We start from the raw sequence: 123,063 nt of genomic DNA, 5'->3' as shown, positions 1-123,063 counted from the left end.
GCTTGCTGCCCACCCTCTTCACTTTATCATCCTCTCCCCAGTTCTCACTGCTACTCCGTGAGCTTTTCAGAACGAAGAAGGAGCACCAGGTACAGCACAGGTAACAGAAACCTGCATTTTTCTGCTGAACACCAGGCTCATGATTAATAATTAGGCCAGAGATAAAGCATCCAGCACCACATTGAGCTCTCAGCACATCCTCTTCACATATTTGCTCATTTCTGACTGCTCGGAGCAGACACCAGCATCCCTGCAAACCGGAATGCTAGGAAGAAAAATGGAGCCTGGGCTCAAGGGGCTGCAGAGATTGATTTACAGGGGAAGATTAAAAGAGCTAAATCTGTGCTGCTTGGCTAAACAACAACTAATGGGGGAGGGCTGGATCGCAGACTACGGAAGCCCGAGGGGAGATGCCATGGATGCGGACCACATCCCAGGGATGTTCTCTCCTCCCTGTTACAGCAGGCAGGCTTGGGGAGCACCGTGCTCCCACGCAGCCTCAGGGATCCCACCATTCCCTGGGCATGGCAGGAGACTGAAGTCACACAGCCCTGGCACACACTGGGCCCCAAGAGCCACCCCCCAAGAGGGACCACTCTGCCCTGCCTGCAGCTCAGCCCCCAAGCAAGGACAGCAGTGTCTGCAGAACTGGGACATGCAGAGGGCGGATAAAAGGCTGATCTGTCCCATTTGTTAAACAGGAAAATAGTTTCCTTGTCCTAAAAGACTACAACCAGAATTGTTACAAAGCCATTAATTACATACTAATAATTAAATAAAAATTAAATATGAACAGAGGTGCACATTCCTTATTAAAAGCAATTAAACAGAAAACAGAGATACACAAATAAAAAATGACTCCGGGGCTAGAAAAGAAAGAAAATCAAATAAAAACTAGCCCGTAATAAAGGCGCACTCTGTTTGCTCCAACTCATAAAGCCTGAGTTCATCAATTTTCTTTAAATATTAGCAACTTAATTAAATCTGCTTTTTTCCCTTTAATCCTCTCCTCTATCTAAAATAGATCTGTCCACATGCAGAAGTTTGTAACTAGTGCTGACCCCATAATTCTATTTAAAAAACCCAAAGAAATCCACATCAAACTGACAGCAGCCTCAGGGGAAATTACAGTTCAGAAGAAGGATTAGCTGGAGAACCCAGATTTTATGGAAATGGTATCGGCCCTTCAGAAAGCACATGTAGGTGTGTGAGAGGCATCCACAGAGGGCAAGCCCCAGCTACTCTGCAGGGTCCCCCAGAGCAGCAAGGCTCCGGACCCACAGACTGTGCTAGGAGGGCTGGAACACTGCTGGGGACAACAGTGTCCCAGGCGAGCACTCCATCCTCTCCCAGAGCCAGGAAAAGCCTGGTCCTGTTGGCTTTCAGCTCTGCGGAGCCACAGGCAGTGATCTCAGTGCAGGCTGCCTGTTGTTGTGAGCCAGGCAGGTGATGGGGTGGGTGACGTGGAAAGGGGCTGTAAAATGGGTGAGTTGTAGGCTTCAGTTCATTTGGAGCCGAGGCATTGCCGGGCCTAGGACAGGGCCCGGTGCCTCTGCTGCTCCCAGGGGAGCCATGAATTAGCTGTGCCTGCTCTGAGGGCGGCGGAGGAGCACGGCTTTGAGTGTCTGCTGAAACGGACACAAATCACCACTGAAATCCCTGCTGGCCCCCAGCCAAGAAACCCATTTTCAAGCTCCTCCAAGACTCACGCCCAGACGGCTGAGGCCATCAGACAGCCCTGCTGTACAAGCTCTTGGGCACTTTCCTTCAGGGTGAGCCCATGCCTCCAGCTCTAGCTGGATTGTAGTGTGTTCCTCTGACTGGTCCCAACAGCTAGCACTGCCTTCACCCATACACAAACAACACATCTTCCTGACACAGGGGGCAGCTGCTTCTCCAAAGCTCCCAGAAAAGGATAAAGCCCAGCAACCCCAAGGTGAAATGCTCCTTCAGGCTCAGGACACCAGGAGTGGAGCAGAGGTCCATGTCCAGCCTTCCCAGGAGGTCACACACCAGGGAAGTGTGGTGAGGTCCCACCTACAGACCCAGTCCTGCCCACTGTCACCTGCCAGCAGCTCCCACAGAGACAGGGCTTCTTGCACCCACCACCAGACATCACAAGAACCCAGTACACGACTGTGAGAACACAGATGTAAATCTCGGTGCGTGCTGTCCTCATCTTTGGGAGCATATTAACCTAATCGCAGTCCACAGAGTATTTCTCTAGCCATGAACAACCTTCATGTGGGCCCTCTCTCTGCTCAGCATTGCCAGCATGTCCACTCTGTCAGCCCCATGAAGACATCAGGTCAGCTTACCTTCCCCACATACAGCGGCTCCGTGCCCGTGTACTCCTCCACCACAAAGAACTGATTCCAGACCCAGCCACGCTTCACTCGCCCTCCGGCCAGCAGTGAAGGGTCCCCGGGCTCCCCTAGGCCAGGGCCCTCCACCGCCGTGTGCATGGCCCAGGACCCCAGCTCCTGGATGGTGCAGAAGAGCAGCAGCATGGTCCACGAGAAGCCCTGCAGACCCTTCGCCATGGCACTCTAGAAGGCTGCATGAGCAGGAGCTTTTGGACAGTCAGCCAGCATCCTTTAGGGAAGAGCAGGAGGAAAGTCCACACTAGCAGTGTGCGGCTGCCCGGTCAATGCAGAGCATCCCCGTCCCTGCTGCATGCCGTGCCCTGCAGCCAGAGCACTCCTGTCCCAGCGCGAGTCACATCTGTGACAAGAGGTGTCCCGGACTGCCCACTTCTGGCGTAGGAGCAGTCAGTGCTGGTGCCTTGCAGGCAGCTCCTGGGTCTCCAGAGAAGAGTATGGCAGCTGGCATTTGTCCCCAGGGACAGAGCTGCAGGGCTCTGTGCTCGGCTGCTGCCGGTCTGGCTGGGGAAGGGGGTGATGCACAGCCTGCTTCCCACCCCACCGGTGGGCAGGGAACGCCGCAGCGGCACACGGGGCACTGGCACCCACCGCTGGCATTCACAGGAGGAGGAGAGCTTTTCCGCTAATGTTTTCACGGAGGACTTAAAAGGATGAGCTGCTGTGGCCAACGTCTGCCTGTCCTGTGGCAGCCTTGGACTACTGTGCGAGGGGTCTGGCAGTGCAGGTGCCCGGGCCTCATGTGCAGTTCACAAGGCCATTTGTAACTCCCATCTTGAGGAGGACGACATCCCAGTGTCTGGTGAAGGGTCCTTTGCCCAGATGATTCCAGTCACTTCCATTCTCTGCTGGTTCATGCAGGGAGGTGCGGGGCAGTCAGCAGCATCTCCAGGAGCCTGGAAAAGGCCAAGGTGTCAGAGCTGGTGTGAAAACAGGGCCCAGTGTCCCCCCTGTGCTGCTCCTGCAGCCTTGGTCAGTGTCTCCCACCCTGCCCTGCCCCAGGTGCTCCACAGCAGGACCAAGTCCTGCAGGTCCTGCCAGAGCAGGAACACAATAGGGAGGGCTGCAGAGCTCTCAGCACTGCAAACATCTGCTCCAGCAGGGACTCTGAGACCAAGGATCCTGCTGACAAGGGCACCCCCTCACCACATGGTCCTGGCTGCTGAGAGGAGTGATGTCTGTGCCAGGAGGTGTCATTGGTGCCCACACTGTTAGGAGATGTGTAGCAGCACTCCTAGCATTGCACAGCTGCCAGTGCCTGTGCAGAACCAGACCACAGCAGTCCTGCACAGGCAGACAAAGCTCATGCTGGGGGATGCCAGCCCCTGGGTGGTGCAGCCTGTCCAGACACTCCTGCAAACCTTCCCTGCAGAACCTTTCTGTCATCTCACCTCTGCAGCCACAAGCAGGAGAAGAGCATCTGTTCAAGAATTCCCCACCTGGCTGACTCTAAAGGTAACAGTTTGAAAAAGGGCTCTGTTGTAAGCTTCAAGCCACCCTCAAGGCACTAAGGGCTGAGACATGAGACCTTTAGCCAAGGGTACATTGCATCCAGTGAGCACCTGGGGAGAAGAGGCCTGATCAGGAGATGGGGATGCAGCATCCAGCTCTCCCTGCACCAACGCCCTGAGCTTCCATCAGCGCTCTGCAATACCAGCCACAGCCTGATCTACTCATGAAACATGCACCAGTCTGCAGAATTCATCTCCTGTCAGCTGCTACTCTAAATAGGAGGCAGAAAGAGGGTGAGTGGAAAGGGAAATGATCCTGGACTAGATGTCCATCTACTCCCCATAGAAAGGGATCTGGACCATGCTTTACACAGACCCCTGCGTGAACCTAAACAGTCCCAGCTCTTCAGAGGAGGGATAGCTCCCACATATTTCTCCCACTCTTTCCCTCACTTGCCATTCCCCTGTGTGACTCCACCAATGGGGCTGTTTCCCAAAAAGGGAATGTCTGCTGCACTCTTTCATTTCTGCATTCACTTGTCTGGACAAACTCTTCGCTGAGAACCACAAGGCATCATTCCACGCTGTCTGCTCATGGTTCACAAGTTGTGTGTCACACAACGTGCCCAAATCTATTCACCAAAAGGGCTCACGCACATCCCCCCCCCCCCCCCCGCCCCAGCTAAGATCACTCATACACACTGGCCTCTTTTGTCTATTTGTGCCTCATTTATGTGCACACACATTTCCTCCCTGTGCACACACACTATATTCCACTCACACATGCACATCAGCTGTCACATGTGCCAGCCCTGTGCGCTTCATGCTCCAAGGAAAACAGGGTCTCCAGTGTATTTTCATGTTAGCAGTCATGGTACAGAAGCACTAACATTCCTCCCCACCCCTCCTCCCTGCCAGCCCATTTATTATGAAGACATTTCCACGCCAGCCAGGTGAGGTTGTTGGCAATGCCACGACTGGGTCTTGCAGCCAGACCTCCCCACAGAGAGAGAGAAGTGCTTCCTCTCCCTGCTCCCAAAGGGCAGCTGCACTGCTGGTGAGGATCCCTATCAAACACCAGAGTATTTAACACTGGAGACTTAGGGGAGCAAGATGACCTGGAGGTGGGTGACAGACCGAGCCATCTCCTCCCATGCATAGGGTAAAGGAACTTCATGGATCAAATGCAGAGATCAGGGTCCCCGCTCTGGCCCAACAGAGCCGAGGCTGCCTGACCCACACCAGGCTCCAGAGCAAGACACTCACAAGAACAGCACATAAGCAAACGTGCTTTATCACACTTAGGTGGGTATAGAGAAGATAAATACAACAAGGCATTGTGCACCACTGTCACAAACAGCACCTCTCCAAATTGTCATACCTAGGAGATCTGTGGTTATTTTGGAGTAGGTTACCCACACAGTGAGACATGTCAATAAACTGAACAGCACAAGCTGTGCCAGAGCAAGAGTTCCAGGTCAGCACCAAGGGCAAACAGTAAGTGTGGGAAGAACACCCTATCCAGCATCTCTGCCCTGCCACTCTGCAGCAGTTTTGCAGGCAACACCTCCGGTTGTATCCAAAGTCTGAGTACAAATGAGTTGTAGCTTGTGAACTCAACTGCGAGAAAGATAATTTGAAAAAGAATCCATCTGCATGTGTCCTCAGGACAACTGTGTCAGCAGAGCCTTGGGGAGAAGCAGTCACCACCTGCTGAAGTCTCCCACTCTGCCCACCCAGCATCCTCTCCTTGCCATCCAGGAGCAGATCCATTTATAAAGTCCTGCCAGAAGCCTGACAAGGCAGCAATGCCAGTGCCAGGGAGCAGTTCTGCAACACTGAAGGCCTTCTGAACACATGGGGAGGCTGAAAGAAAGCCAGTCCAATGGAGCAAGTCCTGGCACCACAACCAACGTCAGCATCCAGGGTCTCCAACTGAGCTGGCACATGAAAGCAGCACATTCCCACTGCCTCCAGTACACAGCACTCAGAGCACACAGCTAACAGAAAGCACCAACACTGGCTCCATGACAGCAGTAGGAGCCACCTTCATTCCCCTCATCACACCATTTCACACCTTAGTGGCATCTGATTTCCTCCACAACACAACTACCCCAGCCACACACTGTAGACAGCCCTGTGCACACAGGAATGGCACTGCTCCTTGTTCAGAAATGGACACTGGGCCTTCTCTGTCAGCCTGACCAGTTACAGCACATAAATGGAAGCAGCACAATCCCAAACAGTATCAATAAACCAGTAAAAATAACAGTTTAAATGCACACACTAAAGCAAGGCAGGAAAGAGGAAGTGAGGGCAGAAGATGCTGCAGTGGGCGAGCTCCACTTGAGCAGAGCAGCTCCCTGGCTGGCAGACAAGCTGGCCCACAGTTCCCAAGGCAACTTGTTCAGCCCTGTTGCATCTGAGCACTCCACAGAGCAGATTCTGCCACGGAGAGGAGAGTCCTGCTGAGCACCCATGGGCTGGGCTGCGTTGCTGTGGGAAACACAACCTTATGTACAGAGTCTCAGCTATTATGCTGTTTTTTATATTAACCAGATTTCTCATCTGAACTAATGCGGTTTGCTGGTGACTGTCTCACGTGTCCCAAGTTCAGCTACTCTCACCTGAGCTGTTTGCATGCTCTCCCTGTGGGCAGCAATGCAGGTGCTGTAACCCGAGTTGCCTCAGCCAGGTCCCAGACATCAAAACCCAACACACAACCTATGGTGACCTCCAGTCACCTGCACCACAAAACGCTGACCCAGAGACACCTCTGTAGCCAGGCTCATTGCCACAAACCAGATTCTTCTTCTCCAGTGACAAATTCTCAGCCTGCATCTCTTCTGTGACGGCTTCAGGGTCATGTCTCTCCTCAGTGTGCACACCCTTCTTTCCAGCTGTCACATCACAGACCTCTTCCAGAGGCTGCAAATCCAAGAGCCCCAAGTCCTGCTCATGCCCTTGCAGCAGCAGGAATCAAGGCACCCCAGAAGGTCCCATCCACAGGAACCAGGACTAGCACAATATTTATTTCCCTGTGTTATTAAAAACCTTTCACCAACCGCTGGAAGTGCCACTTCTCTCTGCCTCACGTGAGCAGCAGGGCCGTAAATAACCAGTGGGAGCTGCTGCTGCAGCCAGCCCAGCCCACAGCAGCACACATGCACCCATATGGCAGCATGCCCAGCACTCACCACACCAAGCAGGTTTCCATGCAGAGGGTGAAGCACCAGACCCTCACACCACCCCAGGCTCAGGGTGATGTCCCCTCTCCTGCTGCTCTGCCATTCCCACTTCCCAATTATCAGCAAAACTCCCCCCTCCCCTCAAGAGCTTGTGCAGTTTGTTGGTGTGCATTTGGCACAGCTATACTGTACATCATGTTGACAGTAGAAATTACATCCTGAGCTTATGTTTTACACTGTGCTCTGTCAGAACTCACCGCAGCCCAGTGATCAGGACAAATTGAATAGCATCCCGTCCATGTCAATATTTATTTCATCTTACAAATGCAGGCTGATGCAGGAGAAAGTGGGCAGGGGGAGGGGGAAGACATGGGCAGGCAATAGCACACCAGGATAGCACTGCCCAGTACACCACAGTCCTACATCACCACCCAACACAGCGGGGCCAAGGCAGAGGAGCCCAGGGAGGGCTGTCCCACCCAGAGGCCAGGGAGCATCCCTGGGAGCTCATGCAGTGCTCCCATGCACATAGCTCTTCTGGAAGGGTTGGCACACCAGTACTGTTCCTCTGAGACAAGCCCTAATAATTCATAGAAAATACAGAACTGCCCACCAGGTACCAGAAGATGCAAAGGAGGGGAAAGAGAGCCCTCTCTCCTCAACCCTAGCCTGCAGCCTCAGCAAACATGAGCTTGGATGTCCTGTTTGGCTCCTCACTCCTCCCAGCAGAGTGGTACCAGCTACCAGTACGAGCATCAGGACTGCTCCAGCTGTTCAGAACAGCCACAAGGATGCTACAAAAGCTGCTGAGGATCAAGGCAAGAGCAAGGCACTGCTTGTGCCACCCTCTAGAATGCAGAGCCACATCATGAATACCAAGCACAAGACAGGAACTTCTTAAAGCTTGGGCTTTCTTCTGCTTTTCCATGGCCCTTCCACACCCCAGAGGACACAAGGAAATGAAGGCTGCAGTAGGAGGGTTGCTGATCAGAGACAACAGCTCAGTCCCGACGCCCATGGTCCTCTTGCTGCTGGATTAGCTGCCTGCAGAATGAGTTAGAGCAGCAAGAAGTGCACAAGTTTCACACCAGCTTGTTCCCAAAACATGCAAACCTATCTGGAGACCCTTTCTAAAGAGTGGGGCCAACCTCCTGCGCTAACCAGCCCCCTCCATTCTCTGCCCAGCCCTTCCTGACCCCACTGTGCTTTTACCTGAGAGCTCGGAGGGTGTGCACTGGCTCCAGCACCATCCACACATGTCAGCTGTGTCACCTTAAGGGAACAGCTGAAGCCACGTGCAAGCACAAGAGCAGCTCTGGGGATCAAATGAGCGCCAGCTCAGTCTGCCTCCATGGGGACCCCACCTGCCTCAAATCCAAGAGCGTGGGCAGCACAGCAGCCCAGCCTCAGACAGCCCTTGCTGGGAGACGGGGCAGGAAAAAGCCTGCAATTACTCCAACAGCAATTCTTCCCCAGCGCTGCCCACAGTGCAGCACGGGGGCTGTGACCACGTCTCCTCCTGTTAAACAGGATTCAAATCCGCTTAATGCTCCCCTTCCTGGGAAAAGGAACAGGCTGGCTGGATAGAGCACACTCCCCAGATCTGTTGTATGGAAGTAATACAAGCATAGCAAGGCTGCTGCAAAGCTTTAAGATGGTTCATAATCTCCAGGCCTAGGGCTAAGACATGAACTCAGGCTCTCTGGAGCTCACTTTCTTTACTGGATATTGTAAGACAAGATGAGGCAAAGATACCTTTATTTTTCTTTTATAAACTTCTCCTCAAAATCTAGAGATGAGAGATGAGGCAATCTTGCCAGACATAAAATACTGTCAACTCCAGGCCAGGCAGGTGTTTCACAATCAAGCTTCCAACATCTCACACGTGCTCTCTTGACAATGTATGTTAGTACCACACCAAGCCTGGACTGTTGCACCTTGGCCAAGCACCCACCCCTATCCCCACAACTTCCCACAGCTCCTCTCTAGCATTCAAGAGGCACCCCAGGATTACCCCCTTGGGCTGGACAATGGAACGGCCAGGGCACTGAGCCCTCTTGCCCCACAGGGAGTACTCTGAGGTTTTAAAACACCAGGGACCAAGAACACAACCTGGCTGCAGCTCCAACTTGCTCTGCATGGCTGCAGCCTCTACAAACCAGTGTCCCTGGCTGGAATACATGAACACACATCACTAATTCTGTAAGGGATGGCAGTACTGCTGAGAAAAAAGGTGTGGGATGCCCACTCACATCAAGAGAGTTGATGATCATAGACACTGCACTGCAAGTTCCCATTCTGCTGCAGATCCCATCAGTGGCATTTAAGTCTCAATGTTCACATAAAGCTGGACAAAGCACCAGAATACTGGTGCCACAGAGAACTGTAAGCTAGACAGGTTTCTGCCACTGCAAACTCTGGAACCCTCGTTGCACCCTCTACTGAAATGGATCCTGCAGAAGACAGGTTCTAACTCAGTGTCCTTTCCAGAACACCAACAAATATTGCCAATCAAGTGAGAGATGGCTAGAGATATTAACCTGGACAGCATATAGCATCACAGTGTGTACAAATGCTGGAAATCAGTGGCCAAAGGATTCAAAATTATAGAGGCTTTTGAAATAAGATACTCAAATTACTTTTATCTTTACTTACACAGTGAAAAGGCCATGTAACCAGTTACCAGATGAGCATATCCCAAGTGCAGGCCCAGACCATGCAAGGCAATGTTTGGTAGCAATCTGCCCTTTCAGCAAGCCTTCAGCCCTGGTACAGTGCACAGAAGACAGACAGACAATGATAAAATCAAGTTCTCTCACTGATGTCACCCTAGCCTCAGCTTTGACAACAGGGCAGAAAACCCTTAACCTGTAGTAAAAGTTTAGTCATGCTTATTCTTGAAGTAAAACTCTGGATTTTCTCCTTCTGCTTCCTTGGAACTATTCTCCCAGCAAGGAACTCCTTCATCTGCCTTTCTTCTCAGATAAACTTGCACACAGTCGAGAAAAGTTCTTTTTGCAGAGGAATGTGTACCTACACAATGCTCAGGTCTGTATGACTAAACATTTCTATTCTCCCTTCTTTTTAAGTTGCTTTAAGTTTAATTATTGTCCCCTTTGATGCTGCCTTGACAAATTATAATAGAAGAATGAGGCAACTGCCAGAGAAGGAGCTATTCACAACCTTTTGACTTCTCATGTTCAGTAACCTTCTACTATCAGACACACTGGGAGGAACAGTATTTGTTAAAGCTCTTATCCAAGCATTGTTTGGAAAGAAGTATTTTCAAAGTTTAGGAGGTTTTTTTTTTTCCTCCAAATCTTCTCTAGTCCAAGTTTCAAAGAAATTTTAATTGCAAAGAAAATCTCAACATTTGCCCTAGGGAAGAGGTTTTTACAGCCATAACGGTCTCGCTCTGCAGCAATTCTTCTCCAAATATGGAATTTTCATGCCTTGTCTACGTGAATACAATACTTTTAATTCATCTTTGAAAACAATCTCGGGGAGGAGGTGGAAGCAGGCATCATAGCATCTCTGTCACAACTTCTGGGATGGACAGAGCTCCTCCTGCTGTGGTGAGAGAGCACCAGAGCTCAGAGCAAGTAATTAATTTTAGGATCTGGAGAGACAGCTGCATCTGAAAGTCATTCCCTTACAAACACCCTGTACAGAGTCAGAAGGTGCATTCCCAAAAGAGCTGCATCTTTTATGCCCCAGCACATCCTGAGGAGCTAGAAGTGCTCTCGTGCAGTGGGGCAGAGAACCCTCACAAGCCTCCACTGCCAGAGCTGCACGTGTGGCACAGTCCCAGGACACCCAGGGACCACCATCACTCCTCTCCTTGCCTCCTGCTGCCACTTTTTTGGGCCCTGAACACCAGCAAAAGTGACAAGAAAGGAAAGGCGTGAGCCCAAAATGGGACAGGTGGAATCAAAGCTGATGGCCCAGGCAATGGACCATTTGGCTAGGAATTAAAGGACAAAGTAAAATAAAAAAGCACAAAATGGAATTCTTCCACTTTGACAAATGTGGAGGGAATTGGGTTCTTTTAAGCCAATGTTTGGCAGATGCATGAATTATTTATCATTCAATATTGTGTGATTAAATGGAAAATTGAAGATGTTCATAGCTCTGTCTGCAACTTTCTACCTCTTGTGAAAGATTCCCCAAATTCCTACATAGAATAACAAGTGGGTATTAGAGTGAGTCAGAAAGGTTCAAAGAAACCTCCTTCAATTTGCTTCTCAAGGTTCAAGGTCACGTTCAGACTCAGTCCTCTGGTGAAATAAATACTATGGCAGCACACATCACTTTCAGGAAGGTCTCTTGCTGCTGCTCACTCTTCTTCCCTATACATCTTAATCCTCTTAGCAATTTTGTCCTTGGAAATCCCTCAGTCTTCATGACAGGAGATCTGCAACCCCTCTTTTCAGAACACATGAGACTGAGGAAGTCCCTTCCCCTGGCAGCACACTGTCATTTTGAGACTAAGACCAGGCCCCCAGAGGATCCTCCACAATGAAGCTGAGAGGTTGTGAGGGAGGACAAGAGAGCAGCAAAAAACCAGGACAAGACCTGGGCGGTTGCACCTGCAGTTTTCACAGTACTTTTCTGCAGTGTAAGAAGATGATCTGGTTGTGCACAGCCTAGGTTAGAAGCTTGTACCAACTTTCTGCTGCAGATACCTCTTTGGGTGCTTTTGGCCCAAGCTAAGTGGCTTCCTCAGCACCGCAGGACAAGCCTGCAGCAATAAACAGCTGTTAGAAAGGTGGAAGAATGAGTGTAATTAGTCTCCTTAATGCCAATTTCAGCCTGATCTCTCACACTTAAGAAAACTGTTACAACGATTTTTTTTTTTTTCCAGAGGAGCTCATTAAATAAAAATTAGAAACAAGACAGCGTAATGGGTAAGAAAATTATTTCTGCAACATCCTGCTGAAATCCAACACTGCCCTGCCTACAGACAGGCTTTTCTGGTTTGGAAGAAGATGCTCCAAACCTTCTTGCTCTCCAGGAATTCCTAAGCACCAGGAAGAAAAGAAGGAATCTGGGTACCACAGGAATTTAGGAACCCCGAAGCACAATGTTGCACAGCCTCATCCCCCAAAGAGGAAGCAAATATGCTTTGCTAAGATGCAGCACTGTGCAGAACACTCCACCACAGCTGGCAGAAATCTCTGGCAGCTGAGTCTCCAACACAGGCAGTACATTTTGGCCAAGTCTGTTTGAAAGGCAGCATCTCCAAGAGGAGCACAGCAAGGAGAGAGGTTGCCCAGATGATCAGAGCTCTGCTATGTCCCTTCCTGGGTCCTTGAGGCTGCACGTTGAGCAGAAGCAGGTCAGCAGTGAGCAGCGCTCTTGAGAACAAGCACCAGAGAAATGCAGCCCCACGGGAGGCTCTGGGTGGTCACCTGGCAGACACTCATTCAAAGCAAAGCCCACCTCCCCCTCACAAAGAACAACCAAGAGGGACCAGAGCCTCTTGCTGGGCCAGGGACGTACACACTGGAGCAGATGTGCCAGGAATCCCTCAGAGCACAGCGTTTGCCCACGAGCTGCAGATAACTGCCTTCTCCAGACTAAAAGACTGACCTCCTTGTAAGCATCTTCCAGACAACAGCAACAGGCTAAATTTTGCATTCAACCATTAATGAGTGATGCATTATTTATTTAGAATCATTTGCTTCATTCTACTAATCACATCACCACTACCAGCTCCTGACAATGAACAGCGCTTAGAGTCATGTCCCAGGAGTCAGTCGCTGCCCAGAGCAACTCAACCCGCAGCTCGGCAGCCTCAGGGCTATTTCACCTCCCCGGGAAAAACATCCAGGCTTTGCCGAAAGCTGCTCACTGCCCTGCAGACACCACAAGCCACATATCCTCTGATGGCCAGCATCTGGCACTCCTGCACACTGCCCCATGTCCAGAGGCAGCTGCTGAAACCAGCTCCTGCCCCCCAAGGGCTCACATGCAGTCAGAAGAAACCGGCACCACACTCACACTCCTCCTGCCCTGAGCCCATCCTGCACTTTGAGCCCAACCTCCTGTCGTGGTTTAACTTCAGAACAAGGTAACCACTATGAGTTTCTGCCAAATTCACATGCCAGGCCAATGGCCCAACGTGGGCCCCACCAAGAAGCCCTCCCTGCCAGGGCAAACAGCCCCATAAAGAGGACACCCATGGAAACCAGACACCCCCAAAGCAGCACAGCCCTTTTTCCCCTCTGTGCCACAGCCCAGAACATCCTACTTCTCTCCCCACAGGCACTCCTGTGCAGGCAAAACCCACACAGCAGAGAGCACGGGCTCCTTTCCCCCGACGAACCAGTCCTTTGGGAATGGACCAAGTCAGCATGGGAGCTCTGGAGACAGGGACAGAGAGATCACCTGTCCCAGGTCACTTGCATGCAAACAAAGAAGCATTTTAGCATCCTGTCTGGTAGAATCAAATTTTTATATCCTTCCATGCCCACTAAATTCTGTTCACAAAGACCAAGTCAAAAAAAAGGAAGTCAAAGCCTTAATAAATGCTGGAAGAGCAGAGAGCTCACACCAGCTCCCAGCCCAGCGTAGCTCAGGGATTATCTAGGCAATAGTTTATTTTTCTCTCCAGTATCATTTTCCCAGCTTGATTTCTACTGTCGCAGTATGATGGTTTCACCCCATTAGCCTTGCTTAAAAAAGTGATCCCAGGACTGTGAGTGTTATTGCCCACATAAATCAGGAGGCTTTGAATATGGAGCACCTTTAAATAAACAGCTGATGGAAGTGAAGTTCCGGGATCATTATTAATAGCTTTTCATTTCTGTGTCCGCTGTGCTGTGACATTCTTTCCCAGCAGAAAGCCTCCGCTTCCTATCCCCAGTACATCTGATCCCATGAGTCCTCCAGTCAGAATGAATGACTGTACCTTTGTGTTAATTGCATCGCCCGTTCCACAAACGGAATACTAATATTAACTAGCAAGAGGAGGAGAGTTTGCCGACCAGGAGCGATGGGACAGTTTAGAGAGAGACACACCAGTCCCACTGCCTTTTCCTGGGCTGGTCCTTCCTCCTTCCCTTGAGGAAGGGCTGATCCTGGATCTTCCAACACACACCAGTAAATGCTACAACAAGTGACAAGGTCCTGTTCCATTTCTGTCCTGTCTGATGTGCCTTGTATTGCACAGACACCAACTTTTTCTGCTCTGCTAGCAATATTATACCTCTCACAGGCCCCCTGCAAGCAGAATGATGCCACTGTCCACATTCCAAACAGCTTCAGGATGAGTCCAAAGCAATACACACTCATGGAGAAGCAGCCACCACAGAGCAACCCCAACAGTACTTACAGGTGCTGTTCAAAAATCTCATCTGGCCAGATCCAGTTTATTTTTCACCAACATGACTTGCCCAGAGAGGAATCACACTCCTCTTCCACCTTCAGCTATCAGGGACTCTCCTAAGTGCTGCAGGCAGGTACACAGCAACCAGGGGCAGACATAAGGGCAGCAACAGCTAACATCACCCACTTCCCCCTCCCACAGTGGTGAGCCTCATCTCATCAAGAGGGACCTTGGCCACCCGCTCTGGGAGTCCCTGGCTTTGCTCTCTGCTGCCAGCACTGACACACAGGTGCTCCCCGGTAGAATTCCCAAAATCTTCATGTGCAGGACCCAGAGTTGCCAGTCCTGCTGCATCAACAAATGACATCATCCCCCAGGTCTGTGGCTCAGAAGAGACACCAAATTTCTCCTTGGAAAGTGTGTTCAGGCTCTCTGAGGCACTTTGCCCAAAGAAAGAAGGAGATGATCCTGTTGACAGCCAGGTCCAACACAGTGACCAATATAAGTGCTGGCAAAAAGGCTCCACAGTGGTCCACGGTGCCCAGGAAAGGGCTGGCATGGGTGTTACAGCCCCTCTGCTCTTTACTGCAGAGACAATAACAGAGGGTCCTGCTGCTACAGCCCACCCCTGTCTCCTTCTACTGTTCTTGAGTCATGACCCTGCTTACAGGTCATGCTGCTCAAAGAGAAATCACAGGGAAAGCAAACATCCCAAAACAGCCTGTTGCTGTTTGCAGGGACAGACTTTGCAACAGACATTTGCTGTATATAAACTCAAAGGGCTGCAAAGAGCAGCAAACCACAGGAACAGGTGATGGCTTTTGATTTTACTGCTTGCTCTTTTCCCAAATCCAGCTCTCAGCAAGGAGATTCGGGACACAGGCATAAATAACAGAAGGTTCACCTATGAGAAAGCTAAAGTGGAAGCATCAGAAAACTGGAGTGTGGTTGAGCAAGGCTGAAAGAGACCACTACACACAGGATGTACATTCCTTGGAGGACTTTAAGAGGGACAAAAAGTGTTAAATGTGTCTCCTGATTTCAGAGCCCTTTGCTATCTACGGTCTGAATGATGATGGACTAGCACAGCAGAGCTACGTCCTTATGACAAGTCAGCGAGCCTCTGGATAAGATTTGCAAGCCAGATAAAGTGCCAGCCTTCCTTCTGCAAGAAACTCTGACCACTTTGTCAAGTGAAGAAAAAGATTTGATTCCTCCTCTACCATCCCCCCCCCGCTGTATTTGCAGACTGTGAACCAGCATCCAGCAGCCACACAGGGCCCTCAAGCACAGGAAATACAGTGGGTATCACATATGCAAAGCAAAACAGCTCAGTGTATCACTAGAAACACTGCTTTCCAACCACCAGACTTCAGCATCCCATTGAAGCATCACCTCTCAGCAGAGGCCAAATGTGCAAATTGCAGTTGAAAGGGAGAACATTTCTGAAAGCTCAAAGCACGTGAACACAGCAGACTGGAACAGAATCTGCAAGTAGCTTCACTTTAATGTCACTACCAAACCAATGGCACAATGAAGAAGGGACAGACTGGGAGCCCTGGGAACAACCACTCTGCTCAGCACAACTGATAAAGGGAGATTAATCATCCAGTTCCTCCATCAGGCACAGGGGTTCAGGGCTTTGGTGTAAAACTCCATCAAACAAGACCAGCGTCTTCACTTCTGACATTCCTGGATGGACAGAGGACACAGCGTGAGGTTTTGCACAGGCGTTATTTCACAATCGAGCCCTTTGCCTCTGACACTCCTGGAAACAGTGAGACTGTAAGAATCCTCTCAAGCCAGCACACAGGCTTTGAAGGGTCTTTCCTCACGTATCTGCACAAAGCAGGGACCTCGGGGCCTTGTACATAGGTTCTAATGTTATTATTATCAAAAGGAATAAAGAGGGACATGGTGAAGCAAGAGGAAGCAAAGCAGCCCAGGAAACAAAGAGAGAAAGAGAGAGAGATTACAGCAGCAACAAGGAGGACAGAAAAGCAAATGGACAAAGTGCACATGAAAGAATAGAGCCAAGGAGATATACATACACATCAGCAAGCAGGATTGTGCTGGAACATGTGAGAGTGTGAGCATGCAGGAGAGGGCACAGACACTCACCCAGGCAGGTGCAGCCATTTGCAGCTCCGAGTCCTCCTGCCCCACCCCAGGCTGGCAGCCTGGCATGGCTTCAGCAAGGGATCTCTCTGAGAATGCCTCAGGGCACATGCAGGACTCCCCTGACCCAACCCTGTCCACTTGGTACAACAGCCACACTGACAGTGAAAGACCCTCACAACCAAAAAAACTGATAGACACTGGCTCTGAGCACCCCTGACTCTTCCCCAAAGCAGCTCCGTGCTTGAAAGAGGGAGAACTGGCAGCACACATGTACAGACACAGCCACTTCCCTGTACGGCTTTCTCCAGCTTTGTCACCCTCACACACATTGACCCTTTGCATCCTGCTCTGGCACTACACTGCAGACCCTTGCTGGCAGTCCCTTTGTCCTCTGGGCCGCTTCACTCCTCCCTCCTCACTCCTTTCTAGCTCCTTTTATGACAGTCATGTTAGAACCCATTCACACAGCCCCAAGTCCCCAGTGCAGAGCCCACCACCCCCAATCCACGCAGTCACTTGCAAAAGTGCTGAAATCCCAAACCATTCATGCACCCGCTGTGTGCTGCCACACCGATCTCCAGACCCCCACTGCTCCAGATGGACACTGGGCTGTGTCAACCAGGAGGACTGCAGGACAGGAGGACGTGTTCCTTTGTGTCCTCCTCTCCAAACCACCACCTATCTCAGGCTGCTGGGCTGGCAGCAGCCTCAGGCAGAGTTTGGCCATTCAGAGCCAAGCAGTGTCCAGCCAAGAAGTCATTCTACCCCTCTTGCCCCTCACCTATCCCATCACACCTCACAGTGACATGACACCAAAACTCCCACCTTGAACACACAGTCACTGTGATTCCAAAACAGAAAAACAAGACACAGCTGCCCTGAGCAGGGCTGATAACAAACCTTTGAGAGGTTCAGGACCAAACCAGACACAAGCACTGCATCTGGGCAGTCCTCAGGCCCCCATGGTGGAGAACACCAAGAGCATTCACTCATGAAACAGCTTTCCTCATCTTGGTACACAGAGGCACAGAATTCTCAAACACAAAAACATATAAAACATATAAAAAAGTTACCCAAAACTCCAGGCATTAGCTAGAAGAGGACAAAGGAAAAAAAATAGCTATTTCTATATATACTTGGGAAGCACCAGATAGCACAGTGATGGACTAGATATAAAAAAGATAGAGATGAGTCTCAGTCCCAGCCTTTGATCGCTCACAAGGGAAATGCATGTGCTGCCTTCTGGAAACCAGGACCAGACATTGTGTTCTACCTCTGCCTAAGCCCAGCTCAGCTGCAGTTTAAAGAAAAGGCCTTCCAGCCTGGTGCTTCACAGTCCCTCCCTCTCGTTTCTATTTCACAGCAGCTTTTCACAACCCCAACAGTGCTTACTATAAGCAACACAGGCTCAGCTGCAGGATTTTCTCCTTCTGGGACAGCCTAAGGTTTGGAAAACGCCTCCCTAGAAGCACCAAATCTGACTGGAGCCTGTGGCCAGGAACTGAAGGGAGATGCTGAGCAGCAGCCCTGAGCAGTCACAGGTCAGACCCTGTCCTGCCAGCTCCAGCACTCCGAAGGATTGAGGGTAATTTACACCAGCTGAGTGAGCAGCTCATCACTGACACACAGTCCTGCTTACCAAGGCTTGCTTTCCAGCACTCCGTTGTTTCTCCAGCTTCTCCCAAGACACACCATGCCTGGCAGTACCCCAGGAAGTGCCATGCCTCTGTCCTGGACAGCCTGAGTGTGCCTTGGCCATCAGATCCACAGGACAGAGGCCCCATCTCCCGCTGCCCAGGTCTGACAAGGGCTCTTTGCCAAGGCATCTCCCTCAGTATGAGCACTAAAAGGTGTTTAACTGTCCTGTACTGGGTATGGCTGGGAGGGAGTTAATCAGCTTTGCTTGGTGCTGAGTTTTAGATTTGCCACAAAAACAAAACTGGTAACACACTAATATTTTAGCTATTGCCAAATAGCGTTTGCAGTGTCAAAGCCTTCTCTGCTTCTCACCATGTCCCCCACTAAATAGACTGGGGGGGGCACAACAGTTTGGGAGTGGATGACCCAGACCAACCACAAAGCTACCCCATCCCATCTAACATCATGCTCAGCAATAAAAAGGGAGAGGAGGGATCTCAGGGGGGGTTTGTCACCGTTAGCTCAGGAACTGCCTGGACATCAGTCTATGCACAGAAGGCTGTGTGTGTTTGCCTTTGCATCCCTTGTTTTCTTCCTCTCTTCTTCCACTTTCACTTATTAAACCATTTTTATCTCCACCCACACATTTTCTTGCTTTTACTCTTCCTTTCCTCTTCCCATGACCCACTTGGGAATGCGGGAGTGAGTAATTGGCTGTGTGGGGCTTAGCTGCTTACCAAGGCTATCCCACAACAGGCCCAAAACACTTGGCAGCACCATTACAGGCCATGTTCACAGCCAGAGCAGAGGAAATCAGACTGAACCTTACAAATGCATTAACCAGAAAGCAGCAGCTGTGGCAGAGTGAGAAGCTGCCATTCTCCTTGCACAACACTTTGAGCCTCTCAGTCCTGTGACGTGAGCTCGCATCTCCAGTTCTGGAGCAGCAAAGCACCACCCCACTTCCCATCTAATCCACTAAAATACATTAGCACTCTAGGTGCAAAACCAATTAAAGCCTCAACTGATGGTTCAAACATCCTTCCCAGCCAGACACGAGTCTCCCATTGCACAAAAATGTAAACAGCTTTTTCAGAGAAAAATCCTTAAATGTTCACCTGTGGTGGCTACTCCAGCTGGGGAGGGTTCAGTGCTTGCATTCATTTCATACGTCCATCGCTTTGTAGTACCAAGGATGGGAGCAGCATCATCTGTCAGCACCACAGTCAATCCTCTAGGCAGGACTTCACAGCTCCAGCTCAAAAGCCCTTGTCTGCCTTCACTAATTGCCAAGTTCTGGGCAAGGCAAGGAGAGGCCACGTCTACATCTGCAGGGTCAGCCGCAACACCTGGTCACTCATGCCATGATCCACGGGGACTCACAGGTGCAGCCCCAGTCCTTTGCATGCCTGGGGATTGTCCCCTGCCCACAGGCCCAGCTGGCCAAGGCACTGGCACCAGCCTCTGCCATACCTGCCTTGGAGGCTGCTCCTGTTTTGCACAGCCATAGGAAGCTGGGCCAGATCAAACCCACCCAAGGGTTCACCTGAGAGATGAACCTGGGCAACAAAGCAGAGAAGAGGAATTTGGGAAAGACACAGTCATTTCTCAGCCTCAGCGAGACGAGCAGAGCCATTACCTCGTGGAGGATCCTGGTTCTCAGCTCACCTCTCACAGCACCTTTCAGATTAATTGGTTAATTGGCTCGGCGGGCTGTGCATAGGAAAGGAGGAAGGATGGCTCCCTCTGCCGGCACCGGCCCGAGGAGGAGCCCCTCGCCCGTCCCCCGTCCCTCCGGCAGCAGCCGGACCCCGGCCCTGGGCACGGCTGACCTCGCACCGCCACAACATCCGAGAGCTGCCACGGGAAGAATTCCCATCTCCTGCGGCACAGCTGAGGATGTCCAGCGAAGGGGTGCCCTGCCTTGGGACGGTATTACCGCAGCAGGAGTTATTCTGCAAAAAATACCGTGCCACTGGGAAACAGCCGGGAGGGCTGTAGCAAACGGGTGTTCAGCTGACTTTTAAAAGTTTAAGCAGGGATGTAATTTCTTAAGGACTCTGCTGATGCTCAGCTATTCCTACCTGCCATCAAAAGGTTTAGCTGTATTTCATAAGTGGGAAGGCAGCCAAGTTCAGAAAGCTGGTGAAGTCCAGCTCTCAAAGCAACCCCCTCCCTCACCTGTCCGTCCTCGACCTTCCAGACTCCAGTGGCAGGGGAAACAATTCCCTCTCCCACACAGGCACAACGCTGTCAGCAACAGCCACATGCCTAGTTGAAGAAAGAAACTACAACTTCCCCTAGTTGAAGGGAAGAAAGCACATTTCCACACAGCTAAAAACACTGAATTGTGAAAATACAGAAAGATCCAAGGGTAGCTCTGGAGTTTGGTAGTGACAGAGGAGGGGACAAAGCAGTGTTCTGTCCCAAATTAACAAGATTATTTGCTCAGTGTTAGTATGTGCACAACTCAAACTGCTTCTCTCCAGAGAGGGTGATGAGGACAGGAGGAGGTGCTCAGAGCTTAGGAGCCACTTTTAATGACAAGGATTATTGGAGAAACAGCATTTTGGGGATTTGGGATTCTGGGAAGCAGCTGCAGTAGGAGCAGAGGGAGATAATCCCAGTGTGACAGACAAAGACGCAAGGAAGCAGGACTGGAGAAGGGAGTGCAGCATCCCCAGGCACACACAGAAGTTACTGTCTGGCACGGGGGAACAGCCATTCCAGAGCAGGAGGCTGTCAGAACAAGGGCTTGGCCCTTCCAGCTCTCTTCCCTCCTGGGATGGCCAGACCAGGATGGTTTCTCTGGACCAGCCAAACCTTTATCTGTCCTCCCTGACTCTGGCCAACAGTGGGGCCTCAGAGCCAGAGGATCCATCTGCCTCACAGGCTCCCATCCAGGTGGTCAGTCTCCCTGGCCAGCCTGTGACCTGTGAGCAAACAGGCAGCAAGTGGCATCCAGGCTCTGCCCAGGAAGGCAGCAGAGGGGCACCGAGGGGGCAGACCCAGGCCAGCACCAAGGGGACACACGCCCCAGGGTACCCAGCTCCAACACCTCTCAGGTGGGCATGGGGCTGTTCCTAGGCTGGGCTGGGGCCTGCCTGCACACAGCTTTCAAGTGCCAGAGCACAGGGAAGGGCAGCAGTGCTCCAGAAGGAATCCAGAGACCAGCAGGTGTCACCCACAGAGGCTGCGCTGAGTCCCCAGCACAGCGCTGGCGATGAAGCTGCCCCAAGCCTGTGGCTGCAGCACCCAAGAGGGGCTGTTTGCTGCACAGAACTGCACACAGCCCACGTGTGGGAATGAGCTCCCTCCTGCCAGGCCATATTGGGACCACATCACACCCTCCTGCTCTGACTCCATTTTGCCATCAAAACCTCAGGGAAGTGCCAGCTTACCAAAGCAGCGTTCAGATCCTGTGCTTGCTCCTGCAGCTGCTGTTTCCAAATGTCTCACTCACAGCCTTGGTTTACAGGGTGCACACCACTACCTGTACCCACATTCACATGTAGGCTCCTGCCAAAAGGCATTCAGAGCTTTCAAGGCTCCATTTATTGCCCAAGATGTTTCTATGGCGACTCCCTTCACATCCCATCATTGGCTGCAGAAAGCTTCTGGCCATCAGCAGCTTCAGGTGAGTTGAGGGTCTCAAGCTTCAAGCTTGTTAATGCCACTGGCTACAGTCAATTGGTAAGAGATTAACAAAACCCCACCTGAATAGGCAGTGGTGAGCGAGACAGTGTCAGCAAGTGAAGAGGAGTGAGCCCATATCTCCTTCCCCTGGTGTTCTTTGAAGTACTGTAGCAGGGAGGAGCAACAAAGAGGGGCAGGGGGTATCTGCAAAAGGGTATTGGACAAAGAATTCTGCTTTCATGATTCTGTGAAGGACTTCCCAGTCAGCAAAGCTCACAGAACTGCCATAACCAAAGCACAGGACCACTTCACCCCATGCACTGACTGGCCCTGACATACCACTGGCCTAAACTGAGCTAGGATGCCCCCAGCTCTGCTCCTACAGGCACCTAGCTAAATGTTCCTACAGGGCAGCCACAAATCCGTGGCTGCTTCTGACAAGCACCAAGCCCAGCATCACCTCCATCACAGCCACAGCTTCCATCATGAGCCAGGCAGGGCCAAATTCAGCACATGTGACAGCAGTGACAGTACAAGAAAAGCAAGGTTGCTTTGTCTGGGGAGCAGACCCTGTCCACAAGAGTGTGATAGCAGTGTTAACAGGCACTTAGCCCAGAGCCTCAGTCCTGCAGAGTGTGAGCTAAGGCATGGCTCTCTCACAAGAGATCTGAAATTAGGAAGTGCAGCACTGAGTAGAGTCAAAACTGAATGAGTTCTGCTGGTTTTTTTCCCCAGGCTCATGGATGGCCCTGCCAGAGGGGCAAGGAAGTGAGTAAAAGCAGGACAGCAGAACAGGGCACAGCAGGCAGAGAGAAGGCAAGTGCAGATTTCCCAGACAAGAGCAGGAGGGCAGGACTGGAAACACAGAAGTGCTGCCCTTTTCTGAAGAAATGTCATTATGTTGCAACGAGTATTGCAACCTTGCCTTATGTTTAGTGAGCTATCCTGAGATGGGGCACCCAGCAGAAAGGAGACACTTTCTGAAAAGCACTTTGATTTTCAGCTTGTAGGTGTAGCAGCAATGAATGATCCACTCAAATCCAGCCCTTGGGCTGGAGCAGATGGACCGGCTTTGGGCTGGAGCACAGATGGACCAGCTTTGGGCTGGCTGCCTCTCCTATGCCCAAGGGCACAACCACACCTGCTCTCAAGAAGAAAAATGCAGGGGCCTCAGCTTAGCAGGGTCTATCCCCCACCTTTTACTCAAAGATGCCTTCTAGGGCCCCTGGGGAGAGCTACCCCCAGCTGGCACTGGCGTGCACCCTCACCACCACCGAGGCTGGGCCAGAGCAGTGCAGAAGCAGCTGAGACAGCACTCAGAAACCCAGTGTTTGAAGACAAACACCATGCCCAGCCACCAAGGCACAGGCACCCCCAGACAACCCATATGCTGTGAACAGTGTCTCCTTGTGCTCCCACCTCCCAGCAGAGTCCTGCAGCCCCGTTTGCCATACACGCACCAGGAAACATCGATAGCTAAGGGAGCTCTGAGGCTGCTGGGGGCCCCACACCCCGCTGCTAGGTACCGCCTGCTCAGGCCCACCGTGTCCCACAGGCCCTCAAAGGAAAAAAGAGAAGGTCCTGTAGTGCTGTCAAAGAGCTGAGATATGCATTTGCAAGAATTCCAACCACACTGCAAGAGGATCTGAGGAACAGCATCACCAAGAAGTCCCACAGCTTCTGTCAGAAAAGAAAGAACCTAGACCCTCTGCAGGCGTCCCAGTCAGCCCTGTGGGATAACAAAAGGCAGACACTGCTGGAGAAGGATCCACTTTTGCTACCCGGACATTGTCCTGCAGAACCAGTACAAAACTGCCATCAACAACCCTTCCCCAACAGGATAACACAGAACTCCCTTCTTCCTGCCACAGCACAAAGGACAGTGAAAAGAAAGAAAAATGAAAGAGATACAAAACCAGGCTAAAGTCTGGACTAGTCTCTGAAAGCAGAGTTGTTGCAAAGGATAAAACTGAAAATTACTGTAATGTGCTGTATTCCTTTTATGGACTTTGCAAATAATAGAAAGTGATGACTAAATGAAAAAGAAACTGTGAACTCACTGGGAGGATGGGTCTCTGCAGTGGCTGCCAGCAGGAGCAGAGCCCCACGCCTGAGCCCTCCACAGCTCTCCAGAGCAGAAACTAACCCACAAACTGGGCAGAACTGCAGAGACAGATGTCCCACAGAGCTGAGCAGGTAGTGGGCACCCAGCCCATGCTGGGTGAACAGCTGAGTCCAAGTCAAAACCCATACTCCAGGTCTGCAGCAATTTGCTGCCCAAATCCAGCCACAAAGTCTTGGCTTTTCTGCTGGAGTAGAGCGGGGACTTCACAAGCAAAACAGCTCACAGGGACATGCAGGCATGAGCCCTGTGAACGCTGGAGTAGCCAGAGCTCTGTGCCTTCACCTCCAGCCCAGGGCGGCCACACACAGAGCCCTGAGTGCCAAGTGACACAGGTGACCCTGCTCACTGCAGAGCAAAGAGCACACGGGTGCTGAGGGCACAGGCAGGACATTCCCAGAGCAACAAACGATCTGAGGCAGAGCTGGTGACATCCCTCCCCATCGGGCACCCCTTCCACAAAGAAACACCATGGGATAAACTGGTGGTAGAGACAAAAGAGATCCCGAGAACAGCAAGGAGCTGTACACCGTGCCCACCTACAACCTCGGGCAAGGCATCTGGTTGGGATTCACACCCACCTCATCTCTACATGTAATTTTTCAAGACAGCAGATCACTCAAAAAGGCCTGTGCCTCGGGATATGTATGGACTTATCTGCAGAGAAGTGTCATTGCTTGTAAACCCAAACGCAGTTGCATAACCACATGGTTAAAAGATAATGACACAAATTCATACATGGCTGTATCCTTATGCACAAATTCTGTTTAGCGACATGATGTCGGAAGAACCCAAGTGTCACCACACCATTTCTTTTTCATGCTGTTTTTCTTTACTTTTAAAATATAACAACTAATTAACATGAAAAAATATGTAATTGTACTTTAAAGGAATAACGGCAGATTAAATCCTACCTGAAGTCCAGTTTTGTTTCAAAGCTTTCATGAACAATCAAATCCTTCTAACGAAATAAAGTCCATGGGATGAAAAAGGGGTTTCAAATAAACAAACATTCCCTCTGCAATATTTGCAGCCAAATTTTACTGCTATGGGATAGTGACTATGAGGACAAAAGTAAAATTTGCTACAAATAAAGCCTTGCAAGCTCAGTATTATTTTTAATGTGCAAAAATACCCGCAAAAGTGGACCAGACAACATAAACAGAAAACAGTACATTGCGACCCTTTTATCAGAATCCTTACACATAAGAAAGAACTATGAATTTTTAAAATATGACATTGCATTTAATTCATTAAAATATCATATTTTTTGGTATGGAGCTAGGAAGAACAGGATTTTAAGTGTTATTTTTAACCCAAAGACAACCTTTTCTTTCTTGTTGTTTTTTTTTTTTTTTTTTCTGGAGGCCTGCTAGCTTCTTTTGAAAAAGAGTTTTAAAACTGACCTTGTTCCAGTAGCCACTTCTCTGTCATAGGTATGAAATCACCATATCATAATATAAAGTGTCAATGCACCAAAAAGCAAAGGGCAGGGTTTTTTTTTTTAGGCAGGAACAAAGCTGGCTTTTTTACCTATGAAACAGCACATACTTTTTCTTTCATAAGCCCACCAATTTCAGCACTGTATTATTCAGCAACCGGCATTTCATACAGAGACCAAACCTCACTTGATCTGACCCTCACCTCACTGGAGCAGAGACGTACGTGAGACAAAAGTCAGCACAGAATCTGGGCCAGCTTATTCAGATTTCAGTGGGCTCTACCCTGTGCTGCTCTCAGGGTACTGTCAACATTTCAGGGAATTCATCAATGAGCAGCAGAACCACCTTTTGGCCTTGAACACAAACAAACACAGCACCAGCATGGAGAAACCGTTTCAGACTCAAAGCCAGAGAAACAATTTATTTTCAGTATTTGAAAACTGATGTACCAGGACAATGATCTCCAACCCCAATAATTGTTTGCTGCAAATACTCCTTACTCAGTGCTCTTGAAAGAGGTGGAGAGCATCCACCAGGGAAAACCATAGGGAAAACCTGGCAAAGCCCAGGCATGGAATCTATGAGTGCAGAGACTGCAGGCTTCAGCCATGCTCTGTGCATTGGGTACTCTGAAGAGACAGAAACAGGTCCCAAAGAAACAGTAATGAGCTGAGATTTCCTCAGTGGTATGCAAGACTACGTTGCAACACATGGCATTTTAACAGCACAAATACCAGCCTAGGAGCAGGGACGGAGAGGCACATCCCACCATTTATTTCCTCAGGCCATGCAAGCAAGCTCTGGAGAACCAGAGCTCTGGTGGAGCCACCCATCCTTCGTAGCCCTCTCAGGTCCAAAGGCTTCCCTGAGGTGCACTGCACTGTCTTATGAAGTTATGTCTGAACTCCTAAGCCTGCCCCTCCTTGCCACTGCCTACACCATCACTCCTGTAACTGGTCTTGTTCATGCATAAAATGAGGTTAGATGAGAAGACAGGGCAGATTTCCCCAGACTGTGCAGGATGTTAAAACTGTCAGAAACCAAACAAAAATGAAGAGGCATCCACCGCGTCCCTCCATTCCCAGACCCACGGCCAGTGCCCGCAGGAGCCCAGATGCCACAGGGTGGGCTCCCCGGATGCCCGGCGAGAGGCACCTGGAGTGGCAGCACTGGGCCAGGGCACACCAGGGAGCAGATGCGGCTGCAGCTCTCGCTCCCAGAAGGCCTGTGCACAGCCGGTTGGGAACCACATTTTAAATGAGGAAAGTGCTAGTTTTAGAACAGTTATTTTTAGTTTGTTGTTAGAAAAAAATGTGGCTCTGTGAAGAGAGATGTTACCCGGCCGGCTCTAAGGGCTCCCGCTGGGTTCCTCAGGCATAGCAGCCACACATCCACACGCGCCCCAAGCAAAGCCCGCGCAGAATGGGCACGGAATGGGCACGAACGCTCTGGTCTCAGCGAGAGAAATGGGGAGATGGCTCTTGGGGAGGAAGGAGCCCGAAGAGCATGTTTTAAGATACCCCCGGTTAAAAAAGGAGCTGCGGCTCTCCAAGCATCGGACTGCTTTAATTGGAGGGTGTGCTCCGACCCGCCGCTGGCGGAGCCGCGCCGGAGGCATCAAACCTCTGGCTTCGCCCGCCGACACCGAGGAGACCGGGGCACCCCGGAGCGCGGGACTGCACTGCCCGAGGCGGCGGCGACCCCGGGGCCGGGCCGAGCCCGCGCTCACCCGCGGGGAGCGCCCGCCGCAGCCCCGCCGAGCGGCGGCAAAGTTTGCGGAGCGGCGAGGGACGGAGAAGTTGGGCTCCCCCGCCGTGCCCGCCCCGCCGCCCCCCGAGCCCCCGCCGGCTCTTACCTGGGGCGGTGGCCGCGGCGGCTCCCCCGCGCCGGGCGCTCGGCCTCCCGCGGCATCCTGCGCGGCAGCCGGCGGCGCGGCCCCCGCAGCCGGGCACGGAGCGGAGCGGAGCCCCGGCGCCCCGGCACGGAGCGGAGCGGAGCCCCGGCAGCCGGGCACAGAGCGGATCTCAGCCTCGGCAGCCGGGCACGGAGCGGATCGCAGCCCCGGCAGCCGTGCACGGAGAGGAGCGGAGCCGCGGCGCCCGGCACGGAGCGGATCGCAGCCCCGGCAGCAGCGCGGAGCCCCGACCGGCCGCGGCGAGCGGAGCCGGCTGCTGGCACCGGGCGGGCAGGGCGCGAGGCGGGGCGCGGGCGGCGGGTGCGCGGCGGGGGCTGCATGTGCGGCGAGAGCCGCCTTCCTCCCCCTCGCTCCCCTCGCTCCCTGCCTGCCTCCCCTCCTTCCCCGCCAGCCCAGCCCAGCCCAGCCCAGCCCTGCCCAGCCCGGCCCGACCCGGCCCAGCCCAGCCCAGCCTCTGCTGGAGACTCTGAGAATGCAGCGCCGGGTCTGCGCCCCGGACCGGCCCCGGGGCCTCCCCTAGAGACCCGCCCTGGGGATCCCGCCTGGCCCCGGCCCGGGGCAGCGGCCCCGCAACCCCTCGGGCTGGCGCGGCCCCCGGCGGGGCGGCGAGGCTCTGCCCGCAGCTCGGGTCCGCTCCTCATCCTGCGGTGCTCCCGCCCCGGGCGCCCGCGTCGTCTCCGCCACCCCAGTGCCGTGCCGGCCGCCCCGGAGGCGGGAGCGGGGCGCGGACAGGGGCAGGGGCACACCTGGCCACCCACAGGTCAGGGCCAACCCTCCTGTGCCCGGTGCTGAGAACTAATTCAGTGCATGGAGCACAAGACTGAGCCGGGGTGCCAGGACATCAGACAGGTCAGGGACAGAGACCCCAGTCCACGCTTCCGCTGCCTTTGACTGGTGCCAGACATGGATGGCCCAGTGGCATCATGGCAGGAGCTCTGTCAGGGGCTCTGGACACTGCTGAGGCTGAGGCTGGGGCTGTCAGACCCCCTCCTGCTGTGCACCAGGGTGGCCATGACGGTTAGCATCCTCAGCACCCACCTCAGGTCTTCGGTGCCTTCTCCAGAGTCTTGCTCGAAGCATGGTGGGCACTGTCCTGGCCCACCAGCACTTTGAGGGTGCAGGGGCAGAAGTGGCAACACAGCTTGTTGCCTGCAGTAGAGTCACACACCAGCAGCAGGATGCTGGGTGTACAGACCGTTCCGGGCATGATCAGGATCAGTGGAAGGTAGAAGCAGGGAAGAAGCTCAAGGCTGGTGAGACTGCAATACTACTTGGGGACCGATAAATCTGCTCTTGCAAGTCAGGTTTTAGTCACAGTGCAGGCAGACTCCAGTGGGACATTTTCCACTGCCCAGAGACTCACATCTTACCTGGAGAAAACTCTCTCCTGTGTCCACAGCATTCTCTTTTGTTTGGCCTTGGAGTTTGGCCCTGAAAGGAACACAAGAGAACAGCAGAGGAGGGAATGCTGTTTTGCTCCCTTTGTACAGCACCTTGCGTACAAGGCAAACAAATCCTCTGCTTGGCCAGTTTAGGTCAAGAAACAGTAGTAACCTGGTAGCAGGTTATCCACAAACTACCCGGATTTGGTGCTTCCTGCACAGGCAGGTGGCCTGCAGGTGAGGGAGAGGTGGGTGGAAAGCAAAAGAGAGGTTGATAACCACAGCATGGATCCAGGAGGAGTGGCTCTTCCTTTCCAGGACCAAAAGATGAGCAGGACGCAGATCCAGCAGCAGGCTCCAGCAGCTGTATTTCCCACCTTTGCACTGGCTGGCACAAGGCTTCCCACCATCCTACTACTGCGTGACTCCCACCCTAAAAGGCAAGGGGGCCCTGAAGACATCCCAGGAAATGCTCCCTTATCAGCCCCTTCAGACACAGAAGCATCTAGAAATGTCCTCAATCCCAGTGTGAGACTGAGAGACCTCCCAGCTGCAAGCACTGCTGCCAAAGTAGATCCCACTTGAGCCTGATGCTCTTGTAGGGAAAGGAGCAAAGCCTGGAGCACAGCTGCTCTACTGCTAACACAGTCTGCAAACAGAGACCGTGTGCTCAGTGCCAATCTAGCCCTAGGACAGCTGCGAGGCTCCTGAGCCGACAATGACACTGGCACTGGGAACACCAGATCCTTTCCCTGGGACAGCTAAGAGGCCACCTCTTACAGTGCAGGTGGAGTTGAGCCCACCTGGCTGAAAGCATCCTATAAGGTGGTGTGATACTGGGAGGAGATGGTCCCAGAACTTGTCTGCAGTCATGGTGCCCTTTTCCAGCCTGTTTTTGCTAAGACTCCCTTATTCTGGAGACACAGAAGATTTGTCTCTCCTACCATTGCCCTCTCCCCTGTGGCACAGCAGCTCCACACCTGATCCAGTTGAAGAAGTCCCTGCTTATCACACATGGGTTGGATTAGATGACCTCTAAAGGTCCCTTCCAACCCAAACCATTCCATGAATCAATGATTCCATGCCCTCTTGGTGCTGCCATGCAGGTGCTGATAAGGCCAGGCAGCCTGTCCCAACCCAACCCCCAGACGAGCCCTGGAGGACACTGTAACAAGGTGCTTTATGACAGTCCTTCCATGAGACCTGAAATCAGCAGTGCTCCAGAGTATGCCCAGGTGACACAGCAGCAGGGGCCAGGAACCACCGTGGGGAAGGAATGGTGGAGGATGCAAAGCAGGAGAACTAAGGACCACCCATGACATGATCACTCCTGTTGTGAGTGTGGCTCCCATGAGCAGCCTCCACAGCTGTGTCTCACAGCCTCTCACAGAAGCTGACATGTCACTTTCATGTCATGTCATGTCTTCTATTTGCAGTGACAGAAGGATAGATGGGTTTTCCTCTGACTTTGCTGCCATCCCCTTTATCTCCGTGGGAATTTCGTCCTCATCTGGCTTCTCTTTTCCTCTTATTCCCATCATTGCTTTACCCCAGCATTTAAATAGCTCTTTTGTATTTTTTAGCTCTCCTCTACCTGCAGCACTGTTCCCTTACTCTGATATACTCTCCCCATCTCACTGAGCTCCAGGCCCCTTTGCTTTGTTCTCTCCCTATCTCTCCCTTTCTTTCTGCTGGTGCCTTGTTCCTTTTCTTGTTGTGATTTGTCTTCTCTGCTCTGTCCCTTTCACTCATCTATTCTCCTTATCTCTTTTTGCTTCTTCCTCTTCCTTTTCCCAGTCTTTGCACTCCCCCCCCCTTCCTCTGTGTGCCTTTGTCTGTAAGGAGTTGAAAGTTAAAAGCTTTTCCAACTTGATCCTGAGCAGCTTTCCCTGGTGCTTTCATCTCCAAAACACATTTGTAAAACTGCTCAGACTGAAGAGCCATGACATGAACAACTGAAGAAATATCAGAAAGAAACAGGACTCCCAACATGGAATAGAAATCTTCCTTTTCCAAAAAAATCTCTCTGTTTCACTAGCGCTGAGGTTTTCTCTCCACAGCTCCTTAAAACGCAACATAAAACCCATTTACCAAAACATAAAACCCATTTACCAAGATTTCGTTTTCCTGGCCTCATCCTCCTTCCTGGAGATTTCAGGTCTGGAGGGGGTAGACACAGCAGTGCCTGAGAGTTCCCCATCATCTGCCAAAAAGTAGCTGTGACCAACCTGTTCTCCCTCCCCCATCTCTAGCAGGTCCTGCCAGGTGTGTCAGTGCTGTATCACAAACTGCTATCCAGCGGGAAGTGCTGGTCACACCAGGAAAGGTGCTCTGGCTCTTGTCCAGCCCTGCTCCTACTCTTCCTTCATGCAAAGATGTCAGAGACCTGGCAAACTCTCCCAGCTGATGTGTCACCAGCTCCTCTCAGCTGCCAAAAGGTGTCCTTTCCTAGCTCCTTCTTGTGTTCTGTGCAAGGTCCAGCAATGCTTGTTTTGGGTATAGCAGCTGCAGACCACTTCAGGGAAATTCAGGGAATTGATGCTTTTAAGCCACTTTGCTTGGTGCTTCTGATGCCATGATGATTTTTTGCCTTTTTCTTTTATACCCCTGTTATACCTTTTTACAACTTCTGTATTCTTAGTGCTTTTTGCCTACATTCTTGGGCTTGTTTGTCAGGCTAGGAGATATTACTGTATCCAGCAGCCATAGGGAGGAGAGGAGAGAGATCCAGCAGGCAGGAATTGTGCAGCGAGATTGATTTATTTAATTATTTTAAAAACTCTTTTATAGACTTTTTTCTTCATAGTCTAATTGGACAAAGGATCAGCCACCCCATGGGGTAATTGGCTAGAATCCTAAAACATCCATTGTCAAAATATTTTTCTACTGTACCATAAACATAGTTCTACAAGGTCACAGGTGTTCATAGTTTACAGAACTCTGCTACTATCTTTGTGAGAAAGAAAAGTATCTCACAGGCCTAGAAAGAAGCAGGAAAATTTCTTGCTAACAGCATTTTTGTATCCACAAGGAGACTCAACATTTTAGAAGCTTCGTAGCTAGGGATCAGTGTGCCCCAGACCCCAAGGTCCTCTCCAGAACACATTCTGTAAACTGAGATAGAACCATCCAGGGGAAGGTTCCTTGAGGAGGTGGGCTCATTCGAGCCCCTCATTGGGGAATCTTTGATAGATCTGCTAATTAGTAAACCTATAATGTTATACCAGATCTTTTGGGGGGTGCATTGTGGTGTGCATGGAGGTGCATTCGACCTGGACGTGTACACCTAAGGATCCTTAAAATAAATACCAAGGTAAAATCCCTTTTTCCCTTCTAACCTCGTTTGACTCTTGATTTTAAGATTTTAGGAAAAGGCATCACTTCTGTGCAGCCTGTGCTTTGCAGGGCTCATGTGTGAGGGCAGGAGTATGGCCAATCTTACCTGTGACCAGTGGCAGGAAACTCCAGAGTTACCAGTATAGATCTGTGCTGTGTCACATGGAGCAAGCCCAAGTGCTGTCTGCTTACTTGGAAATTTGTTGCTGAGAAGCCCATGAATCTTGGCTATTCTCACAACTCTATGAGAGATTAATCTTGCTAAATCCTCCTACTCCTTCCCTATTGGAGAAACAGATTCAGCACAGGACAAGCTTTGTGACTCACCTCTCTGTTGGCAGAGCCATCTCCCATTAATCTAACTCCCTGTCCAATGTCCACATTTGGCAGGCAGGCAATCCATCTCCAGTCCAGCTCTGTCCAGGATCCAGCTCCCCTGTCAGTCAGAGCTTTCCTAATACTGGGTGCCCTGCAGGGCTTCTCCCTGGCAGGACAAGGGCAGTCTGCAGCCCACTGCCCAGGATGACAGCAGGGGACAGAATACGGGATGGATGGGCACTTGTTAGGCAAAGCACTCCCTGGCTGCAGTGGCTGCTGGGCTCAGCACTTGTCCAGCAGAGCTGTGTTCATTCCCTGACCACAACCCACCTCGTCTCAGCAGAATCAAGAGAGATGCACACAGCTCAGTCCCAATAGCCTTGCTCTTCCTGGGGGTAGGATTCAATCTGCTGCCCTCCAAAATTCACCCTGAAAGGGACTGAACACTGGGTGTCAGGACTGGCAGAGAGGGTTTTGCTCACAGAGCTGCAGCTCAGGATGGCATGAAGCTGCATGGAAGCAATTCCCCCTGCCACACTCCCTGCAGAGGGTCCCTGGGAGGTCACATTTGCTCCCACTGTGCTTTTCAGCCACTGCTTGCCAGCTGCTTGTCCTTGTCTCACACTGCCTGTCTCCTGAGGGCTGCAATGTGGGATGCCTCGTTATGTGCCCAGATTGCCTCCTGCCTTTACCTGGATGCTGCTCTGGCACAGGTTTAGGATGGACCCCACAGGCAGGTTGTACCACATGACTTTCTTCATAGCCCATGGCTATGGGAGAGGTTCTGCACCCCTTAAAAGGTCCAGCACCATGATTCCTGCTTGAAATAGGGGCATTAGCTGAAGGCAGCAGTCCTGTGCTCACACAGGTCCTGCAGAGCTGGGGACGCTCTGTAGCCATACCATAGAGTGTGTCCACGTGAAGATGGAGGTGACACAACATGGCTGTGAGGGACACAGCCCAGCACTGCCCTGTTTGCTGGGCACACCTGAGCCAAACACCCCAAACTCTTGCCCAGAGCCATTTCTCACATGCCACCCTACTTAGTCAGCCAAATGACCCTGCCTTGCTGAGGTTCTTCTGTGCTGCTGTGGGTCTTTTTCTGGGAATGTTCCCACTGCCCCACAGATTAGGCATTGCCTGTCACCACAGCCTGGCAGCTCCCCCCCATCTTTATTCTCTCCAAGTACTGTGTCATTTGCAGACTCCACGGTGTCAGCCTTGTGATTAGATTCCAATGCCTTTATGAATAATTTGTTGCGCAATTATAAAGCAAATATTTAATTGAACTTTATGTAAAATTGCTTCTGCCTCTGAGCACTGAACCCCAGTTTTGGGATAGGGCGTTTCATGACCCCATCAGGCTCTGGGTGCCCTGTGATGAGGCAAGCAGAAAACTGCCAGGCCCCCTCCCCAGCAGCCTGTGCCTGCTTGCAACCTGCTGGGCCTGGCCCCTCAGCTGAGCCTGTGAGGGGACCACGAAGGGGTGGCTCCACAACGGCCCCAGAGACTGCTGCAGATGCACCAGCTGCAGGATTGCAGTGAGCCTCCCTTCCCTTGGGAGCATGTCCTCAGGCACAGGCAGGAGATGCGTCTCCCTCAGCTGAGCAGCAGAATGAACCAGCTGGAGCATTCCCACAGTGTGACCAGTGCAGTGCTGGAAGAGCTTAGCATGAAGGATGTCACTGTGAAAAATGTCTTTGTGACACGTGGATGGAAGTGAGGTTTCAGCACAAAGATAAGCACAGATGCAAAGACACTGGATTATCTTCTTTCCAGTCCTTTCCCTTCCAGGACAAGACTGGAGTACTCAGGTGGAAACCTGCACTTCAGCTGACTCTTCAAGGGAGGGAATTCCTCACTGGCCATGTCTCAACAGCATGGGGCACCAGTCTGAACTGATAACAGGAGCTTTAAGACCAGAGTGCCCATCCCAGGAGAGGCTGCTCAGCACATGCAAGGGCCAGTGGTCTGTGCAGGAACACTCTGTACCGTGACATCACCCACAGGCTCAGCTGGAAGTGGCTAAATAGGAAGGGTCTGGACACACCTCGGATTGGCCATGGCATTGCCTCTGCACAGGAAAACATCTATATCAGCAAAACCAACAGAACTGGACGAAATCCTAATTTACCATGGTCTGTAAAAGAGGCTGAAGTGCCTATTTCCAGTGAGGCGAATTTGAAATTGAAAGAGGAAAACGAGTGCATTGAAGAGATCAGAAGCTCCTTTCCAAGCGTGTATCTGGTGCAGGTAATTGCTAACTGACCTGGAGGGGCTCTTGAAATTGACCTAATGCAGCAGAATCTGCTGCTCAGAGTGGCTCCAGGGCTGGGGACAGCATGTGCTGGCACTGTCCCTGCCGTGCGCTGGCATGGGAGGACAGCTGGGCAGCGGGGGGCTACAGCATGGGAAAGGGAAGGCCTAAGGCTCCCCCCACAAGTACCTCAGCCTGGCCAGAGCATGTCCACCTGGAAGGGCCTGGTCAGCTGCTGGAAGCTGGACACTTGTCCTTGCACAGGGCAGGCCCGTTTGCAGTGATGGGGGACCCAAGGCTTGGAACCAGGCTGGAGTAGCTGTGCTGGCACACTGGGAAAGCAGGGATGGATGGGGAGTCTGGCCAGAACTTGGCAGCTGAGGCACTGGATCTGGACAAGGTGGGAACTGGAGTCCCTGGGAGGGTGCAGAATGCAGTGTGCCTTGCTGACACGAGGGTGTGGTTATTGGTTTCTCCTCAAAAGCCACAGTAAAGGATGTCAGTCCTGTGTGGGAGCCTGGGAGTGTTCCCATCCCCAGCAGCACTCTCTTGCCTCTCATCTCAGCTTGGGCAGCCCTTTTGCTCAGCTCTTGCTTTTATGGCTACAGATGAAGCAGCACAGCTTACCCTTTGGCTCCCAGCTACACGTCCCTTGCTGACAGCACACCCCAGGACCAGGTCCATTAGCTTTTGCCCCTGGCAGCTTCCCTTGCTTCCCAGCCCTTGTTCCTTTTCACTCATAGGCGTTAAAGGTTCCTTTCAAGGTACACCTTTCTGCTTCCTCTGCAATCCAGACATTTCTTTAATAAATCACATCTGTACTGGCTCTGTGATGTCTATTTGGCTTTGAGCTTTCATCTCCACTGCTTGTTGTGCCCAGCGTGAAGTGCTGCCACTCTGCCTATAAAAATTGGTGGCTGGGGCAGTTATTTGTAGCAGTCATTCAAGCATTTGCTTTACTGGTCCAGGCCCAGACTGAAGAAAGGCCAATGACAAGTGCTTGGCTCTGCTACTGGGCAGGCAGACGAATTGCCCCTGCTGTGGGATATGTTCACAAAGCGCCCTCCTTTCAGTGGCACAGGGACTTATTCCAAGCTGTTTGCTCCCAAGACTTACATCTAGACACACAGCTCACCACCTAGGCATTGCAAGAGAGTGGATAACTGAAGCTATGTCCTAGATATGCAGTATTAAAAAGATAGGGCAAAGAAAATGAGGAAAGGCAGAGGCTGGGGCCATCAGGTCTGGGCTGCACCCAAGGATCTGAGCTAGATGGAAAGCTTAGGACCAGGGCTAACTGGCAGGAGGATCATCATACAGCCTCCCTTTGTCCTTCTCTCACTAGCCCACACACAGGCAGGCACACTCTCTCTCACACACACTCTTCTGCAGCCCTGAGGTCATCCAAGGGCAGAGAAAAATGGGGTTCAAAGCAATTACAATCTTCCTATAACAATGACAGGAGAACTGTGGTGCACTGAAAGTCACAGTCTGGCAGCAAAAAGCAGTGGAGAGGCTGTAAACTGAAAAACAGTTGTTTATTTCTGTTACTAGGGTGGTCTTTGGACTCACATGCCAGAAAGGAAGAGCGATGTGAGCACGTCTGGAGTACCAGCACGCTGAAGGATGTGCACTCTGGGCTGGGAAGACTACCATAATGTGGCTGGGAGGGACAAGCAAAGCCCTCCTGTACCCAAGGGAGTTGGTTCAGTGCCTATGTCTAGGAGGTGCAGCATCAGCCCCAGCTCTGTTTATCTTTCATCACACCCTGTTCCCTCTGACTCAAATCCTGCTTGGCCACCACCCCTATTAGATTAACTGGCAATATATGTGCATATGCAGCCAGTTCCCTGGCTTCGTTCACCCATGGCAGTCCCACTGCACTGAGTTTAAAGTTACACTTTCCTTGTGCTATTTATTGTCCTGCTGTTGTGACTAGCAGGCTTCTGTAAGTATATGACAGGGTTCTACAGCTTTTCCAAAGTGCAACTGCAGGAATCTGAACCTCCCAAAGACATGTTGTAAATGCATCATGTGGAGCTCCTGTGCTCACTCAGTTACCAGGATCCAAAGAATGAACCTAACTTTCTAAAAATATTACTATTTCCAAACTGTGCACTTGTGTCTTCCCTACTACATTTCAAATGGTCCAGTACATATATTTTTAGAATAAATTCAAATACAGTCTATCACATCCCTTGAGCACATAACTAAGTAGTCACCTGTGTAGCTGTTGTACGCCTGCTTTTCATTTTGCCAGGCATAGTGTCCTACTAACCCACCTTGGAATTGTTGTTTTCCTGGAGTTAGCTATGGCACAGTCATGGAATGGCATCTCTCAGCTGTTTTTACCACTTCAGAGTGTAAAGGCTATGAGATGCTCTTACTGGCCCAAAATCCTCCAGAGCCATGGCTATGGCTGCAGCTTTTATGAATACACATTCCGAATCACATTTTTGCAGGCTCTTACAAGGATATGGCTTAAGGCCACGTTTCTTGTAACTGTGAGTTTTCTGGGAAATACTCCTGTTTTCTGTAGCTGCTGCATATACGTTGCCAGTGATGATTTCTCCTCTGCAGTGGGTGTTCCTCTGGGTGGGCAGAGGAGCCTTCTTGCCCAGCAGACTTGTACTGTTGCAGCTTCTGGCTCTTGTGCATATGCTGGTCTTTCCTGGTGTGCTATTGCCATATGCAGAATTTCATACATTAGTCTGTGTTCACAATTCTCACAGATCCTCAGCTCCGAGGTTTTACTGCAGGTCTTTAATTCTGTCACATATTGATCGACTGTTCCTGCTTGCTTGAAAAGGATTGGAAATGTTAAAATGATTCATTGTTTTGTGGGATACACAGTCGCATTTTGTTATGTTTCTCTTACACGTTCCTTTCCTCCTCCCACCAGCAGCACAGAGACCAGGGCTTTCGTGTTAGTGCTTCTTTCATCTGCACTAATTGCTAAGTGGATCTCAAACTGCCTGACAGTTTCCGTTCTCTACTGCATCCCAGCAGGGAAGGATTTAATGCTGGACCCTGTGATACGCTTGTTAGTTCTTTCAAGAGCTCCTAGAAACCACTAAAGTTCATATTTAAATTTTGTCAGAGCCACCTTGCAGAGAGAAGTGTATGTATGAGGAAAGATTGCCTTCATTGGGGCTGAACCAGCGCTGATAAAAGTGACTTAGCTCTGAAGAGTGAATCGCAGGGAGTTAAAAATAATTTCTTAGAGTATCTTCCTGTGGCCCTTGTCCTGAGAATTAGCAACGAGCTTGGCATTCTGAAAGCTAGCCCAGAGCCCATCACTGGCAGCACAGCCCCTGGGCGTGGGAGGGAGTTCTCTTCTTCAGACCCTGTGCAGGTCAGTCAAGCAGAGGCGTGTGCTGTGCTCAGCAGAGCTGAAGGAGCCAGTCTGTCCTTCCTCTGCCAGCACCTGCAGACAATCGGCTGGTGACCCTCGAGGCACCCCCAGCAGCAGCCAGCCGAGCACCCAGCTCTCCAGCAGGGCACGTTTGCCCCTTGCCTTCCTCGCTGTGCTGCAGGGCTGCCAGGACACTCGTCCTGGTTTGGCAGTGACCCCTCCTGGCACTGCGTCCCTCCCACGGGCAGGGAGCTCAGTCCATGGCACACACAGTGACCCTCGTGCTGGTGCTGGGAGCTGCCTCGGGGCACAGCAGAAGCCTGGAAGGGCAGCTGGGTGAAAATGGGCCCTTTGCCCCTGTGGTGCCCTGGGACCCCCAATCCCCCAGGCTGCCAGGATCTGGATGGCCATGCCCAAGCAGGACCATGCCATGTGCAGAATATGGCTCCTTAGGGAATCCTTGGAATTGCCTTTGGAGAAACAGCAGCAGACTGTACCTGGGGCAGGGATGAGGAGCAGGCTACACTTGCCATTTCCTTTTCTTAAACTTCAAACGTGCCATCAGACGTAAATTATTCACTTGTAATCCCTGGTGCTGGCAGCAGCTCAGAGAGGATCCGGCTCAGGTGATAAGAAGGAGGAAAGAAAAAAGAGGAACCCATTAAATTTAAAAACCTCTGAGAGTCACAAAATCAAAAAATATATTCAGGACAGGAGCCAGGCCAGGACAGGGAAGCTGGGGACCTGACACTCACAGCTCTCTCAGTAGTGGGGTACCATGAAAGACAGGGCTTGGTGGTTCTGAGTGCTCAGCTCTGTTACCTCTTCTAACTCCTCATGGTTCTTTGTCCTGTGTCTGTGGTGAAGATGGAAAGACAAAAGAGCAGGAAACACATGCAAAGGGAGTAGAGCCATGCTGGAATGTCCAGCCCAGACTGAGAGCAGAACCCTGCTCTCCAAGGATACAGTCGGGGGATTCCCTCTCCACAGCCAGACCCCTAGCTCAATCTCCCCAGAGAAGGTGTTGAGGATCCCCAAAGTCGAGGTGTGGGAGCAGCTGTGTTACAGCGTCAGCAACACTCAGCAGCACTGTCCCCAGGGACACGACCAAAATGCCCAGAGCTGCCTTGGCTCCTGCAGCATACTTGGAAAGCTTGTTTACTTGGTCCTGATGCAGTTACCACGTTAACTGAAAACAGAGAGCAGCTTCTGGCAAGGCATGGGCTGCAGAGAGCTGGAATGAAAAGCATTTAAAATGTTTCGCTTCACCAGCCTGGCTGCCCCTGTGCCCACCAGCTTTGGTCTGCTCCTGCAGCAAGTGTTCCATCACCTCTGAAACAAACTGCATCCATCAGGGAGAAACACTCCCATCTCAGGCTTGGAAACGCATCCTGGCACAACTCCCCAGGAGCCAGCACCCCTCCCCATCTGCCAGGGACTGAGCAAGCTGCAGGCACTGGAGTGATTGCTGCTTTCCCTGTGCCGTGCAGGCAGTGGCACGGCTGCAGCCCAGCTCAGCCTCCCCAGCACAGCCAGTCCAAGCCCCACACGTCTGCAAGAGGGTCTGACTACAGGGTAGTGGACACCCACTTAGCTCAGCCCTTCTCAGAAGTTCAGGGGATAGCTCTGGGAGACACAGGGGACATGACAATGTCCTGGCTCAGTCTCAGTGGCTCTGCAGACACAGAGCTTGGCAACACCACAGGGGAGGTGTTCATTCTGAGCTCTATCCAGGCTGGTGGGCAGCTCTCCCTTCACCTCCACGTGCTGCCAGTGGCACATTGCAAATGGCTGTAGAGAGGACAAAGAGCATCAACGCTGACACAGACCATGTGTGCCAGGAGATCCCTGCCCCTGTGTTCAGTGCCCTGGCAGACCTCAGCAAGGCTGGGGGGAGGACTCAGAGAGGACTGCCCCTCACAGCAGTTGAGTGAAATGGTAGCTTTAGAGTCTCAAGGATCTTGTGCATCCTCTTGTCGCTGCACACCAACTCTCCATCCTCAGTGCTCTGGACTCAGACCCAGACCCAGATCCAGACCCAGACTAAGCTTTGTGTCTCCAGCCTTTTGCAACAAAGCTCAAGCTGCCCGAGCCGACTCAAACCTCAGGACTCCCTGTCAGCTCCCACCTGCGTGACTGAGGTGAGAGAAGGGGCTGCAGATGCTGCAGGGGCTGCACCAACCTGGACTAGAGGAGGCAGCCTGAGACCCTGCAAGGAGATCAGCTGCACCTCCTGCCTTGGCTGCACCTCCCGTGATGGCGATGGCTGCCGGCACCTGCAGGGAGTGTGGATCACTCCTCAGAAGAGCAGCCAGATGGGAAAGGTCTGTGTGAGTCTGATAACGGTGCCTGCTTGGCTCCCCTCCCTGGCAGGCCTGCACGGGGCACACAAGTGCCTGTGTCTGGCACTCCAGGAAAGGAGGGGCCACGTGCCCCAAGACCAGGCTGGCATCTCTGCCCTTGAGAGCCCCCAGCACAGCTCCTCCCGCTGGAACATCCCCAGGGAGTTCAGAGCAAATGCTCACCCCCACGGTGAAGGGTAGGTGGGAAGTGCATTCCCTCAGTGTGCTCAGATGCTTGGCAGGCTCTGAGCCAGGCTCCTCGTGCCTGCAGCAAGCACAGAGCTGGGGGCTGGGGCTCAGAGTGCAAAGCCAGCACCTCTTCCCTAACAGGGCTCAGGGAATTTGTCCCTGTCCCAAGATTCACTGAAGGGCACACCCTTGCTGGCTCTGGACCGCCCAGGGCAGGGCAGGAGCCAAAGGCCAGGCAGGTGCTTTCCTGCACTTGGATGCCAACAGAGAAGCTGTGGATATGAGGGGTAAAGCCAGGTAAGAGAAAAGAACAAGGCAGTGCTTGCGGCAGGAGTGCTGAAATCCACTATTAAACTACGCTCTAAACTTATTTTTAAAATTCTCTTTCCTCTGCAGATGGTGCAAACAAAGTGCCAAGTAATCTGCCCCCACTTTTCTGCACAGCAAACAAGAAGCCATCACTGCAGCAAACCAGGTGGAAGTGGGCACCTTCAGCAGCAGGCACCAGCCCCAGTTCATTCAGTCTCCACCGAAGACATCTCATCAAGCAAAGCAGCTCTACCCTACTTCACCCGTGGAACCAGCACAGCACCAGAGCAAGGCTGGGGTGCCAAGCAGACTGGGGAAAGTAGGCGAGGATGGAGGATGTTTCCTGTGTGCAGAAGGGAGAGAAAGGCTTGGGAAGTCTCCTGATTCTTGGGGACCATGGAAACCACTGGCAACAGGACAAACAGCAGGGTCACTTCTAGTTCAGCAAAAGTTCACGCATGCTTCTGCATCACAGCTTGCTGCCTCAGTGCTGGCAATTCTTGGAATTTAGGTGGAGGATGAATGTGATGGCAATGATAAAACCTGGGCTTTTCAACCCATTTTCACACTCAGGGCCTGTGAGATGGGCTTGACTTGTTAGGTAGGTGAAGAGACCACAATGATGGTACCAGGGAAGGAGGCAGAAATCAAGGCAGAGAGTGATGGCTGTGATCAGTCACATGACAATCAAAACAGAACTTGGCTTTTGCTCCTGCAAATCTCTCTGCACCCTTGTTTGTTATCAGCAAATCCAGAATCAGCCTCCATCCCCTGCAGGTAGGGAAGGAGGTGAGAGGGATCAGCAAAGCATTGCAAAATTGGTTCTATTTTTGCATGCACAGAAGGAACAAAGAACTGCCCATCACCTCTGTTTCCCCCTGACAGCAGGACTAGCACTGCCTGGGCCAGCAGTGCCCAAACCCTTGGGTTGTACTGTCCTTGGCTGCAGAGGCAATACAGGCCTTTCCTTGGGCATCCTGGCACTGTAGGGCCATGAATATCCCAGGGACATTCTGCAACCACTGGCTCCTTCCTGCTGGAACCTCCCACATCTTCCTGGCTTTTCTGGGCAACAAGGCTGCAGCTCCTGGTCTGACTCCACAGCCATGGCTGCACTCAGCTCCTGCTCTGCAGCACCTTGGAGGGCAAGAACAGCAGTCCCCTTCCCCGAGGATGGGTGCAGGGGTTACTTCTGCACCAGCCAGAGAGGCTGATGTTCCTGCCCAGGGCTGATGCCTCGGTGCTGCAGAAGCCCTGTGCTGACATCCAGACCCCAGAAGAGCTGTGAAGAGCAGCTCCCCAGAGACACTGCACCCCATGGGCCCCACTCTTCCCCAGTTCTTCATGGCCTGGGGTTGTACAGATCCCAGCAGCCCATCCTGCCCTGGCTGCTCGTCAGGAACAAAGCCCTCTCCCTAGCGGGCTGGGCTGCCTTGCCTGTGACTAAATATTCAGAGGCACTGTGCACTAGCCTTTTGATCAGCAATTTATCTCTCCATGCCACAAGTTTCCTGGAGCCTGGCGTTTCCGGCCCGTGCTCAGCCTAGGTCCCAGGAGCCTCGGAGACAGGTGTGAGGAATTAGCTACAGGGCCTAATGCTCTGACAGGAACCAGCACCAAAAGCAGGGGACAGAGTGTAATGTTTATTACATTTGAAGCAAAGCAAACATGTGGCCTACTTATGTATCTAGAAAGAATTAATTGGGGAGCTCCACAAAGCAGCAGATTATAAATTAGAATAATTTTCACCAACTTCAGCCCATTCATCTTGTTTCACACCAGGCCTGTCAGCTCAGCCTGACGCGGCCGAGTGCAGCCCCAGGCCCAGCTGCTGTCTGCTGGCACGGGAGGACTGTCAGCAGCCAGCCCCATGGGCACAGCCTGCCAAAACCCGTGGGAAGCGTGTGGGCTTGAGCCAAGGCACACACCTTGACTGGAAACAAGCTCAGAGCCTTAAGAATAGCTCCAGGGGTGCTGAGTGCCACCAGCTGCCATCTGCAGGGGTATCCAGAGTGCTCTGCTCCAGGGAGTGGCCCAGGGACAGCAGAGGTGCTGGGCATCCACCTTTTGCTCCTCCATCCCCCTTCACTTGCTGGCAGCCTGCAGAGTGGTGAGGGCCTGGCAGGGCTGTGCACACATCTCCTTACACATCCCACTCTGGTTAGAATTCCAGATTATGAGGCAGGCTTTCCTGATGTGACATAAGGGACAACCTCAGGCCAAGGTCAGGTGGAGAGTCCTTTGCGCAGCTTAGAGGTCACTCCCAAGGACATCGCCCATGATGTGCAGGTGCCTACCAGAGCTGCTGGGAATGTAATGCTCTGCATGCCCAAGGCACTGGGGGCCTTGGACTGACACTTTGAGGAGGGGTAACAACCCCTTTGCAGACAGATTCCTGTGCAAGGAGCAGCAGGAATCACAAACTGGCAAAGCAGCTCATGTCTGAGGTCCTCCAGCTCCCCCAAAACCAGGCCCCAGGAAGGGTCCCAAGGGGCCATGTCAAAAAATGACCCTGAGGCATTTCAGGGATTCTGTCCTGGAGAAAAAAAATCACCCAGACTGTATCCCAGATGGCAAAATCTCACTGGCACCTCTGAAAGCAGTGGATGAGAATAACACTGATTTGGCCTATCCTTACAGATTCCATGGGGACAGCATGCAAAATACCATATGGATGCTGGGATCATTTTGCTCCAAAAGGTCACCTGCTGCCTTGCTGGAAGAAGTGTTAAAAGAGCCAGTGGAAATGACTGGGCAATGCCTGTAAAGCAGGATCCATCCCTGGAGATGCAGTTCAGGTCAGACCACTGCCACCATGATCTCAACTCTCCAGCCCTTCACAGTGATCAGGGGTGGACAAAACCAGAGGTGGGATCAGAGCCTCAGCACCCACCGGTGCAAATGAGAGCATTCCCAGGAAGGTGTCTGCAGGGCTCCAAGGCACAGACAGTCAAAATGTTTTCCAGAGGGAGCAGCAATATCTGTCCCAAGAGTTCTCCTAGCCTGTGTTGTGTCTCCAGGGGGGCCAGGAATAACTGCCTTGAGCATGCAGGTGTAATGCTCCTCCTAACACTCTTCCAGACTCCAACAATTTTCAATTCAAAGAGACATGTGCCAATTTGTACTTGGTCTTTTCCACAAAACTATCCAGAAGCAGGAGCTAGCATGCTGGCAAGGGCTTCAGAGATGTTTGTAACAGTCTTGTCTCAGTTGACAGGACTTGAAAAGCTTCATCCCATGGCAGGGACTCTCATCAATCTGTTTTTAGCAGCTGAAACAACCTGCACTGCCACGGGAGTTGTCAGGCTCAGGAAGCCCACCAGAGTCCACTCTGGCAAGTGGGTGTGATCAGTGGGTGGGCAGAGCCCTGCAGGCACCCCAGCCCAGAGGCTGCATGACCCCCACACCAGGTCCTGTCCAGCTGCCGTGTCCCTCCTGGCTCTGGCTGTGTGGAGAAGCCCAGGGCTTCCAGACAGGTTCCAGGTGAGCAGCACCTACCCCTTCACTGCTGCTCTGTCTCCTGCAATGCTCACTCCACACCCGGCCAGCTGATAATTTGTGTTAGAGTTTGTTCAAATGTCATTATTAATTAGAATAGAAACACTATTAGCAATGTTAATGTATTCCAAACCGTTCTGCACGTTGGCACCATGTGAAAGCAGCACTGGGGCTGAGACCAAGGCAGCAAAGCCAGGCCTGGGCATGGGCTGAGCCAAGCAGTGAACCAGCATTGTCCCTCCCTCAGCACTGCTCTCCCTGGTACGGCTGTCAGGAAAAGTTGGACTGAGACAGATTTGTGTCTGTGTGTGTTTGGGAATCATGACCACAGAAAGGACCCAGCATGGGAATTCTAGGACAAGAGAGGGAAACAGAGAAAGGAGCTGAGGCAGGGGCATGGGGTAGCAACAAAAACAAGTGTAAAGTGGATGAATTATTTACTGCAATAAACAATTGTGAAGTCACTTACTCTGGCTCTGTGCATCCTAAATGGGGGCTGCAGCGTTTCTCACATCTCCCTAGTGTGCTGAGTGATTTTTTTGCAATTGGATGCATGAGGCTGGGGTAATCTTATAAGAGACTCCAGAAGATCAGTTTAGTATTGATCATGTGCTGAATTTAAAGGCTTTCCACATCCATCTGCTGCTGCTCCTCAGGTGACAGCCCAGCAGAGATCTGGGTGCTCACTGGGCCCCCGCACCCCAGAGCAGCCTCATTTGGCTGCAGCCTGTGGCTGGGCTGATGCCCAGCAGCACGTGGGGCCAGGGCATCACACCAGAGCTCAGTTCAGGAGCTAGCAGAGTCACAGGGCAGCTCCCACCGAGCCTTTTGATGAAGTCCCTCAGAGGATCAGTCTGCTGGTCTGCGGAGCCAGCTGGTTGTGGATTGCAGTGGATCATAGCTCAAGCCCAAAGGGCCCCATCACAGGGTGACTTCCAGGCCAGCAAGAGCCTGGAAGAACATCAATCCTGTGCAGACAAGGTGACAAGAACAGGGACACAGAGAGGCAGAGCACAGGGAGGAGTACACATGGAGTAGGACCTCTGCCCATGTCTCCGGTGTGTGCTTTGGATCTGCAGGTCTTTCAGGAACATGACTACAAAGGGTGAGCTCAGACTCCAGAGACAATGGCCTGGCAGCAGGACAGTTGCTGTGACACACCCAGAAATGTGACAGGAAGAGGGAATTCAAGCATTATGGGACTCTTGGATATATTGCATCATGATGAGGTTTTAGTTTTTCTTTTACTAATATTCAGATTGCAACTCGTTATGGAGCCATGAAAGCTGTGAGCCATGTTTTCCAAATTACAACCTGCTTTACAATGCTAAAACATCAAGTGCTTTTTGCAAAACAAGAAGAGTTAAATATAGGAGAAATCTACTCATTTACTGAAATAGGAGATATGCAGGGCATGAAAACAATGACTCCTCCAGGTCCATATTTACTCAAAAAAGACCTGTATTCAAATAACTCTTACAGTAAGTCACTGGCGTACTCACAGAGGTTAAGTGGCTGAAAGTAAGGATACAACATAAAGAAGCCCTCTTTATCAGCAGAGAGAGCACATCAGGTGCTTCTTCAAAATTCCCAGGCAAAAATAAGAGTCCAAAAATCCATTTTGCAAAGCTGTCAGCTGGAGTGAAGTGGGGCTGAGCCGTTGTCAGCAATAGGCAGCTCTGCAAAGTGCTGAGACGAAACACTCATCACAGGGCAGGGCCCAGACAGGACCCCAGTGCACTGTACCTGATAGGTGCTTACATGCAGATCTTAATTCCAGACACTGATAAGGCATCCAATTCTTCTGCTGCTGTTGTTGTTGCTGCTGTTGCTTTGTTTTCAATAGCTGCAGTTAAACATTTAACCTTTACATTGATGGGATGACCTAAACATGTTTCTCCAGGCTGGTCGGCAGCAAGGCTGCCTCACAGTGAGCAGAAGGATGCCTCTTCCTTTCAGCCTGGCAAATCAATGTGCTGGGTGGCTGGCAGACTTGCAGGTGTCCCCTGTTCTGAACACATGGAAGGGCCTCAAAGGTAAGGTACAAGCATTTCTCCAGACTGCCAGGTCTAACAAAGAGATGGGCACGAACCTCCGTCTTCTTGGCAAGCAGAAGAATAGCAGCTCACAATTTGGAGGCTGGCTCTGGCTGGTGCTGTCCCATGCCTGTGGCTCTGCCAGCAGCTGAGGCACCTATTCATCATCCTGGCATTTTGGATGGCACAGAAAGAGTTACAGGAAGGAGCAGCAGAGGAACTGTGAGTTAATATGGTCCCATGATTTTTACTACTCTCAGAATATTAAATTGATAGCCTGGTACCAAAGGCCAGAAGTGTCACCTCTCAACAAGATGAAATCTATGTAGCCTGTGGACAGGGGAAAGCCACAAGATTTATAAAGGCATCCATAAAATTAACATTTGAATGAGCATGTGGGAAAAGAGACCATGAGCTGCAGCAGCAGGTTTGCAAGTACCTGCCACCTCTGCTTTCAGAGCCCAGCAGGCGCTGTTGACTGGGTGCACCCTCCTGCACCACTGCCTGACCAAGTGGGGCCTCAGAGGTGCTCCTTTGCCAGAAGGAGATTGCCAGGAAGCTTTTGGGATTTGAGATGGGCACTTTGGTAGTGCCATGGGGAATAAGTGGCAAGGGCAGGAACCAGCCACATCCCACACCTCCTTGGGGGACCCCTCCCTGGTGCTCACAGTGGCTCAGACCCTCTCTTCACCCTCAGCTTCCTGCATGGCTCAGTGTGTGCTGTGGGGACAAGCACCCTGTCAAGGCTCCATCCCACTGTCCAGGTGCCCAAGGGCTGTCCCTCAGCACAGCAGAGATACTGGACACTCAGCATCCCAGCAGCTGTCAGGGTACACAGCTGCTCACACAGGGGTCCATTCAATGTTCTGCTACACTGCCTGTAGAGCCAGAGGCTGGGCACCTCTGGGCCTCCACCCTTCCTCTGCACAGCAAGGAAAATACTCCAGTCCTACCCAGAACTATGGCCATGGAGATGTTGGAGCACCTCTGCTCTGGAGACAGGCTGAGACAGCTGGGGTTGTCCAGCCTGGGCAAGGGAAGTTTCTGGGGAGGCCTTAGAGCCCCTTCCAGTGCCTAAAGGGGCTCTAAGAGAGATGGAAAAGAGCTTTGTACAAGGGTATGAAGTGACAGAATAAAGGGGAATGGCTTCCCAGTGACAGACAGCAGGGTTAGATAGGATATTAGGAGGAAATTTTTCCCTGTGAGGGTGGTAAGGCCCTGGAACAGGCTGCCCAGAGAAGCTGTGACTACCCCATCCCTGGGAGTGTTCAAAGCCTGGTTGGACAGGGCTTGGAGCAACCTGGTCTAGTGGAAGGGTGTCCATGCCCATGACAGGGTGTTGGAACAAAATTGTCCTTAAGATCCTTTCCAACCCAAGCCATTTTAGGATTCTATGGCTCCACAGACCTGCTGTCATCCCATAGCAGAGTGCTTGGGGGCCACACACTCACCCAGACCAGCTGATGCTGCGTTGCACAGCTCAGGTTTCTACCGGTGGGTGCCGTGGTGCGTGTCACAAGGGTGTGAGTGCTCAGCCACGTGTGCCGGCTGCGGGTGCACACACCTGGCGCAATCGGAGCCATTACCACGCTGCCAGCGGCGTGACTGCCGTGCAATTAAAGGAATGAAATGTTTATACAGGAATAAATCTGTGTTAATGAGCTGGATCCTGCGCCTGGCGTGACAGGCTCTGAAACGCAGCAAGGAACATGGGAGAAGGGAGAAGGGAGAAGGTTCAAATGTGCGCTGCTCCCAGCCAGCAGCCAGGCCTGGGGAGGGAAGTGGGGAGGGAAAGGGAAGCAAAGCAGGGCAGGTGGCTGATGGAGCACAGGAGCCACTGGTTCTTTGATTTCCCTTTCTGATTCCCTGACAAGGAGTCAGCAAGAGAGACCAATCCCATGTCAGGCTGGCTCAGGCTCAGGAGGTATTTGAGCTGTTTCCTTCCCTGGGAAGGGAGTTGCACCTGGCTCAAAGGTTTAGGAAGAACAGAAGCAATTTGGATGGTGGGGACATGCTGCTTTGGGCCCTTCCACCTGGATGGCCTGTTCAAAACCTTTCCTGCTCAGTCCTTTCCTGAAGGTAGCAGCAGAAGCTATGCAGGAGGAAATCCCTGTGCAGGTCATCCTTGCTCTCCTCCATTCCTCAGAAACACTGCACTAATCCCGGTCGCCTGCCTACACGGGAAGCCACGGAGACACAGAATCCAATTAGCTTGAAATCCTGCTCTGGCTCCCGCACAGCATCTCCCTCTCACAGAGCCGTGGAGCTGCAGAGATAAACAGTGCATTAGGATTCCAGTGGGGTCTGGCAGGAAGGATGGCTTTGGAAGTGCAGCACCAGCCCGGAGAATGAGTGAGACACCCAAGTACCTTTCCCAAACACCTCCTTCCACCTCTGCCTCACACCAGCTCTTCATCCTCACTCAGCCTGCAGCACCATTCCTTCAGCTGAGCCTGGCTGAGCAAGGTGGGAGCTGAAGGCTGAGGCCAGAGCTGGCTGGTCCCCAGGCTGCTGTACCCACCCCAGGGACTTCATCTTTGCTGTGGGAGGAATGAGTGGCCTCCAGAGCCTCCTGGGGGTGGCCAAGATGGCATCAGGGCCAGTGCCAGGGCCCATCTCCTTACCAGGGTATCTCTGTGCCCAGAAATCCCTTGAGAACCAGCATGACAGATCACCCTTAGCCCCCTTGTCCCTCCCCCAGCAGGGAATGGCCCTGCATGGCTGGCTCTCCAGAATGATCCAGGGGACAAAGCAGGTCCAGTCCCACAGAGACAGTGGGAAAACGGACTGAAACAGGCAATCCTCCCCTGGGGAAGCCAAGCACAGCCTTTAGCCAGGGCCAAGACGAATGCAGGGGGCACCTGTTGCTGATTCTGTGCCAGACCCTGGCTGGTCCTGTGGCAAGGAACCTTCTGGGCCTGATGCTTCCACTGCCAAGCCTGCTGTACTCACATTCCTGCTTGCACCCACTGTAAATTACCTGCTTTGCATTTTGCAGCAGCAACTTAACAGTATTAATTCATTGTGTTCTGTCTTTAACAAACACCATTATCATATCACCAGCCAGGATTATGCAAATACTGCAAAAGGAATTATTTCTCTCCCCAAAGTCACCTTGATTTATCAGTTTTAACCTAAAATGAAATAATAAGTTGCTTTGGATAAACTGTTAAACACATGACCACACATGACCAGGAGTCTGTGATGGCCCCATAGGGCACCTGTGCCCAGCTGGTGACCCTTCACATCGACAGATGACACAGGGGCAGCTCTCTACTGGTCCCCACTGAGTGCAGGTGCATGTGGACCACGAGCTGGGGAAACAACCCCCTTGCAAAATACACCTGGGATAACTCCATGGGTCCATTCCCCAGGCACAGGGCCCTGGGGAGGACAGAGGCTGTGATAAAGTATAGAATCATAGAATCACTAAGGTTGGAAATAACCTCCAAGATCATCAAGTCCAACCTTTGACTAAAACCCACCATATCAACTAAACCATGTCCTAAGTGCCACATTGATTCACTTCTTGAATGCTTCCAGGGATGGTGACTCCATGACTTCCCTGGGCAGCCCATTCCAGTGCATGTGGGGCTGGGAACAAGGAAATTTTCCGAAGTTGCATTAAGGATTGCCCTGTGGCTGCCACTGGTCTGCCCCATCCCTGCCCCTCCTTTCCAGACCACCGCTGCAGGTTGAGCCCATGTCACACATAACAAACCAGTGTGTTCTCCCACACAGCTGTGGATGCTGCTAGGGATCAACAAACAAACCTGCATCCCACTCCAGAAATGAGCTCTGTAACAGAGCCCTCAAACAGCTTAATGCCTTTGGCCATAATTCCCTTTGCTGCAGAGATAAAGGCTCCCCATCCCTCTCATGCTGCTAGACCCGACCAGAGCTGTCCCTCAGCATATGAGGAGGCACTTGTATGATTAAAGGTAACCTTTGTTCCATTATTTGTCAGCAATTTGAGCCAGTCCTTCAGCAGAGGGCAAGAACAGCACCCTAGCAAGAAGAGAGGACTTCTCCTCTTTCTTGGAGCAGACAGCGAGACTCTGCAACCTGAGTACAGCCTTTTCTTCCAAGAGGAGCCAGGCCCTTGGTTAGTGCTTTGCCCTGACAGCCAGCATTACTTTAGGTGTTCCAGCTCAGTGCAGAGGGGCTATTCTGAGAGAGAGATTGGCTTCAGATTCCATTAACTAAGGACTGTAGCTCCGTAAGAGTATAAAAAAATTTCCCAATTAGTTCTAAATAATTTTTACTTTCAAACTCAATGTGTTCTGGCAGACAAAGAATCAAGGGCACCAACTGTGTGTTGGAGCAGCGTGATTGCAGGTTGGTGAATTGAAAAGCCATAGACAGGTGGATACTCAGCAGCTCTTGTGCCTATGGCTCACATTTAATTCTAACAGAGGATGGGAAATTCCTCAAAAAAACCATACTGTGATGGAGACAAGGAAATTAGGCACCAGCAACCTGTGGTAAAATACAGCTCAGTAAAAGATAATTATCTCCAAACACTGGGAAAAACACCTTTAAAGGAGTCCTTGCACTGTGGCTGGACATGATTGCTGGCACAGCTGGGCTGTGGCTTGCAGTTTGCACCATGAGAAAGGGTTTGATCAGCTTTCAGCCTCACCCATTATGGGCCAGAGAAGCAGTGAGCCCCCGAGGTTTTGTGGGGACAGAGCTGGGGACAGCCTGGCCTGGTGCTTGTGGTGTGCAGAGACTGTGAGGAGGAACTGAAAGAGCCACCTTGGCCATCCCAGAACAGAACCTGAGTGTTGGTGGGAGAGATGCCTCCACCTGGCATAGCACAGACCAGGGCTCAGGCTGCCCATAGTCTTACAATCACACTCATTCCTGCTCTGATGTGTGCAACGTGGTCCCTCCTTGATCTCTTATAGTTCCCTCATCTTCTCTGCCTCTCATCCATCCTGGCCCCAGCTCCTCATCACCAGCTCTTATTTCCAGCAGCACCTGATGTTTTCTGATCATTTTACACCTTCGCTCATGCTGTCCTAAACCAGGCTCTGCCAGGCCACCACTGCCTTTGCAAGGTTGGAGGGAAGCTTGGAAAGAGGGACTACATCCTCCTGGCCTTGAGAATCCAAAGGATGAATCTTCCCAGATGTAGCCATTCCTGCCCACCTTGCAGCTGGGACAGCCCCTCTCCACAGACACAGACCCACTCAGAGCAGCCCCCGCTCTGCTGAGGATGGGGACAAGGCAGGCCAGAAGCTGGGAAGGTGGGTGCAAAGCTGGAGCACAGGAGGGATGCAATGGCAGAGACCAAAACAGAGAAGGCAATTCAATTTTCAGAGGCTGTCCCACCAATTCAGCTCAGAGAGATGATAAGAAACCCATTTCCAGTGATAGGCACCCTAATCCCCAGCCATCCTGCATTTCCATTTTTGAGAGGCGCTGTTTCCAACAGGGAGGCATTTTCCCATCTAGGTTTGCTAGAAGGGACAGCAATGGATTAAATACCAATTTTTCCAGCACTGTTTAACTCCTTCTGTGCCTTCTCCTGCCACTTATGCAAGTGCTGGATCGCAGGGCAGTGGAATGACTGCTGTGCTGTACCCTGGAGCAGGAGCACAGAGCTGGAGGCCTCTCCCAGGCTCTTCCCAGTGGCCTGCAGTATGAAGAGACAGGGAAGAGGAGAAGAACATGACATGCATCAGCAGTGCAGGCAGAGCAGCTTAGATCAGGAATTTATTATTGCTTAAGGCAGGAGTCAGACTCAACTGCAGCACAAGTCATGCAGCTAAGTTTACAACCAGTGTCAAAACCATTAGGCAGGTCTAAAGTGCTGCAAGACTGATTTAAAACCACATTTGGAGGAAAATAGGCACCTAGAGAAAAAAGGAAGCAAACTATGCAGTGATGGCCATGCCTCTCACATGCCCCCGATCTTCACAGTTTAAGCATTGTGGTCCAGGTGAAGCCTCCAGGTTACTGGACAGTAGAAAGGCAACAGCAGCACAGATGCTGACTTCCACATCAAGCAGGACTTCTTCTGTCACTGGGAAGCCACTAAGCCACAGCATTCCTTGGATGCCAGCACAGCCTTTCCCCATACGCCTGTAGCCAGACCCATATGCATTTGTACCAGCCATCCCAGTCCTCTTCCTTGTTCCACTGCCCTCACCCTGAGTTAAGTGTCTCCATTTATCCCCATTTCCTGAGCTCAGGGCTCCTACCCACTACCTGAACCAGTCCTTCAGGGAGCTGATGGGCCCGAGACTCTCAGTCCTGCGTCTACAGCACATCTTTTTACCTCGGCATCCCACACAGCAGCTCCCTCCCAGACATGATAAAACTCCCACCACAGGGTAGGAATAAAGCCTGAATGTTCTGACTTAGCTTCTCCAAACCCCTCCTTTGACCCCAGCTGTGAACTGAATGGTTTTTCTGGGAAGGGGAGCCCCAGACAGGTGTTGCCTCACAAGCTGATGAGGCCCCTGGTGCTGAGCTTGCAGGAGGGAGCACTGACTGTAGTCAGAGCTCTCCCACCATTCCACATGGTTCCAGCACCAACCACAATGTCCATTCATCAACCACTAAACAAATGGAAATTTAAGGGCTCATGGCTCTGTAACACAGAAAACAATTCCCTGGGCATTTTTATGGCGCTGTAATTTATTGGATCAGAAATGATGAATGGCAGCAGGAGGGGGCAGGGCCCAGCACAGAGGGGAGTGCTGATGCAGTGGAAACCAAAGAGAGATGTGTAGCTGAGGGCAGGGAATGGGAAAGCCCCCAGGATTGCTGCTGCATGGGGCTGGGGGAATGCCACCATCTACAAAGACTAATTCCCTCCCACACTTTGCAACCCCACCATTCAGAGCAGGATTTGTAGTAGAGGCTTCTGTAAGAAACACGCACGTGAGGAAGAACAGAGTTGAGCTCTGTGCTCCTGAGAGGCACAGCCTCAGGCCTCCCAGGCAGCCCTTGCTGGCAGCTTTGCAGAGTCAAGGCACAAGGAAGAAACGTGAAAAAAAGCTTCATCCCTGGGGAAAGAGGAGCACCTGGTGGAAAAACAGAGCGTAAACGTGAGCACTACAGCTCCTCCCCCATGTAATCTCCCAGCTTTGGAGTCTGAGCTGCATTCAGCAGTAATTGAAACCAGGCTCTTTAACACAGGTGCCAATTACTGCCTATTAATGCGAGGAGCACTGATAGATACAGCAATTACCTAGCTCTGCAAGGCTGGAGAGCACAAAAGAAGATGAAAGGGCTACTTATGCCACTGTAGGTCTTGTAGGACAGCTCTCTGCCCCAGCAAATCTCTAGCAGTGTTAGCCTGGGCAGGTTCTTGCCCTCTAGATACATCACCTGAGTGAACAACGTGCTCTTGCCTCAAAGAAGGGAACGATATCCTGGGGTGCCTTAGGTAAAGAACTGCCAGCAGGTCAAGGGAGGTGATTCCTGCCTTGATGCAGCACTGGTGAGGCCACACTGCTGTGCCCAGAGCTGGGCTCAGCACTATAAGACACATGGACATGCTAGAGACCAGCAAAGGGCCATGAAGATTATGAAGGGCCTGGGAGCCCCTCACATGTGGGGAAAGGTTGATAGAACTGGGACTGCTCAGCCTGGAGAAGACTCAGGGGGAAACTTGTCAATGTAGATAAATACCTGATGGGAGGGTGGAAAGAGAATGAAACCAGGCTCCTTTCAGTGGTGCCCAGAGACACGCAATGGGCACAAACTGAAACAGAGGAGGTTCTCTCTGAACACCAGGAACCACATTTCCCCCCGAGGGTGACTGAGCCCTGGCACAGGGTGCTCAGAAAGGTGTGGAGTCTCCATCCTTGCAGATATTCAAAGCCATCTGGACACATTCCTGGGCAGCAGCTCTAGGTGGCCCTGGTTGAGCAGGGGCTTGGGTAAGATGACCTCCAATATCCCTTCCAACCTCAATCATTCTGTGATGGTGATCTCCAGCCATTCAGAGTCTTTGTTTTCTGCCATTTCCCCACTTCACTTGCCCAGCTGCTTTGCCTCCTCCTCTCTGCTCAAAGCCTCCCCCATTCTTTGCCTTCCTGGGGGCGATGTGGCAGTGAGGAAGGGGACTGATGCAGGCATACTGTGGCAATGATGGCAAGAGGACAACGGTAAGTGCAATTCCCAGAAAAATCCTGCAGACATCCAAGGCTGTGAACATCAAAATATGCATACTGCAACAATGAAAAAAGCCAGGAGAGCCTCAGTGCAGCAGCAGGGGTATCAGAGTCAGAGGCAATTATTTGCCACTGCAGAGATTGCAGATGAATGTGAGCCCTTTAAAGCCCCAGGCTGGCAGTAACCAGCATTCCTCCCATTTACACCCTGAGCTCCCCCTTCCCCACCTCACAAGGCACCAACCCCAAGCCACGTAATTAATACTACAGAGATGGTCAGCTGATATGAGAAACGAAGCACATCTTGAGGCAGCCCTACTGCTGTCAGCAGGCCCCATGTTGCTGCTCTGCCTTGCTACTCCTGTGTGTTTTGGAGACAGGCTTGCTTCCCCACAGTAAGCCCACTGCTGTTACATACCTTGTTTGCTGGGCAGAGCACCAGAGGAGTGCAGAGGGGTCTGCAGGGACACTTTCTCCTTGCCCTCAGGATGTTTACAGTATTGAAATTTTAGCAGGAAGCCAAGCATCTGTTCTTCAAATAAAGAGGTCTCCCAGGGGGATGTGTGGGGAGGCAGAATCATCACACATGTAAACACCTGGTCTTACAGGCGAGAACAGAGTTTGCGGAAGGAGCGCAGCACCTCTGAGACTCATTCAGCTTTGCTTCCGCTGCTTAATTAGTTCAAACACCATCAATATTCAGAGACAGCCCTCCCTTGCCAGGGTGGCTGTGTCGGGGTGGGGCTGGCGCGGACAGAGCAGCACAGACACACCCCTGAGCCCTCCCCAGCAAAAGAGCTCGTCTGCCTGTGCTGCTGCAGCACACACGTCCCCAGCACTGCACTGCTCCAGAGCCCTTCCAGGACATTCAGCCCTCACACGCTTCCTTTGAGGAAGGGGGCAGAACCAAACTGCGCCACACAACCTTTGTCTGTACTGAAAGCTACTTTCCCTGTCCCCTAAAGCAGCCCCTGGCTTGGGGCTTGTTAGAAAATGGTCTGCACAAGCAGTGAGCTGCACCACTCCTCTCAGCCAGCCACAGGAACCACACTGTGGCACCAAGAGACCTCTTAAAGGCAGGAGATAAGGCCTTGTGCCTGCACACACGGCTGGGTGTTCCCAGGGTTTCCCATCCTGAGCCCACTGCATCAATCCAAGCCTCAAACAGCTTCAGCAACACCAAGAGGCCTTCACTACCATCCAGTCCATACTTCCATCCTCCCCCTCCTCAGTAGACTCCAGTCTTACTTCTTCATGCCTACAGTTTGTACTTCAACACTACCACTACAAGATTGTGCATTCTCATTTATTTTGTGCCAGTGCTGCACCACTCCTGTCTCCCTCTTCCAAGTCCTCCATCTTTGCACCTTTTTCCATTTCCAGCATTTTCAATGCACAGTAGGATTTTTTCCTTATATGAAAGAGGGTGGGCAAAGGTTCTTTCTCCTTTCATTAAATATTAGTGCCCATTCAAGCAAGATGGACAGTGTTCTACATATGAGCTGTGCTACTGCTTTAATACTCTGCTGCACTGCCCTGCACCAGCATAGTCCCACCCCTCCCCTCCCAAGCTTTCCCACAACTCTGCCCTGCTCCAAGAGCTCCAAGACAGAGCTGGAGTTCTAGGGCATCACCTGTCTTAAAAAGGAAACAAGGCTGGAAGCAACAGACTACATGGCTCTACAGGTCACAAGCACAATCACATTTCATCTTCAAGCACCGTATCTGGTGTAAATTCTGGCCTGAGAATGAAGTTCCCTTTACCTTGGATTTACAGGGACCTGACATCTCAGTCTGGGAGTCACACAGCAGAAGGATGCCTGAGGTTCAGTTATAGAAGAGTGGAAAGTGAAATGAAAGAGCAGCTGTGATACTGTTGAACACAGATCACGTGCAGAAAGCACCACTGCCCCACATCAAGTACAGAGTATTTGGGGCTTGGAGCTCACAGCTATTGGCAGGGTAAACACGGTGAATCCTGCCAGAAGGATCACAAGTCCCAGCTATTGGAAAATCCAGCTAGGGACAGATCAAGTCATTCTCAGCTCCAGGCATTCTACTTGATGCACAAAATCCCTTGCTCTGCCAGCCTGGTGTGGACGTGCTGGTTCAGTAGCTTTACATGAGGAAGCTGCACCACCTGCTGTCTGGTCTGAAGCCACTTACCAGAACATGATCAAAGATGATCACTAATAACAAAAGTTTTCTTCAGAACCAGTTTTTTACAGGACGTGCTCTTGATTAAAGTCATCAAGAAAGACTTCATATCTGAAAACGATGAAGCAAGATCAACAGACGGACTGTTTAGTCAAAATGGTTCAAGTTCTCAAACAGAATATGAGAAGTTCACTTTAATAGCCAGCTCCTGTCAGGATAAAGATTGTACTGTTATCCCTTTGGGAAACTCTGTCAAGTTTTTTCCACTCCAAAAACTACAAAAGCTAGCACTGAACCAAACTTTGAAAGATGTGGAAATTCTGCCATGCAAAAAACCAGCCCCCCTGCCCAACACCACTTGAGGCTTAGCAGCAACGAAAATGACATCTTGAACCCTGCTATTCCCCCTTCCTGGACTGCAGCACTACCTGGTCCAATCAAATGGGGCGAAGAGATAAGATTCTTACAAAAAGCCACAATACTAAAAGTCTTCTTAGGATATAGTGCATGAAGACAGACCAGTCAGTAAGTTCTCTTGGCTGGCATAAATATGAGAGGCTGCAGGAACATCTCCCTAATTCTAGAGATCAGTGATAGCTGGGCTAGTGTTTTGTGTGCCAGGCCTTATGGGCATGCAGTAGCAAGGTCAGTGCAGGACTCAAAGGAAAGGAGTTGAGAAGACAAATGACCTCTGCTTGATGAAGCATAGGTACAGAATGTACAGACGAAAGCAAATCAGAAAAACACTTTATTTAAAAAGCAAAAAATCCCCCCCTCAAAACCCCACATACTTTCTGATAAGCTTATTGCTCGTTAGATCTCCTGTGACGCTGCTCATTCTCCTCTTGGCCTATAGCACCGGAAGTACTCTTGCATCCCTGTCTTCCCTCCGACCAACATCATCTGGAAATGTTCATCATGTTCAATTGGTCCCAAATATCAACATTTAATTCTGTCCTTACTATGCACACAGAACATGGAGGTCACCAGGCACAAAGGCTCTTTCTCACTGGGACAACTCTATGGATTTATACAGTCATGTGATCCCACCAGGATGGAAGTTCCTAATTTGCAGAAACATTAAAAAAAAAAAAGAGAAGGTGTATCTACCTTCTCCTTTGCAGTCAAAACCTAAACAGCAGTAAAATCATCCCTGAACCACTCAGCCTGCAGTCCAGACATGTCCATGCTCATTCTACAGCTCATGGTCTACACTCTCAGTAAACAGCCTTCAGGATCCCCTAATAGACTTTTTACAGCTTTTCCCTGTCTCATCACGCCATTCTACATCCACTGAACCAGGGCTTGTCTTCCAAGTTCCTGTGAAAGGGATATTGCCTGTTTCTTGTGCAGCATCTACAGATCCACACTGTAGCAAAACAGCAGAATTCTCTCACCAGGCCCTGGCTCTGCTCTGCGTGGTCAAAGAATCTTTTGGACCTTCCTCCTGGATAGCTGTCAGGCAGGTTTGGTAAGAACAGAGCAGGTGGCTTTATGCTTCATGTTCAGTCAGTGCTGTTGTGGGGTTTCAACAACCTCTTCCTCAGCATGTTCAGGGTGGCGCAGCAGCAGCTCCAGGTCAGGGTCAGAGCTGGCCTCTTTGTGTGGCTCCAGTGCTTTGTCACCTGCATGCAGACAGCCTGTTTAGTGACAATCTTGCTGGCGTTCCCACCAAACCTGGCGCTGTCAAAGAGCTGGAACCAGACACAGCTCCTAGTGAAGCAATGAGAAAGCCTACAAAGAAAGAGAAAGTGATTTAAAACAATCACCTTTGGAATTCATGGCTTTGAGAACAACGTGAAGGGAGATTCCCGACAGGCAGACAGCAAAGCCCAGCCAGTTCAAGAGACTGAGGTGGTCTCCCAGTAAATGTGTGGCAAGGAATAAAATGCAGATTTCCTGTGGAAACAAAAAACCATGACAAGTGGCAGGGCAAGACCTGAGCAGATAGGCATGAGACATTTTACAGCTGAAGCCTAGATCAAGATGTCAGGCTGCTAAATTTCTATCAGCATATTCTTTCATGCGCACAGAGTTCTAAAAACAGTTTCTAGAAACAAACAACCTGTCAAACTGGGATGTGGGATTTTAAGTCATCTGACTGCATAGCTCAGTTACAGAGGAATCTTGCAACTTCTGGATCAGAGCAATTTCACATACCACAGTTCAGCTCAAAAGTATGTGTGCTGGACCCCTCTGAGGAGGGGAGGATGTGCCAAACTAGGTTACAGAGATAGCTCACACCAGTGGTTTGGTCACATGCAGGTCTGATGCAAGAGCTTGCCCTTCTTAGCCCTCCTTTCTTCCACACCATCTGCTACTCATGAGGGCCATGTGTTTTAGTCTATCCCACATTCCAACAAACTTTGATCATTAATGGTATTTTTTATAGTACAGCCACTAGTCTCTGGCCCTTTGCTGTCAGGGACCAAGAGACTTCACTGCAGAGACTGCAAGGCAAAGCATCAAGCTCCTGTGCAAGGAGAACAAAAATAACAAGCAATGATTCCTAAGGATCTAAGGAAGCTCCCACCACATAAAGCCCAATAGGGATGACTCAGTACTTGCCTTCTAGTATTAGCACAGGAACCATGCCTTACCTTAAAAATGCCAGCAATGGAAAGGGTGAGGCTAGATGTTCTGGAAACCAAGAGGAACTCAGAAAAGCCTAGACCAAAGGCAAGAATTCCACCCAAGAACAGCTTCCCTACCAGAGAGAACAGCATTCCTGCTTCATGGAAACGGAAGAGCTTCTCTGATATGGACAAAGGCAGGCCTAGGAACAAGACAATGAGTAGCAGAATACCATTCCCACCTCCCAGGATTCCTCTCAATAAGATTGAGGGGGTAGGCTGCTCACATTCCAGTATCATGAGGATGTGGAGCCAGTTCTTCACAGCCCTTACTTCCACAAGTGTGGCAGGCAACTACTTCTATGCACTCTTTAAAGTCCTGCCAGCATAAGATAAACCCAGGTCTCTAACTACTTTGCAGATTTCATAGCTGTTCACCTATCTGAGTGAATTATCTCAAACAACAAACTGCTACACAATCTCCCAACCACTCCATAAAGCTACCCCTGCTTTCTCTAATTAACTCACGCACCCTCAAACACCGCAAAGAGTGGGAAGAGCCCCAGGAACATGAGCGGCTGCAGGTGAAACATGATATCAATGGGATTCTGGAGCCCTGAAAGAGGAGAATCAGTAACAGACCAGGTAGCAACAAGCCAGGGAATAACACAGCTCCCAGAGCCTTTATTAGCACCATTCCTGGACATACACCTTATTTGTGATGCCCACACCTGTGCTGCTGCAGACACCAAGCCACCTTCATTACCCATCAACAGATATCCCATGCCCAAGGTTTCAAACACCTTCCCTTACACGAGATGTTTTGTTTCTGCAGCAAGGGCTATCACCTCTCCTTATTCCCCTCCCTGTTACCAGCACCACCACCCCCTCCTAACACCCTGCATACCCAGTTCAGCCTTCTGCATCAGTATCTGCGTGAGAGTCCAGCGAATGCCCCCCAGGAAAGAGGCACAGAGCACCAGCACAAACCCCTGTGCGTTGAACTGTGTGGACTTGTAGGTGAACATGAAGAGTCCCCCAGCGATGAGCAGAACCACCAGCAGCAACGTCACTCTCTGCAGGAGAGCAAACACGACAGACACAGGCACCTCCTTCCTTTCAGATTCACCCACATAATTGCATCATTCCTCTACTTACACGTTTCTTGTGCATGCACTGCCTATTTTCCTGGGTCTGACCTCCCTCCCTAAAGCATTGTGTGGAACCCTTACCATTTCCTCCAGCTTGAAGAGCAGTGAAAAAAGCAGGATGAAGAGAATGGCAGAGGATTTGGTCATCGTGTAGCTGTAAGGACCAAAATACACTGTCAGACTCCTTCAGTGTAGCTCTTCCCATCAAAGTATTATTAGGAATCAGATCACCCATTTCTACATTGCTATGAGCAAACTATCACAGACCCTGCATGCTGACCCCACCCATCAAACACCTATTCAAGAAACAGACCCTGGCAAAGCACTCTCCAAACCCCACCAGAGGCTCCCAGGGAACGTGGTGTTTGTACTCACAGGGAGACAGTGATGTACAGGAAGCTCCAGTTACTCAGCCCAATATCCAAGGAAGTTGACAGAGCTAAAGAATCAATGAAGAAGTCCTGAAGTTAACTGTCTTCCATGACATTAAACAAGGCCACCACAAAACCCTGCTTCATGGCCACGAACATAGAGAGCAGAGCAGAACCAGGGGAAAAAAAAAAGCTTTCCTCAAGTTAACTCTTTAGAATCAACATAACTCATATTCTTAGCTCTTTATGTTTCTGTCCTGTTCCCTGTGAGTCAAGTTTGGCTCAGCATTGCTCTCACTCAACATGCATTACAAAAAAGCCAGAAATAACTCTTGCCCTCCTGGTGACTGAAAGTGATTGCAGTTTTGCATAAAATCTTTCTTGAATGTATCAGAGCATGGTAAGTCCGAGGGCCACTGCAAGAAACCTGAAGAAGCAACAATTATCTGCACACAGCCCTAATCCTGATGCAGCTTTCGGTACAGTCTGTTCTCCCTTCTAGGTAAGTTTCCTACCACAGGAAACAGTGTTACTGATCCAAGGGCAGGCTATGCTGAAAGGTGAAATTACCGCAGATGTGGAGGAAGCATTTTTCAAGAAACCATGGGGCATGTTGTATGAGGTATTGCAAACCTTGCCAGAGATCATAGACCAGATGCTGTTCTGTGGGAGCCAATACAACACACAGCCAAAGAACTGCAAAAGTAGTTACAGTTCCATGCTCCAAGTAGGAGCTTCACTTCTTGGCCTCAGGTACAGTTCTGTGTGCCATGAATGAGGAATTCTCTACCAGGCTCCAACCTGAGAAAGATGCTGAGTTAACATAAACGTAAGCATGGCTTGATACCAGTGTTAGAGAGAAAATGCTACTTGCAGAGACAACTTATCACGGTACTGAAGAAGGTTCTCATTGTTTGTTCTCATGTGCCAGTGGCTCCTTCAGAAAGACACATTCTGTGTGGCCTCCCCCTATTCTCACACATCTTTGTAATGAGCAATGAAGGTAATAGGTCTCAGGCTGAATCTCTAAGTTGCATCTACACCTGCCCTGCACCTGGTAGGGAAACACAGGGGCAGGAGCGAGAGCTGCATCCCAGGGCTCACCCCGTCCCAGGGAATTGGCTCTGAGCACCTCAGGCAGACAAATGGCTCTGGAAGCGGCCAGAGTGCCATGGGCACCGCCCGAGCAACCTCACAGAATCATAGAACATGCTGTGTTGGAATGAACCCATCAGGATCATTGAGTCCAACTCCTGGCCCTGCACAGGACACCCCAAGAATCCCACACTGTGCCTGAGAGCATTGTCCAAATACTTCTTGAACTCAGTCAGCCTTAGTGCTGTGACCACTGCCCTGGGGAGCCTGTTCCAGTGCTCAACTACCTTCTGGGTGAAAACCTTTTCCTAACATCCAACCTAAACCTCTCCTCTGATTCAGCTTCGTATGTTTACTTGGGTCCTTTCACTGGTCACGAGAGTGAAGAGATCAGTGCCTGCCCCTGTGCTTCCCCTCGTAAGGATGCTGAAGACCACAAAGAGGTCTCCCGTCAGTCTCCACTTCTCCATACTGAACACACCAAGCGACCTTAGCCGCTCCTCATAAGGCTTCCCCTCCACTCTCATCACCATCCTCGTGGCTCTCCTCTGGATGCTCTCCAACAGCTTAATGTCTTTCTTATATCGTTGTGCCCCAAGTTTATGGCCCGCTCCCGCTTCGCCGCCCCGGCCCCGTCCCCTCCCGGTCCCGGCCGTACCTGCGGGGGCGGCCCGGCGGAGGCAGTCGGCCCAGGACAGCGCTGCCCGCGGCCGCCCGGAGCGGCAGCGCGCCAGGGCGCGGGCGAGCGCCGCGAGAGCGAAGATGAGCAGCAGGTGCAGCAGCGTAACCAGCAGCGGGAACGGGAAGCTCTGCGGGACCGACAGCCGCTGTCACCGCCGCCGCCCTCCCGCCGCCGCCACCCCGCACCGCCCCGCCACCCCGCACCTTCATGAGCCACTTGTTGTAGAAGGTGATGCCGATGGAGAAGCCGTAGTAGAGCAGCACCAGCGGCGCCGCCAGCGCCGCCCGCCCCAGGGCCGCGCCGCCCGCCCCCGCCGCCATGCGCCCGGCACCGCGCCGGGGAGGGAGGAGCAGGAGGGACCGAGGATGGGGCACGGGGAGATGCCGGTGAGGGGGCCGCGGCGGCGGGGCACGACACAGCAGGGCAGGGCGGGGGGGGCCGCGATGCTGAGCGGGCCGTGGCGGCGGGGGAAGCGGGGCCGCCGGTGACGTCGCCCGGCGGGGCGGGGGAACGAGCGACGGTGCCTGAGCGGGGCGGGCGCGCAGCGGTGACGCTCCGCGCAGGGCGGAAAGAGGCGGAGGCGGCGGCGGCGAGGAGCGCTACTGGTTATTATTGGAACCGATACAAAAGGCGGGCGGCGCCGGGGCCCCCGCCCCGGGCCCGCGGCACGGCAGCAGGCGGCGGCCCCGGCCGCACGGCCCGAGCGGGCTCGGTGCAGGCGCCGGCGGCAGCGCGGGGCGCTCAGCCGTAGTGGTACACGAAGTCGTAGCTGCTCGGCTCCTTGGGGATCGGCGGCGGCGCTTCGGGGATCTGGATGTTCTCCAAGTCCAGGAGCCTCAGCTTCATTTCCATGCTCAGCAGCGTGTCCAGGTCACTCTTGGTCAGCTCACTGGACATGTCCTTCCCCAAGAGAGCATTAAGCCCATCAATCCAGATACAGTACTGTGGAAAAGAAGGGGTAATTCACGGCTCCAGGCATAAGTGATACCTTATGTTGAATCTTTTCCATCCATGCAAAAATCAGAGAACTTCATGACAGGAAACACTGGAGGGAGTTAATATGTAGGGAAAAAATCCCAGCCTTAACCCCAAAACAGCGCCCACAGAGATTTCCAACAGAAGTTACAAGCCTAGAGGAAAGCGTGAACCCATGGCTCTAGTAGAGGGACAGGAGTTTCCACTGTGGCATAACAAATGAAAAAAGTAAACCTTTTCCAGGCATCATAGGAAGAAAAAATGTAGCAGTCCAGACTAGGGGAAATTAGTGTGGGATTTTTTTTTCTTTTTAAATGAAAAAGATAACTGAGGGGAAAAAAAAAAGATGGTTCATACTAAGCATCACCAACATATGCTAAGAATGAATCTGGTGAGAGACATCCTGCTTGAGTCTCTAATGAGAAGCAACCAATCCTTAATCTCTGAAGTTAATTGCTATATATTCTACTGCTTAACCACTATGTTCCTTACCTCATATTTATTAGGTGCAATGAAGTTCAAGGTCTCATCGGGATCATATAATATGGAGAAGGCCAATTCTAACACTTCCTAAATGGAAAAGAATCTTTCATTCACCAACTCAACAAAACATGGCAGCACCTTCTGCCTGCCTCCCTGAGAGAGCTGCCTTGCTGCAGCTCAGCTCACTTTCCCATATTGGTATTCTGAGCAATTCTGAAGAGACTACAGCACAATCACACCATGCTCACAAGCTCCTTGCAGTCACAAAGCAATACTAGGAAAGGGCCCAGACAGGACATGGAGTTTGTACACAACACACCTGCAGCGGAGATCATTCACTCCTGTTGCTTGCTTTCAGTCTTAAACACTGCAGCATTAGATACTAATGACAGCAAAAAGGGAGCACTTACCTTATTCTGTTTCAGTGCACTTTTCTCCTTCATATGTGGACAATCCTTCCCTGTGACAATGGCTTTGATGTCTGCAACTGGAACTAACAGTGAAAAAGTGAAACTCCCAAACAAGCAATCCTAACCAGGAAAAGACAGAACTTTGTCTTGTCTTTGCAACAGAACACTTTGGTTTTTTAGCTCCTTAGTGCAGTTTTCCAAAACACGTTATCAGTAACACATCCCTGCAGCTGGCTATTAAAAAAGAAATACCAAGCAATTCCAAGAATGGAAAAATTTGGGCAATGACCAGAAGTTGGTATCCCCTCAGTCAGGGCTTTGGCCATAGCTCTTTCATCTTTATCTAGGATTATACTCAGCCTCTAGACAGCAGAGCACAGAAGAGTGCACAGCCTGTAATCAGGACTCACTTTTTTCTTGTAGAGATTCAAAGGTCACTTCCCCCTGGGCATTATCTTCCAGATCTCCATAGTGTAGCACCTTGTGATTCAGAGCCAGGCGACAATACCAGAATCTTTCTGGAACACACACCAAGTACAGTAAGCTGAGCAAGATCATTCACATAAGATCTCACAGCCACTACATTACAGCCTCTCCACCCAATCCACCTGCTGGCCCAGTTCCTCAGCACAGCTTCTTATTTGTGAGGAGTTGGCTGTATTCTTAGAAATACACATCTGTGCCATCCCAAACTACTGGCTGACGTGGACAGCCCAAGTAACCAGCTTTTCTTTCTGGCAACATTCGTGCCGACAGATTAATTAATTAGATCTTATTTGCTACGTTCTTCACATGAAAAAATACAGTAGACACTGTCACCTCACCTTGTCTTCTGCGATTTCCAATTTTTCTAAAGCTACTTCCCTCACAAAGCCTGTTCAGGCGCTGTTGCTTTATCAGCTCCAAGATCTCAGGCTGGATTTTCTCTCTCAGCTCCCTGGCAGTCAAATATTAAAGAATAAGCAGAAAATGGAGATAATGGCAAGGACAGAAGGCAATTGTTTTTGTTAGGCACATACACAATAGGTGGAGACTGGAAGTCATCTTGGCTCATTCTCTCCGACTGGCGTAGCCGCAGAATCTCAGAATAGCTCAGGCTGCGCAGTTTGCTCTTGAACTGGTCCAAGGAGTTTGGTTTAGAGGGGAGAGCCCGTGTGATCTGTTCCCTAACGACCTGCATAACCTAAAGACGTGGTACAGGAAGAAAACGAAGTCACGTTACTGCTGCTTAATGGCAGCAGAGAATCAGGGCACAGCTCAGTGGCAGCAAAGAACTGACATGGGATAACGGGCCAGGAGTATCCATGTACTAGTGACTTTGAAGATCCAGAAGAACCAAGAATGACCTCAGGTCATACCAAATAAAAGTTGAGTCATCCTCCTTTACAGCCCATATCAATCCCGTCACATCTTCTGCATCTTACTCTTTAACCAAATGTACAGGCTGAGTGAACATGTGCTGATCTACAAAAGATTTTACAAAAATATCTCTTCTCCACCCTGACCTTATTAAAATCTTCTGCTGTTGCCCTCATTTCTTTCCAGGTCTTGTTCAACAGCTGGATACAGATGGCAAACAGCTCCTCAAATGCACGGTCATGGGTGAAAAACATGGGGTGATAGTCATTCCGGCCTTCATTGGCTTCAGAAAGAAACAAACCACAACCAGGTAAGCATACTGGACAAAAGGTACTAGGAGTAACTAAAATCCACTACAGTGACAGACACCCGATGGTGTGCAACAGTACTTAGTCCAAGAGATTAAGACAGTTCAATACTTTGTCATCCCATAGATAGTTTATTGATGACAGCAACTATCCCCACACTTCACCATGCAAACCTCTGTGACTCATGCCCTTTTCATCCTGGTCCCCCAAAACACAGTATTTCTCACCTTCCTCTGGGGGAATTTCTTACAGTGGTTAATTTTCTCAGAACACTGTTCTGAGACTGTCAGAACAAATAAACTTTTCCCAAGTACATGATGGTTTCAAGACTAATTTTTTTATGCAGCACCCTCCTGAAGCTCTGGGAAGTTGAAGCTTTCTGCTTGTATCAGTTTTTCAGGAGAACCACTGAACACACACCAAAATTTCTTACTTTATTTCAATAGCGGTATTATCACTGGGACACCAACAGTGCCAACTCCAAGCTCCCCCTGTCCTTACATGGCAGAAGTGAGATCAAAGTACAAATGCTTATGAATATTGGTTTCTAGAAGCATCAGCCCAGCAACCTGTAAAGCTGGGTAATAAATGGTACTTACGGAGTTCCCCAACTTGTAGGATCTCACAGAGCATCCTGGTGAGCTCAATGGCACTGCGCCCAAAGGGACACTCGTGTTTATCTTCTCGACTGCTGTTCTCCAGAACAATCTACAAGAACAGGATGCCACACACACTAAGAAGAGCTGCTGGGGTGTTGGCATCTCTAAAAATCAGCAGCTTTACATACCCTGATATAGGTGTCCTGATGAAATTTGGCTAAGTAAAGCATGTTGTCCAATGCCAGCATCCCAGGAGGAGTCTGTGTAAAATCCATGGCTGGATTGATGTGATTCTGTGAAAAGAGTGTGTAGAAAGAATCCAAACAAATTAACTCAAAGAAATTGTGTGAGAACCTTTTCTGAATGAATTTTAAACCACCTGTCAAGCACTCCCTCACATCTATCCAAGAGACACCTGCTGACAGTGCTATCCAAACTTTCTAGAGGAGAGGTTGATTCCAAGTTCTTCATACTATAGTAAGGAAATGCACCTATGCTAAGGAAATACCTCCAGAGAACACCTAATGAACCTTGGCATTTAACCCATCAGCAAGTTCATAATGATCTTCCCCAGAAGTGTGAGTGTAACAATCTCTAAACTCAGATGCTGAAGTACAGTAAAGGAAACAGCTACTTCTGTTCCTTATTTCCCCACAACTCTGATGGAGATTGCTTAGAGTGCCTTCCCAAGGTTTACAGTCGCTCTCTAGATACATACAGTGAATCCCAGCATCTTGTAGTCCTTGGTGTACATGGCTTTGCGTTTCTCTGTTCCACCGCCAGGGACAGTGTTGCTGTCAGACTCTGCATCAAATGCAATTCTTCTCAACTCAAAGATGATGTCTCTCTGTGCCTGAAGGACAGAAGGCAGGGAAATGGTAACGTGATCAATCACTACAGCAGTATTTTCACATAACACAGTCCTGCATCTCTCTTCAGAGCTCACACAATGAACAGAGAGAGATGCCAAAGGTCATAAATACTACGCACAAACAGGCAATCCATTTCAAAATGGCAAGTTTCAGTACAGTGGGTAATGCAAAATATTTGTATGCATTTTTCTTTAACTGTAAGTTTAGTTACAGGCAATTTCTAGGCATTCAGATAATGCTATGGCATTTCTCATTAAAGACTGCAATACAGCTGAGTAGTAGACACCTTAAAAATGCCCACTTTTCCTCCTATACTGCAAGGAAATGGATAAAATGATGTGCCTTCCATAGAGGCAAAGTAACTGGTTTGATAGCTGGCATCACACCGGTCAAGAAAGGAATATATGACTTTCAGTGCCCACTTACATCTCCGAGTCCCACAGCATGCAGTGGGATGGTCATGAACATACCCTAATCCTAAGGTTTACAATGTGAGGGGTGAGTCTGAACCTTTATGTACCATCTACTGCAAATAGTGCTAGGGAGCTCAGGAATAAGGCCCCTTGTCTATTCCATTCTATCAGATCTTATTCAGCTCTAATAGTGACCTGATCATTGGGATCCATCTTGGTCATCATTCTCTCTTCCAGGAGATTAAAGGTCAGGACCTGTAGGACGTAGAGCTGATGTGCCATTTCCGTTTTAATGGGGCGGTTTCCTCTGATCACATGCTGCAAAATAAAGGAGAGGGTAGAAATTAAGAGAATGCAAATAAAAGCTGAGGTATTAGCCCTAGGCATATGCCAGACTGCATGTACATCTCTCTATATGAAGATTGAGTTGTTTAACCTCCATACTCCACCAGAAGCATAATTATAATGCTCTGTAAGAGCAGAAAGCAGCATCCTGATAACTCCCTTTTGAACAAGTTTTGCCTTTGAAAGAGTCCCTTTTCTGAAAGTGCCCTGAGGGCAGCAGAATTTACACTATGCATAAGTGAAACCTTCATTGAGAGGACATCAGGAAGCACTCTGTCATTCCAGACATACTTACATTTAGGATTATAGACCTCAGGTGCTTCTGGGCAAATGCATTAGCCATTTCCTGTTGTGGAATTTAAAGATGAAATAACATGAGTGAAATATAAACAGAAAGCCCACACCGTGTAGAAAGGAGAAAATGAAGGAAGCCTATGAATTGGAGACAGCATTGGCACACAACGAAGTGCTTTTCTACAGACTGTCAATTTACCATGGCAAATTACCACAACTCATAGATGGCTCCCCGACAGAACATCACTAGTGTGGAGAAAGGCACTAGCATAAAATCAAAGCACAGAAGCAAATTTAGCTTAATGCTGGACATCAAATGGTACTTCACTATTAGGAGATATACAGTGGGTTGTGCAGGAAAAACCTGCCGTCTACAAGATCTTCCTCCAATTAGCATTTCATGGCTTCCTACACCAAGGCAAAACACCCAAGATAACAAGTACTATGGGATGCAGGTTTTAGGCCTCCTCCCTCTCAAAAACTCTCCCCCTGAAATTTATTTCCTTTATCCATCTCTAAAGAGATGTTCAGAAGTCAGCTTGAGGACAATTTGCAGAAGCATTTCAGTTTACAAAAATACAGGCTAGTAATTTTCATGCTTAGAGGAAAGCTTCCACTTTCCCTCTTGACTGCATGGCTTCCTTCTCTAAGTGAAGAGGGTTTCCCAAACATCAAGTCATGATGACAAACAGTCACAGCAGATGCAAGATGCCATCAGTTCCAGCAGCAATTATACATGCACCTGCAAAAACCGAACCTGTGCTTTCCTTGTAAATTGTGAAGATGCACTGGCCAATGTAACAGTGACCTCACTACCCCTGCTAGGAGAATGGCACAAGTGCTAATGTCAAGTTGAATATTACCATGAGTTCGCTGCTACAAGCAAACTCTTTTGGATAAGAAAAATCTGTTGGGCATTGTATCATCTGGAAGAAGTCCAAAAGAACTGACAGTCTGAGATCTCTTCACATTCCTGTGCAGTGCAGATTGAGAATTGGGAGCAGATGTGGAGTCTCAGACAATTGCACTCAATCAGCTGTACATGATGAGCAATCCAAGACTTTTCAACTGCTCATATCAACAACACTCTTGACAGAGTAAGAAGTCTGGTAAAATGTGTGCATTAACCTTGTTCCAAGTCCCTGTTATGAGTTTTGATCCAGACAGAAACCTCCTAAACCAAGACAGTGACTGACAGCCAAGCCGTAATGGCTGTGAGTTCAGCAGCACTCATGTTACAACCAAAGTGAGTCAGTGCTTGAGTGGAAGGTATCTAAGGAGCATCTAGATGAAGTAGGAGGTGTTTTCAGAGAGAACACACTGCCCTCTGAGTCATTATTTTCTACTACTATTTGTGAGATGTAGCACTGAGAACAGGACATGGCTCTGTTGTTAGGATTTGCTCATGCATGCGACACAAAGAATCCTTTCTCTGAAGGAATTGGTTTGTACATGGGATGGAGTTAACAGGTGACTGAAGCAGATAAGAAGTGGGAAGGACAAAGACAATTAAACAATTCTGAACAGCATAGAAAGAAGCATGAGTACGCACACAGTCTAACCACTGCTAAGGGATCTCTAAGGCCCACTGTGCTGCTTGATGGTCACAGAACACAGAATGATTTATGCTGAAAGAAATGTCTTGAGATCATCTAGTCCAACTCTGCTGATTCAAGCAACATCAGACAGATCTGGTTGCCCAGGACTGTCCAGCCAGGTTTTTAGTATCTCCACAGATGAAACTCCATAATCTCTCTGGGTAACCTGTTCCAGTGTTTGACCACTCTCATATTTATGTTGTGTGTCTGTGCACGTGTTCATGTAGAATTTCCTGGGTTTTAAGCTGTGCCCACTGCGTCCTGTCCTGTCAGTAGGCACAACTGAGAGAAGTCAGGCTCCCTCTTTTTTATTCCCTTCCATCAGATATTTAAACACATAAGACCTCCCTGAACCTTCTCTTCTTGAGGCTAAGCAATCCCAAATCTCTCAGGCTCCATTCGTACAGAAGATACTCCAAGTCCCTTATCAACTTCATGACCCTCTGTGGTCATTTGGATTGTGTTCAAGGGAGGGGAAAACAAATGAAAGATCCCTTGAAATTTTGTTTGCTATGAAGTCTACTATCTTTGCTGAATTACCAACAGAGGAGTATAATTTTTCTTATTTTCATGTATTAAGCATATCCATTAAGTTTAGAAATTATGTAACATTTACTGAGATGGCAGTTTCCACTCTGAAGGCGCTGCATCCTCAAAAAAAGTGGAACATTCTCTGTGCCATGCAGAAAACCAAAAAACGTACCAGTATCTCAATACAGAAAGTTCCAAATCAACCTATTAACAAGAGTGATGACTTCCCTGGAGTTAGTACAGGGAAAAAAATATTCTTACACTACAATTCTCATAAGGGAGAAGTCAAATTAGGCAGAATTTATGCTCTATTCCCAAGTCAGCATCAAGTTTCGTGACTGCTCTTCACAGACAAACAGCTCTATCTTTAGAAGGATGCAGCTGGATATGAAACTGTCATTAACACAAGTGAGATTTGGGGTATAAACTCATGCTGCAATAAGTTTAAGGAGATTCAGATTGCTAAAGGACTGATTCCAGTTCCACAATTGGTTCACCTGGTCAGTCTTGCAGTATCAGTTTCCTTTTATGACCATCTGTATGACCTTGTGTGCACAATAAGTCATTTGGGGTTTCTCCTGCTACTGATTCTTCTCCCCTCCACAGTCTGAGTGCATCCCCAGGAGTCCTCCCGCCCTTCTCCCTAGGTTCATCCACTCTCTGAGGCTTGTGGGCATCATCCCTGGGATACAAGGAGGCATAGCTAGAGAAAAGCTAACATGCCTAGTTCCCCTACATGACCAGCCCCCAGGCTTGAGTTACTTACAGTGATGGGCAGGTCTAGTGGGTTAAGCAGCTTGTCCTGCTGGCAGAAAGCAAAAAAAGGCACAAAGAGAAGCAGACAGGATTTAGCTTGGAGTCCAGGAATAAGGCAACAAACAGGGCACTAGAGAAGAAAGACTTAACACAGCAAAGCTACACAATACACACATATGCACATCTTACAGGTAGCTGAGATCTTGGGAGTTTCCTCAGACCAGGACAGTGTTTCATTTCTCACACTTGCCAGCAGGAATATCCCCCTATGACTTAAGAAAGATCCCTTTTTGGGGGAGAAAGGGGTGGGGTGTTTTTTTTTTAAGTACATACAGCCCCAAGGAGTCTACCCAGCCTACCTCTCCCATACATAATTAACTTAAAAAAACTTGCCATGCTGTCTGGAGGCTTACTTTCTGTCTCTGAAGGTCTTTCAGAATCCTTTCTGAGCATCTCCTAAATATAGATGTGTGCTCCAGGACACATCATTAATGGGATGGTACTTTTTCTCCTCTGTTGCCGTACTGAAACAGCCACTCAAGTTCTTGGCAAGGTCTGAGGTCTACCTTGCCCAGACAATATGATTTCTGAGGCATAAACAGCCAGGCAGCAACCATTATTCAGGTTTAAAGTCAAAAGGCAAGAACAAACCTGTCTCTTGTCCTCAGGTGCCTTCAGGAAGAGGGCATTGATCAAGGCAATGGCATATGTCTGAATCTCTTGGTTTGAGCTGCAGAACAAAAAAGGGAGGCTTTGTAAGGCAACAGGCAGTATAGAGTATTACAGCTTGGTGCTTTACCTGCACCATGAGAACACTGATTACAGCTGTCTTGCATTTTCAACAGACAAGCAGGACTCATGTAAGCCATGCTCATGATTCCCAATTCTTCAAAAGGCTTGCAAAAACCTGAGAGAAGTTCGTGACTGACAGGTCCATTATCCGGGAGACAGAGCAGACTGCAGCCCAGCACTGCCAGTTTGTTTCCAGTGCTGAAACTATCTCTGTAAAACCTGGTTATAGTACAGTCTGCCACATGGATACAGCCTGAAACTTGTATGGAGCAAGTAATTTTTCTCCCCTATGCCAACGGAAGCCACCAAAAGCAAATGGACCTAAGGGGAAAGAATGCTTCACTGAAGAATTTCTTCAGGTAAAGGGTGCTTAGCTCCATCCTAGGTCACACACAGCATGTGGTTTCAACTGCCATGTTCAAAACAGCACAAAACTAGGCTTCTAAATGCCAATGATATTATTCTGCCCTCATCCTGATATTCTATCAAATCCAGGTTTGTTTCTTGCAATACTCTCTTTCTGGTAGTACACCTTGGCTGGACACCAGGCGCCTTCCAAGCCACTCTATCCCTCCCCTCTTCAGCAGGACAAGGCAGGGGAGAAAACAGGATGGGAAAAACTCAAAAAAGGCAGCTTAATAAAGCATAAGTAAAGGCTGTGCATGAAAGCAAAGGAAAACAAAAGATTTATTCTCTACTTCCCATTAGCAGGTGATGTCCAGCCACTTCCTGGGAAGCAGGGCTTCAGTACAGACAGCAGTTGCTTTGGAAGACAAATGTCACAGTAACAAATGCCCCTCATCCCTCCTTTCTCTTAGCTTTTATTGCTGAGCAGATGTCATAAGGTCAGTTTGGGTCAGCTGCCCTGGCTATGCCCCCTCCCAAGATCTTGCCCACCCTCCAGGGTACTGGGTGAGGGGAGGAAACATTGGAGAGACAGTTCTGATGCTGGAGCACTGCTCAGCAGCAGCCAAAACACTGGGGTTTTTATCAACACATTTTCAGCTCTCAGGGCACAGTACAGCAGTGTGAGGGCTGTTCTGGGGAAGTGAACTTCATCTCAGCCAGACCCAGTGCACTCTTGCATCAACCTCTTCTGATGAACAGAAGCCCAGTGTATCACCTAAACAAACTTTTGTGCATGAATATACCTCTTTTAAAAATATTTTTTTTATTTAACTACACATGTAGAAATAAATTTTTTATAAAAGATCTAAACCCAATACTTCTTTCAGCTTAAATACCTATTTTCCTCACTTTGACATATCTCTGGATAACGACCATATTCTTTCTTCTATTGCTCCCTTCCATTTTTTTTTCATTTTGGTCAATCTGCTGTACTTCAAACATGCAAATCTCCATGCATCATCCTAGGTTTTTCTTGGGCCTCTGAGCTGCACAGGTCTCTGAAGTCTGTCATTCATTTTGCTCTCCTTTTCAGGGTTGTTGCTCTTTTCATCACACTGCTTGCTTTTTGACAAAGCAGAACAATTTTTAGGTTAGTTTGTCCTCTTCTAACTCATCTCCTTTGGACTTGTTTCCATGGTCATGTTCTTCCAGAACATATCCTCTGTTTTGAACTGTTCCCTCCTGATGGTCTTGCCAAGAAAACCACCAGCAAATCCTGACTCACCCTCCACCTCCCTTTTCAAAATACTCCCTGCATAGATGCTTTCTTAAGTGACCAAATGTGTTCTGGAAGCACTTAAGCACACAAGTTTGTGTCTTGAACAAAGATAATTTGCTTAAAAAAACTGCACAAGTGTGTTCAATGTTGGGACCAAATCTGTGTTTGATTAAATCCAAAATAATAAAGCTGAAAGAACATATACTCTTTGCAGAACAAAGCTGCTGGAGTGTTCAGGAGAACTTGTTCAGCTTTTCTGTTAACCAAATTCAAATGTATAAACATTCCAAGCACACAGTGACATTGATGCAATACTTTGTTTGCCCTATAATTTTGTTAACCTACTGTTCACTGATTAAGGAGTGAAAAGTACAAACAGTGCTTTTCCACATGTTCAGAATTAAAAGGCTTGAAAACCCAACCTACTCAAACTCTAACAATTACATGCTGGTTTTTTATATGGAAGAGTAGAACTGACCCAAACAAACAGCCCTAAGAGACAGATATTAATTTGCCAGTTTGTTTGGAAAGAGAGGAAGGAGATGAAGCAAATTTTTATTCCCTTCAAGCAAGAAAAGCAATTGTTTTCTGCCTCAGTATGCAGGACAAAACCCCGAAGATGAAGAGCTCTTAGCTTCTAGTGGAGACAATTTAAGGAGGGGTAAAAGTGACAGACAGCTGGATGCAGAACCTTTGGGAAGTTTAGTGAAATGCAGGTTTGGTCCTAGCACTGAACACACTTGGGCAGTTATTTTAAGCTAAATATCTTTGTTCAAGACTCATGTGCCCAAGTGCTTCCAGAACACAGAACATATTTTTATAGGATCTCACTTTTTAAAAAAAATCCATTAGAAATCTTAAAGGTCAAGTAAGTTGTCATATTGGTAATGCTTAAAAAATATCATCTTTAAGTGTTTCAAATGTAAAGTGATGTATTTTAAAATAAACAAGCAGTCAAAAAATGGGTGTAAATCACATCATTGCTGGGTGGACACTCACACTTGCAGGTGAGAAATGAGCTGTCCCACGGTTATCTCCTCTGCAATCTTCTGGTACAGAGTCTGGCTGTTGAGCACCATGCTCTCCAGGATGGCCAGGGACCGCTGCAGGATGGACACATCCACCATGGGCTGACTCACGTACCCTGCAATCTAAAAACACAGGAACCAGCAGGTCAGCTGGTGCCCATCCAGGAGGCCTTGTGGTGAGTGAGACAGGGCTCAGAAAGAGGAGTGCACTGTGTTCTCAGAGAGTACTTGGCTTCTCAGAGTCTTTTGCTTGTCCTGAAAGATGCATTAAAGCATGAAAAGAAATAGTATCCACTCGCCCCCTCCACCCAAACTCACCTGTTTGATGAAGGTTATTGAGACCATGTCCCAGGAGACAATACCGTGGTCCATGAGCTCCAAGAAGGCAGTCAGGGTGAAAGCCAACATCTCACTGTAACTGAGAAATTGAAGAATTCAGTTACAAGAGATCTGCTGGCAAGAAAAAAAAGCCTGCTCAAGCTAGATAAGCTGGGTAAGAGAAAAATGTCACCACGTTCTCCTAATAAAACAGTTTGGCACCTGGGGGAGCAATAAAGTGTATACATTTATGCAGATAATTTTACTGCTTTGTGGAAAGGTATTTTATTTATTTTATTTATTATATATTTAATATATTTATTAAATATAAAATTTATTTTATTTAAATATTTATATTTATTTATGGAAAGGAGAGCAGAGCTAGGGTAGAGATACCAGCAAAGTCACATTCAGTAGCTGCAGTCAGCAAGTCCAAGACAGACTAAAAAGGTATTTTTTCCTGGTTACAAGCACAAATTAAAATTAGCAGCAGTAAGTGCCTAGTCCTGCCACCAGAGACTCACAACCACCTGGATCAGTATTTGGCTAGTCAAAGGAACAAATATGTTTTCATATCAGAAGAAAAACTAAGGAAAGTTAATTGTCCTTCTCTAAATATTGGGACCTGACTTGAAATAAAATGAAAAGCACAGCATGAATTGTGGAAAATTTAATACATAACCACAAGACAGAACGATTAAGGAGACTGAGGGAAAGATTGCAAAAAATGCCAAAAACGCCTTAGTTGCTAATATGTAAAAAAAGCTATAAATGTTATGACAATAAGTTATCAAGACTTTAGAAGTACTTTCAATGAAACATAACAACTACAGCAGGAAATATAAGTGAATTATTTGCATCATAGTTCACTGTGAACGTGCTTGAGGAAACTTCCAGATCAGATTGTGACTGTCTCCTCTGCTGCCTCATGAGGTTTAGCAAATGACTAGAAAGACTTTGCTCCACAGATCAACATTTGCTATAAGGTTGGTTGCTTAACGCCACTTCAGCAAGCAAAATGAGCCCCTTATTCAAGGCCTTCTTCCAGAGTCCTGGAATAAAGGAAACTTACTGGGATAGAAGCTTGGTCCCACTCTCCACAAGCCGTGTCAGCACTGTAATCCCTTCCATGTTGATGAACTCTGTGGCAAAGGTGACGTCTGCTGAAAGTTTCGCCAGTTCCTTCATGGCATCCAGCCGGGCTTCCATGCTGTGCGACTGGATCCTCTCCATCAGCTGGCGAGCTGCCCTAGACTGCCAGGAAAGAGGGATGGTGCCAGTTACAGACCAGTCACCTGCAGTCTGAGTCCTGCCAGCATCAGCATTCTGTCAGAAGCCCATGGGTGGACAGGGAGAGCAGAGCCAGGATAAAGATACCAGCAAAGTCACATTCAGTAGCTGCAGTCAGCAAGTCTAAGACAGACTAAAAAAGGCTTCTCTCAGCAACAGTTACAGCCAAGCAGGAGGTAAAATGCTATTTTACATATTAGAGCAAATGCCTGTTTTTCTCCTTGCTGAGGTGAGTGGAGGTGGGTATAGAAATATGGAGCAACACCATTAAAGAAATACAGTATTAATAAAAAGTCTCATAGATTCAAAGAGAAGCACGAGCACATTTTGTGTATCCACAAGACATTCTGTAAGATTTCTCAGACACAGATCAATGACATCCTCTTAATTCCCTCTTGTCCAAGTACCTTCTCCCAGTTCTACTCACCCTCAGCTCTATGCCACTTGCACAAAAAAAGTTTAAGAATTTAAATAAAACGAAAGCTGCAAAAGATGACTTTTGAGGTCACAAGAGCAACGCTTCAGCAGGAACAACCTCCTCTTCATCAAATTTGTCGTTATATTAATTTTTTGCATTCAGTCACTGGAACTGCTGCTTTCTGACTGACCCTGCCAAGTGCACTCATACTGAGAATGCATTTGTCAGGTGTTTCACAACATCCTAATCTGGGAGATGCATTAAAACTGTAGACTGGATTTATTTACAGAAAGCCCTATAAAAGGGCAGAGCATCCAAAGGAAAGACACACACCACAGTCAGGATGGAAAACAAGGAGTGTGTGCCTCACTGTGTGGAATGGCCCACAACAAAGGCAACCCCCCTGCAATTTGGGGAGAAGGAGAAAGAAAAGCCAAGAGGCAAGAAACAGCCTGTCATCCATGGAGAGTTACTGAGAAAGAGGGAGGTGAGGAAGCGTTTACCGGGGAGACTGCCAGCTGTAGGATCGTTCCATTCTTGATGTCACAGCGAGTCTGAAAGAAAACAAACTGTGAAAAAGTGGGGGGGGAAAGAACCCAACCAGATCTACAGCACCCATCTGTATGCACAAGTAAAGAGGCTCCCATGCCACACAACCCTACTGAGGGTACCACACCTACAGGCATGCAAGGGGAGCAGTGCAAAGCTCCTCAGCTGAACGGCACCATTTGAGTCTGAGTCTCTCTGAGAGCAGAGATGCTGCTCCTCAAGGATTAGTGCCAGCATTGTTCTATGACTCTAGTCCAAGGCATTCTGCACTCTCACCCAGGACATTAACAAACTGCTGCCTCTCACACTGACCTGCTCTGTGATGTACAGCTGAGGACCATCAGCATAACGCAGCGTGTAATACTCAGGGTTTGGCAACGACCACCTGGCAGAGGAAGAAGAAGGATACATTAAGCTTCTTCCTCCTCTTTCTTCTGGCTCTCAATTAGGAAGTAGAGCTTGATCCCAGGAAGGTGCAAAAGAACTTTCAAGCAAAGCTTTAGCAGGGGGAAATTAGGCCTCCCAAAGAGGAGAGAGAACCTCTCTTGAGGAGAATGTGGGACTTCAGCCTACTCTAAACTCCATGGAACATCTGAATAGGCCTACACTTCAAGAATTGCAGGATGGGCCAATCCTCAGAGACACTGACCCTAGGGCATAAAAATGCATACACTTAGAACTGGAATAAAAAGGAAGGCCCTCATTTTCAAGGAGCTCCTTTTTTCAAAGGAGATCCTTTTCTTCACAATTTAAACCCCAGCCCATTCCATGGCCAAAACTGGCAGCAGGCAGCACAGACTGTGCTAGCAGCACATTAACAAGCAGCAGACTTCCACAGTAACCCAGCAAGATGTGTCAGCAGGACAGACTTTCTCCACAAGGGTTCCCAGAGAACTACTCACCCATCACAGACCTCCTTGATGATGGATGCAAGAGGCCTTTTCTAGAACAGAAAGAGAGTCCTCAGTAGTCGTGTTCCTCTCAACCAGAAAGGAATACTGCCCATTTCTATGCTTCCCACATTCCAGTATCAACGCTGGGGTGCCTTTCCTCCCCCACCTGGTTACCATGTCTCACCTGATCTATTTCCAGCAGCTGGGCATTGGCACCTGGCCACTCAACAGCCACTTTCACAATGTCTGAAGGTGGTGGCATTGCTCCAGACTCCTCCAGGTGCCTTTACAGCAGCATACACCTCCACACCTGTTAAGAGAAAGGATAGTGAGCATCTTCTCTGAAAGCTATTTCACTTGCTACATTGGATCTAACACCAAGCTTCAAAATACCTAAGACGAGGTTTCCTGGGCCTGATAGGAAACATCCAGTATTACCAGTGATCAAGGCCTCACAGAAAGAGCACGTTGTGAAATTGTATGCCCAACCTCATCACCCAAGAAATACTTCTGAGAACTTGCTGGGGCACTCACAAGGAGGATCACTGATCAGCAAAGCCCCATCTGCCACCCACTGTCTGTACTAGCAGCTCCGTTTGCAGCTACTAAAGCAGCAGCTCCCTAGGCTCAGCTGCAGTCTGTGAGTGAGAGCAGGAACAGACTGCCCAGGTTGCCTGCCTCCCATGGGCTGGTGTTTACTGGATGCCCCATCCAAATATCTCAGATAACTTGATCCACTCAGGATACCCGAACAGGCCTTTAGGCAAAGCAGCAGCAGCTAGCTTTATCTTATTCCCTTCCTGCAACATCATAAATCCAAAACATGAGCATCCATCACAGAAAATAAGGTAACTCAGCACTTCCTCTGGAAGTCTACTTTTCACTCCTTTATCTGCCTTTCAGAGCATAAGCTTGTGTTCAGGGTTTGGCCCCAGTCAGTAGTCAGTCATTTGTGCCCAGAAAATTGGACTGCATGACTTCCTGCACTCCTATGACAGCCAGATTTGGTCCACTTTACCACTCCACCCCTTGGGAAGTATCTGGCCACCCAGATTCAGAATTTCATTATATTCTGGAAAGTCTACCCCAACTGACAGAGATGGCTACATGTCAGTACTCCTGGCCTTCTCTTTCTGTTTGAGCACCAATCACAAGAATGGCTTGCATTTTCTTAAAACTCATAAAATGGCTTTAAGACTAAACACATCTCATGCAGAAAAGTGCCAGTCAAGTTAGGTTCAAAACAACATCTCCAACCTTTCAGATAAGCAGCACACATTAGCTGGCCTTGGAAAAGCAGCAGACTTGGGGCACAAATGAGGGTAACTACCAATATACAACCAGTACTCCCCAAAGAGCCCAATTTGTATGACACCCCCAGACCTGCAGGATATACAGCTTTCTATGTATTAAATCTAGAAACAGGCAGGCAGTTCCCAAATGGTGTGTGATTTCCACTCACTGTTCTCCAGCAATTAAAGGCTATGATGGCCTAAACCTGAAATCCTGAGAAACGTTAGTCCTGTGCAAAAGCACACACACAACATCCCCAGTTACCAGCCTGTAATAACTGAACAGGTAATTACCTCTCCCACGAGCGAGCCAATTCTGAACCACAAAATATCTAAATCCATTCAGTGTTCAAGGCACAGCAAATACACAGTGAAGAGACAAGGCTCAAAGATTACTCCCAGAGTATTAAGAACTGAATTTGCAACTTTTAAAACTAATTTACCCATGAGTAATTTTGCATGAGTAATTAGCATCTAATTACCACTTCTCCCTTCAGCCACTTGCAGTACAGTCATAGTCTTTTATTTGTATTGCAAGTGGCAAGTTGCTACTGAAAAGTACAAGGAAATACAGCACCTTATATGCCAAAACAAAGACATCCAGATTACTAGAGGTAGAAGCATTTACAAATCTCTAACTTGTCTTTTCCCACACAAAGAACAGGCCTCATTCAGAGAGGGGAAGTGCCCATTAAAACAGAAGCACTGCTATGAGGGGAAATCCTGCAGAAATCATAGAACAGTTAGGTTGGAAAATACCCTTTAGATCATGAAGTCCAACCACAAATATAACACTGCCAAGTCCACCACAAAACCACATCCCTAAGAACCATATAAATGAAACAGGAGGTTCATGAAACAGGAGTTTCATCCCCAAAGAAGTACTGCAGAGGCACACAGCACCTAAAGGTCATGCACTCTACCTGCAGCTCCCCTGATATCCTCACCACCAAAACCAGGGACCAACAAAGTTGTATTGCCCTACTTTGATATCTCCAAAAAAAAAAGCTCTCAGCTGCATACAAACTCAAAGTAACTCACCATGATATTTAAGACTTATTTCTGCCCCAAATTTCTTCCATAAATGAGCACCCACTCATGACTGGCAACCATGTTCCCTATTCCAATCAATATTCAAGGCACAGCAAATACACAATGAAAGAAACAGAGCTTCAAGACTGATTTTTTTTTTTTTTTGCACAGCAGCACCACAGAGCAGAAACCACAGAGATATCTATCAAGGCAGAGATTTGAACACCAAAGTGACTTGGCTAAAGGAGAACCCAGAGAAGTAGGAATTAAACATTTAAAAAGGCAGGAAACTCTTTAGAACAGTCTTGGGCAAACAATGGTTTGAAGGACCAACACAGATCAATGGCTAAGGAGAAGCAGCTTTCCAGAAGAGAACAAGGAAGACTGGACTACAAATACAAAGGGTACTTCAGGTCAGCCTCTTAACATGAAGTTGTCTGCCAAAAGCACGCTTTGAAAAGATTTCACTGCATGTCTGCAGACAAGAGGGGTGTCAAGATGTTTGGTTCTACAATGGATATTTTGCAGTGCAACAGTCATAGAGCTGATAAAATGACTTCAGAAGCTCTTGTGAAGAAGCACAGACCATGATGTTGCATAATTGTGATTATCAGTCAGTCACTTATGTGCATGCTCTCACAGCACATTCTTCTCAACAGCATGTGAACAGTTTCTCACAGTTTTGTAAAGGGAGACAGAAGCAAAGCTAAAATCCATCAAAAATTAATTCAGTCTGCTTCTGCAGAGTGAGATCTGTCATACAAAGCAGTGGTGCAGGGGTAGCTGCAGGGCAAGGAAAAATCGGCAAAGCCACTAAAACCACACTATTCAAAAGACTTCTGAGAAGCTCCAAGCTAAAACAACTAGAGTATTTTAAGCAGAATTTCCCTATTCACAAACTCAATCTTCTTTTCATCACAGATAGAGAACAAAGTGTGCTGCACACAGAATGAAAATGAGGAGGATGAAAGAACATTCCCTGAAAAAGAAAAGCTGCCTGGTAGAATCCCCCAGTCAACAACTGAATAGCAGCTTCTGAAACCTGTAGATGCAACAAAACACCCTTGGCAGTCCTCAGCAAGTCCCCAGATGGTACCAACGGGCCAAGCTAAAGTTGGAAGTGATGTCGGCAGAGGGACTAATGGGACAGGTGGGCAGAGAAGACACATCCCTTGGCCAAGCAGCATGAAAAGGTAGGAGATAACAGAGCCCAACCCGAGGGCTATGCAATTTTCAATGTTACCTCACTAAAGAAGCGATGAGAAACCAGATAAACCTCTAGATAAACCAGAGAGCCAAATGGCTCAGATTCCCTGCCTCTGGAATCCTACATTCCTCCAAAGGCCTTCCATGGCTGCACTTTGGCTCTAAAGCACCAAGCCTATGGGCCCTGGTCACGCACATTTCAACACAGTACACCAAAGACCATCGCTTGGCAAAGACAGAAACTGATAGCAACAGGCAAAAAGAGAACTGCTTTATTATTTTTACTCAGTCTAGCGACTTCAAAGTCGCCAGCCAGGCGACAACCCCTGAAGCTTGGCCCAAAAAGCAGTTCAAGGCATTAAACAATAATTTTTTGCTAAGCACTACCCGTGCTGTGCCTCGGCTCCCGAGGCAGCAGCGGCCTCGCCCTTCTCGGGGGCTGCTCGGCCCGGGCGCGGCCCCGGGGGCAGCGGGGGCGGTGCGTCGGGAGCGCGGCACAACCGGAGCTGCGGCGGCGGAGCGGGGCCGGGGGCGGGACGACGAGCCAGGCCGGAGCCGGGGCCGCCGGCAAGGAGGGCGGTGGGCGCGGCGCCGCAGCGGGCCCGGGAAGACAGCAGACCCGAGGCGCTCCACCGACGGCTGCAGCCCCCAGTCCCTCTCCTTTCCCCTATCCCTATCCACGCCCTCGCCCACCGCCCGCGCTCACCCGACCCCACCGCGGCCGCTCCGCGTTCCCGCGGCCCCGCCGAGGCGCTGCCGGCGCTGGCACCGCCCCTGGGCGCGTCATGCGCCCGCCGCTGCCATGGAGACCGCGGGGACCATGGAGACCTGACCCGCCGGCCCCGCCACCCCAGCGCACCCCCCTCGGCAGCCGAGTTAATGCCGCTAACCGAGCGTCCCCCGTCCCTGCGCCCCTCCTCGCCTCCGGGGCCGCCGCGGCGGGGCTCACGTCAGTTCCCCGTGCCCACGGTGCCCCGCCTCCGGGAGCGGCTGCGAGCGCCAGGGGCCGGGTGCGCAGGGGCTCATGCAGGGCAGCCGCTCCGCCGCTCGGGCTGGCGCGGGGCTCTGCAGCGGCGCCGCGGCCGCGCTCAGCTCCCTCGGCCCCGACAGCGAGCGTGGGGCACGGAGCTCTGCGCAGCCCCCGCCCCCGGCCCCGGCCACCCCGGCCCGCCCCGGGAAGCGCGTCCGCGGCGCGCCGGAACGGGCGGGGCCCGCGCAGCGCGGGCGGAAATCGCCGCGGCCGCGCGTAGCAGCTTCCGCCGGGGCCGGCGGGGTGGAGGGAGCGAGGCAGCGCGGCGGGAGCAGCAGCAGCGGCGGCGGCGGCGGCGGGGAGAGCACGGAAAGCCGCAACCATGGTGAGTCGGGCGGGTCCGTGGGGCGGGGGGCCCGCGGTGCGGGAGCCCGCGGTGCAGTGAGCCCCGCTCCGGGCCGGCCCGCGGGTAACGCGGCGCTCTCTTGCAGACGGTGGGGAAGAGCAGCAAGATGCTGCAGCACATCGACTACCGCATGCGGTGCATCCTGCAGGATGGGCGCGTCTTCATCGGCACGTTCAAGGCCTTCGATAAGCACATGAACCTCATCCTCTGTGACTGCGACGAGTTCCGCAAGATCAAGTGAGCGGTGCGGGGTGTCCCCAGCCTGGCTCCCCAGCGAGGGGGGCCTCGGGGCGAGAGCCGGGACACCGATGGGGCATCGTGTGCTGCCGGCTCCCGCAGAAACAGTCATGGGTTTAGTCTCGTTTGTCAAATCCCCAAACTACCAAGGCTTAAGGGGCCCTTTGTTTCAGTTCTTTTCTAATAACCAACATACGTGATGCTAGTTGTAGCAGTTTAGATTTCTCTATGTACTTAGTTTGAGGCATATAAAAATGTACTCTTCTCTGGAGAAGCAGCCTAATCGTATATTTGTAAGCTCAAAGAGCAGCATTCATTCATTCATTCTGTTTTTTTCTTATGCTTCACAATGTTTTTTCTCACAGACCTAAAAATTCAAAACAGCCAGAGCGGGAAGAGAAACGAGTCCTTGGTCTTGTGTTGCTTCGAGGGGAAAACCTGGTGTCCATGACGGTTGAAGGACCACCTCCAAAAGATGTAAGAATGAGCACAGAGCTAAGGAAAAGGGGAAGGGAAATCTAATGAATTTTCTTCTTTTCAGGGGAATGCTACTGTTGTATTGTAGTAGACTTCCAGATGCTCTTGTGACTAGGTCCAACAAACTTCACTGCAGGAAGCTCTAATTCCTTTATGGGCTTGGACATTTAACTGGACAAAGGACAGGTGTGGGCATCTCCAGGATATGAGGACTTGTGATAAATCTTTCTTTTGGGGGGCTCTGTTTTCAGACTGGAATTGCCCGGGTACCCCTTGCTGGAGCTGCTGGAGGACCTGGCGTTGGGAGGGCAGCAGGGAGGGGAGTACCAGCTGGTGCTCCCATGCCACAGGCTCCAGCAGGATTAGCTGGCCCTGTCAGAGGAGTGGGAGGACCATCCCAACAGGTGAGATACTGTGACCTATGTGGCTTTTATTTTTTGGCACCAGTGAGATGCGAGAAATTGGTGTAGTGGAAGAATTATAATCTTAGTTTCTGTTACCACAAAGTTTGAGCCTAGTAAGGCTTTTTTTGGGACTAGATCTCCCTAGGTACTGTCCTATATGACAGAAGAAGAGGCTTGAAAAGTGCAGATTCTCACATGTAATTCAAGTGGTATCCATTGATTTGTGTTATAGGTTGTAGCATTATTTAGTAAGTTAAGAGAAGACATGTAATTTTTTGAAGGGGAATTTCAATGTTATTTTTTAGTTATTATTATAAAGCAGGTGCTGTTTTCCTGAGCCCATTTATTTTGTCTACAGGTGATGACACCCCAGGGTCGTGGAACAGTTGCAGCTGCTGCTGCAGCAGCCACTGCCAGCATAGCAGGAGCCCCAACTCAATACACACCAGGGCGTGGGGGTCCTCCCCCACCCATGAGCAGAGGAGCCCCTCCTCCAGGTAGGAATTACTTTGTAGAGCTCATGTTTTGTTGCAAAATTGGTGATAAAGTGGTAATTACCTGAGTCTGTTGAAAATCTGGTGTTATGGAAGATATCCTGATACCCAACTAGTGCTTGAATATTCAGCTGGATTTACGTGCTTGTTTTTCTCTGGCTTAAGGAATGATGGGACCTCCTCCAGGCATGAGACCACCAATGGGCCCACCCATGGGAATGCCACCTGGCCGAGGTGCTCCAATGGGAATGCCCCCCCCAGGCATGCGGCCACCACCCCCAGGAATGAGAGGTGAGCAGAGGTTATCCCAACTGCCTAGGAGCTCTAAGAAGCCATAATATAATGTTTGAAGGGTGATGCATTCAACTCTCTCCCGAGCTCTGCTAGTTGTCATAAATGCTTTGGTGCCAAAAAGGGGTGCTACGGCTACTTTGAGCATGGGGAAAATGTATTTTTTGTTTAGTCTTGCTGCTGCTTTTCTCTTCAACTCTTTCCTTTATTCCCAGGACCCCCTCCACCTGGCATGCGCCCCCCGAGGCCGTGAGAATTCTGTAATGTACCTCTGAACTGGGAGAAGACCAAGGAAGGGGATACTGAGCAGTACCACCTGTCTAACCTTTGTTATGTATATTTTATATCTACTGCTGGTAATGTCTGCCCTTTTTAATAAAGTTGGAAAACCTAGTATTTGGAGTCACTGTTGTGCTGGTCTGTTTATGTCAGGAGTGTAGGCATTACTTTTTAATGCTACACTTGGGTCATCCCAGAAAAGCAGGTTTGAAGAAAAATGCTTAATTTGTATGGACAGCTCAGAAATGAACAGTTGGCCTGTGTTCCTTATTAAGGCATAACAATGAAATTGAGCAAGGCTGATGGGGGAAAAAAAACCAGGTAGGGAGAGCAGAGATGGGAAAAAATTAAAGAAGCCATCTTTGTGACAGGTAGTTTGAACAACCTTTTTTTCCTATTACAGAAATAGGTTATGGACCACAAAAATCCTTTTCAGCTCTATTAATTATTTGAGATCACATAAGTATATGAACAAAGCATTGTCCAGTTTTTGCCAATGTATGTGCCACCTTTTAGTTGTTCCAGCTATCCATAAAACAGAGTAAAACCTCTTAAAAGAAAAATAATCCTTTATTGCATGGGCTGCTACAGATGTTTTCAGTCTTCAACCAGGCATTGACAAACATCCCAAAGTTATTCCAGAATCTGAAGAAAAACTTCAATTTTACTGAAGTTATCTCCTTGCAGTACAAAAAACTGAGGGCCTGTACAGCGTGTCTGAAATTACCTGTTCGGTAATTGCCAACAGTTCTTACTTTCTCTTGTACCTGAAAGAGAAGATAATTGAAATGACATTCTATCAGCCCAGCTCTCAATGACAGATGAGGAGCAGCACGGAGCATTTTCTAGGCAAAATGGTCTCCCAAGTAGGAGCCTAGGAATGTGCTGTTAAAGGCACTATCCTTGATTACCCCCTGCATCAGACCTGCCATAACTGGGTACTGCAGAACCAACAAACCTTTTAGCAAGGGCCTTTAAACAAACACAAGAGGAGGAAGAAGAAGAAAGCAGAAAAAAAGCCCCAAAACTTGAACAAGAAAGTAAAGGGAACTATACCTGGACTTGGATTTGAAGTTTCCTCCTTTCCTGCGCTGGGCAATACCCAGGCGTTTTCGATCTTCAAATGATGGGCTTTTGAGAGAGAGGGGAGGGAGGAGAGGTCAGACAAGTCACAGAATTACAGCAGTAGGACACGTACTTCTCAAAAGAACCCTGCCCACTTTTTTTCCCCACTGTCAGTCAAAGTATCCCTGAGGAAGTAGAGAGATGCAAGCAAATTCTCATCTACTACAGTCTGCACTAACGTAGACCTGCTAAGACCTTACCCGGCACGGTACTGCTTCAGAGCCTTCCTGCTCGTGTTGGTCAGCTCTTCGTCAAACACAGACAGTTTCTTCTTCTTCTTGGGACCTAACCAACAATAGTCAGAACATTTGTTGTAAATGGAAGGCCACAGCATCATCACAGTACTCTTGAACACAACAATTAGCCTAAGCATGAGGCAAATGACTGCAAACATAGACCCTTGGCCAGCACTTGTGGCCATTCCTTCAAAAATCAGTGCTGCCCTCTGTACAAACTAATTTAACTATTTCTAGCAAAGTAAGTGACATAAAGTAAGTTAGCTGTAAAACAAAAGTCTCTACCTGCTGGTGCTGCTGCTGGTTCCTCTTCTGGCAAGGCTCTGGCTCTCTTTGCTCGGCGATTCCTCTTTGCCAGCCGCTCAGCATACATTTGAGATTTCAAGATTTCAAACTGTGATCTTTCCTCAGGCTGAAAGGTGTTAAAATACAAGTTTCAGTGATGTGAAGCTTTGCTAAGGGAAAACTATGATAGTCCACCCAGGGTCTCACTTGTCCACAAAGGAACTCACTGTCATTTGGGCTTTTTTCTGTGTGTCCTGTACAAATTTCTTCCTTTTCTTTTTCCCTCGTAATGCTAGGTCAAATTCCTGCAGGGCTTTAGCCACTGGAAAGAGAAACAGAATAAAGAACTTCTTAAAGCACAGAGCAGAGGCCAGCTGCAGCTATAGAATTTAACATGGCAACAGCGTCACGACTCACATTTCTCTTTCTTCCTCTCCTCACGGGTCTGGAACCAGCTCCGCTCCACACCCTCACTCCCAGTCTCTTTTTTTCCTGTCTCCAGCTGCTTCTTTGCCTTGTTGATCTGTGATAATTCAGGCAAGACGTGAGCTCATGGTGGCTAAAAAATACTCCTCTCTCAACAGTTCCCATGCAGGAACTGAGAGATTCTTTTCCCTTTCTAAAGTAAGCAAGTTAAGTACACTTAGGGTGACCTCAGAATGGACTATATCACACCAGATATTTAAAAAATTGCTTACCTGGGCCTCTGACTGCTGCATCTCACGTTCCTCACGCTCCAAGCACAGAACTGCATAGATATCTTTCTCTAGATTCTCGATCTTCTCCCGAAATTTCAATATGACATCTGAAAACAATACCATGTGAACGTCAGAGGCAGCTCATGCAAAGTTCATCTTGTTTTTCAGCACCTTTTAGTGTCCCTCTGTACCATGATATTCCCTGTGTACTCTCTCCAGCTCTTTACCTTAGTGAAGCACATACCTTGGGGGAGGATTCTGGCTTTCACTGCTGTTTTAGCAGTCTTGACAATCTCCTTCAGCATCTTGCGCTCTTCCTCCCCCACAAGTGAAACTGAACGACCAGCCTTGCCTGCCCTGGCTGTCCGACCCACACGGTGGACATAGTGTTTGATGGTGTTAGGCATGGTAAAATTGATTACCTGTGACAGAAACAGTGTTAACAGGGAAACAACATGAAAGGCCTCATTAAAAAGCTCAGTATTTCAAATACTCACTGTTTTAACACCTTCAATATCAAGTCCACGTGCAGCCACATCTGTAGCTACCAGGATATCAATCTGCTCATCCTTAAAGCGCCTGAGCAGAGAAAGCAAATGCATTAGCAGTGAATGCAGCTATCTACTTCCGTCCTAAAACTTCCAGCTTGGAATTTCTTTTCAGGCTAGGCTTGCCAACTAAGCCTGCTAATACCTGAGTGATTCCAACCGCTGTGTCTGAGAGAGGTTCCCGTGAAGCTCCCCAACCCGCAGGCCCATCAGTCCGAGCAGGATGTGCATGCGGTGAGCTTGCTTCTTGGTCTGGGTGAAAAGCATCACATGATCTTGGAACGTTCGTGTCAGCAGAGCTGAAAGAAAGTCCTCTCAGAAGCCTGCTCCAAAGTCACTCACTGATTCCAGCTTGCCTCGGCTTATCACTGACCTGTTACAATGGCCTCCCGGTCCCCCTCCCGGTTGGGTCTGATCCGGATAAATTCCTGCCGCAGGAAAGGCGCAACATCTGTGTTGCTGTTCACAAAAATTCGGACAGGATTTTTCAGGGAAACGGAAGCCAAATCTTTCACCTACAAAAACAGGTTAAGAAAAAAGAAGTCCACATGATTTCTGGTAACAGACCTGACAAACTCCTATTCAACTTCCTGCCTCAATATGCTTCTCAGCAGCTTGTCTTACCTCCTCAGTCATTGTGGCAGAGAAAAGCATTGTCTGACGGTGGTGGGAACACAACCTGATTATTTCCTTCATCTGTTCCTCAAAGTATTCATCCAGCATCCTACACGGGAGAAAAACAGCAAGGTAAGGCAGCTTCACCTGGGCCTAGCCAAGAAACATTATATAAGGCTGGACAAGGACAGCCTGATAGCCTGGGGAAAGGAAGGTAGAAAACTGCCATGTTTTTCACTGCTGTCCTGCTTACCCTACCTGTCTGCTTCATCCAAAATCAGCACCTCAACACTGCTCAGGTGGAAAGAAGGGCAGTTGTGGAGATGATCAATCAGTCGCCCAGGAGTGGCAATAAGAATGTCTGGCCCCGAGCGCAGAGCAGCTTCCTGAGTCTTCACATCCAAGCCACCTGAAAGAGAGGGAACACAGACTGCTGACCCTCCGAGCACACTGCAGCAGAGTACATGGATGCATGTTATCTGAGGAATGGGAAGCACCTCAGATTAAACAACATCCAAAACCAGAAATGACCCCATATTTTCTTTCTCAAAAACCAGTAAACAAGAACAGCACAACATTGGAAAGCAAGATTTTAAACCACAATATGTCTACTAGAAGCATAATAACCATACAGCCTCCAGTTTTACAACACAGAATTCCCAGTTCCATATAGTGGTTTACAGTGAGCTGTACAGTTCACATAAATTACTTAACACTCACCTACTGCCAGGCAAGTTGTGACACTGCTGAACTGTGCCAGCTGTTTTGTGACAGAGTGCACCTGAATACCCAGTTCTCGTGTTGGCACCAGAACCAGTACACGTGTTATTGGAGCTTGACGAGGTTTGTAAATCAGGCGCTCGAGGACAGGCAAGATGAAGGCAGCTGTTTTACCTGAAATAAAAAATTAAGAAGGGTTACCAATTATTGTGAATAGCTAATTCTCTGTTTCTAGAGTGCCCTGTTCAACCCCCTACCTGTCCCAGTGGCAGCACAAGCACAAATATCCTTTCCCAGAAGACCCACTGGGATACAAGCCTTCTGAATTGGGGTTGGTTGCTTGAAGCCAAGAGCTGTGATTGCCTACAAAGGAGAGAGAGCAATTAAACTCTGTCTCTGATATGGCCACACCACGAGTACTGTGTCCAGCTCCTGAGTACAAGAGACATGGACATACTGGAGAGAGACCAACAAAGGGCTATGAAGATTATGAAGGGCTTGGGAGCACCTCACATATGGGGAAAGGCTGACAGAGCTGGGACTGTTCAGCCTGGAGAAGGCTCAGGAGCAAACTTGTCAATGTCAATAAATACCTGATGGGAGGGTGGAAAGAGGATGGAGAGAGAGACAGATGCAATGGGCACAGACTGAAATACAGTAATATATGTGTTTAGGTTCCTTCTAAACACCAGGAACTGCTTTGTCACCTCAATGGTGACCAAGCACCAGCACAGGGGGCCCAGAGAGGTTGCAGTCTCCATTCTTGCAGATATTCAAAGCCATCTGGACACATTCCTGGGCAGCAGCTCTAGGGGGCCCTGTTTGAGCAGGGGTTGGACAAGATGACCTCCAAGGTCCCTTACAATCTTAACCATGCTGTGACAAGTCCCACTCAAAATGGTGTCGATACATTCAATCTTTGACACAATCAAAGAACAGTTTCCATTAATCTGTAATAACAGCTCCTAAAGGACTATCGCACTAGCTTCCAGATTATTTCCTTGTCAGAGAGGTTGCAAAGCAAAGAGGAATTTGACTGTTCTAGTTGGTGGTAGGGAGGCTGTTCAACATTTTTCAGAGTAACATGTAATAAATCAACCAGGTAAATACCTTTAGCAAAGGTCGTGAAAGATTCATGTCCTGGAATGACAAGTTATCATCATATTGAGAGGCATCTTCAAAAAAGCTCTCTGGTTCCTAGAAACAGGAATAACAACAAAACTGGAACAACACAAGCAGCAACACAACTTGTTATCAAAAGGCTCTGGGCTGGTTTTTGAGCTACCATTTGTTAACCAAAGCGAATTCCTCCACAAGAAATGCTGGAGAAATTTGACTAGTTTTTAACACTTACCACTTCTCCCTTTTTTGATCTCCTCTTTTCCTTCACTTTGACCTTGTCTGCAGAGAAAGAGAAATGTGACGGGAATTAACAAGCACAGCTAAACCCATAACAAGATGCTGTGAACTGTCCTAACCTTGTAACCTCATTCTTTTTGCTCTCAACTGAGATATTGAGGGAGAAGCCTCAGAAACAAGTAGAGGCATGGAATGGAGTAAAACTGCCAAGTAAATATCCTTCTTCAGGGATGAGTTCTGTTATGGCTACCATTCAAAATAAGCTTGATTAAAATCAGAAGGAATGTTGCAGAAGGCAAACAAAATATAAAAGATTCTTGCCCACTCTCAGCAAGGCTTCACTACAGACTCTTCTCCAGTGAGCCAACACTATGTCAGGTTCTTGACCATCTCTGTGTGTACTGCTGATACCTGCTTTTGCGAAGATACTTTCATCATCCAGTGAATACTCAGACTCCACATCTTCTTCATCCCTACTGCAATCCTCACACTCCTTTTTGGTTTGATCATCTTCAGCCTCCGCATCTTCATCTTTCACTTTTGCTTGTTTAGCTTCCTTTTCCTAAACAAAAATTATAAAAATGTTTTAAAAAGAAAGGATGAAAAAGAAACTTCAATCCTTCATGAGCCTGTGTTTATAATGAGCCCATTCACAAAACCATGATTTTGCATAACTTTAATAATTAATAATTCTGCAACCTTATCCATTCAGCAACACATCACATGTGGCAGCAAACCCAGCTGAAGTGATGAGCTGCAGCCAGAGCACTGTGGCTGACGGAATGGCCAAACACATACCAGTCTTTTCAGCAATGAGAAAGACCCTGACCTGGAGCTTCCTTTTCTGTCTCACTTTCTCAATCTTCTCATCCAGCGTCGTAGCTGCTTTCTAGGCAGAAAATCACAACAGGGAAGCTGTAAGAGGAGCCCAGGAGAACAGTGCGTGCTGTGGCCTCTGGCGCCGCAGCTCCATTCCGGCCTCAGGCCTCACCTTGCCGCGGAGCTGCCGCAGCGCCGCCGTCCAGGCGTCCTCCCCGCCGGCCTCCGCCTCCCCGAACACGAACTCGGCGCTGAAGACCCCGCCGGAGGGTCCCCGCCGCCTGGGGCCCGGCGGCCGGCGCAGCTCCTGCGGTAACACCCGTGAGCAAGGACCGCGGCCCGGCCCCGCCGCACCGCCCCGACCCGCGGCTCCCGCGCCGGCTCGGCCCCCACCTCCTCATCCTCGGAGTCGCCAGATTCGGAATCCACGGGCACCACGTCCCCCTCGGCGATGGTGCCCACCAGGCCGAGGCTCTCCAGCGTGGCCATGGCTGTGACCCGGAACCCCGCGGGACACGCGTGCGCTGGGCAGGGCCGGGGGCCGGGCCGGGGGCCGGGCCGAGCTGGGGGCCGGGCCCGGGTGGGTGGGCAGAGCCGCGGCTGCCCCCGCCCCGCAGTGCCGGGAAAGGTAACCGAAACCAGCCGTGCCAGGGCCGGATAGGTGGTGGCTGGGTGTGTTTCTCATCCTTTGCGCTTCCCTACTCCGCTTTCCCTTCCCGTGGAAGCCGGAGAGAGAAGGAGAAGCTGCCTTTCGGGGGCGCTGCCGGCCGGTGACGAGAGGCGGGGGCTCTGCCCACCGGGCGGGACTTGCGGGGAACTGGAAAGTGAAACTTTGCGGGGAACTGAAAGGGGAGGCACTGCTGGGTGTCGGGGCAGAGCCGGCGGCTCCCGGGCTGTGCGGGGAGCGCAGCGCAGCATCGCCCGTGTTCGGCGGCAGGAGCGCCACGGCCCCCAGCACCCAGAGCTGCCCTCGCCCCGGAGAGCTGGAACAGACCCGGAGCAATCCCCGGCTGGGCGATGGAAGGTCCTGGACAGGAGCCTCACACCCGGCACCCCCGAGGTGGAGCGAGAGGTGAGGGTCCCCCGGGGAATGCAGGGCAGGAGCGCTGGGGGTGGTGCTGGTACAGAGGGATCCGTTACTCCCCTGCCTGTGTACAGCGAAATTTTCTCTCAAGGCTGAGTTTCAACACTTCTTTATTTGCCCTTGGAGTCTATTTGGGGCCCTGATGCGGTGATGTGTTGCAGCAGCCTTTTGCTATTTGTTCCTGCTAGCAGAAAATGCTTCCCCGAGCGTCCTGTCGGGAGGCTGATAAAGACTGCGGGCTGTGCTTTCGGCTGCTCCGAGAGGCGGGACTTTGCCCAGAAGCTCCGTGTTTTCAGTGTGCTCTATACTGCCAGTTCAAGTCAGCTGTGGCGTTCTCTGTCACCATTTCACTAATGACTCACTCTCGAGGAAATGCTGTCCTGTGCAGAAAACTATCTTTCACCTTCTTACTTCTGCTTTCAGTTCTGTGGAGAAAGGTTTTGTTTTTTGGTGTCTTTGTAGCTCAAGGGAACTCTAAGCATGGCACTCTCTTTTAGCAGTTAGAAAAAGGAGTACAATTGGAAAATCTGTGTGGAAATATAACATTTTTTAAAATTTGATGTCAAATTATCAAATTATGCTGACTATCAGGTCAATATGCTTGTTCATCTTTGTTGAGAGGCATGTTGATGTGGTTGATTTATAATTAACCATTTTCTTCTCTTTTTTTAAGGGCATGCACTTCATTTGGACACTGGAGGCAGAAAAAGAACAAATAAAGTACCAGGCCAGGCACCTCAGTTAGGGGAAAACCTCCAAGACAGTAATGATACTCTTCTACTTGGGCAAAGAGAAGAGAGATTTGGCCGTTGGGTTTTGAAGGCTCCTCAGTCAAGTAAGAATGAACCAAGAACCCAAGGTAAACAGGCCAACAGTGGAGCCACAGCTACTGAACAGGAGAATGAGGGAAGGACAATGAGGTATCAAGGTGGACAAACACATAAGAGGGGCAGAGGACCCTGGAATGAGCAAGAAAATGCATTTAGGGGAAGGAGGTGTCAGCTTGGACAAGCCCGTGAGAAGACCAGAGGACCCTGGAATGAGCAAGAAAATGGAGGCAGGGGAAGGAGGTATCAAGGTGGACAAGCTCAGGGAGGAGCTAGAGGGGGAAGGCTGAGGAGTTTGTGGGAAAGTGAAGGTAGTAGAAGGAGGATGCAACCTCAGGAGAATCCTCATTTCTACCAGAATGCTACCCCAGGTGGTGCACACCATGCTGAGCAGCCTCGGCAAGCCAGAAGGATTGGCTATAAATTCCTTGAAAGTCTACTTGAGAAAGACCCCTCAAACGTTGTCGCCACACTTGCTTCCAGTTCTGGGTTGAAGGAACTTCTTTCCCAAACAACTATGAACCACAATTTCGTTCAGCTCATTTGCCAGGTGCTTCGAAAAGCATGCAGTTCCCAAATGGATAGACAGAGTGTCCAACACATTCTTGGAGTTGTGAAGGAGTCCAACTTTCTCAAGATCTGTCTGCCACAGTATGTGTCTGACATGGTGATAGAAGTAGTTCCTGCTGTACGTCATAAGTACCCCGAGCATATCAGCAACATAATTTTACTTCTTCAGCACCTGATAAGTACTTTCCCAGCCAGCTCTGTGCAGAAAGTTTCCATTCTCTTGACACTCTTGCCAGCATCCATAAATGCCCTGAGAATTTCTGGTGTGGACATCACAGAAGAGACAGAGAAGAATCTCAATAAAGTCCAGATGCTCGTGCAGCATCTGCAGGAGAAGAGACGTGAAGGCACACTGAGGGCTGATAACTGTACATTTATGCAGCCTCAAGATGGGCAAGAAGAAAGCTATCGTATCATGAGCATTTATCCAACATATGATGAGATACACGGTAATGAGAAACCTGTTCTACGTCCCAATTTTGTTTCTGGAAGATATGAAAGCACCAGCGTTTATCTTGACACCCACTTCCGACTTTTGAGAGAAGACTTTGTAAGGCCTTTAAGGGAAGGTATCATGGAGGTTTTGCACAGCCTCCAGGACAGAAATTTGAGAAAGAAAAAATTTGATGATATCAGGATCTATTTTGATGCACGGATTATTGCTCCACGTTGTGCCTCAACTGGTATTGTTTACAAGGTCCAGTTTGACACAAAACCATTGAGGTCTGTAAAATGGCAGAATTCTAAACGATTGCTATATGGATCCCTAGTCTGCATGTCCCAAGATCACTTTGAAACATTCCTTTTTGCCACTGTTTCTAATCGTAATGCTGAAGAACTTGTCAATGGAATTGTGGAGCTGTGTTTTGATGCAGAGAGCCAGGTGCTGCTGGCAGAGGTTCAACCCTCAGACTCTTTCCTCATGGTAGAGACAGCTGCTTACTTTGAGGCCTATCGGCATGTGTTAGAAGGGTTGCAGAAAATGCAGGAAAAAGATATCCCTTTCCAGAAGTACATTGTGGAATGTGATGCACAGGTGAAGGAGCCGGCATACCTGACAGAGGATACTGCCTACAACCTTGCACCCTTGATGAAGACTTCATGTAAAGAGAAGTGCCCTGATAGCTTGAAAAGTGTCTACATTCTAGATCCCAATCAATGGCTTTCAATGGAAGCCTTGAGATTAGATGAGTCTCAGATGCAGGCATTGAATCTTGCACTCACCAAGGAGCTGGCTATTATCCAAGGACCTCCTGGCACTGGTGAGAAATATTTGCTTAAAGACTTTGTAACTTAAGAAGTTCTCATTGATTCCCCCAGCTAGGGAGATTAAGTTCAGAGAAAACCAGCTGTACTGTCTCCAAAGCTTTAGTCCTGTGGCTAATTGATGTTTGAGTGGCCCAGTTAGTGTGAGCTGTGGAGTCAGTTAATATTCTCAAATACCCACATCTGATCTTTGCCCACCTAGATCCAAGTAGACACCAGCTGCACTGTTGGCAGTGCTTGTATATTGGGGTGAAGAAGTTTTCAATCATCTTTGAGAACATGGTTCCTCTTGCTGTGCAGTGCTCTCCTACTTGGCTTCATGGCATGTTAGAGCATTGGGAGCATTCAGCCATGAACCATTGTGTGAATAAAGTATTACAAGATGAACTGTAATTGTTTGAAATGGTACCTGAACTCAACAAGCACCACTGCTTGCATTCCACTAGTATGTGGATGTTTCATGTGCAGCCAAATGCATCATGTATGATGCCAGTATCAGAGTGGGCTGGGGGATTCAGTGGGAGAGAAAACCCTGTGTCCAGGTCTGTTGTATTATCCAAAAACTAACATTCTTGCAGACCGTGGCCTTGCTCAACTACAGGCCAGAAAGTCAGTGTCACGCTACTTTGTCTACATTTTGTAAGCTAGTTACCCCTGGGGTCAGTTCTCTTGGTACAGACCAGATTGGCAGCCTGGAAAGAAGTCTTGTATCTTGTTTTTGATGAATTCTATGTTTCAAGGCACTCATAGAGGGTGGATTACCCTTTTCTGATTTTGAGCTTGTTTTGCAGGGAAGACTTACGTGGGTTTGAAGATTGTTCAGGCTCTCTTAACTAATGAGCACGTGTGGCAAAGCGCTTACCAGAAGCGTCCCATCCTTATAGTCTGCTACACTAACCATGCACTGGATCAGTTCTTGGAAGGTAAGAGTACCTGCGAGCTGGATGGTTTGGGTTGGAAGGACCTTAAAGATCATCTAGTTCCAACTTACCTGCCATAGACAGGGGCACCTTCCACTCGACCAGGTTGCTCCAAGCTTTGTCTTGCCTGGCCTTGAACACTTCAAGGGATAATGCATCCACAAATTCTCTGGGCAACCTGTTATTAGGACCTGTAATTAAAAACTATACTATAACTCTTAGTCTGCTCATCATATGGCATGATAACCTGCATTTTGGTTTGAATATTTCTAGTGACTCTAGCCCCATTGATATAGATTTAAAAAACTTCACTCAGAGCAAACCATTGTAGGATATGCAGTCAAAGGGTGTTTCTCCTACCTCTTGTTATACTGCTGAAAACTGAGCTTGGCCTTTTATTTCTAATATTTCTCTTTCATTCACAGGAATACTCTCATTTCAAAAAGATGGGATAGTGCGTATTGGGGGCAGGAGTAGCAGTAGAGTCCTGCACAAATTCACCTTGAAGGAGCTGAGGAAGCTTATCTACAGATTCGACTTCCCAGATTACCTCCCCAGAGACTATGAAAATGTATGTGCAGATCTCCCTGGAGATGCTGGGACTGGGTTGCCTGTGCGTTGGAGGAGATAATAAACCTCCCACACACCTGGCCTTCCACCTTGTTTTATGCTGAATTTGGCCTCTTAATTCTTGTGTCCGTTTTTTGTTCTGCTGTTAGTGAACTTTGTTTCTCTGTGACACTGCCTCCCTTCTCTTTGTTACGAGTAGATAATGAGTGAGATGAAAGAGATTGAGCAGAAGCTGCTTGAAGGAGCGAAGCGGTTGGAGTACACGACCTACGCAGTTCTGCCTGAGGACTACTTGAAACCGCACATGGCGCCCCAGCACTGGGCCAGCCTGGTAACGGCTCTGGTAAGAGAGGTCTCTTTCTTCTAAGTCAAGCAGTCCCGATGCATGCTTACTATCCTTTCTGCTAATGGGTCTGAGGTTCCCCCAGCACACATCTTTTTAGCATCAATAGCATCATTTGGTTACTGGGCAAGTAAGGGAGTGAACAGGAAGCTGTGCCAAATGACAGTAGTCTAGACAGGCGGGGCAAGCAGGGGCTTTGAATGTTGCTCCTTTAAACTGCAGAGATTCTAAGTGATCTTTAGCAGCATAAAAATGCAAGTACCCAAATGAAAGCTTCTTAAATGGAAGGGGAGGAAGGGTGCCCTTTCTGAAGATCAGGGCTGTTTCGACTTTCTAGCTCTGGAGGGTCTCTTGGGGAGACTTGTCCTTGTTGCCGCTACTGTAAGGTGCTGCTTTGGCATCATCCTAAGACTCTGAAGTGCAATAGGCCTGGCTGATTTGACTTTCCCTGTATTAGGAGGACACTGAGTTATACCACATTGGTTCACGACACTCATTGATTCTGGAGTGGCTGGGACTTGGTGTATCTGCTGTCATCCAGAATGCTGAAGAGGATATATGGGATGAAAATCCAGGTAAAACAAAAAAACCAAACACTGAAAAGACACCCACCCCACATGCATACTCTGAGTGTGTTTACCTAGGCAGTGTATGTGTGCCAGAAAAGAGACACTGCTACTTAACAAGCACAGAATGATGTGTGATACTGTGAGGGAGTGGAAAGAAGATTAACCCTAATGTCCACATAGTGATCTGACTGCTGCACTGATGGAGTGGCTGTGGCTTACTGCATGTGACTGGTGACTCTCACAGGTGGTCAGCAGGAAAGAGAGGGAGAGGGGGAAGATGAAGCAGAAGAGGAGCTTTTGGAGATCCCAGAGATGGCTGACCTGATTGAAGCTGAGAGAGTGATTGAGGATGAAAAGACAGCAAACCCTTGGAGAAGGAAGGAGGAAGATGACAGAGCTGTTCATGGACTAGCCAGTGCCATGTTGGCTATGAACCTGGACCAGGAAGAAGGAACACTGCATGAGACCATGCAGTGGGAGGTAACTGCATGCATTAGCGTGACTATGTAAAGAATAACATGGGGATGCTAATACAAAAGAATCTTTGTGCTGTAACTGCTTATTGGGGAGCTTTTTTTTTTTTTATGCAGGTAACTCCTGGTCAGAGGAGGAAAATTAAGCAGAAGATAAAGGTTGAGCTCCGTAAAACAAACACAATGACAGAGTTAGAGGCCAATGCTATTCAGGATGTGTGGCAACTTGACCTGAGCTCCCGCTGGAGGCTTTACAGGTGACAAAGCTATTTTGCAGGGCCTGTCAGGCAAGTGTTTCCTAGGATTGTTCCAGTTTGCAAACTGTGTCAAGCCATCATGTTTCTGCCTGTATCTGTTCAGCTCCTTGTTTGAACATGCTTGTTCTTACCTTCCTTGTACTGCATGGGAAGCAATGTCATCCCCTGCATTTATACATGTACATTGTACATGTAAGTACAGATGGTAATAATCTGTATAATAATCAAAAGACACGGGGGAAGTTTTGAACTGAATCCAGTCAGAACTGGTGGATCACCATCCTGTTTTCCTTGCAGTGTGTGATAATGGCACTTTCTTCCCAGGCTTTGGCTGAAGACTTACCAGGGTTTTATTCGAGAGGACATTCTGGAGCATGAACAGCAGTATCAGGCAGCAGCAGAAAGACTGAAAGAACTGAAGCTGGAGCAAGATCTCTGCATTCTTAATGAGGCCAGAATTGTGGGGATGACAACTACAGGTGCGGAGGAGTTGGGAAGCAAACCAGTATTGTATTGCTTTAAAGAATGTTTTTGCTGAAAGATTACTATCACGTGCTGCTTCACAGCCTGGGCCAGGCTCTGCATTAGTCTGGAGGCTTTTTAATCTCTGACTCCCTTTGCAAACAGGGCTGTTGTGAGAATTGTTAATTAGTGGCGTGAGCAGCTTCTGTGCCCTTTTGCACTTCCCCCGTCCCAAGCAGCATTCTTCTAACAGACCTGCACCACTTGTGCCTTAGTAAGGCACAGCTAATATCTATTGCTATTCCTACAGCACCTTCTGGAGATGGTAGTGTCAAGGTCATTGTGTCATTTCCCTTTGGAGAGAAAATTTAGGCTTATTTATGTGTGTAGAACAATGTATTGAGTGTATATTTTGTCTGAAGAGAGCATTGACAAAGGACCAAGGCAGGCATAGGACTAATCCCTACCTGCCTTTCTTAACAACTCTTCATATAGAAGCCACCCCTGGTATAGTGCTGTTTTAAAATTCAAAAAGCTGAATGTTGAAATGGGGAATCTTGGGAAGAATTCCAGTCTCTTCTGAGACAGAGCCTACTCCTCTCTGTGAAAACTCTTGTCTTATTGCTTGAATGTAGTTATATCCTAAGGCTTATCTTCTGTCCTTGCTCAGGTGCTGCCAAGTACCGACGGATCTTGCAGTACGTAAGGCCACAAATTGTCATTGTAGAAGAGGCAGCAGAGGTGCTTGAGGCTCACACCATTACTACTCTGAGTAAAGATTGCCAGCACCTCATCCTCATTGGAGATCACCAGCAGGTAACTTTCATTACTAACGTCTCTATCTGCTGTGCTAATGAACAAGAACCGTATAACCAAACACCATGTGGGAAAATTGCCAAGGCTTTTTTCTCCCCAGCTTCCACAGATACCACAGGTCCTATCTCCTGTAGTTTTAGAGTACAGCTCCTGTGGGACTGGTGTTCTAGTTTAACTGATACAATTTTACATGTGCTTTGATTGTGACTGTATCTAGCTTTGATATTTAGCACTTTTGCAAGAATCCAGTCTCTGGTCTTTCAGTGGGGGACCAGTCACAGAAGATGGGAGTGAAAAATCCTACTAACACATAGGAAAAATGCTAAAACATGGACCTCCTATCCCTTGTCTTTCAGTTGCAGCCTAGTGCAAATGTATATGACCTGGCCAAGAACTTCAACCTTGAAGTCTCTCTCTTTGAACGTCTGATCAAAGTGGATTTCCCCTTTGTCTGTCTGAAGTACCAAGTAAGGAAGAGCTATAAAAAACTCCATGGCATTTGTATTTAGGTTGTTTTAAGCTTGCAATACACTTAAGTTTATATTTCTACTGTAAGAGCAGCCTAAAAGAAAAGAATATACTATCTAACTTCTGAGAAGAGTGGTAGGAGCTGTCAAACTGACACAGACAGACTTCCAGTGTATTTTCAGTTATTTAGTGATATTGTCCACAGCACTGTGGTTCTCATGTTTTCGTGTGAGGAACATGGTTTATTGTGGCAACTGAAGCTTCCAGAACTTTGCAGAGTGAGACAGCACAATTCTTCTCAGGCTGCTTCCTGCTAAATTGCTATAATCCTCTATCTTGGTGCCCGGTGAAGTTAATTCTACCACCGGCAGTCCTGTATTAAAGGCACCTGGAAGAGCTCATTTAGTAGTTAGGGTGAAGTGCTGGCTTTTGTTATCTATAAGTGTGCTTAGATTTGCACCGAAACCAGCATTCTTGTACAACAACCTTACCAAGTGATTTTCTCGAAGATACTCTGCTACTACCACTCCTGTAGTTGGTGGTGGTGTCAGCAATGGGGTTGGGGAGAGCAGGGATTGGGAAGTACTCCCTTCTTATCTCTTACTGAAAAGTCATCCTTGTCTTGTATTCAGCCACAGTCTGTACAGTGGAGCAACAGAATATTGACAGGGAAATATGGTGCTCCTTCCTCAAGACTGATAAAACTATTTTGTGTTTCAGCACCGCATGCGCCCTGAAATTGCCCAGCTTATCAGTCCTCATATATACCAAAAACTGGAGAACCATCCTTCTGTCTTGGAATATGAGAATATAAAAGTAAGTTCTGCTTTTGTCCCCTGTTACTGGCTAAATGAGTTTCTGTAAAATACAGTGTTCAAGGATTTCAAACTCTTAGGTCAAATTCAGTTATTGAAATTTATACCTGAATCAAGGAATTATGTGATATAGAATTAGGCAAGCAATCTGTAGTTCTTCTGGCATTGGTGATGGTGGACACTGGAAATGGATCCAATACCAATGACTTTAAAAAAACGGTAAGAAATGGAAGGAGGAACAAACGAATTGTAGGAGTTTGAAAGCTAGGAAGAAATCTTAAATGAAAGACTTAAAGCATAATATGTGAAACTCCAACATAAGATATGTGACTGAATTACTGGAACCATTTTTCCTTGGGTTCTCTGTTTGGGCATTTTGCCAATAAACAACATATGCAAAGAAAATCTATGCAGCTTACAAGTATAAAGTAATCACTTATTATCTAACATGCACAATAAACTGCCAGAATTTAGTAAGTTAGTAGAATGCTTGCCTTGGGTATCAGTCAGAAGCATCAGTCTTTGCTTCTTCCTTAATGGTACTGAGTTTCCATCTTAACACTCACTCCCTCTTTTCTGATTTGTATTTCCTCATCCTAATCAGGACTTCATGTATCGCTCTGTTGGTGCTTTTCTTGCACCTTTGAACTATTAACAATCATCTCTCTGTCTGTCATTTTCCCTTGCATATCTTGCATAGTCCTTTTCTGCAGACTCGCTCACAGCTCTCTGTCACAACTGAACTGTTTTCCCAGAAGTCTGAGCCAAGGTTACACTTTTACAGTGATGGCCTTGGATCTCTGAAACACAAGCCACTGAATACCTGGGAGAAAGACTGAAGGCAGTTACAGAAATAGGATTACAGTAGCCTAGCCTATGTAAATCTGTCTTCATAAAAAACCAGTACTAATTAGTTAAAAGTTCTTTAACTGGATGAGGTAAGCATACTGAAAACCATAGCAGAATACTGCAGTTAGACAAGAGAAAATTAATAGTGAAGATTTAATTATTAGAATAAGCTATCTGAAAAAGTGGCAGGTCCTTTTTGGTATCTTGAAATCCAGATCAAGTCTTTGTAGAAGATCATTTAGTTAAATAAATTAGAAACCCAAATAAACCCCCTCCAAATTCCAACCAACCAAAACCCCAACAAACAAGAAAAATACCACCCAAAACACACAACGACTTGGGAGACCACCAAATTTTACCCCATTTCTCCTACAAGAATCTATTCTAGAGAACCTTGTGGTTCCATCTGGCCTTAAAACAAACTTGAGATACTAAAAGGCATCAAAATTTAATCTTCCCAGCTAGTGTAATAACCAACGTAGGTTCTACTCCACTGGACCCTATGCCACCATGGACACCTTGGAAAACCAGAGATCTGTTTTTGATCTACAAAACTTGTTCTTTCCTGTTAACATCAGTCTCTGGGTTTTGGCAGGCAGAACAATAATTTCTTATGGGTAGAATAATTCCAGTTAATAGGCAAAAAAAAAAAAAGAGTCCCTGCTACGTCAAGACAAATAGAATTTTGAACAGGTGAGCAGTCACCACGAGCTGGTAAGTGACTACTGGAGTCATAGCATTCCTATTTTTTTCTGGTGAAAAAGAAATCTTCCTCGCTGCTTTGTTTTTAATTGCAGCAACAGAGGAGGCATGTCTTAGGCAAGTGCTAAGCCCTGTGCACTGGTAACTTAATATCTTTTTCCCACAAGGCCAAAACAAGAAATTGTTCACACTATGAATATGCTTTGAGAAATGTTACTAACACTTCATGTTCTCTTTTGTATAACCTGGAAAGGTACAATAGAAACATCTCTGGAAAGATAGGGAATAAAATCACCCACAGGAACTGATTTCATATTAGGATACTGAAATGTTACCAATAATCTGAAATGGGAATTTGATTAATAACCTATGGAAATTTAAGAGGAAGTCACCTAAGTACACAGTAACTGCATACTGTAGTCATCTGTTTAAAAGTCTTCCTGTGAATGGATAATCAGAGGCATAGAAACAGGCTGGGCAACAGAAACTAGAATTCTCTTTCTGACATCCTTCCTCTTGTTTCAGGGCGTCTCAACCAACATCTTCTTTGTGGAACATAAGGTTCCTGAGCAAGAGATCCAGGAAGGGAAAAGCCACCAGAACCCACATGAGGCCCACTTTGTAGTGGAACTGTGCAAATACTTCTTGTGTCAGGGCTATGAACCTTCTCAGATCACCATTCTCACTACTTACACTGGCCAGCTCTTCTGTCTGCGTAAGCTCATGCCAGTGAAGATCTTTGAAGGTGTGAAGGTTCACGTAGTAGATAAGTACCAGGGAGAGGAGAATGATATTATTCTGCTGTCACTGGTGCGGAGCAACAAAGAGGAGAGACCTGGCTTCTTGCAGATCCCTAATCGGATATGTGTGGCACTATCCAGAGCTAGGAAAGGGCTCTATTGTATTGGAAACATGAGAATGCTTGGCAAGGTTCCTCTCTGGAACAAGATCATTCAAACCCTTGGGGAGAATGGTGACATTGGCCAGTCATTGGAGCTTTGCTGTCAAAACCACCCTGAAACCAAGACACAGGTATCTACAGGTGAAGACTTCAACAGAGTCCCGGAGGGAGGCTGTAGCCGTCCCTGTGAGTTTAGGTTGAGTTGTGGACATGTTTGCACAAGGGCATGTCACCCCTATGACCCGGAGCACAAAGAGTACCAGTGCCTGAAGCCTTGTCAAAAGGTGCTTTGTGCAGATGGGCACCGCTGCCCAAAGTCATGTTATGAGCCTTGTGACAAATGTATGGTGAAGGTAAAGAAAACTATTTCTAAGTGTGGCCACACGCAGATGGTGCCATGCCATATGCCAGAGAGGGAATTTAAGTGCCTAGAACCTTGCCAGAAGAAATTAAACTGTGGACACACATGCAGGAATTCCTGCGGGCAGAAATGCACAGTGTCATGTACTGAACAGGTTACAGCCAGACTGAAATGTGGCCACAAGCAGAAAGTTGCATGCTGGATCACTACGATGGGACAGGAAGAGGCTGTGAAATGTGAGAGTAAGTGTTCTGTCACACTGGCATGTGGTCATGTATGTTCAGGTTCCTGTCATACTTGCTTTGGAGGAAGATTTCATAAGGCATGTAACAGCCCATGCACGCGTGTCTTGATCTGCTCCCACAAGTGTCAAGAGCCTTGTACTACAGAATGTCCTCCTTGTCAGAAGGCATGTCAGAACTATTGTATTCACAGTAAGTGCAAAAAGAAATGTTGGGAAAGCTGTGTTCCTTGTGCTGAGCCATGTGAGTGGCAGTGCCAGCACTACCAGTGTACCAACCTTTGCTCTGAGCCATGCAACAGGCCTCGCTGCAACATTCCCTGTGCTAAGATACTGCCTTGTGGTCATCCCTGTGTTGGACTGTGTGGAGAGCCCTGCCCAAAAAAGTGCCTTGTTTGCGACCACGAGGAACTCACTCAGGTATTTTTTGGCTTTGAGGATGACCCAGATGCTCGATTTGTACAGCTTGAAGACTGTGGCCATGTCTTTGAGTCACAAGGCCTTGACCATTATATGGATGAAGATGATGATGTCGTCAAGCTGAAGGTATGCCCTATGTGTCAGACACCCATCAGAAAAAATTTGAGATATGGCACCAGTGTGAAAAGGCAGGTGGAGGAGATAGAACGGGTGAAACAGAAAATCCAAGGCCCAGCACAGGAAATTGAGTCTAACAGACAGAGACTGCGGGCTGCGCTGATGAAGAATGGTGTTCTGAGGAGTAATCTATACTCTAAGTACACCATGTTGGAAGATAAACTAAAAGCTTCTGTTCTCTCCACAAAGAGTATCGGACTAATTGAGAACCTGCTTAATTTCTACAAACGTGTAGCAGACCTAACTCATTCTATGAACAAAATTGATGAGACTGAAAGGAAGGGGCTGAAAAAGAGGCTGGATGAAGTCCAAGAATGGCTGGATAAGCAACGCATCGGTTTTACAGAACAGGAGCTTGCTGACCTGCAGTCTGAGATCCAGAGACTGACTTATTTGCTGAGCCTCTTGGCAAGATGCAAAGCAAGTAGGACGATACCCGCAGGCATTGCAGTAGAGATTTACCATGCACGTGAGATCCTGGAAGGGACAAAGAAATTCACAGAGAAGGATGAGGCTGCAGTGAAGGCTCACCTGAAGAAGATTGAAGCTGGCTTGCCCGTGTCAGGACTGGGGATTTCTGAAGCTGAGCGGGTGCAGATTGTCAGTGCTATTGGCTGTCCTCGTGGCCACTGGTTCAAGTGCAAAAATGGACATATCTATGTAATTGGGGAATGTGGGGGGGCAATGGAGAGGAGTACCTGCCCTGAATGCCATGAAGTCATCGGCGGCACGAACCACACTCTGGAGAGCAGCAACAGCCTGGCCTCGGAGATGGATGGGGCAACCTATGCGGCCTGGTCCGATATAGCCAACAACATGCTCAACTTCGAGGACCTCCGCCGGCTGGTGTAGAGGAGTGTGAGCATCGCTTCTTACCACAGAGACGCACACAGGGGCACAGCCCCACTGCTTTCCCCGTTTGCTTCTTCTCTAATTAAGTGTGTATCGCTGCGAACCGGCCTGTGTTGTCTCTATGGGGCGGGGCTCTCTGTGGGGCTGTCCTGTCTCTACGGGGCTGTGTTGTCTCTGGGCGGCTGTGCCGTCTTTGTGGGGCGGGGCTGTGAGGAGGGGTGGGCGGGGCGGGGCTGTGAGGGGATGGGCGGGGCTGTGAGGGGATGGGCGGGGCCGTGAGGGGATGGGCGGGGCTGTGAGGGGATGGGCGGCGGTGCGGGGCTGTGAGGAGGGGCGGTGCGGGGCTGTGAGGAGGGGCGGGGCTGTGAGGGGATGGGCGGGGCTGTGAGGGGATGGGCGGGGCTGTGAGGGGATGGGCGGGGCTGTGAGGGGATGGGCGGCGGTGCGGGGCTGTGAGGAGGGGCGGTGCGGGGCTGTGAGGAGGGGCGGTGCGGGGCTGTGAGGGGATGGGCGACGGGGCGGGGCTGTGAGGAGGGGCGGTGCGGGGCTGTGAGGGGATGGGCGACGGGGCGGGGCTGTGAGGAGGGGCGGTGCGGGGCTGTGAGGGGATGGGCGACGGGGCGGGGCTGTGAGGAGGGGGTGGGCGGGGCTGTAAGGGGGTAGGAGGCGCGGGCGGGGCTGTGAGGGGGTGGGCGGGGCGGGGCTGCGGGGCGGGGCGGGGCTGCGAGGAGGGGCGGGGCTGCGAGGCCGTTCCAGCCGCTCCCGGAGCGGACGTGACGCGCGGGCCGCTCCGGGGCCGCCCCGCGGCGATGGAGGCGCGGGAGCCGCTGCGGGACGTGCGCGGGGCGCTGCGGGCGGTGCTGGCGCGGCTGCGAGGTGCGGGCCGGGGCCGGGGCCGGGGCCGGGGCCGGGGCCGGGGCCGGGGCCGGGAGGGGGTCGGGCCGAGCTGAGCTGGGCCGGCTCCGCGCGGGCTGAGCTCTGTCTGTGCCGTTGCAGAGGGAGAGCCCGGCGAGGGCCGAGAGCCGTTCGAGCTGCCGCGCTTCTGGGACGCGCTAGGTACGGGCGGGGAGCGGCCGGGCGGGGCCGGGGCCGGGTACCTGCGGGGCAGGGTTGCTATCCCCTGCGGGTCTCCAGCTGTGGGACGTGCCCTCCGTCATGGAGTGATGGAATCATCAAGGTTGGACTGTGATCATCAAGTCCAACCGTTAACCCAGCGCTACCTCTGTAACCCCGAAACCACATCGGTGCCAGATCCAGCCTCCTAAACATCCCCAGGGCTGGTGACTCCACCATCTCCCAGGCCAACCTACTCCAGTGCCTGACCACCCTAACTCTGGTAGCCAGACACTCCCAGGTGTGGCGAAGCAGCGGCCGATATTGAGCTGTTGATACAAGGTTTATAAAGGTCTGTGTTAAAGCCTCCTGGCATATCCTGGTGAAGGGGTCATGAACCAGGATGCAGACTGGGGTTCTGGTCATCGCTACCAGCCAAGTGAAAAAAAAATAGAGAAAAAGCAGACACAGGACACAAGCAATATGCATGGCACAAATGCACCAGGAAATTTTTCTTTGTAGTGGGATTTGGTTATGTGTTTGTATGGCTCAGATGTAATGGTAAACAAGTAGTAGCATCAGAGCTGTTGCTCATCCGGCTGCTCTGCTCTGTTATCTTTTACCCAAGTTACTTTCTCTTGCTCCCATTGGATTTTTTTTTAGGTCAGACATTCCAAGTAACATCACAGGAAGCTACAAAGCTGAGTCTGGCATTCTCAAGGCCTCCACTACCTTCTTCAGAGGTGAGAGAAACCCTCGGCAGACTATGAAATTGCAGTGTGTGTGACAAACTTCAGGTATTTCTTGGTTCACTTGACTAAATGGGCTGCATATTATAGAGTGTATTAACATAATCCAAGAACTGCCCAGAGAACTAATTTCTGTGAGATAGAGAGACATGCTAAATAGAAGTATTCTTATATTCTTTAACAGCTACAGCTGGTTGCTGATAGAGACAGAAAATTGGCGAATATAGACCTTAGGTCTAACAAAGAATATGCTACATTTTTGCCATTAATTGAGAGAAGTTTATCATGCAGGTGTTTGGAGGAGAAAAAAAAAAAAAAAGACCTCCAGTTCAGAATAATGAACCAAGTTACTTTTTCCTCTCTGATGTATGACCACCCCACCAGGGAGTGTTTTGTTACTAAATCATGAGGCAGGTTAAAATGCATACAGCTTGCTTACTGGGCCTTCTTCTCATGCTATATTTGTTTCTCAAGCAGGCTGGTTGTTGTTATTCTTCCCTTTTCTCAAAGCAGTCTGAAAGCCAGTGATTGCTTGTGAGGCTTTCTAAATGTGGTGCAGCTGTGTGCTACTCATGGGTGATCCTTTTGCCTCTCCATTTTCAGGATTGCCAGAAGCTGAGTGAGGATGTCCAAAATGCCATTCTTGCAGTTGCCACAGTGTACTACTGGCTCCCCAAGAGCCAAGGTGAGACAGTGACAGCAAAGTAGTCACCACTATGTAGGATGGTGGTTCTTTCACCATTACTGTATAGAGAAACCCAGTATTTCAGAGCCTAATAAGAGGTCTGGTATCAGCGAGTTTTAATTAGAATGTTATCCCATTAGAATGTTATCAACTATTCTGTAGACTTTGAACATGTTTATGAGTGAACTACTTATCTGTCTGCTGCTGCAGGTTTCCATCTGTGGGAGAGTGATAATGCAGGAAGTTGCGTAGTTTGATTGAGCATTGGAATTTATGAGGTTTTGAAATCCTTGTCCAGAGTTCTTTTGGAACTGGGAAGCATTTTGCCTTCTTCAAAGTACTTGTAACTTCCTTTATACAGTGTATCCACACAAGCAGAGCAGTCTGTCTGTTCATCTTGAGCAGTTGCTTTCTGTCAGTGTGACTTTGTGACAACTTTCTTGCTCTTTCTCAATTTCAACCAGGTACTACTCTTCGGAAGATGGTTCGAGATGCTACCACTGAAGTAGTGGAGGGGATGATCCAACTCACAGACACCATTCTCAATGCTCCAGTGGAGAGGTTGTAATTTTCAATCACACGGTTCTGTGATTTTGTGATAATTTTTGGGAAAGAAGGGAAGAAAAAGTTACAGGTGTCCTTGTTAGGAAGCAGCAAGGGCTTTACACACACATGGCATACTAGTGACAAGCTGGTTGGTGATATCTTTGCAGCAGAGCTTTTCCTAGTGTGAATTGTCTTTGGTGCAGAAAATTAAGTCTAGCACGGTGGTGTTATTGACTAACTTTGGGGGTTTTATTTTGTTTCAGCTTGTCTCAGGAACAGCTCATATCAACTGGAGGTGTGTGGGAGGCCTGTGAGCAAGTGTCTAAGCTGCCACGAGGTGAGTGTTGTAAATGCAGAGCAACAGAACTAGGACATGTTGTCTTGGAATATCAACAGCTTTTGCAAGGGCATTCCAGCTGGTACAACGAAGGCCAAATGACTCAAAAACTTGACTGATTTTGAAATGTATGAGCTTGGTAACTAGGTCAGATTCTTTGCATGACAACAGTGCAGCTCTGAGCTCTGCAAAAAGTTTGATCCTACAGTGACTGCAAACCTAGGTGAAGGTTTTTGCAAACTGATCAGAAACAGTGGGGTGTCACAGTTTTCATCCTTTTGCTTTTGCAGATAACCAGGCAGCAGTTGTGTCGGCTCTGGCTGCATGTCTAGGTGTGGTCAAGGATGCTGTGGAAGAGATGGAACATGTAAGGAAGCCCCTAAACCTTAGAGGAATCTGCAGTGGTGGATTCATAGACTCAGAATATTCTGAATTGGAAGGGATACGCAAGGATCATCGAGTCCAACTCCTGGCCCTGCACAGGACAACCCCAACAATCCCACCATGTGCCTGAGAGTGTTGTCCAAATGCTCCTTGAACTCTGGCAGGTTTGGGGTTGTGACCACTTCTCTGGGGAGCCTGTTCAGTGCCCACCTACCCTCTATGGTGGTTCAGTGATGAAACACAGGGATTATTTTACATACAGGCTTTAATATAAATTTGTTCTGACATGACCTAGATTATTGTTTTATGCATATATTTTAACAAGTTTTTATTGTCAAGACTGGTTTACTTTGTGTAAGATTTCCATAAAGCCATGTCCTGCACTGGGGAGTGGGGAGGCAGTTTAGGGTCATGTAAGAATGGCAGTATTCACCAGGTTCTTGCTGTTTGCACTGTTAAAGTGGTGGATTAGTTTTTCTTAATCCAGTCATTTTAGGATTAACCAACTGAGATTCCTCCATGAATTATTTATAGGATGTCTAGGTTATGTTTTCCCTTTCCTCCTGGGTATTGCTGGAATTGATGTTAGCTCTGGGTTTTCAGTGTCTCTGTGTTCTCAGGCACTGGTGGAGGGGCAGGATCCCTATGGGGACATCATGGAAGATGAAGAGCTGGGCTTTCGGGGCAACAGAGACACATATTGGTCAGAGGCTGACCGGCAGCTGCTCAGCTCCTGCATGGGATTAATGAAGGCTTCTAAAGCTTGCCTGAAGAAGGTCTTGGCTGCAGTGAAGGCCCATGGCAAAGCTGAATCGCCAGAGCAGATTGCTCAGCTGGATGACCTGGCAGACATTGCTAATGAGATCAGTCCAAGGTAAGCAGGGCTCTCCCCATGCTGCTTTTCCCACTAGAGCAGTCCAGGTCTCTCTTGAGGTCTTGAGTGAGGAGCAGGAACAACCTTTATGATACTGGAGCTGTGAGTGGGTGGTGGACACAGGCATGGTAGGAAGACTATTACAGCATAAACTCTTGAGAGTGGTGTGGGTCAGAAGAGGAACATACACTGCAGTTTGGGGTGGAGCTGTGACCATGTCTCACTCCGCAGTGAGAGGGACACACAGGTGACTGAGAAGTAGGAAGCATCCCATAGGTACAACTGATACCTCACTGTTGCTCCTGACTTGCATTCAGGGTGGGTGCAGGCTTCAACCAGGATCTGTGAGTTGTGAACATTTCTTCCATTACTCCCCTCTTTTCTGACTAGTGTTGATGAGCTGGCACTGAGCATGTACCCCCCTGTGAACCCCTTGGCTGTGCGACTTAATGTGAGTATCTGCAGTACTGATAGCTCAGTATCTGCCTGTCTGCATGTGGGACAGTGGCCTGGCTGTAAGGAACGGGAAGAAATCAGATTGGAGGGGTTATGGGACTGTCATGGAGAGGTGGGTGTTAGTGACTGCCTCAGTTATAATTTCTTTGGGATGAAGAGTGCCCTTTGTTCTTGCACACTTAACTTCCTTCAGGTGGAAACACATTCTTCATCTGTACCTCTTCAGGGAAGAGCTTGGCAACATGAGGCTTTAGCTCTGAACTATAATCATAGAGATTTCCAGTGACAGAACCTCAGGAAAGCAAGGTCTGTGGCTGCCTGTGTACTGCAGATGTACTTTTTTCTGTGGGTAATGCAGACTTGCTCAAATAAAGTTATCTATGAAATTAAACGCTCACTGTAAGAGTTTATTTAACCACTGAAACAAGCTGCTCAGAGAAGCAGTGGAGTCTACATCTTTGGCAACACTCAAAACTTGACTGGGCAATGCTCTGGCAACCTGGCTGAATTTTGAGACATCTCTTGCATCATAAATTAAGTACAAATCTCCTCATATCTGAATTTTTTTATTCTTAATCCTGGTTTCATGCCTTTGGCCAGTGGCTTGATGTTTTTGGAATAAAAAAGAATTACTTAATATCAAATTGCTTTAAAGCCAGTCACTTGTAACTTTGTACTCTAATATCAGTTTCCAATTCTAATAGGCTTACCTTTTTTTTTTAAAAAAAGCATTCTGATGTATACTTTAAAAACAGCTGGTTTTTTTTTTAACCTGTCACAGCCAGCAGTAGATTGGGAGACACTTCCAGCATGGCAGTGATGGATAACTCCATTCTGCATCAGGATCCGTGGCAGTTTTATTCATTCATGTCTCTTGGGCATTCCTATATTCCTTTCTTTTCCAGTACTGTTCAGACCCTACTTTTCCTCAAACTTGGCTCACCTTATTTCCCTTTTGTTTCTTTCTAGGCTGCTAAGTTGGCCTCAGTGTTAAAGAAAGTCTTAGAGATTGCAAAGTGAGTATGAGCTACAGTTCTCTAAGTGTGTGTTCCCTGCTATGAAGGTTGATACCTTTCTGCCTCATGGCAGAGATGACCTATTTCTAGACAGTAGATGCTGGCATTTGAAACAATGATGATGCTATCTACCCACAAAGGGATGGGAGTAAGAAAAGGATGCTAGGGGTGATAGTGGTTCCCTTATTTTGGGTTTGGGACTACAGACATGGGGTGTGGGTTTTTCCTTGCTCAAAGCCCTCTGGAGCTGGGGCAGCTGTCTTTTAGTGCTGTGTTTATTCAGCACTTCACAATTCCCACGTGTTGCGTGGATGCATAGGTATAACACACCCAGGAGGCTTCCCTAATGAATTTCCTCACTTTTGCAGGACAAGCCATGTATGTCCACCATCAGAGGAAGGCTGGGTGCAGTTTCTTACTGGTGCAGTAGATCACAACATGAACAAAGTCAAGAACTTCACACAGGGTCAACTTTAGCTCTTCTGTGCCTACGTGTGTTGCTGCCACTGGCTATGGCATCTGCATTTCCAGTGAACTTTGCTGTTCTTCAGCTGCTTGGAGAATGATGAGAACAATGTAGGAGAGAACTTTACTGCTGCTTGGAAAAACTTCTCCAGGAAGCTGCCCGTTTGCCATTGCAGAAGGTGTCATTTTGCTTGGATTCTTGGGATGATGCAGTGCTGCATCTTAATGTGCCCTGTTCTTCAGACATTACAACTACTGTGGGGTTCCAACAAAAATAAAATATTGCTAGATTTACATTAGTTGCTTTATCTGTCTTCAGAAGGCAAAGAATATACAGAATGAAAGGGTCTTGCTTCTTTTGCAAGCAAACCAATGAATAATTATAAAATGTGCTGCGCTGCTGCTATTTCCTGTCTAACCTTAGAGAGCAGTGAACAAGCTTTCTCTTTTTTATGTCCTCAGAAAGCAGCAGAAAATATTGTTTACTGCCTTACCAAGTCAAGGATCAGTAGGGGGAGAAGAGTATATCCCTAGAGACATGCTACATCTGTCATCACTTTAAAGTTCCAGGATATCCTTTACTTTGTCACAGGTAGGGCAAAAGACTAAGCGCTGGTGGGCTCAGCACAAATGTGGTGAGAAATGCAACATCTGCTGGAGCATTCAGTCCATCTTTGTCACAGTGAGGTTCAACTTCTAAAACTGGAGAGTGGACATAGTGGCAGATGGGAGAGAGTTGAGTTTGTGCAAATAATCAAAATCAGACATGGTTTTAAATATAACTTTTATTAAACTGTTAACATCTATGCTTGTCTAAGATCAGGGCACAGATCATGACCACTCTTTTGTAAGCAGAACTGCAGGACCTGTTCTGAGTTGGGCTTCAGGCAGCAGCAATGTTGGTAGTTCTGTAGCTCTTCAGGTTCTGGAGCTGGAGGCAGGTAAGACATGCAGTGAGTCTTCTGGGCCCTGCTCGGGTGGGGGTGAATGGGATCTGCAGCTCTTGAGTGCTTTTAGCTTGCACAGAGCCCAGCCTGAAAGGAAAGAAGGAATTATACAGGAATCACACCTCTTTTGCTTTTAGTTTCCTGGGTCTAGGATATGCATTTGCTAGACAGGAATGTGGTGCCAAAAAGAAAGAAAAAACCAGTTCTTGGATCAGTCAGTTTGCACTTACTTGTAATTCCTTTGTCTGTAAATGAGCCCCTGCCCTGTGACTGCTATCACACACTGCTCCAGGGGTTCCATGAGGGGGTTCTGGAGGCTGATCTTTGCTGTGCTTGGCTCATACTGTACCATGTTTTCTGGGAACTGTTGAAAGAAGGAAATGAGCTGAAACTGAGAAGAAAAGATATTCTTCTATGATTAAAAGGAGATGTATAATTTTTCGGTGCCTGAGCTACCATTTGCCCGAAGAGGCAAAGTCCAGCTTAATTTCTTCTGCTCTGGTTTCTCAGAGAGCCCCTGAACCCAGCAGAATTGTTTTGCTGCTTATGTCTATGAAAGCTGTTTTCTCCCTACTGCAGTGGCAGAATGACAGCCCAATCTTACCTCAATGGTGAGAGGGGAATCACAAATGCTGATGTCTTCCTGTGCCAGGTACATGTAGAAGGAATCCTCATCTCTCAGCACAGCAGTCAGCCTGAGCAGATGGTTCTCTCCCAGCTCTTTTCCAAACCATGTGTAAGGCACAGAGACCTGCAGGTTGTTGACTGGAATAGAGTGGTGAAATAACAGATGATGAGTGCAGTCTGGTCTTTTCCTGCATGACACCTAGGAGTGTTCAGTGCCCAAAATTGTACTAAAAGCTGCGGCATTTAAATGCTTAAGCGACCCCAAGTGGATTTGCAGATTGAAAATCTCTAAGGTGATGTTGCCAAAGTGTTTCATTTCACAGAATGGGTGAGGTTGGAATGGAGAATAGTGGACCATCTGGTCCAACCTCCCTGCCCAAGTAGGGTCATCCCAGGGCACATGGCACAGGATTGTGACCAGTTGGTTCTGGAATATCCCCAATTAGGGAGACTCCACAATCTCTCTGGGAAATCACCTAGAACCAACTATTCAGCCAACCTTTTGTAAACCAATGGCTAAGAGCCTTTTTCTGAAATGAGAGCACTAGAGGACTTTTCTAGCCATGCACCCAGCAGAGTCCTTACCTGAATTACTTTGGAGGTTAAAATGAAACTCTTCCTTCCAAAGCTGGGCAATGGGCACACCATTATAATGCAGAGCCTGGATCCCAACTACCAGGTGAGTAGCCTTTTCACCACCACTGTGGTTAAACACTTCAATGGAAAGTGTAATGTCTTGTCCCAGTTGCAAAGAACTATTTGACTGGAGGTGGATGAAAAGGTTAACTGGCTCTTCAAGAGCAGTAGGAATGGAGATAAACTGTGTGGTGATGCTGCTGGTGGTTGTGTCAAGTTCCTTCATATTTCTGTAGGCTTTGTCAAGTACTTTTTTTTCCTGGAGAGAACCTGTCACAAAAATAAACGAAGCACCTACTTTAGTATTCTCTCCTGTTTACTAGTGAGAAGCAGCAGGAGAATGGCGTTGATTTCTCCTGGTAGTACTGGAGATAACTGTTTCTAAGAGCATAGAGAGATACCCATTTGTGCTTCTGGCTGGATCAGTTTGACAGCTTCAGCTGACAGGGTATGCATTGGATGTACCTGACAGATTCTACGTGGGAATAGTTGTCATAGTTTTTAAAACACCTTGGTGCTAACATCTCTCAGAGTAGAGGAGGCAGCTGCTTTTTGTTGCTGTAGCTAAGGCACAATTCCATGTTCCTGTGTGCAGAGAAGTTGCAGTTATCTCCTGCAGCCATGGAGCCAACAAGCCACAGGTTAAGATGGGGTGGTAGGGTTGGGCCAGGGAAACAGCACTCAGATTCTGAAAAGGGGAGCTACTTGTCGAGGGAGAGATTTAAGCAGTATCTGAGAGCACAATGGTTGTTTTCAGAAAGCTGGAGTCTGAAATATATCTATCTATATTACAGAGGTAATGGGAGGCAGATGGACCGTGCAGAGAGAACAGAAATCAGAAAAGATTTTCCAGACATGAAAGTGCCTGGTGGAGAAACACCTGGCCTTCCGGAGACCTTAATGCCATTAAGCAGAATGAAGTTTGGGTGATGACCTCTGCTTTGGCTTTTTAGGCAGGAGAATTATGTGTTCTTGTGCCACTGAAGAAGGGGAAGCAGTGACAAGTGGATGACCCCGGTGCTGTGGTTTGGCTCTGCTCTAGTCTTTTACTCCTCACTTGTAACAGTGGCAAGGAATGTGCTCAGCCCCGTGCCTGCCCCATACCTTCAGGGTACTTGTAGTTCTGTGTGATGTCCTCACAGCGTTCACTGCCCACACTCTTGGTGCTGATGTTGTTACCGGTGTATTTTGTGCCGCCAAAAGCTGGCTTGAGGGTGTCATCTGCTTTGTGTATCCAGACCTGACACTTGGCATTGATGGCAGCAAAGAAGTAGCAGACATCATAATCAACTTGTGTGTCCCCTTCCTTGATGGCATGAACAGGGGCTGGCCCACAGAAGGATGGACCTGAAGAGAAAATGTGGCTCAGTTAAGATTCAGGTGCTTTCCCTACTAAACCAGTCCCTAGTTTAGACCCATACTGGTGAAGTATCTAGTTTAGGAGGACATTAGGAAGCAGTGATAGAGCTCTTAGAGCTATACAAGCTGCACAAACCAAACAGATAAATAAAGATTTTGTGCCAAAAGTCAACAGGGTGAGTGAGTTGCTGTCCTTTCCTGTCCATTGGAAGATGGGAAAAGGAGGAGTATTGAACTACTTTACTCGCCCCCTGCTTCACTTCTCCCTGCTCTTGCTCAAGCCCATCTCTGATACCTTACCTTTGCTTTTTTCCTGGCAGGTGGCATCCAGTGCCTGCCACCCACTGTACTCTGGTAGCAAGTCTGTCCGAGCCATCCAGCATTCATTCCAAACATGGAAGGTCCTGCAAGAGACAACAGCATGAGCTTATACCAAGGGACTGAGCCCTGACGTACAGTAAAGCTTTTGCCAAACCACAGCCAGTTAATGCTCCTTTGAAAGAGGTCAGTGCACATTGAGAAGAGCAGAGGTCTGTATGGAGAAACAAGTGGAGTTTCTCCAGCTGGGCTGGGCTATCATTCTTCCTTTGTAGGCCCTAGAAAGAGGGCACTCTTGAGTTTGGGTTGCAGCAGTTTATCAAGAACAGGCCTTGTAGACCAGGATTTCAGCTGAGCTGTCTCCTATCACCTCACTTTAGCTGTTTTACCTCTTTCCTGTCCCCCGTGTTTCACTTCCCACATCCAAGTATTGTCTCAAATTCTGCCATGTGTTCTTCTTACCAGACATGAGCAGTATTGTCCTGTGTAAGCAGTGTCCCATCTTCATCATAATACTCATCCACACTCAGGCTGCTCTTGGTGTTGTGAGCCCACGTAAAGCCAGTGACCACCCTGGTAGGAATTCCCAAGCACCTCAGAACTGTGCAGAAGAAAGAGCTGTGAATCAGTTGTGCATCCTCCTTAAGGGTGCCTTGGCTGATAGATGTAGAGCCTCTTCTGGTGCTAGGCCTGTTAGGAATGGCACCAGGCCTGCTGTTTGGACTTTGCAAGAGGCGTTGCTCCCTCAGGAAATAGGATCTCATAGATGCGTTCAGTGAATGGAGGTACTGATACTCCTATCTCAAAGGCAGTGATGCTGAGTGTTGATGAGGAAACTAAGGATTTGCCTCTCACCTAAACATTAAAGGTTATGTTACTGGGATCTGTGTTAATCCAGGCATTTGGGCATATGCTAGAGGTCCTCTTTTGCTCAACACAAAAGTCTTTGAAACAGCACTGTACCTGAACACAGGACTGCAGCAAACACCCAGCACTGCCCATAGCAGACAGGCTGGAATTTTGATGCAATCCACTGCCGGAGGATGGGGCTGCTTCCCAGCCATGTGGAAGGGGGTATCCCATTAGAGTGTTGCCCAGGCTCACATTCTGTCAGGCATCTAAACTCATTGCAGTTCAGCTGCAGAGAAGGAGATGAGAAAGATGTATTCAGGAATTCCCTCTCTTTGGTAGGTCCACCTGATCCTGTTTGTGGAAGCTACTCCCAAAGCAGAGGAAACCAAGAGGACTTTTTTTGTGCAAAGCATGAAGGTCATGGCTGAGCAGAACAGGTGCAGCAGTCTCCTCTGGGATTTATTCAGTAAGTGCATTTTCACTGCTAAGAACCTCCTGCAGCACTACTCTGCTGAGGGAGTTTCAGGACAGGCTGGAGATGGGCAGGAGGTGTTGTTTGGAACAGGCTTCCTCTTTGGTCAGTGGTTTGGCCTGACTTGGGGTTGAGAAGGTGCCCCCTGCTTGGGTCAGGGCTGCTCTCTGCCTTCCTTACCATGGCAGCAACTGCTCGGCAGACATGGACGGGGCTCTTGCGCTGGGCAGGATCCTTTTTTCTTTGAAAGTGTTCCCCTAGAGCCAGCAGTATGAAGCAGATGTCAACCATATCCTCCTCAAACTGAAACAAGAACATGTAATTTCAGGAAATTCTCCATGAGCTTCTGTTCTCTTGAGTCCCTACAAAGGTTTGTGACTGTGCAGATTTTTTCTCCCTTTCTGCTGGTAGTTTTAGGTAAGTGGGCTGTGAAGGAGAGATTAGGAAGGGGAGCTGAGGACAGACCTCCAGCTTTATTGAAGCTGGGAAATGCATCAGCATGATACTGTGTCCCCTGACTGAGGGAAACTGATGCTTTTCTGGAGCACTCTCTAGGTTGGCACAGAGGTACTTTTATGATCTGCTGGCACTAAAGTTGAATAGAATCCCATTCTAATCATTGGCTGTGGCAGATGGCCTTGGACAAACAGAAATATCTATTTGTTCTCACTTTACCTGTTATATAGAGACAATACTATTGAGCTCTGCTAAATGCTTTTATACCTGTTGATGAAAGGAAGGCACACAAAGCTCAGATACAGATCAATGAATTTCTTTATAGAGGACAGCCTGAGAAGGAAGCTAAAATTACATGTAGTGGGTTATGGGACTTCAAACACAGGTCCCTGTTCTCCTGCACAGTCTTAGACAAAGGTAGTGGGTGCAGAGAACATGGAGATGGACAAAACTCTTTCATCAGAGCATCCTGTACACACAAGATAAATGCACCCTTCCTCTGCTGGTGGCTGAAGAGAGCACAGACATATTGGACCTCTTGCTTACCTGACTGAAGTCCCAGGGTTGGGCTAGGACTGTATTTTCAGTCCCCTGGTAGATGATGCCATCTTGGTTTAAAATGTACTCCTGCCGCTGTGCCTCATTAGCCAAGAACACCTCATCATCTAGAATAGTGGAAAAAAAAGCATCAGGAAGAAAGCATTCCTGGTCTCAGATGCACTTGCATCTGTCTTACATTAGCAGATTCCACTGCATTTTGGCAGTCCCTGGCATTCTGCCCTGAAAAATACCACAGATAAGAAAGAAGAATTTCATTGTCATCTCTGTTTCCTTTTTCAAAAAAGGTCCTCCAGATCTAGGCTGTTGCACTAGCTGGCTCTTCTACTCTCCTGGCGTGTAACTTCTCTAATACTAAAAACCTCTGTTATAGGAAACACTTCATCAAACATTTTTCCCTTAGCAGAAGGACAGGGCTCTGGCAGTGGAGTACTCCAGGGAAGGGACAGAAGTGCTGAGGCAGGAAACTTTGAGCTTTATGAGCCCCTACCTCTCCTGAGGTGCTGTGAGGAGCAGGGCAGGAGTGGCAGGGAGCTCTGGGTGAGTCAGCCCCAGCCTCCCTCCATGGAGGCAGTGCCAGAGCTCCGAAGTTTTTTTTGTGAAATGACTGATCCCAGCCTCCCTTTCTTTTTCTGACCACCTACCTCGGCACCAGGGATTAAAGAGAAGGGTGAAGTTGCCCAGGAAATGGGAGGATTTGGAGGCACGTAAAAGCAGGCTGTACTGGCCAATGGGGGCATTGGCAGGTGTGTTCACACACAGGGTCCAGAAATTCGGGTCCTGTTCCTCCACTGCTGCACTCCACTGCTTCTGGTCTCCCAGGCTGGAGATGGGAAATTCAGTCTGGATTTCATCTGCTTTGTAACGATGTGATCCTGCAGCCAAAGAAATTTGGTTGTGTTTATTCCAAACATTGTGTTTATTTCTCACATGTGCAGACTGCAGGGATCTCGTCTATCTCTGGAGCCATAGCTGTCCTTGTGAGAGGGTCTTGACCCTTTAGCAGCTTAATGCCTACTAAACCTTCCTAAGGTCAGTATTGCACTCAGGCTTCCATGTTTGAAAGTGAGATGTGCTTTCCTCAGATTTGTAGAAAGCAGGAATGGTTAGAATGGTGCAGACCTGCTGTTCCTGGAATTTAGTGTCCTGCAACTAAAGTCACAGCCAAGTGCTCACAATATGGTAAAATAAGCTGGGGCTGAAAGCTGCTGCCCTTCTCAGGGGTCTCACTAGAAAACACTTTGTAACAGAAAAATCTGTAGCAGGCCAGCTAAGTTTTAACATTCCTAACCCAGGAGAGATCCTGTGAGTACTTGCAAATCATGGAATAGTGAACCTGTACTGGTTATTGTGCTGCAGTGTCTCTTCTGGAAGGGATCTATCTGGTTGTGACCCTGCAGCAGCACGAGACTTTACTTTGCCTTAGATAAACAGTCCACTGGCCTCACATCTAAATTTGGGCACCCCTGCCCAGCTCTGGAGATGGCTTTTGCCCCCAGCTCTGTTCTTCAGGTGGGGGGAGGAGCAGAGCTCTGGTAGGTTTGGTAATGGCATTACCTGTCTGTACGATGAGGAAGGTCCTCTTCATCTGCTGCAGATAGTTGTGTACTGGAGCTGAGAAGCTCACAGTGATGGTGAATGGCTGTCCCCGCCTCACTATGAGCCTTTCAGTGCTGATTTCTTCTGTGTGGTGGTTTTTGTTGTTCTCTGGGATCATGAAATCACATTTTTTCTTGCTCAGACCTGTAGTGTGAGAAGATACAGAATGAGTTTGGGGCTATGAGCTGCCTGCCGTCGGGCTCTGAGCCACATTTTGGGACACAGGAACAGCTGATCAAGTGTTTCTCCACTCAGACATTCTCCCCTTGTCTTTGAGCCTTTCTATCCAGTAATGGTAGGGGCCCTCACTCTGAGCTTTGTTCTGCTGGTGTTGAGCTCCCTTTGCTTACCCCTGACATCATCTGGTGCACTGGTGCCCTGCTCCAGGGGCTCAAACACTTGGTCATCTCTCTGTTTCAGTTGTGTAGTCTGGCTTAATTCCTCCTGCCCCCCCCATTCCCTATGCTGAGGATTCACTTACCTTTGCTTCCAAATCTCACCTGTCTGCCTTAGCTGCTTCTCGCTACTTCTCACACTCCTCTCAGACATCCACACCAGCTTTGGATTGCTGTGCCTTTTTGTGCAGTCTGCTGTGCAAACTGAGCTCCTTAAACCTTTAGAGCACTTGACTCCTGCCCTGTAAGCTCAGCTCTTCACAGGCCTCATGAGCACTGTCTTGGAGCAAGAACAGATGTTTCTTCCTGGCACACAGCTGGCAAATGCTCGGAACTAACAAAAGTGATTTTTGCTTACCTTGGCCCATGGCTGGTTCTGGGTATCATGAAAGTCTTCAGCTTCTGCTTGCTCTGCTGGGCAGTGGTTCTTTCCTCCAGCTGTCCTAAAAACTGTACTCTTGCAAAGTTGTTTGCTTGATTTCTTTGTACAGGGTGGGACATGGTGTTGCCACCTCTCCAGCTTATCTGGTGTGCAGATGTTGAGGACCCTTTTATCTCTCAGGCCACACTGAAGACACGCTACAAGACGAGGTGAAATTACACAGCGGGATGCGAAGCATTTAGAGACAGCCAGTGACAATTCCTTCAAGAAGCTGTGCACTGGGGACCCCAGAGCAGGAAATGTAAATCTTAATATGGCTCTAAACAATGCACAGAATGCACTTCAAATGTAAGTGTTGGAGAGCTGCTCTCCAGCATTGACCCCAAGCTACTTAGATCCTAAACCCTTCAAGGAGTTAAAAAAATATTGCTCTTGTGCCTAATTCAGAAAAGTGAAACCACTTCAAAATAAGAAAATGTGTTAAAAGAAACAGCTAGATTTGTGTAGCCTAGTGCAGATTATTTAAAAATGTTGTGCTGGAGACTTGGACTAAATACATTCTTAAGGTTGCTGTAATATAAAAAGAGCGTCACTGGATTGATGATAATTGGTCAAAAGTCAGGAAATAAGATATCAGAAATGAACAGCTTTCACTGTGGAGTGAGTCATCAATAGTTTTGCAGAAACCTATGATCTCCCACAAACTCAAGAATAATTTGAGAAGTTGATCACATAATTATAGTCCTGTGAGTTCGGTGTTTTTCTTAGTATTTCCATATTAAACTTCACAATTGTTTGCTTTTATGCATCATTTAAGCTAAATACAAACTCTCTCAAGTTTCAGGTTTTTACAGCATAGCCTTAATTGCATAAATTCACTTTCACAGAATAATTTCAGAGTCGTTGAGGTTGGAAGGTACCTCAGAGGTCATCTTGTCCAAGCTCCTGCTCAAGCAGGGTCACCAAGAGCTGCTGCTCATCTCTTGTAGTGCTGAGCCCAGCTCTGGGCACAGCAGTGTGGCCTCACCAGTGCTGCATAAAGGCAGGAATCACCTCCCTTGACCTGCTGGCAGTTCTTTACCTAAGGCACCCCAGGATATCATTCCCTTCTTTGTGGCAAGGGCACAGTCCTGCCTTTCGTGAGCTTTGACTGCTCTGACTTTTATTAGGAAGCCTGGAGGTCACCAGATTTGCAGAAATTGGGGACACTAAGAATAAGAACATCGAGGAAATCTTCCAAAAAATTCTGTGCTTACTGTCAGCATACATTTTTCGGTGTTAATTATATGTTATTTTTGTATATGTCTTGAACTTGTTTCTTACATAACAAGCCAAACACAGTTTGTGACTGCTGATTTGTGCTCTTTCAACCTATGCAGATTGTAAACTGATTGTGCTCAAACTTCTGACTTTCCTTGCATGATCAGTGTTCTTAAATGCACCTTTGCAGTATATGTGTGAGTTTTGAACCTCTAAATCAGAGTGGTTTAGATACAAGGAGCTATTTATCCCATCAGCGCTGCCTTGTAATGACTCTGTATACACACAGTACCATCTCTTGGTCAAATTGGCAACTGCAAGTAAGATTTCCTGCTTAGGATGCACTTCAACTGTGAGCAGAGACCTACTTATTGTCCCTTTGTGTCTTTCATGACACTGAAATGGGCTAAAAAAGCCCATGGAGAAGGTTAACACACAAAAGAGACTTCTGCATGTAATACTCAAGTGCTGGTACTGGCATTCCATCTGGTGAGAATGGGCCCCCTGTCCCCAGGCTGTGCCTACAGCCAGGGCTGCCCTGTTCCAGGTGCAGAATCCAGCACTTGCCTTAGTTAAACTTAGTTGGTTTTGTCACTTCTATATCCACTGCATCCCTGACATGCTCCTAGAAATCTTAAGGAAAAGTAATCCATCCATAAGATCCTTGGAAGTATCCATCCTGCCTGGATATTATTTTATTATCTTTAAAGTGTGTAGGGGTACTTGTTGTTACAGGTCCAAATATAAATCCATAAAAACTTTATTACCTTTAAAAATAGAAGCTTAAACTGTTTTGTGAGCATCTTTAATAATTGGGTCTCTTTCTGAGTGTAGTGATCAAAAATTATATACGCCCAAGTTTCCCTTTTATTGTGTCTACATTTCCAGCTCTGGCGTGGAATACCCATGAGTTAGATAGGAATTTTCCTTTTGAGG

The 123,063-nt window shown here is 48.8% G+C and overlaps 8 protein-coding genes across 18 annotated transcripts in view; 2 read left to right on the top strand and 6 right to left on the bottom strand.

Moving 5' to 3' along the window:
• Window positions 1-2,543, bottom strand: part of CDH22 (cadherin 22) — a 51,458-nt gene extending 48,915 nt beyond the window's left edge. Inside the window, exon 1 of the mRNA XM_039563638.1 lies at window positions 2,319-2,543. Coding sequence (XP_039419572.1) covers window positions 2,319-2,543 — 225 coding nt within the window. The remainder of the gene's footprint in view (window positions 1-2,318) is intronic.
• Window positions 2,300-27,569, bottom strand: LOC120411062 (translation initiation factor IF-2-like). Its single transcript, XM_039563544.1, has 2 exons — window positions 27,165-27,569; window positions 2,300-3,277 (listed from the first exon to the last, which is right to left on the bottom strand). Exons 1-2 carry the CDS (start codon window positions 27,542-27,544, stop codon window positions 3,235-3,237), a joined length of 423 nt encoding a protein of 140 aa, XP_039419478.1. The 5' UTR covers window positions 27,545-27,569; the 3' UTR covers window positions 2,300-3,234.
• A 29,696-nt stretch (window positions 27,570-57,265) lies between these two features.
• Window positions 57,266-62,898, bottom strand: SLC35C2 (solute carrier family 35 member C2). 5 transcript variants are annotated; one of them, XM_039563307.1, is made up of 9 exons: window positions 62,611-62,898; window positions 62,384-62,534; window positions 60,635-60,698; window positions 60,341-60,413; window positions 60,016-60,184; window positions 59,641-59,724; window positions 59,136-59,311; window positions 58,305-58,434; window positions 57,266-58,160 (listed from the first exon to the last, which is right to left on the bottom strand). In XM_039563307.1, the coding sequence occupies exons 1-9, from the start codon at window positions 62,725-62,727 to the stop codon at window positions 58,045-58,047; spliced, it is 1,080 nt and encodes a 359-aa protein (XP_039419241.1). In that variant the 5' UTR covers window positions 62,728-62,898; the 3' UTR covers window positions 57,266-58,044. The 5 variants fall into 5 exon arrangements, with proteins under 5 accessions (XP_039419241.1, XP_039419243.1, XP_039419242.1 ...); XM_039563309.1 differs by having other exon boundaries at window positions 59,247-59,311; XM_039563308.1 differs by lacking the exon at window positions 59,641-59,724.
• A 96-nt stretch (window positions 62,899-62,994) lies between these two features.
• On the bottom strand, window positions 62,995-82,976 carry ELMO2 (engulfment and cell motility 2). Of its 5 annotated transcripts, none has more exons than XM_039563305.1 (22): window positions 82,686-82,976; window positions 78,450-78,575; window positions 78,275-78,315; window positions 77,685-77,757; window positions 77,327-77,377; window positions 76,188-76,369; window positions 75,116-75,215; window positions 74,769-74,920; window positions 72,002-72,080; window positions 71,361-71,396; window positions 68,467-68,517; window positions 68,022-68,144; window positions 67,260-67,394; window positions 66,730-66,834; window positions 66,542-66,650; window positions 65,781-65,917; window positions 65,295-65,458; window positions 65,100-65,212; window positions 64,686-64,793; window positions 64,276-64,352; window positions 63,875-63,952; window positions 62,995-63,349 (listed from the first exon to the last, which is right to left on the bottom strand). In XM_039563305.1, the coding sequence occupies exons 2-22, from the start codon at window positions 78,525-78,527 to the stop codon at window positions 63,149-63,151; spliced, it is 2,193 nt and encodes a 730-aa protein (XP_039419239.1). In that variant the 5' UTR covers window positions 78,528-78,575; window positions 82,686-82,976; the 3' UTR covers window positions 62,995-63,148. The 5 variants fall into 5 exon arrangements, with proteins under 5 accessions (XP_039419239.1, XP_039419236.1, XP_039419237.1 ...); XM_039563302.1 differs by having other exon boundaries at window positions 62,996-63,349; window positions 64,276-64,358; XM_039563303.1 differs by having other exon boundaries at window positions 62,996-63,349; window positions 64,276-64,358; window positions 82,718-82,943.
• Window positions 82,977-83,031: 55 nt separating this feature from the next.
• Window positions 83,032-85,476, top strand: SNRPB (small nuclear ribonucleoprotein polypeptides B and B1). Its single transcript, XM_039563255.1, has 7 exons — window positions 83,032-83,150; window positions 83,257-83,408; window positions 83,774-83,885; window positions 84,137-84,289; window positions 84,648-84,786; window positions 84,949-85,074; window positions 85,290-85,476. Exons 1-7 carry the CDS (start codon window positions 83,148-83,150, stop codon window positions 85,325-85,327), a joined length of 723 nt encoding a protein of 240 aa, XP_039419189.1. The 5' UTR covers window positions 83,032-83,147; the 3' UTR covers window positions 85,328-85,476.
• A 428-nt stretch (window positions 85,477-85,904) lies between these two features.
• Window positions 85,905-92,306, bottom strand: DDX27 (DEAD-box helicase 27). Of its 2 annotated transcripts, XM_039563254.1 has the most exons (22): window positions 92,152-92,306; window positions 91,931-92,065; window positions 91,769-91,828; window positions 91,351-91,501; window positions 90,935-90,981; window positions 90,691-90,777; window positions 89,838-89,943; window positions 89,581-89,754; window positions 89,119-89,269; window positions 88,870-88,969; window positions 88,619-88,760; window positions 88,391-88,544; window positions 88,195-88,276; window positions 87,942-88,119; window positions 87,698-87,804; window positions 87,417-87,522; window positions 87,227-87,321; window positions 87,000-87,126; window positions 86,679-86,763; window positions 86,410-86,484; window positions 86,081-86,120; window positions 85,905-85,998 (listed from the first exon to the last, which is right to left on the bottom strand). In XM_039563254.1, exons 1-21 carry the CDS (start codon window positions 92,245-92,247, stop codon window positions 86,105-86,107), a joined length of 2,274 nt encoding a protein of 757 aa, XP_039419188.1. In that variant the 5' UTR covers window positions 92,248-92,306; the 3' UTR covers window positions 85,905-85,998; window positions 86,081-86,104. The 2 variants fall into 2 exon arrangements, with proteins under 2 accessions (XP_039419188.1, XP_039419186.1); XM_039563252.1 differs by having other exon boundaries at window positions 85,905-86,120.
• Window positions 92,307-92,371: 65 nt separating this feature from the next.
• Window positions 92,372-112,562, top strand: CCNDBP1 (cyclin D1 binding protein 1). 2 transcript variants are annotated; one of them, XR_005603443.1, is made up of 14 exons: window positions 92,372-92,830; window positions 93,516-95,501; window positions 96,297-96,428; window positions 96,851-96,996; window positions 97,195-97,338; window positions 97,796-97,913; window positions 98,152-98,387; window positions 98,498-98,637; window positions 98,962-99,116; window positions 99,770-99,915; window positions 100,272-100,382; window positions 101,104-101,199; window positions 103,275-105,787; window positions 106,698-106,757. XR_005603443.1 is itself a non-coding variant. In XM_039563251.1 (11 exons), exons 1-11 carry the CDS (start codon window positions 106,511-106,513, stop codon window positions 112,276-112,278), a joined length of 1,008 nt encoding a protein of 335 aa, XP_039419185.1. In that variant the 5' UTR covers window positions 106,446-106,510; the 3' UTR covers window positions 112,279-112,562. The 2 variants fall into 2 exon arrangements, 1 of the variants encoding a protein (XP_039419185.1); XM_039563251.1 differs by lacking the exons at window positions 92,372-92,830; window positions 93,516-95,501; window positions 96,297-96,428; ... (8 more) ...; window positions 101,104-101,199; window positions 103,275-105,787 and adding exons at window positions 106,446-106,577; window positions 107,418-107,497; window positions 108,107-108,188; ... (5 more) ...; window positions 111,755-111,801; window positions 112,170-112,562.
• A 471-nt stretch (window positions 112,563-113,033) lies between these two features.
• On the bottom strand, window positions 113,034-121,013 carry EPB42 (erythrocyte membrane protein band 4.2). Its single transcript, XM_010396977.4, has 13 exons — window positions 120,844-121,013; window positions 120,049-120,234; window positions 119,136-119,366; window positions 118,480-118,598; window positions 117,658-117,780; window positions 117,117-117,291; window positions 116,616-116,754; window positions 116,136-116,239; window positions 115,581-115,823; window positions 114,426-114,746; window positions 113,818-113,978; window positions 113,444-113,577; window positions 113,034-113,300 (listed from the first exon to the last, which is right to left on the bottom strand). Exons 1-13 carry the CDS (start codon window positions 120,851-120,853, stop codon window positions 113,150-113,152), a joined length of 2,097 nt encoding a protein of 698 aa, XP_010395279.3. The 5' UTR covers window positions 120,854-121,013; the 3' UTR covers window positions 113,034-113,149.
• Window positions 121,014-123,063: the final 2,050 nt, after the last annotated feature.

Source organism: Corvus cornix, chromosome 20 (genome assembly GCF_000738735.6).
Source record: "Corvus cornix cornix isolate S_Up_H32 chromosome 20, ASM73873v5, whole genome shotgun sequence".
Classification (NCBI taxonomy): Eukaryota; Metazoa; Chordata; class Aves; order Passeriformes; family Corvidae; genus Corvus; species Corvus cornix.
Note: the sequence above shows the minus strand (reverse complement) of the source record. Positions and strands in the feature narration are given on the sequence as shown.

What these genes read in the sequence shown, in the direction of transcription:
- DDX27 (XM_039563252.1), bottom strand. Translation starts at nt 92,247, where the DNA reads ATGGCCACGCTGGAGAGCCTCGGCCTGGTGGGCACCATCGCCGAGGGG. An exon ending in CAGCGGTTGGAATCACTCAG is followed by an intron (nt 88,277 to 88,390) that starts GTATTAGCAGGC and finishes TTCTCTGCTCAG; the next exon opens with GCGCTTTAAGGATGAGCAGA. An exon ending in CTGAAGCAGTACCGTGCCGG is followed by an intron (nt 86,485 to 86,678) that starts GTAAGGTCTTAG and finishes CTCTCTCAAAAG; the next exon opens with CCCATCATTTGAAGATCGAA.
- ELMO2 (XM_039563302.1), bottom strand. Translation starts at nt 78,527, where the DNA reads ATGCCACCACCTTCAGACATTGTGAAAGTGGCTGTTGAGTGGCCAGGT. An exon ending in CAATAACCTTCATCAAACAG is followed by an intron (nt 74,921 to 75,115) that starts GTGAGTTTGGGT and finishes CTGTGTTTTTAG; the next exon opens with ATTGCAGGGTACGTGAGTCA. An exon ending in GTGCACTGAAACAGAATAAG is followed by an intron (nt 63,953 to 64,275) that starts GTAAGTGCTCCC and finishes TTTTCCATTTAG; the next exon opens with GAAGTGTTAGAATTGGCCTT.
- EPB42 (XM_010396977.4), bottom strand. An exon ending in GCCGAGCAGTTGCTGCCATG is followed by an intron (nt 117,292 to 117,657) that starts GTAAGGAAGGCA and finishes CCTTCTCTGCAG; the next exon opens with CTGAACTGCAATGAGTTTAG. An exon ending in ATTCCCCTCTCACCATTGAG is followed by an intron (nt 113,578 to 113,817) that starts GTAAGATTGGGC and finishes TTCTTTCAACAG; the next exon opens with TTCCCAGAAAACATGGTACA.
- CCNDBP1 (XM_039563251.1), top strand. Translation starts at nt 106,511, where the DNA reads ATGGAGGCGCGGGAGCCGCTGCGGGACGTGCGCGGGGCGCTGCGGGCG. An exon ending in GCGCTTCTGGGACGCGCTAG is followed by an intron (nt 106,758 to 107,417) that starts GTACGGGCGGGG and finishes ATTTTTTTTTAG; the next exon opens with GTCAGACATTCCAAGTAACA. An exon ending in GCTAATGAGATCAGTCCAAG is followed by an intron (nt 110,330 to 110,719) that starts GTAAGCAGGGCT and finishes TTTTCTGACTAG; the next exon opens with TGTTGATGAGCTGGCACTGA.
- LOC120411062 (XM_039563544.1), bottom strand. Translation starts at nt 27,544, where the DNA reads ATGCAGCCCCCGCCGCGCACCCGCCGCCCGCGCCCCGCCTCGCGCCCT. An exon ending in CGCCGCGGCCACCGCCCCAG is followed by an intron (nt 3,278 to 27,164) that starts GTAAGAGCCGGC and finishes GGCCTTTTCCAG; the next exon opens with GCTCCTGGAGATGCTGCTGA.
- SLC35C2 (XM_039563307.1), bottom strand. Translation starts at nt 62,727, where the DNA reads ATGGCGGCGGGGGCGGGCGGCGCGGCCCTGGGGCGGGCGGCGCTGGCG. An exon ending in ACTCTTTGCGGTGTTTGAGG is followed by an intron (nt 59,312 to 59,640) that starts GTGCGTGAGTTA and finishes TCTTGTTCCTAG; the next exon opens with GCCTGCCTTTGTCCATATCA. An exon ending in CCATTGCTGGCATTTTTAAG is followed by an intron (nt 58,435 to 59,135) that starts GTAAGGCATGGT and finishes TTGTTTCCACAG; the next exon opens with GAAATCTGCATTTTATTCCT.
- SNRPB (XM_039563255.1), top strand. An exon ending in AAGGACCACCTCCAAAAGAT is followed by an intron (nt 83,886 to 84,136) that starts GTAAGAATGAGC and finishes CTCTGTTTTCAG; the next exon opens with ACTGGAATTGCCCGGGTACC. An exon ending in CAGAGGAGCCCCTCCTCCAG is followed by an intron (nt 84,787 to 84,948) that starts GTAGGAATTACT and finishes CTCTGGCTTAAG; the next exon opens with GAATGATGGGACCTCCTCCA.